The sequence below is a fragment of the Anomaloglossus baeobatrachus genome, chromosome 1 (genome assembly GCF_048569485.1).
Source record: "Anomaloglossus baeobatrachus isolate aAnoBae1 chromosome 1, aAnoBae1.hap1, whole genome shotgun sequence".
Classification (NCBI taxonomy): Eukaryota; Metazoa; Chordata; class Amphibia; order Anura; family Aromobatidae; genus Anomaloglossus; species Anomaloglossus baeobatrachus.
In genome coordinates this window covers 342966171-343110349 of record NC_134353.1, presented here as the reverse complement: position 1 = coordinate 343110349, position 144179 = coordinate 342966171, and positions in this window count along the sequence as shown.

Sequence of the window (144179 nt, the reverse complement as noted above, 5' to 3'; positions counted from 1 at the left end):
AGGATATGTGAGCAGAAGAGGGCAGTTGTTGAGTACCTGCATCACCTAAGCCGTCGGGAAATGGGTCAAACTCCACACATAACACCTGAGGAGTGGAGATGGATGTCCGACCTATATACCATCCTCCAAAACTTTGAGGACTCCACCAAGATGGTGAGTGGTGATGACGCCATTATTAGCGTCACCATACCGCTTCTCTGCCTTCTAAAACGGTCTCTGCTCAGAAACAAACATGATGCATTGCAGGCGGAGCGCGATGAGTTGGAGCAAGAAACAGTAGTGGGTGTGGGTGATAACACACAGCCCAGCCTCGTCTCATCACAACATGCAGTGGAGGACTTTGACGAGGAGGAGGATGAAGACATGGAGCAACTCTCCGGCCAAATTGAGGATATGACATGCACACCAGTCATATCCTCGGTTCAGCGTGGCTGGCCAGAGGACAGGGTAGATGAGGAGGAGGAGGAGGACAGCATGTTCAGTCATCGTGTTGGTCAGGATACTGAAGTACTGGCTGTTAAGAGTCTGGCGCACATGGCTGACTTTATGGTAAGCTGCCTGTCTCGTGACCCTCGCGTTAAGAACATCTTGGCCGACAATCATTACTGGTTGGTAACACTGTTAGACCCACGCTACAAGGAGAACTTTATGTCTCTTATTCCCGAGGCGGAGAGGTCAGCCATAATGCAGCAGTTCCGGAAGGCCATAGTCACGGAAGTAGGCAAAGCATTCCCCTCACAAAACGCTAGCGGCATAGGTCAGGAATCAGTGTACAACCAAGGCGTACAGCCGAGAGGGGCACAAGTCCAATCCGCCAGAGGTAGGGGAACAATCTTTAAGATGTGGGACAGTTTTCTCAGCCCCTCACGTACCACAGCCCCTGAGGTGCGGGGTAGTGCCACAAGAAATCCTAAGTTTGCCCAGATGCTCAAGGAGTACCTTGCAGATCGAACAACTGTACTCCGACATTCCTCTGTGCCTTACAATTAATGGGTATCCAAGCTGGACACGTGGCATGAATTGGCTCTCTACGCCTTGGAAGTCCTGGCCTGCCCTGCCGCTAGCGTTTTGTCAGAGCGTGTTTTTAGTGCCGCAGGTGGAATCATTACAGATAAACGCACCCGTCTGTCAACTGAAAATGCTGACAGGCTGACTCTGATCAAGATGAACAAGGGTTGGATTGGGCCAGACTTCACCACACCACCAGCAAATGAGAGCGGAATTTAAAGTTTGTAACGGGAATTTGCCATGTACCTCCACTCACCCATGGGTACACACTTCTGGACTTTGGATAATCGCCGGACTGCTCCTCCTTCTCCTCACGCGCCACCATGATGACCGTTACATTAGGCCTTTGTTTGAGGTATACCCCCAGTGGTAAATTTTTTCGCCCATTCTTTCAGAATGGACATTACAACGACAGGAGACCCGCTCCTTTGCAATGGGAACAATCTTTTGAGGCCCGCATGCACGTCTCTATCCAGGGACAATGTGGAACCTCCCAATTTTTGGCTGCCCTGCCTAAGGACTATACTACAATAGACCCACTTCCTGACAATGGACACTTCAGGTTTACAGGCCCTCATGCACGTCTCTATCCAGGGACAATGTGGAGCCTCCCAATTTTTGGCTGCCCTGCCTAAGGGCTATACTACAATAGACCCACTTCCTGACAATGGACACTTCAGGTTTACAGGCCCTCATGCACGTCTCTATCCAGGGACAATGTGGAGCCTCCCAATTTTTGGCTGCCCTGCCTAAGGGCTATATTACAATAGACCCACTTCCTGACAATGGACACTTCAGGTTTACAGACCCTCATGCACGTCTCTATCCAGGGACAATGTGGAGCCTCCCAATTTTTGGCTACCCTGCCTAAGGGCTATACTACAATAGACCCACTTCCTGACAATGGACACTTCAGGTGTACAGGCCCTCATGCACGTCTCTATCCAGGGACAATGTAGAGCCTCCCAATTTTTGGCTGCCCTGCCTAAGGGCTATACTACAATAGACCCACTTCCTTACAATGGGCACTTCAGGTTTACAGGCCCTCATGCACGTCTCTATCCAGGGACAACGTGGAGCCTCCCAATTTTTGGCTGCCGTGCCAAAGGGCTATACTACAATAGACCCACTTCCTTACAATGGGCACTTCAGGTTTACAGGCCCTCATGCACGTCTCTATCCAGGGGCAATGTGGAGCCTCCCAATTTTTGGCTGCCCTGCCAAAGGGCTATACTACAATAGACCAACTTCCTCAAAATGGGCACATTAGACTCAAGAGGCCTTCATGTACGTCTCTTCTCAGGGACATCGAAGTGCCACACAATGTTTTCACGTAAAATCTTTCATGTAATCTCCAAAAGTAACATACACCAGCTCTATCTCACTATTGGGTATGTGCCCTTAACATTTCCGCCATGAAAATTCATTTTGGTGTCATTTTGGAAGGTTTTCTGGTGAGTCCGTAAAAATGGCGTAAAACGCGGACAATATTGTTCACAGCTGTGACTTTTGAGTGATAAATGCTTCAAGGGATCTTCCCCATGCTGTTGCCATGTCATTTGAGCACTCTTCTGAGACTTTTGTGACATTTTTAGGGTTTCTACATGCTGCCGGGGGTCATTTCATAAAAATACTCGGGTCTCCCATAGGATAACATTGGGCTCGGTGCTCGGGCCAAGTACACGAGTATCTTGGGATGCTCGGCCAGAGCCTCGAGCACCCGAACTTTTTAGTACTCGCTCATCACTAATTGCCAGTTATCATAAATGCTGTATTGCAGTTGATGCTGCTATGGGTGGCCCAACCAGTTCCTAGGTTTAGGGGGTAATCACTTTTTTACACATATAAGGCCCTGTAGGTTTGGATTTCTTTTTCCCTTAATGATGAAGGCCTTAATTTCTAAACTGCATTTTGTGTTTACTTGTGTTATCTTTGCTTAATATTTACATTTTTTTGTGAACTGAAACAGTTAAGTGTGACAAACATGCAAAAGAATAAGAAATCAGGAAAGGGCTAACACGTTTACACCACTGTATATAAGGAGAAATCCATTGCTCAGAGGGAGCAGAAAGTGAAAAGCCAAAGGGTAAAGGCCTTTTTAATATGCACCCGTTTTAAAAGTATGCAGCGTTTCAGAGGCAAACATGCCCGGCTGAAATCATACAGCCAGTTACTAATAGCTGCTGCCCATAGTTTGGGCGGCATGTATGCAAGGTTAGAATCCCATTAAATGTACTTATTGTTTTCATTTGGAATGAGTTGTAAAATTATATACCTTATTCAGTATATATAAACTCTTTCCATAACTAATGATTTGCAATATGATGACCTGTATTAAGATGATAAGAAAACAGTAAAGTGAATTCAATAAACTAAACTATTTCTAATTCATTAAACTATAAAAAAATGGATAAAAAAGTAATAGAAATAGTAAGAATAATGTTTTAAAAATGAGAATTTCAATTAGTAGAAAATTAAGTGATACAATTTGATTCTACATTTTTTTTTTATCCTTAATGGGGTTTAATATGTGACATTGTCAATATACAATCAATGTCACATATAGGACATCCTCTTTAACTGAATGGAATTCCAGTTGTTCAATTGACTACTGGTCTTTTCAAATGATTACTGCTATTTCCTTCCAATCAGAATTGCTTGTTGATCACAGTATTCTAATGTCACAAATTATGGGAAAGCTTGATTTTTTTGTCTGGTTGACATGTCCTGTAACACTCTTTGGGGCTTATATTGTGAGGGCCACATGGTGGCCCAGAAGTTGGCATTGTTGCTTTACAAAATTGAGGTCCTGTGATCAAATCCCATCAAGGACCACTATCATGCCCAGGAATCCAGACGAGGAGGAAATGAGTCCACTGGTCCACCGAGTCTTCACTACAACCACCGAAGTTAGAAGCCGGTACACACGCGGATAAGTGACCACAAGGAGACAGCTCCAGTGGATCCTGATACCTCGGCAGCTGGCGCCACGGGATAAAGCTAGGAATCAAAGCAAATAAGGCATAGGTTGGTGCAGTCCAAAACAGGCTGGTACTGGTGGCCAAAGGCAGGCAGTAGGAGCTTGCAGGGACTGGAGAACACAGGATTGTCACAGGCAGGTACACAGGCTCAACTAGATAGAACAGAAACTGAGTCACAGACTTATATGAAATGTGGAAAAGAGCACAGGGACCTGACAACTAGAACGGGCAGACTAGCTACGGGGACAAGTTAAACAGGCACCTCCCAATGAGGGAGGATGCCTTATATGTAATATACCTGTAGAAGCAACAAGGAGGAATTTCTGGGTTAGGTCATGCTGGTCCCTTAAGAAAAGCAGAGACAGTGCGGCCATGCCCTAAGGACACTACTGTACATGCACACACTTTGGGAGCCAGAGGAAAGGATGGGCAGCAAGGAGAAGGAGGTGGCAGCAGCGTAACTTTGGCCCTTTTGCGGTGCAGGGAGCAGGGCTTCCGACAGAGGTGCGAAGGATAACCGGGGGCTGCAGGACAAAGGGATCGGGGACCGAAGAAGAGAGTGGATGAGGCAGGAAGTGCCAGTGCGACTACAACATCTGGAAGTAGATTATATTTTCTCCTCGTTTTGCCTAGGATTCCTCTGGGTACTCTGATTTTCTCCCTAAGTCATTCTGATAGGAAATTTAGATTGTGAGCCCCAATGGGGACAGTAATATTAATGCCTTTAAAGGGCTATGGAACTAAATTGCTTATAATCCCTTAAAGTTCTTGTGAATTGACACAACAATAATTGATTGTCATTGATTACCGGGGTCACATGCATTGGCCAATACATAGGCATCTCTTTTTTCAAATATTAATATAGCAGTAATGCAGTACCAGAGTTCATTTATTCATTGTTAGCATTTTAGCATGCAGCTGTATGTATGTTTATAGTTATAATGTGTTTTCAGTTGGCACCTGTTCATACCTGTTGGATGTGCGGGTCAGTTTTTTTTTTATATAAATGCAGCTGATTAAGTCCCAGAATACCTCACTCTTCTGGTTATGGAACTGTCACCACAATAGTTTTTGAGGGGTTTTTTTGCTGTATTTTGCTAATTCTGTACTCCCAGCTATACCCCACACCAATACGACCAGGAAACGCCTTTCCTTCTCAAGTGTTCTTACAACTCTTTTCCTATGCAGATCTTCACTACACACTGCCTGCCAACGGTAACTCATCTTTCATTATGGCTAGCTCTCCCCTATGGGACAGTTTTCAAGATAACTGTCTCTTACCCTTAAGCCTACTTTACACGGGACGACCGATTGTGCGATTTCACAATCAATCATAGCCGCCCTCATCGTTTGTGCGTCACGGACAAATCGCTGCCCGTGTCGCACAAAGTCGTGAAACCCCCATCACACGCACTTACCTGCTGTGCGACCTCACTGTGGGCGGCGAACGTCCACTTCCTGAATGGGGAGGGACGTTCGGCGTCACAGCGACATCACACAGCAGCCGGCCAATAGAAGTGGAGGGGCGGAGAGGAGCTGGACGTAAACATCCCGCCCACCTCTTTACTTCTGCACTGCAAGCGGGAGCCACAGGACGCAGGTAAGCTGTGTTCATCGTTCCCGTGGTGTCACACGGAGCGCCGTGTGCTGCCACAGGAAAGATAAATAACCTGCTGCAGGAAAAAAAAACGATATTATGAAACTGAGCGACGACTACACGACTCCCGATTTGTGAGCGATACTGCGTCACTCAGAGGTTTCACATGAGACGACGTCGTGTACGATGCCGGATGTGCGTCACGAAAACCGTGACCCCGACGATGCATCGCACAATCCATCGTCTCCTGTAAAACACCCTTTACTGTCTGTTACTGAGCAGAATTCAGCTTCCTCCAACCACAGTGCACAACATTATATAACACATGAAAAAGAAAAAACGTGCCCTCTTGTGGCTGATTCATAGCACTACAAGCCACATATCAGTACATCACAATACTACAATACAATAAGGAAATCAATGTCTTCAAGGAAACATGTTAGCTAGACCACCTCCTTACAGGATAGGAGATATTTTTCTTGCATCACATTGCATCACCCCGCAAAGCCTAATGCTCTCAGGACAGGAGTACCTCAGCTGCATGGAAATACATGCAGATGATTTCTCCTGTTGGGACATTGTGCACTGTGATGCAACACTCCACAGTGACAATTAGAGTTGAGCGCGGTTCGAGGTTCTCCAGTTCGCGGCTTGAGTGATTTTGGGGGCTGTTCTAGATTGAACTAGAACTCGAGCTTTTTGCTAAAGCTCGATAGTTAAAGATACGTTCGAGAACGGTTCTAGCAGCAAAAAGCAGGGATTTTTACAGCTACAGTGTGCAGGGGCCATCGCTGGCAGCCTGCCAGAAGCTGGTAGCCAAGATAAACATCGGGTATCCAAGCAAAGCGCTTTGGTTAGTAACCCGATGTTTATCCTAGTTACGTGCAGGAAGCCCACACTTCCCCGCTCAGCTCACTCCGCCCCCTCCTGCACGCAGCATGTACAAACACACACACACACACAAACACACACACACACTCACCTGTCCCCAGCCAAGCAGTCCACGACACTGACGTCCTCAGCGCCACCCACTTCGCACTCCGCCGCCAGCACACATGGCTCCACCCACGTGCACTCTGCACACATGGTCCCGCTCAGCTTACCTGCGGTGATGAAGTCCCGACCTCAGCCCTGTCACTGTCCTCCATGGCCGCCGCTTGTCACATCACCTTCTCTCACTTCCGACCCGAGACTGACTAGCGGTGACGTCACGGGCAGCTCGCGATACTTGGCTGTGAAGGCGGCAGTCATTGAACTCAGTGACAGGTGCTGTCAGCAGTGCAGGAGATCAGCGCAGGTAATGTACCTCGCTGACAGCAGCACTTGTCATCCCCTGCAGTGACCTGGGCTGACCCATTGATGTTAGCTCAGGTCACTGCACTGCTCTCCCAGCCAATGGGGAACATCCTGCTCTTCATTGACTGGGACAGTGTGGATCGTCATGGCAACCCCTTGGATTACACCAGACCTGGATTTGTTTTTCTTTCTAATAAATTGGTTAAAGAGGGAATGTATTGGGGAGTGTTTTTTCAAATAAAAATGTGTTTGTCATCTATTTTTTTTTATTACTGACTGGGTGGGTGATGTCGGGTATCTGATAGACGCCTGACCTCACCAACCCCAGCGCTTGATGCCAGGTGACATTACACATCTGGTAACCCCATATATTACCCCGTTTGCCACCGCACCAGGGCACGGGATGAGCTGGGGCGAAGCACCAGGATTGGCGCATCTAATGGATGCGCCACTTCTGGGGCAGCTGCGGCCTGCTATTTTTAGGCTGGGGAGAGTCCAATAACCATGGACCTCCCTAGTCTGAGAATATCAGACCCCAGCTGTCTGCTTTACCTTGGCTGGTGATCCAATTTTGGGGGGACCCCTACGTGTTTTTTTTTTAAATTATTTATTTAATTTAAAATAACAGCGTGGGGTGCCCTCAGTTTTGGATTACCAGCCAAGGTGAAGCTGCCAGATGTGGTCTGCAGGCTGCAGCCGTCTGCTTTACCCTAGCTGGCTACAAAAATAGGGGAAACCCCACGTCATTTTTTTTTTCATTTTTTTGGCTAAATACAAAGCTAAGCACCCCTTAGTGCCACATGAAAGGCACCAAAGGGTGCAAAATTACAAAATGCAGGAGAGTGGGACATTATGTGTCTTTCTGCCATTATAATGACAGAAAAGACTGATATGAAGTTCACAAGCACAAGAAAATCACCAGAGCGCTCTACTCTGTGAAAAGCAGTAGAAAATGGCACTGGAGTGAACATGTGACCGCCTCATGTAGGATGAAGCTATGGATCCTGGGTAAATTTATGCATTTACCCTCCTTCAGTTTTTTTGCAGTACACAAAAAAAACGGAAGGCACACGGATGACAAACAGATGACATACGGACCGTCTACGGAACGGAAACGGATGCCACACGGATGCACCCGTGAAAAAAACGGACTGTTTTTTGCAGACCGCAAAAATGGATCAGTCGTGTTAATGTAGCCTTATTCTGATCTGCCGTTTATAAACAGCAGGCAGAAATAAGTGAATAACGCCCCCCAGCGTCAGAAAATCTCTGGGGTTTCAGGGCTAGCTGAGACCCTGGAGATCATGATTCAGGACGGTTTTTCCGGTCCCCGCTCACGTGATCACAGGTATACACCGTACACCGATGATCACGTTACAGTAAATGACAGCGCCGGTAAAAAAATATTTATCTCCCATCTGGCATGAACAAACATGATAAATCTCCTCCCCAGTCCCCCGGTGTCGCCAAAGTGCCCCCCCTGATGCCCTCCCAGAAATCCAAGATGGCCGCGCGCACAGCTGCGCGCCGGCCGCATTCACCCTACTCCTCTGATTTCTGTCGCATGTGCCATGACACGTGCGACAGAAAACTCCTCCCCAGGCCCTGCCAGGTCACCCCCTATAACCCCACCGGTGTTCCCCGGTGTCCCACGGTACCTGTGCAGCGTTGATCCCCCCACGGCCCTCTACTTCACAATAGACGCTGCCGCATGCACAGAGCGGCTGTCAGCTCAGCTTCCTGTGTTCAGACACAGTGAGTGGTGGTTATGCATCTGTAAGCTAAATGGGCGGCATGGTGGCTCAGTGGTTAGCACTGCAGTCTTGCAGCGCTGAGGTCCTGGGTTCAATTCTCACCAAGGACACCATCTGCAAGGAGTTTGTATGTTCTCCCCGTGTTTGCGTGGGTTTCCTCCGGGTACTCCGGTTTCCTCCCACACTCCAAAGACATACAGCGCTATGGAATTAATAACGCTATATAAATGAATAAATTATTATTATTACTGCAATGCCCTGCTCATGAGGTAAGGAACATAATTGATCAGGAGAGCTATATACTACATTTCCAAATGGAGGGATTTGCTTTTATAGTTTCCCTGCTGAATGACTACCAAACATGAGAGTCCGTTATACGCCACAAGAAAACACATCTAAATAGCGAGCTCTGTTGTTAAGTATTCATTCAGCTGGATAACTGGACTTAAAGGGGTATTCCATCTCCAAGATCCTATCCCCAATATATAGTAGGTGGAATAGCAATAATATCAGCAAATACCAATATTTGGAAATGTAGAATAGTTCTCCTGATTAGGCATGCCCTTACCTCATGAGCAGGGCATTGCAGATTTGGTAGCAACCATTACGACATGGACTCTGCTGCTGTGGACCCGGGAGAGTGAGTGCAGATTCATTGCACCCACACTCCTCACATGAAGGGTCTGCACTCCTAGAAAATGGGGGATACATTCCCTGAGTTTCTCCCCCCATATTCTAGACAGTCTAGAGTCGTCGTGTGGACCCCTTTATTTTTTTTCTTACAATAAATTGGTGAAAGAGGAAATGTTTTGTGGACTGTTTTTTCAAATACATTTTTTTGTCGATTTTTTTTTGTTAGTAATGACAGTTTATGATGTTGGGTATCTAATAGACGCCATGACATCAGAAACTGCTGGGCTTGATGTCAGATGACCTTACAGCTAGTATCAACCCGATTTATTACCCCGTTTGCTACTGCACCAATAACTATGGACCTTCCCACCCTGAGAATACCAGACCACAGCTGTTCGCTTTACCTTGGCTGGTGATCCAATTTGGGGGTGACCCTACTTTTTTTGTGTAATTATTAATAATTATAAAATAATTATAAAAAAAGAGCCTGGGGGACCTTCCACGGTAAAGCTGCCAGCTGTGGTTTTCAGGCTACAGCCGTCTGCTTTACCCTAGCTGGCTATCAAAAATGGGGGGACCCAACGTCATTTTTTTTTTAACTATTTTTTAAATAGAAAAATTTAATGGGCTTCCCTGTATTTTGATTGCCAACCAAGGTAACGGCAGGCAGATGGGGGTGTCAACCCATAGCTGTCTGCTTTATCTGCGCTGAGAATCAAAAACACCGCGGAGCGCTACGTCATTTTTTTTAAAGATTTATTTTTACAGCACTGTGATGTCCAGCAATCAAAATACAGGGAAGCCCATTTTGTTTTTAGTTATTTATATAAATAATTAAAAAAATATATATGGGCTCCCGCTGCATTTTTTGTAATGCTAGCTAAGGGTAATCCAAGCAGCTACTGGCTGCTAACCCCCACTGTTTGGTGTTACCTTCACTGGCAATGTAAAATCCAGGGAAGCATTTTTTATTTTTTTTGCCAAAAAACTACAAAAAAAGGACGTGAGCTTCGCCATATTTTTGTATGGTAGCCAGGTATAGCAGGCAGGTGCTGGAAGAGTTGGATACAGCGCCAGAAGATGGCGCTTCTATGAAAGTGCCATCTTCTGAGGCGGCTGCAGACTGCAATTCGCAGCAGTGGGGCCCAGAAAGCTCAGGCCAACCTCTGCTGCGGATTCCAATTCCCAGCTGCCTAGTTGTACCTGGCTGGACACAAAAATGGGGCGAAGCCTACGTCATTTGTTTTCTAATTATTTCATGAAATTCATGAAATAATAAAAAAAGGGCTTCCCTTTATTTTTGGTTCCCAGACGGGTACAAATAGGCAACTGGGGGTTGGGGGCAGCCGTACCTGCCTGCTGTACCTGGCTAGCATACAAAAATATGGCGAAGCCCACATAATTTTTTCAGGGGGCAAAAAACTTCTGCATATTGTCCTGGATGGAGTATGCTGAGCCTTGTAGTTCTGCAGCTGCTGTCTGTATGGAGAAGAGCAGACAGCAGCTGCAGAACTTTAAGGCTCAGCATACTCCATCCAGGACTGGTAATGGAAAAAGGTTTTTTGCCCAGCTCACCTGTGCAACGGAAGCCAGTAATCCTGGGTAGTGATGAGCGAGTACTAAAAAGCTCGGGTGCTCGAAGCTCGGGCCGAGCCTCCCAAGATACTCGTGTACTCGGCCCGAGCAACGAGCCCAATGTTATCCTATGGGAGACCCGAGTATTTTTGTGAAATGACCCCCCGGCAGCATGGAGAAACCCTAAAAATGTCACAAGTCTCAGAAGAGTGCTCAAATGACATGGCAACAGCATGGGGAAGACCCCTTGAAGCATTTATCACTGAAAAGTCACAGCTGTGAACAATTTTGTCCGCGTTTTACGCCATTTTTACGGACTCACCAGAAAACCTTCCAAAATGACCCCAAAATGATTTTTCATGGCGGAAATGTTAAGGGCACATACCCAATAGTGAGATAGAGCTGGTGTATGTTACTTTTTGAGATTAATACATGAAAGATTTTACGTGAAAACATTGTGTGGCACTCCGATGTCCCTGAGAAGAGACGTACATGAAGGCCTCTTGAGTCTAATGTGCCCATTTTGAGGAAGTGAGTCTTTGTAGTATTTTCCTTTGCCAGGGCAGTCCAAAATTGTGAGGTTCACCAATGCCCCTGCATACAGACGTGCATGAGGGCCTGTAAACCTGAAGTGCCCATTGTAAGGAAGTGGGTCTATTGTAGTATAGCCCTTAGGCAGGGCAGCCAAAAATTGGGAGGCTCCACGTTGTCCCTGGGTAGAGACGTGCATGAGGGCCTCAAAACATTAAGTGTCCATTGTCAGGAAGTGGGTGTATTATAGTATAGCCCTTAGGCAGGGCAGCCAAAAATTGGGAGGCTCCACATTGTCCCTGGATAGAGACGTGCATGATGGCCTGTAAACCTGAAGTGCCCATTGTAAGGAAGTGGGTCTATTGTAGTATAGCCCTTAGGCAGGGCAGCCAAAAATTGGGAGGCTCCACATTGTCCCTGGATAGAGACGTGCATGATGGCCTGTAAACCTGAAGTGCCCATTGTAAGGAAGTGGGTCTATTGTAGTGAAGCCCTTAGGCAGGGCAGCCAAAAATTGGGAGGCTCCACGTTGTCCCTGGATAGAGACGTGCATGAGGGCCTGTAAACCTGAAGTGCCCATTGTAAGGAAGTGGGTCTATTGTAGTATAGCCCTTAGGCAGGGCAGCCAAAAATTGGGAGGCTCCACGTTGTCCCTGGGTAGAGACGTGCATGAGGGCCTCAAAACATTAAGTGTCCATTGTCAGGAAGTGGGTGTATTATAGTATAGCCCTTAGGCAGGGCAGCCAAAAATTTGGAGGGTCCACGTTGTCCCTGGGTAGAGACGTGCATGAGGGCCTCAAAACATTAAGTGTCCATTGTCAGGAAGTGGGTGTATTATAGTATAGCACTTAGGCAGGGCAGCCAAAAATTGGGAGGCTCCACGTTGTCCCTGGATAGAGACGTGCATGAGGGCCTGTAAACCTGAAGTGCCCATTGTCAGGAAGTGGGTGTATTATAGTATAGCCCTTAGGCAGGGCAGCCAAAAATTGGGAGGCTCCACATTGTCCCTGGATAGAGACGTGCATGAGGGCCTGTAAACCTGAAGTGCCCATTGTAAGGAAGTGGGTCTATTGTAGTATAGCCCTTAGGCAGGGCAGCCAAAAATTGGGAGGCTCCACGTTGTCCCTGGATAGAGACGTGCATGAGGGCCTGTAAACCTGAAGTGCCCATTATCAGGAAGTGGGTGTATTATAGTATAGCCCTTATGCAGGGCAGCCAAAAATTGGGAGGCTCCACGTTGTCCCTGGATAGAGATGTGCATGAGGGCCTGTAAACCTGAAGTGCCCATTGTAAGGAAGTGGGTCTATTGTAGTATAGCCCTTAGGCAGGGCAGCCAAAAATTGGGAGGCTCCACGTTGTCCCTGGATAGAGACGTGCATGAGGGCCTGTAAACCTGAAGTGTCCATTGTCAGGAAGTGGGTGTATTATAGTATAGCCCTTAGGCAGGGCAGCCAAAAATTGGGAGGCTCCACGTTGTCCCTGGATAGAGACGTGCATGAGGGCCTGTAAACCTGAAGTGCCCATTGTAAGGAAGTGGGTCTATTGTAGTATAGCCCTTAGGCAGGGCAGCCAAAAATTGGGAGGCTCCACGTTGTCCCTGGATAGAGACGTGCATGAGGGCCTGTAAACCTGAAGTGCCCATTGTCAGGAAGTGGGTGTATTATAGTATAGCCCTTAGGCAGGGCAGCCAAAAATTGGGAGGCTCCACGTTGTCCCTGGATAGAGACCTGTTAGGTTCTTAGTGCCTCCGTGCTTGCATTTAAAAACCGCACGTGTGTGCCTGTTGGTGGCAGCTTTCCGCTGCATTTGTGTGAGTTTTGCAAAAACTTGAATATAACGCACAAGTCTAGTGAATACACATCAGCACTAGAGATGAGCGAACCGGTCCCGGTTCGGCTCGAGGCCGGTTCGCCGAACGGGGGTCCCGTTCGAGTTCGGTTCGTCGAACGTTCGACGAACCGAACTCGAACGTATAGGCTATAATGGTAGGCAATCACAAACACATAAAAATGCATTATAAATGTACACAAACAGTTAATAAACATTGCCATAACACTTACCGGTCCTCGCGATCCCTTCTGCACTCTGTCTCCTGCCGCTATTCCATCCGATGATCGCTGAATCCTCCCGGTGACCTGCACTGCCAGCAGAGAAGCAGGACCTATCGTGACGTCAAAATAGCCATGTGACCAGTCACGTGGCTATTATCTCATTGGCTACAGACTGGTCACATGACTATGACACGTCATGTAGGACCTGCGAGTGCATCTCTCCGGTACACGGTGCACATATGTGTATCGCCGTGTACCGGCGACATGCTCTAGCACACGGTCGACTCCCCGTTCCGTTAGGGACCGGCTGACACAGCCGGTCATTAACGGAGATCACCGTTGCCATAGCAACGCAGTTAGCGGTGACGTCACCGCTAACCGCGGCTCCGGGAGCACCGTTGCTATGGTAACGCGTCTGTCTTACCGCTAGCAGCCAGCAGTGATCACTCACGGAGTGAAGGCTGCACGCTGCTTCCCGATTGTAGTGAGCATTGTAGTTAGGATGGAGGTTCCCCAGCCCCAAGTGATGCCCCTCACTACAATCGTCACTACTACTACACTAGAAAGAAAGAAGACAGAAGAGCAGGATCGTGGAGGGCTGACAGGGGTAATAAAGATGGAGTCTCTAATGTGTCTGTGTATTTATTTCTATTAAAGTATTTTTTCTCTGTGTGGTGTCTTTTTTTAACCCTTTATTGGAGATTCTTAATGGCCGGGTCAAACGTGCCTGACATTAAGAATCTCTGGCTTAATACTGGCTGGTAAAACAAAGCCAGTATTAACTCATGATTACCCAACAAGCCACCCGGCTCCAGGGCTGTTGGAAGAGTTGGATACAGCGCCAGATGATGGCGCTTCTATGAGAGCGCCATTTTCTGGGACGGCTGCGGACTGAAATCCGCAGCAGAGGCGCCCACAAACCTCGGGCTAACCTGTGCTGCGGATTCCAATCCCCAGCTGCCTAGTTGTACCCGGCTGGACACAAAAATAGGGCGAAGCCCACGTCATTTGTTTTTTAATTATTTCATGAAATAAGTGAAATAATTAAAAAAAACGGGCTTCCCTATATTTTTGGTTCCCAGCCGGGTACAAATAGGCAACTGGGGGTTGGAGGCAGCCCGTGGCTGCCAGCTGTACCTGGCTAGCATACAAAAATATGGCGAAGCCCACGTCATTTTTTTGGTGGGCAAAAAACTTCTGCATACAGTCCTGGATGGAGTATGCTGAGCCTTGTAGTTCTGCAGCTGCTGTCTGCTCTTCTCCATACAGACAGACAGCAGCTGCAGAACTACAAGGCTCAGCATACTCCATCCAGGACTGTATGCAGAAGTTTTTTGCCCCCTGAAAAAATTATGTGGCTTCGCCATATTTTTGTATGCTAGCCAGGTACAGCAGGCAGGTACGGCTGCCCCCAACCCCCAGTTGCCTATTTGTACCCGGCTGGGAACCAAAAATAAAGGGAAGCCCTTTTTTTATTATTTCATGAATTTCATGAAATAATTAGAAAACAAATGACGTAGGCTTTGCCCCATTTTTGTGTCCAGCCAGGTACAACTAGGCAGCTGGGATTGGAATCCGCACCACCGGTTGGCCTGAGCTTTCTGGGCCCCACTGCTGCGAATTGCAGTCTGCAGCCACCTCAGAAAATGGCATTTTCATAGAAGCGCCATCTTCTGGCGCTGTATCCAACTCTTCCAGCACCTGCCTGCTATACCTGGCTAGCATACAAAAATATGGCGAAGCTCACGTCCTTTTTTTGTAGCTTTTTGGCAAAAAAAAAAAAAAATGCTTCCCTGGATTTTCCATTGCCAGTGAAGGTAACACCAAGCAGTGGGGGTTAGCAGCCAGTAGCTGCTTGGATTACCCTTAGCTAGCAATACAAAAAATGCAGTGGGAGCTAACATATATTTTTTTTAATTATTTATTTAAATAACTAAAAATAAAATGGGCTTCCCTGTATTTTGATTGCTGGACATCACAGTGCTGTAAAAATAAATCTTTAAAAAAATGACGTAGCGCTCCGCGGTATTTTTGATTCTCAGTGCAGATAAAGCAGACAGCTATGGGTTGCCACCCCCATCTGCCTGCCGTTACCTTGGTTGGCAATCAAAATACAGGGAAGCCCATTAATTTTTTCTATTTAAAAAATAGTTAAAAAAAAAAAATTACGTTGGGTCCCCCCATTTTTGATAGCCAGCTAGGGTAAAGCAGACGGCTGTAGCCTGAAAACCACAGCTGGCAGCTTTACCGTGGTTGGGGATCCAATGTGGAGGTCCCCTCAGGCTCTTTTTTATAATTATTTTATAAATATTAATAATTACACAATAAAAGTAGGGGACCCCCCAAATTGGATCACCAGCCAAGGTAAAGCGGACAGCTGTGGTCTGGTATTCTCAGGGTGGGAAGGTCCATAGTTATTGGGCCTTCACAGCCTAAAAATAGCAGGCCGCAGGCACCCCAGACGTGGCGCATCCACTAGATGCGCCAATCCTGGCGCTTCACCCCAGCTCATCCCGTGCCCTGGTGCAGTGGCAAACGGGGTAATAAATCGGGTTGATACTAGCTGTAAAGTCACCTGAGATCAAGCCCAGCAGTTTGTGATGTCATGGCGTCTATTAGATACCCAACATCATAAACTGTCAGTACTAACAAAAACAAAAAATCGACAAAAGAAATTTATTTGAAAAAACAGTCCCCAAAACATTTCCTCTTTCACCAATTTATTGTAAGAAAAAAAATAAAGGGGTCCCACGACGACTCTGGACCGTCTAGAATATGGGGGGGAGACACTCAGGGAACGTATCCCCCATTTTCTAGGAGTGCGGACCCTTCATGTGAGGAGTGTGGGTGCAATGAATCTGCACTCACTCTCCCCGGGTCCACAGCAGCAGAGTCCATGTCGTAATGGTTGCTACCAAAGCTGCAATGCCCTGCTCATGAGGTAAGGGCATGCCTAATCAGGAGAACTACTGTAGAGGAAGCTCTGCTCACTGGTATATAGGTGCTCAGAGGTAATAATAGATAAAATTAGTGAGTAACCTCGGCACTCTATATCTCCCAGACTAAGTCAGTAAGTCACAACGGATAGTAATGCAAAATCACTCTTTATTGGTCCGTATTAAGAAATTTTTTTTTTCATAAGCATATATGTTTTTGTCCAAAACAAGTTACAAATGACGTTTCGGCCTGAGCCTTCGTCAGATTGGACTTATCTGCATGTAATCATGAAAAATGACAATAATCAGTATCACATAAGAGTGAGAGAACAATAACATAAACTCGAACAATGTAGAGGTACAATTGGGATGCAGCAAAAAAATTGCAACACAGCAAGAAATGAAACACATGATACAAATGTCATAATACAGTACAAGGACAATATAGTAATGACAAATATGGGGTCAGAGTAGACTTAGACAGCTCTGGTACGAAAGAGATGTCAATCATAAAGTAACATGTGCAGTAGGTGTAGAGCTACACTATGCATGGCAGAGCTAATGGGTAGACCGACCATAGAAAAAGTAGAGAAAAAGTGGAGAAAAAGTGGAGAATAAGTGGAACATAAGAGGAGAAAAAGTGGAGAAAAAGTGGAGAAAAAAGTGGAGAAAAAGTGGAGAAAAAGTGGAGAAAAAGTGGAGAAAAAGTGGAGAAAAAGTGGAGAAAAAGTGGAGAAAAAGTGGAGAAAAAGTGGAGAAAAAGTGGAGAAAAAGTGGAGAAAAAGTGGAGAAAAAGTGGAGAAAAAGTGGAGAAAAAGTGGAGAAAAAGTGGAGAAAAAGTGGAGATTAAGAGGAGAAAAAGTGGAGAAAAAAGTGGAGAAAAAGTGGAGAAAAAGTGGAGCATAAGTGGAGAAAAAGTGGAGAAAAAGTGGAGAAAAAGTGGAGCATAAGAGGAGAAAAAGTGGAGAAAAAAGTGGAGAAAAAGTGGAGAAAAAGTGGAGCATAAGAGGAGAAAAAGTGGAGAAAAAGTGGAGAAAAAGTGGAGCATAAGAGGAGAAAAAGTGGAGAAAAAGTGGAGAAAAAGTGGAGCATAAGAGGAGAAAAAGTGGAGATTAAGAGGAGAAAAAGTGGAGAAAAAGTGGAGCATAAGAGGAGAAAAAGTGGAGAAAAAGTGGAGAAAAAGTGGAGAAAAAGTGGAGAAAAAGTGGAGCATAAGAGGAGAAAAAGTGGAGATTAAGAGGAGAAAAAGTGGAGAAAAAGTGGAGAAAAAGTGGAGAAAAAGTGGAGCATAAGAGGAGAAAAAGTGGAGAAAAAAGTGGAGAAAAAGTGGAGAAAAAGTGGAGAAAAAGTGGAGATTAAGAGGAGAAAAAGTGGAGCATAAGAGGAGAAAAAGTGGAGAAAAAAGTGGAGAAAAAGTGGAGAAAGTGGAGAAAAAAATGGAGAAAAAGTGGAGAAAAAGTGGAGAAAAAGTGGAGAATAAGAGGAGAAAAAGTGGAGAAAAAGTGGAGAAAAAGTGGAGAAAAAGTGGAGAATAAGAGGAGAAAAAGTGGAGAATAAGTGGAGAAAAAAATGGAGAAAAAGTGGAGAAAAAGTGGAGAAAAAGTGGAGCATAAGAGGAGAAAAAGTGGAGAAAAAGTGGAGAAAAAGTGGAGAAAAAGTGGAGCATAAGAGGAGAAAAAGTGGAGAAAAAGTGGAGAAAAAAGTGGAGAAAAAGTGGAGAAAAAGTGGAGAAAAAGTGGAGAAAAAGTGGAGATTAAGAGGAGAAAAAGTGGAGAAAAAGTGGAGAAAAAGTGGAGCATAAGAGGAGAAAAAGTGGAGAAAAAAGTGGAGAAAACGTGGAGAAAACGTGGAGAAAAAGTGGAGAAAAAGTGGAGAAAAAGTGGAGCATAAGAGGAGAAAAAGTGGAGAAAAAGTGGAGAAAAAAGTGGAGAAAAAGTGGAGAAAAAGTGGAGAAAAAGTGGAGAAAAAGTGGAGATTAAGAGGAGAAAAAGTGGAGAAAAAGTGGAGAAAAAGTGGAGCATAAGAGGAGAAAAAGTGGAGAAAAAAGTGGAGAAAACGTGGAGAAAACGTGGAGAAAAAGTGGAGAAAAAGTGGAGAAAAAGTGGAGAAAAAGTGGAGCATAAGAGGAGAAAAAGTGGAGAAAAAAGTGGAGAAAACGTGGAGAAAAAGTGGAGAAAAAGTGGAGCATAAGAGGAGAAAAAGTGGAGATTAAGAGGAGAAAAAGTGGAGAAAAAGTGGAGAAAAAGTGGAGAAAAAGTGGAGAAAAAGTGGAGCATAAGAGAAGAAAAAGTGGAGAAAAAAGTGGAGAAAAAGTGGAGAAAAAGTGGAGAAAAAGTGGAGATTAAGAGGAGAAAAAGTGGAGCATAAGAGGAGAAAAAGTGGAGAAAAAAGTGGAGAAAAAGTGGAGAAAGTGGAGAAAAAAATGGAGAAAAAGTGGAGAAAAAGTGGAGAAAAAGTGGAGAATAAGAGGAGAAAAAGTGGAGAATAAGTGGAGAAAAAAATGGAGAAAAAGTGGAGAAAAAGTGGAGAAAAAGTGGAGCATAAGAGGAGAAAAAGTGGAGAAAAAGTTGAGAAAAAGTGGAGCATAAGAGGAGAAAAAGTGGAGAAAAAGTGGAGCATAAGAGGAGAAAAAGTGGAGAAAAAGTGGAGAAAAAGTGGAGCATAAGAGGAGAAAAAGTGGAGAATAAGTGGAGAAAAAAATGGAGAAAAAGTGGAGAAAAAGTGGAGAGAAAGTGGAGAAAAAAATGGAGAAAAAGTGGAACACCCTTTGGTACCTTTCATGTGGCACTAAGGGGTGCTTAGCTTTGTATTTAGCCAAAAAAAATGAAAAAAAAATGACATAGGGTTCCCCCTAGTTTTGTAGCCAGCTAGGGTAAAGCAGACGGCTGCAGCCTGCAGACCACAGCTGGCAACCTCACCTTGGCTGGTAATCCAAAACTGAGGGCACCCCACGCTGTTATTTTAAATTAAATAAATAATTAAAAAAAAAAACACGTAGGGGTCCCCCAAAATTGGATCACCAGCCAAGGTAAAGCAGACAGCTGGGGCCTGATATTCTCAGACTAGGGAGGTCCATGGTTATTGGAATCTCCCCAGCCTAAAAATAGCAGGCCGCAGCCGCCCCAGAAGTGGCGCATCCATTAGATGCGCCAATCCTGGTGCTTCGCCCCAGCTCATCCCGCGCCCTGGTGCGGTGGCAAACGGGGTAATATTTGGGGTTAATACCAGATGTGTAATGTCACCTGGCATCAAGCCCTGGGGTTGGTGAGGTCAGGCGTCTATCAGATACCCGACATCACCAACCCAGTCAGTAATAAAAAAAAAATAGACGACAAACACATTTTTATTTGAAAAAACACTCCCCAAAACATTCCCTCTTTAACCAATTTATTAGATTGAAAAACAAATCCAGGTCTGGTGTAATCCAAGGGGTTGCCATGACGATGCACACTGTCCCAGTCAATGAAGAGCAGGATGTTCCCCATTGGCTGGGAGAGCAGTGCAGTGACCTGAGCTAACATCAATGGGTCAGCCCAGGTCACTGCAGGGGGGTGACAAGTGCTGCTGTCAGTGAGGTACATTACCTGCGCTGATCTCCAGCACACTGACAGCCCCTGTCACTGAGGTCAATGACCGGCGCCTTCACATCAAGTATCGCGAGAGGTCCGTGACGTCACCGCCAGTGTCAGTCTCGGGTCGGAAGCGATAGTTGATGTGACAAGCGGCGGCCATGGAGGACAGTGACAGCGCTGAGGTCGGGATGGCGGGACTTCATCACCGCAGGTAAGCCGAGCGAGCGGGCGGGCGGGCGGGCGGGCGGGGGGGGGGGGGGTGGATGTGTGTGTGTGTGTGTGTTTGTGTATGTGTATGTATGTGTACATGCCGCGGGCAGGAGGGGGTGGAGCGAGCTGAGCGGGAAAGTGTGGGCTTCCTGCACGTAACTAAGATAAACATCGGGTTACTAACCAAAGCGCTTTGCTTGGATACCCGATGTTTATCTTGGTTACCAGCTTGTGGCAGGCTGCCAGCGATGGCTCCTGCTCACTGTAGCTGTAAAAAGCCCTGCTTTTTGCTGCTAGAACCGTTCTCGAACGTATCTAGAACTATCGAGCTTTTAGCAAAAAGCTCGAGTTCTAGTTCGATCTCGAACAGCCCAAAAATCACTCGAGCCTAGAACTGGAGAACCACGAACCACGAACCGCGCTCAACTCTAATCAGCACAGCATTGCAAAATGCGCAAGGGCGTTGTCAACGAACAAGGAAGTGGACGTGATGGTGGTGCAGGCAGAGACCGAGGTTGTGTGCAAGCTCTAATTTCGCCACAACAAAGGGCCACATCTAGTCGCTCGCACGTCCTGTCCCAAATTCTTGGGGACCGCAGCAGTACACCGCTCTTGAACCAAGACCAGTGTCAACAGGTTGTTAGTTGGATAGCGGATAATGCTTCCAGTCAGATTGGCACCACCACAAACACTCTGTCTTCCACACGGTCAAGTGTCAGTAGCCGTGATACTGCACCGCACATTTCAGAACCTGATCCTCCTTCCTACCAACAGGCCGAGTACACGTCCACGGACATTACTGATCCCACACTTGGACACTCGGAAGAGCTGTTCGTTCACGTTTCCATTCACAAATTCTGGCCTCTCGCCAGCTCCTGTTCAAGTGGGCCATGACGAGATTGTATGTACAGATGCCCAAATATTTGAGCAGCCACGTTCTCACGAAGTTGGCAACGTGTCTCAACAAGGGGTGGACGATGATGAGACACAATTGTCAGGAAGTCAGGAGGAGGAGCAGGGTGCGGAAGAGGAAGACGACGTGGTGGATGATCCAGTAACTGACCCAACCTGGCAGGAGGATATGCAGAGCGAGGACAGCAGTGCACAGGGGGAGGGAGGCGTAGCATCCCAACAGGCAGTAAGAAGCAGAGTGGTGGCCCCAGGCAGACGTCAGGCAACTGTTCCCCGGAACAACACGACACAAGGTGCCTGTACAAATGTTAGGTCTTCCCGAGTCTGGCTGTAATACTATTGTATGTATTGAGGATTTCGATTGCGTTAGGGCAATGACAACCAGAGACGAGTTCTTGGTGCAAGACGTTTATAATATGCAACCAGCAAATATGTACATAAACGGAACAAAAACACAGTAGAACATAAATACAGGAAATACCTTCCAGGGACGGAGCGAAAGGGAATTCCCGGGACCGCGCACCGGACTCCCACAGGGAGACCACCAAGAGCGAACCCCTATACAGGGACTGTCTGGCAATCACCCCAGAAGCCCTAAATGCGCAGCAGCCGGGACACAAAAGGGCAATAGGTAAGTCCAAAAATGTCCGTACGTGATGTGAGTCCAGAGTGGTATTAAACGGAAGGAACCGGGCAGAAGTGCCGACCAAAGACGGCAAACGGAGTCCGGGCACAGCTAGATGATACCAGATGAAGTCCAGAGTCGGTGTCGGTTGTTTTCCAAGAGGATCCGAATAACAATCAGGAACCAAAAGCAGCAGGGCAGGAGCACACAGGAAGCAGTATACTCAGGCACTGGACTAAGCTTTAGGGGCGGCTTTTAAACAGATGGACAGGAAGTAGGGCAACAGAACAGAAAACTCCATGTTAACAAAGGGCAAGCTCTTTCAAAAGAAAACTGGAAAACCCGGAACTCTGACACTGGCAGTTTTTTAAGTTGGCTCCAGATGATTCTAAAAAGGCCATTTGCAACACCTGCCATGCCAGCATCAGCAGGGGTACCAAAACTAGCAGCCTGACCCCCACCAGCATGATCAGGCACATGTCAGCCAAGCACCCGACTTTGTGGGAAGTACAACAGAGTCGAGCAGCAGTGCTTGCTGATGTCACTGCTACGTCTTCGCTGGTTGTGCATGCGAGCCAATCCCCTGTCCATGCTGCCTGCGAACAAGCCTCCTCCGGCCATGCACCTGCAGTTACCCACGCAGAAATAACACCATCATCAAGCACGTCCTTGTCCCAGCGCAGCGTTCAGTTATCCATTCAGCAAATCTTTGAACGCAGGTGCAAATACACTGCCAACGCCCCACATGCCACACTTCTAAATGCTAACTTTTCGCGACTGCTTGCGCTGGAAATGTTGCCTTTTAGGCTGGTTGAGACAGAAGCATTCCGCGACCTGATGGTGGCAGCTGTCCCACGTTACTCGGTCCACAGCCGCCACTATTTCTCCCGGTGTGCCGTCCCCGCATTGCATAACCACGTGTCACAAAACATCACACGTGCCTTGAACAACGCTGTTTCAGCCAAAGTCCACCTAACCACAGACACGTGGACAAGTGCATGTGGGCAAGGCCGCTACATCTCGTTGACATCACACTGGGTTAATATTGTGCAAGTTGGGACCCAGTCTGAGCGAGGGACGGAACACGTCCTTCACACACCAAGTTTTGCAGGCCCTACCTCAGTCAGGGTTTCACACACACTCTACAGCTCCGGAATGTCATGCTCCTCAGCCTCCTCCTCCTCCTGCGCATCCTGATCCACTTTACCCTCCACACCAGTCCCAAGCTGGAAGTGTCGCGGGCGGAGGAGGGGACGGTGCGCTCTCCCACTGCTCGGGTCCGGCTGACGCTGCTCTACGGCTGCTGCTGCTCGTTGGCTCGAGCGATGGCCGGATCCCGGGGACTCGAGCGGCGCTACTCGCCCGTGAGTGAAAAGGGGTGGTTTGGGTTTTGGGGATATTGTCCGTGACGCCACCCACGGTTGTGGTGATTGTGTGGACACCACCGCTGCTCTGGACGGGGATCCCGGGAGCCTGTGACAGGGAGCAGCTTTGTTGTTATTTCTCCCCTCCGTGGGTAGGGGGGTTGGTTGTCCCGGGGCCTGGTGATGGGGTAGAGATGGATGACAGGCGGGTTGCGGGGCCTGATGAGGTGCAGGGTCGCAGGGGCAGCGCTGTGCCGCACGGCACGGAGGTACTCACTCAGCCCAATGATGATGACACAGTTCACGGTAAAACAAATGGCTGGATGGACGGGTCCCTCGGACGGCTGCGGTTGTTCCTCCCTGCAGGTTAGTGATGACTGTCTCTCCCTGCACCTAAGTTAAGTGTTGGTAGTGATGGTTTCCCAACGGTAACCCGCTCCCCGACCTGGATATGGGCCGGAGGAGCCCCTTTTGCCCACAGGCGCTGGCCCTGGGAGACGGTTGCTTCTGGCGGTGGCGGTGTCTCCCCTTCACGGTTGGACGGTTGCCTTCTATCTGGACTTGGCTGTTTGGAAACCCTGAGGTCCCCTTCACTAACGGATTTGGCAAATTCACGGCGACACCAAGCCTTGCCGGGATCCGAAAGTCCTCTGCCAATGGTGCTGGCTTCTCTTTGTATACCGGTCCGGTATGGCCGGGTCACCACCCGTCCACGGTCCTTACGGCAGACTCCAATCGGCCTCCACTGCAGACGGTCACCACATCCTGCCAACCTTGCTGTCCTGTCCGGGCCACACACCCGGACCAACTTCAGGCTCTTTGCTGTTGCTTTTCTCCTCTCTACTACTTTCCTCCTTCCACTTCCTTAGCTTAACTCTCACTGCCTGTGTTTTCCCTCCTCCTCGGTGGGTGGAGACCAACCGCCTGGCTCCACACCCTGGTGTGGACAACAGCCCCTGGGGAAGGCAACAAGGATTTTGTGTTTTGACTATGATATGCCTGCAGGGAGTGTGGGGTGTTGAAGTGTTGTGCTCTGTGGCCCCTGGCTTGTCCAGGGCGACACAGAAGCACTGCAGCACGGCCTCGACGAAGCGGCAACAGGCAGTGCTGAAGCTAATCTGCATAGGTGACAAACCCCACAATGCAGAAGAGGTGTGGACAGCTCTGAAACAGCAGGCAGATCACTGGCTCACAACTCTGAACCTAAAGCCAGGAAAGGTCGTGTGTGACAATGGCCGGAACCTGGTGGCGGCTTTGAGGCGAGGCCAGCTGACACATGTTCCATGCGTGGCCCATGTGCTCAACCTCGTGGTTCAGCGGTTTCTAAAGTCATACTCAGAGCTGTCTGATCTGCTGGTAAAAGTTCGCCGCCTGTCTGCACATTTTCGAAAGTCACCTACTGCTTCAGCCGGCCTTGCCGGCTTAAGACGCCGTTTGCATCTTCCGGCACACAGACTGGTGTGTGATGTCCCAACGCGTTGGAATTCAACTCTGCACAAGTTGGTCAGGATATGTGAGCAGAAGAGGGCAGTTGTTGAGTACCTGCATCACCTAAGCTGTCGGGAAATGGGTCAAACTCCACACATAACACCTGAGGAGTGGAGATGGATGTCCGACCTATGCACCATCCGCCAAAACTTTGAGGACTCCACCAAGATGGTGAGCGGCGATGACGACATTATTAGCGTCACCATACCGCTTCTCTGCCTTCTAAAATGGTCTCTGCTCAAAAAACAACCATGATGCATTGCAGGCGGAGCGCGATGAGTTTGAGCAAGAAACAGTAGTGGGTGTGGGTGATAACACACAGCCCAGCCTCGTCTCATCACAACGTGCAGTGGAGGACTATGACGAGGAGGAGGATGAAGACATGGAGCAACTCTCTGGCCAAATTGAGGATATGACATGCAGTCATATCCTCGGTTCAGCGTGGCTGGCCAGAGGACAGGGTAGATGATGAGGAGGAGGAGGAGGAGGACAGCATGTTCAGTCATCGTGTTGGTCAGGATACTGAAGTGATGGCTGTTAAGAGTCTGGCACACATGGCTGACTTTATGGTAAGCTGCCTGTCTTGTGACCCTCGCGTTAAGAACATCTTGGCCGACAATCATTACTGGTTGGTAACACTGTTAGACCCACGCTAAAAGGAGAACTTTATGTCTCTTATTCCCGAGGCGGAGAGGTCAGGCAAAATGCAGCAGTTCCAGAAGGCCATAGTCACGGAAGTAGGCAAAGCATTCCCCTCACAAAACGCTAGCGGCATAGGTCAGGAATCAGTGGACAACCAAGGCGTACAGCCGAGAGGGGCACAAGTCCAATCCGCCAGAGGTAGGGGAACAGTCTTTAAGATGTGGGACAGTTTTCTCAGCCCCTCACATACCACAGCCCCTGAGGTGAGGGGTAGTGCCACAAGAAATCCTAAGTTTGGCCAGATGCTCAAGGAGTACCTTGCAGATCAAACAACTGTACTCCGACATTCCTCTGTGCCTTACAATTAATGTGTATCCAAGCTGGACACGTGGCATGAATTGGCTCTCTACGACTTGGAAGTCCTGGCCTGCCCTGCCGCTAGCGTTTTGTCAGAGCGTGTTTTTAGTGCCGCAGGTGGAATCATTACAGATAAACGCACCCGCCTGTCAACTGTAAATGCTGACAGGCTGACTCTGATCAAGATGAACAAGGGTTGGATTTGGCCAGACTTCACCACACACCACCAGCAAATGACAGCGTAATTTAAAGTTTGTAACGGGAATTTGCCATGTACCTCCACTCACCCATGTTAACACACTTCTGGACTTTGGCTAATCGCTGGACTGCTCCTCCTTCTCCTCATGCGCCATCATGGTGACCGTTACAATAGTTAAGCCGTTGTTTCAGGTATACCCCCAGTGGTAATTTTTTTCGCCCATTCTTTCTGAATGGGCATTACAACGACAGGAGACCCGCTCCTTTGCAATGGGAACAATGTTTTGAGGCCCTCATGCACATCTCTATCCAGGGACAATGTGGAGCCTCCAAATTTTTGGCTGCCCTGCCTAAGGGCTATACTACAATAGACCCACTTCCTTACAATGGGCACTTCATGTTTACAGGCCATCATGCACGTCTCTATCCAGGGACAATATGGAGCCTGACGCTGCCACCGACTGCCACACACGTGCTGTTTTTAAATGCAAGCACGGACGCAATAAGAACCTAACAGGTTTTTAGGAGCGACAATTACTGAGAAGTCTGACACTATCAGACACTGCTGACTGACGTGTATTATACACTAGACTTGTGCGTTATATAATAGTTTGTGCAAAACGTGCACCTGTACGCTGCCACTGACTGCCACACACGTGCTGTTTTTAAATGCAAGCACGGACGCAATAAGAACCTAAGTGGTTTTTAGGAGCGACAATTACTGAGAAGTCTGACACTATCTGGACTGTTTTAGACTGTGTACACCAGCCCCAGATATGATGAAGGCTGGTATACGGTCACCACTAGGAATGGCTATATACCCTGCCTGCCTGCCTGCCTGTATACTGCTACAATAGTCCTGACAAGGACTCTTCTGGTCACTAGCCTGTATTCCGACCTGGCTATACCCTGCCTGTATATAGCAACAATAGTCCTGAGAAGGACTCTGCTACTGTACTCCGACCTGGCTATACCCTGCCTGCCTGTATACAACTAGAATAGTCCTGAGAAGGACTTCTGGTCACACTGTTTGCAGCCCTGCTCCGGAACTAACTATAAAGGGCCGCAAAGCTTTCCCTGAATCAGCGACACTCTCCCTGCACTGACTGTCTGGATAGCTGTGAGCAGAGCACAGCGCGCCGGCCGGTATAAAGGCTCGGTCATGCTGTGCAGGCCGGCCAATCACTGCAATTCCACAACTAACAGGGCTGTGGCATTGCAGTGGTCTGCCAGCCAATCCCTGCATGAGGGCTGGCTCTCAAAAGAGCGCCAACATGCAGAAATGAAGACCACGAGTACAGCACGAGTATCGCGAGATTACTCGGTCCCCGCCGAGCAGCCCGAGTACAGCGATACTCGTGCGAGTACCGAGTAGTTACAAGCATGCTCGCTCATCACTAATCCTGGGCTGTGCACGGAGAAGAGGTTTGGAGAGCCAGTCCATGTGCATTGAAAATAGTTGAAGGGTTTCACCAGCACAAAACTCCAGGCATTTTGTTCTTTAAAATAAAAATTCCTTTATTTTCTTATCATTAAAAAGTCCATGCTATAGTGGTCAAGCCCATGTCAGAGAGGACGCGTTTCGAACATCCAGTTCTTATTCAGTCTCTAAACCATCTAGTCACAGAACTGTTTAAAAAGGGCTGAACCCAAACATGTGATCAAATGCAAGGAGAGAGCAAGACAATTACAAAAACATTAACCCCTTAAGTTGTATCACTCCATATAATGCTTATAACACTTATATACATACATAGTATTTAAGCCAGATTAATATGCAAACATTAATTCATTTCTTTTATTTAGACCTTTAGGAAATCTTGTGCCCATTAAAAACATCCATTTTATTTCTCTCTGAAAGAGGATGTCTTTCAAATTTCCACCTCTTCTAGGTAGTTTAATTTTTTCAATGGCATTGACTTTCATGCCTTTCAAATCACCTGCATGTGCGTCGCGAAAATGTTGAGACACTCCTGATAATTTTCTTGTGGTGGCATTATTCACATCATAAATGTGTTCAGATATCCTCTTTCTGAGAGAACGACAAGTGCTGCCTATATATTGTAACTGACAAATAGTACACGATATTAAATAAACCACATGGTCTGAACCGCAGTTTATGAGTGACATTATTTTATACGTTTTTTTTATCAGTAAATGAAGAAAAATCCTTCACATTTAACATATAACCGCATAGTCCACACGATCTGTGGCCACATTTAAAAGAACCTGTACTGGGTAACCAATTGCCGGTATTTTTTTCTTTTTTAGTGGAACCGCACCTATTCATGTGATCACTAGGTGATAACATGGATCCCAATGTAATGTTCCTTTTTGAAACAAATTTAACTCCATTTTTTAAGATTTGATATAATGTGTCATCTGTAGATAAAATGGGTAAATATTTTTTAATAATTTTAATTACATCATAATAGTTCTTACTGTATGTTGTTGAAAAAACAACTGACAATTCTTTCTGGGGACTATCTCTGGTTTTATTCATGTCCAAATATTGTGACCTACTCACTTTAGTTGCCTTGGTTTTGGCTTTCTGGAGATTTGTCATTTTATAACCTCTTGCCTAAAACCTTTTTTCAATAGTGCTCCATTCTACCTCAAAACCATTTTGGGTGTTGCAACATCTCCTGGCACGGACATATTCACCTGTAGGGATGTTATCTATAACATGCTTTGGATGGCAACTTCCCGCATGTAGTAGCGAGTTGCCTGATATAGGTTTTCTGTAAAGACTGCAATTAATTTCTCCATTATCACCCTTCCCATGGAGTTGTATATCCAAAAAATTAATTTTTGATACATCATGAAAAAAAGTGAAAAAAAGATTATGGGCATTATTATTGATATAAAATATAAAATCCTCAATTTTTTTATTTGGATTTTGCCATACAATAAGTGCATCATCTATAAATCTCAGATATAATGCTATATCTGAGAAAAAAGGATTACATTGATTAAAAATATATTGTTCTTCCCACCAAAACATGAATATGCCTGCTAGAGAGGGGGAAAACCGTGCGCCCATTGAACATCCCTGTAACTGAATATATCCTTTGTTTAGAAAGGTAAAATAGTTGTTCTTAAGTAAAAATTCAGTCACATCCACCAAATAATCTTGTAGTTCAAGTGAGTAGTCAGAATATTTTTTGAGCAAATCTTTCAAAGCTAAAATGGCAAGAGAATGTGGAATGGATGTATACAAAGATTGCACATCACAAGTTAACCAACTGTAATTATCCTGCCATTTCATCTGAGAGATAATATTCAACACATGTTTGCTATCTAGGACATAGCCAGGAGACATTTTGGGAAGAAATTGAAGGTGGTTATCCAACCACTCTGCTAGATGTTCAGTATAAGAATCAATACCTGAGACAATCGGTCTCATTTTTGGGGGAAATTGGTTTTTATGTGACTTGGGTAAAGCATGCAATAGTGGTGTTAAACAATAAGAGGGATTAAGATAATCTCTCAATTTTTCATCCATTAAACCCAAATGTGAGCCTTCTTCTAGAATTTTTTCCAAGGATTTTTTTATATCTGCAGAGGGGTCATAATCGACTCTCCTGTAGGTATCACAATCCTGTAATATAGTCAATACCTCCCTTTCATAAAGTCCTGTATCCAAAACTACGACTGCCCCCCCCTTGTCAGAATTTTTTATTATGATGTTCAAGTTTTTTTGCAAGGAAATAACCGCATCCTTCTCAGTCTTAGACAAATTTTGAACCATAGGTTCTTGTAAATGAGAAAGAGCAGTTAATTCTTTTTCTACTATATTCTGGAAATCAGTCATCTGATCACACCTCGAAGGTATGGGATAAAAACTAGGATTAGGAACATTAAAGTGGGAAACCGCACAATGTGAATTAGATCTGGCACCACTATCACTTGACAAATCATGCAAATCTTGTAAAGCCATTTGTTCTTTGAATGACATAGGAGAGAAATAAGTGTCGGCTGATGCATTTGAAACATTAGGAACATTAGACCCATTTTCATCTTGAAAAAAGTGTTTTTTTACTGTTAATTTTCGAATGAACTTATTAACATCTAGTATTGTTTTAAAAAGATCAAACCTCTTATTGGGAACAAAATTTAAACCCCTTTTCAAAACACTTATTTCACTACTGTTTAAAATGCATGCCGACATGTTTATAACAGAAAAATTATTATTATCAATATTCATTTCCTTTTCCCCCTCGTATAATGATTGTGTTGATACACATGACTTTCTATGTTTGCGGCCGCTCCTCCTTGAAAAAATTAAACTACCTAGAAGAGGTGGAAATTTGAAAGACATCCTCTTTCAGAGAGAAATAAAATGGATGTTTTTAGGCTATGTGCACACGCTGCGTTTTTTTGACGCTGCGTTTTTGGCCGCTAAAAACGCACAAAAACGCACCTGCGTCGAAAAAACGCAGCAAAAAACGCACGCGTTTTGCCGCGATTTGGTGCGTTTTTTTGCTGCGTTTTGCTGCGTTTTTGCTCACTGCGTCCTTATGCGTTTTTTATCAGTGAACAAAAAAAAAAGGTCTGATGTCATTTCCTTCTTCAATGTGTTCTTCATTCTCCACTAGTGTATGCAGAAGAGCAGACAGCTGCAGAACTACAAGGCTCAGCATCCTCGATCCAATAGTGTATGCAGGACAGCAGACAGCAGCTGTCGAACTACAAGGCTCAGCATCCTCCATCCAATAGTGTATGCAGGAGAGCAGACAGCAGCTGTCGAACTACAAGGCTCAGCATCCTCCTTCCAGGACTGTATGCAGGATTTCTTTGCCCCCCCAAAAAAAAAAATGACGTGGGCTTCGCCATATTTTTGTATGCTAGCCGGGTACAGCAGGCAGGTACGGGCTGCCCCCAACCCCCAGCTGCCTATTTGTACCCGGCTGGGAACCAAAAATATAGGGAAGCCCTTTTTTTTTAAATTATTTCATGAATTTCATGAAATAATTTAAAAAAAAAATGACGTGAGCTTCGCCCCATTTTTGAGTCCAGCCGGGTAGAACTAGGCAGCTGGGGATTGGAATCCACAGTGCAGGGTGCCCATGCTTTCTGGGCACCCCCGCTGTGAATTGCAGTCCCGCAGCCACCCCAGAAAATGGCGCTTTCATAGAAGCGCCATCTTCTGGCGCTGTATCCAACTCTTCCGGCTGCCCTGATGCCGGGTGGCTAGCCAGGTAATAATGGAGTTAGGGCTAGCTGTATATTATCAGCTAGCCCTAAGCCCGAAATTCATGGTGTCACGCCAATATTAGACATGGCCACCATGAATTTCTAGTAAAGATAAAAAAAAAACACAACACAGAAAAATATTTTTATTAGAAATAAAACACAACACAATTAGTGACTCCATCTTTATTGAAATAAACCCCCCTCCGCAGTAATCCTGGGTCAGGGTCCCGCGCCGTCCAATCAGGATCCAATATCATCTGATCGGTTTGCTGGAAAGCATACCGATCAGATGATCTGTCAGGTTCAAGGATGTGAATCACATCATACATCAGCTGATTGTATAAAAGCCGATTATACAATCAGCTGATGCATCAGTAGAAAAAAAAAAAAAAATAATACTCACTTATGTGCTGAATTACCGGCAGCTCCCGGAGCGATGGGGCGGGAGTCTGATCCTGTCCGATCGCTTCAGCAGCTGCCGGTAATCAGGGATGAAGTCTCCTGACGCATCCGCTGATACCGGCCGGGCGCCCGCGTCAGCCCGAGACTCGATCAGCTGATGCGTCAGGTGACTGCATCAGGTGATCCATCGCCAGGTCCTGCAAGCAAGGTCCTGCCCCGGGGAGACTGCACACAGCCGGAGCGGGAGCGGTGAGAGGAGATGGGAGCGGGCATGGCACCGCGAGGCTGCAGACAGGTGAGTATAACTTTTTTTTTTTTTATTCTACTGTTAACTTTTGTTTTCGCAGCCGCTTCCACCTCCTGCCTGTACATGGCGCCGCACGGCAGCAGACATGCACAGGACGAGAGATGGACGCAGCGGTGACGGTACCGGGAGGATTCATGCTTCTGTCTATACTGACAGAAGGAATCCTCTTCCTGTACACGTCACTTTACTACCCACCTCCTGCGCTTATAGCTGCGTTTTTGGTCTTAGAAACGCACCAAAACGCAGCTATTTGCGTTTCTCATTGCGTCTTTCAACATCCCATTGAACTCAATGGATGAAAAGCGCAGTGAAAAACGCGGGAATAATTGACATGCTGCGTTTTTGTGGTCACCACAAAAACGCAGCTGAAAAAAAACGCTGTGTGGGGACAGCAAAAATGAAAACTCATAGACTTTGCTGGGGAAGCAAAGTCATGCAGTTTTGAGGCCAAAAACGCACCCGAAAAACGCGCAAAAACGCCGAGAAAAACGCACCGTGTGCACATAGCCTTAATGGGCACAAGATTTCCTAAAGGTCTAAATAAAAGAAATGAATTAATGTTTGCATATTAATCTGGCTTAAATACTATGTATGTATATAAGTGTTATAAGCATTATATGGAGTGATACAACTTAAGGGGTTAATGTTTTTGTAATTGTCTTGCTCTCTCCTTGCATTTGATCACATGTTTGGGTTCAGCCCTTTTTAAACAGTTCTGTGACTAGATGGTTTAGAGACTGAATAAGAACTGGATGTTCGAAACGCGTCCTCTCTGACATGGGCTTGACCACTATAGCATGGACTTTTTAATGATAAGAAAATAAAGGAATTTTTATTTTAAAGAACAAAATGCCTGGAGTTTTGTGCTGGTGAAACCCTTCAACCATTTTCAATGCACATGGACTGGCTCTCCAAACCTCTTCTCCGTGCACAGCCCAGGATTACTGGCTTCCGTTGCACAGGTGAGCTGGGCAAAAAACCTTTTTCCATTACTCATCTTGAGCTGCTATACCCGTGCTCCCTGTGATCCACGATCAGGAACTTTTAGTAAGTCAATCATTATTGCCTTGGATCTTTTCAAAAAGAGACATTGTATACTATATATGATGAAATTGCATGACTTATAGTTCCTTATAAGAATTGTGTCATAAAATGGAAGACCAGATGAATGATGCTAATAGCAATCAGAATTTTGTTACTTCAGATAGATTACGTATGGAGAGAGCTGCAAAAATGTTTTCATTGAATAAGCAAGATACCCCTTTGGAAACGCACACAGAAATGAATCAAATTATGTGGGAATTAGAAAAAGTAATGTCAGCGAGAATTCGTACCTGGTGGGACAGCGAAACCTTGCAAGCATATCTTGACAAAAGTATGGTTCCCAGGGGACTTCGGCTGAATAAAAGACCCACAGTTGAATTTAATCAAGAATTTGTTGCAAAATGGGATACAATCTTATCTGAATGCTCCAAAAAACTTATTCAATTAATTATAGAACAAGAACGAAATAAAATAGGTGTGTTGGAGAATAAGATTAAAGAAATTGAAGTTTCCCTTGCACAATATTCAGGTCTGGTTGCTTATAAGACCATGAAAGACCAGATAAATGTTAGAATCATTGCCCTTGAGGACACAATCACTGCATTCAAAGAAAAAAAGTTTGTTCGTGATCTGAGGGACTATGAGGATAATAAAATCTACAATTGGCACAACTCCAGGAGATTTTTCCAAGCTGGTCCCAGATCCATATTGAAAAATAATAAAAGACGCAACAATTCCACTCGTGTAAATTTTTCTTCTACAGATTTTGAAACGACTGATGTGGACTCTACAGATTACAATACTGACACGTCCGATAATAATTTTGACACCCCATCCACTTCATTAAGTGTGTCAAAAAACTTGAAAAACCAGCCGTTTTTCCAAAAAAATCGAAAAAAACAAGGAGGAGCGGCCGCAAACATAGAAAGTCATGTGTATCAACACAATCATTATACGAGGGGGAAAAGGAAATGAATATTGATAATAATAATTTTTCTGTTATAAATATGTCAGCATGCATTTTAAACAGTAGTGAAATAAGTGTTTTGAAAAGGGGTTTAAATTTTGTTCCCAACAAGAGGTTTGATCTTTTTAAAACAATACTAGATGTTAATAAGTTCATTCGAAAATTAACAGTAAAAAAACACTTTTTTCAAGATGAAAATGGGTCTAATGTTCCTAATGTTTCAAATGCATCAGCCGACACTTATTTCTCTCCTATGTCATTCAAAGAACAAATGGCTTTACAAGATTTGCATGATTTGTCAAGTGATAGTGGTGCCAGATCTAATTCACATTGTGCGGTTTCCCACTTTAATGTTCCTAATCCTAGTTTTTATCCCATACCTTCGAGGTGTGATCAGATGACTGATTTCCAGAATATAGTAGAAAAAGAATTAACTGCTCTTTCTCATTTACAAGAACCTATGGTTCAAAATTTGTCTAAGACTGAGAAGGATGCGGTTATTTCCTTGCAAAAAAACTTGAACATCATAATAAAAAATTCTGACAAGGGGGGGGCAGTCGTAGTTTTGGATACAGGACTTTATGAAAGGGAGGTATTGACTATGTTACAGGATTGTGATACCTACAGGAGAGTCGATTATGACCCCTCTGCAGATATAAAAAAATCCTTGGAAAAAATTCTAGAAGAAGGCTTACATTTGGGTTTAATGGATGAAAAATTGAGAGATTATCTTAATCCCTCTTATTGTTTAACACCACTATTGCATGCTTTACCCAAGTCACATAAAAACCAATTTCCCCCAAAAATGAGACCGATTGTCTCAGGTATTGATTCTTATACTGAACATCTAGCAGAGTGGTTGGATAACCACCTTCAATTTCTTCCCAAAATGTCTCCTGGCTATGTCCTAGATAGCAAACATGTGTTGAATATTATCTCTCAGATGAAATGGCAGGATAATTACAGTTGGTTAACTTGTGATGTGCAATCACTTTATACATCCATTCCACATTCTCTTGCCATTTTAGCTTTGAAAGATTTGCTCAAAAAATATTCTGACTACTCACTTGAACTACAGGATTATTTGGTTGATGTAACTGAGTTTTTACGTAAGAACAGCTATTTTACCTTTCTAAACAAAGGATATATTCAGTTGCAGGGATGTTCAATGGGCGCACGTTTTTCCCCCTCTCTAGCAGGCATATTCATGTTTTGGTGGGAAGAACAATATATTTTTAATCAATGTAATCCTTTTTTCTCAGATATAGCATTATATCTGAGATTTATAGATGATGTACTTATTGTATGGCAAAATCCAAATAAAAAAATTGAGGATTTTATATTTTATATCAATAATAATGCCCATAATCTTTTTTTCACTTTTTTTCATGATGTATCAAAAATCAATTTTTTGGATATACAATTCCATGGGAAGGGTGATAATGGAGAAATTAATTGCAGTCTTTACAGAAAACCTATATCAGGCAACTCGCTACTACATGCGGGAAGTTGCCATCCAAAGCATGTTATAGATAACATCCCTACAGGTGAATATGTCCGTGCCAGGAGATGTTGCAACACCCAAAATGGTTTTGAGGTAGAATGGAGCACTATTGAAAAAAGGTTTTTGGCAAGAGGTTATAAAATGACAAATCTCCAGAAAGCCAAAACCAAGGCAACTAAAGTGAGTAGGTCACAATATTTGGACATGAATAAAACCAGAGATAGTCCCCAGAAAGAATTGTCAGTTGTTTTTTCAACAACATACAGTAAGAATTATTATGATGTAATTAAAATTATTAAAAAATATTTACCCATTTTATCTACAGATGACACATTATATCAAATCTTAAAAAATGGAGTTAAATTTGTTTCAAAAAGGAACATTACATTGGGATCCATGTTATCACCTAGTGATCACATGAATAGGTGCGGTTCCACTAAAAAAGAAAAAAATACCGGCAATTGGTTACCTAGCACAGGCTCTTTCAAATGTGGCCACAGATCGTGTGGACTATGCGGTTATATGTTAAATGTGAAGGATTTTTCTTCATTTACTGATAAAAAAACGTATAAAATAATGTCACTCATAAACTGCGGTTCAGACCATGTGGTTTATTTAATATCGTGTACTATTTGTCAGTTACAATATATAGGCAGCACTTGTCGTTCTCTCAGAAAGAGGATATCTGAACACATTTATGATGTGAATAATGCCACCACAAGAAAATTATCAGGAGTGTCTCAACACTTTCGCGACGCACATGCAGGTGATTTGAAAGGCATGAAAGTCAATGCCATTGAAAAAATTAAACTACCTAGAAGAGGTGGAAATTTGAAAGACATCCTCTTTCAGAGAGAAATAAAATGGATGTTTTTAATGGGCACAAGATTTCCTAAAGGTCTAAATAAAAGAAATGAATTAATGTTTGCATATTAATCTGGCTTAAATACTATGTATGTATATAAGTGTTATAAGCATTATATGGAGTGATACAACTTAAGGGGTTAATGTTTTTGTAATTGTCTTGCTCTCTCTTTGCATTTGATCACATGTTTGGGTTCAGCCCTTTTTAAACAGTTCTGTGACTAGATGGTTTAGAGACTGAATAAGAACTGGATGTTCGAAACGCGTCCTCTCTGACATGGGCTTGACCACTATAGCATGGACTTTTTAATAATAAGAAAATAAAGGAATTTTTATTTTAAAGAACAAAATGCCTGGAGTTTTGTGCTGGTGAAACCCTTCAACCATTTTCCATCCAGGACTGTATGCAGAAGTTTTTTGCCCACCAAAAAAATGACGTGGGCTTCGCCATATTTTTGTATGCTAGCCAGGTACAGCATGCAGTATAGGGAAGCCCATTTTTTTTTAATTATTTCACTTATTCCATGAAATAATTAAAAAACAAATGACGTGGGCTTCGCCCCATTTTTGTGTCCTGCCGGGTATAACTAGGCAGCTGAGGATTGGAATCCGCAGCACAGGTTAGCCTGAGGTTTCTGGGCGCCTCTGCTGCGAATTGCAGTCCGCAGCCACCCCAGAAAATGGCGCTTTCATAGAAGCGCCATCATCTGGCGCTGTATCCAACTCTTCCAACAGCCCTGAAGCCGGGTGGCTTGTTGGGTAATAATGAGTTAATACTAGCTTTGTTTTACTAGCTAGTATTAAGCCAGAGATTCTTAATGTCAGGCACGTTTGACCCGGCCATTAAGAATCTCCAATAAAGGGTTAAAAAAAAGACACCACACAGAGAAGAAATACTTTAATAGAAATAAATACACAGACACATTAGAGACTCCATCTGTATTACCCCGTCAGCCCTCCACGATCCATGGTCTTCTGTCTTTCTCGTTCAACAAATGCAGCTCTGCTCCATCACTGCTGCATGAGGGAAGACGCTGCTTCCCGTGCAGCCATCACTCCGTGAAGGCTGCACGGGAAGCAGCATGCAGCCTTCATTCCGTGAGTGATCAGTGCTGCTGGCTGTCAGCGGTAACAGCGGTAACGCTGACAGACGCATTACCATAGCAACGGTGCTCCCGGAGCCGCGGTTAGCAGTGACGTCACCGCTAACTGCGTTGCTATGGCAACAGTGATCTCCGTTAATGACCGACTGTGTCAGCCGGTCCCTAACGGAACAGGGAGTCGACCGTGAGCTAGAGCATGTCGCCGGTACACGGCGATACACAAATGTGCACCGTGTACCGGAGAGTGCAATGACAGGTCCTACATGATGCGTCATAGTCATGTGACGAGTCTGTAGCCAATGAGATAATAGCCACGTGACTGGTCACATGGCTATTTTGACGTCACGATAGGTCCTGCATCACTGCTGGCAGTGCTGGTCACCGGGAGGATTCAGCGTTTATCGGATGGAATAGCGGCAGGAGACAGAGTGCAGGAGGGATCGCGGGGACCAGTAAGTGTTATGGCAATGTTTATTAACTGTATGTGTACATTTATAATGCGTTTTTATGTGTTTGTGATTGCCTCCCATTATATCCTATTGGTTCGAGTTCGGTTCGTCGAACGTTCGCCGAACTGAACTCGAACGAGACCTCCGTTCGACTAACCGAACTCGAGCCGAACCACGGCCAGTTCGCTCATCTCTAGTGACAATCACGTAACAGGACCTTTGATGACATCATAGTCATGTGACCAGTCTGTAATTAATGAGGTAATACAACATTCACACCTGACTGGTCACATGGCCATGATGTCACGGAAGGTCCTATAATCCAGGGGTAAAGCAATGATCAAGCAGAAGTGGCTGGGAGACAGAGTCTGCAGGATGCATCGCGGGACCTGTAAGTATAATGACAATGTTTATTATTAACTATATTCTTTATCTTAGAACCCCACAACCCCATACCATAACTGTAAAGCCCGAGATCAGTAATCAGACGAAAGTTCGTATTATCTCGATCCCGAACCCGATCTTTACAAAACGATCGGTCGAGGCTCCCGATCCTGACCATCGGGGGCATCGCCCATCACTACAATACACGCCAAAGTGTACTGGTGTCTGCACCAGCTAAAGAAGGGAATACTGGGTATCATAAGAGAGGATAAAGATGAAAATATATATTTTTTTTTTTTAAAAATGGGTTAGAGAGTGGGGAACTTTATTACATGATGGACCCACCAGGAGGGAGGACATTATATCTAAAAGGGACCAAGGATGGGTTACATTATTACTGGAAGGGACACAGGATGGATGACATTATACTAGAAAGGGAACCAGGATGGGAGACATTATACAAGAAAGGGACCAAGGATGAGGGAAATATATTACTGGAGGGGGCAAAGATGGGAACTTTACACCAGTATGGGGGACAATATGACTGTAAAAGACCCAGGATGGGGGAAGTTATTCCAGGAAGGGGCCCAGGATGGAGACATTATTACTGGAATATCATCCAAATGGGGCACATCTATTACTGGAAGAGGCCAGGAGGGGGGCATTACACCAAGATATGAACATTATTACTGGAAGAGGCCCAGGATGGGGGACATTATAACAAGAAGGGGACCAGAATAAGGGTTATTATTACTGGAAGATGCTCAGGATGGAGGACATTATACTAGGGGACATTATCAAAGGAAGGGGGGTAGGAAGGGGCCCAGAATGTTGGACTATTTAACTGGAGGGGGCCCAGGATAAAGAATATTCTTACAGGAAGGGGCACAGGATTATGGACATTATTACTGCAAGGGGCCCAGGATGTTGGACATTTTTATTGGAAGGCGCACAGGATGGGGGACATTATTACCAGAGTGGGACCAAGATGAGTGACAATAATACAGGATGGGAGACATTATTACAGTATGGGTGGAGCAATACATATGTCTTTATTGTTTTTAGAATGCCACAAGGACCCATGAATATGACTAACATGGAGGTTGGGGGCTCAGGTCAAAATTTAAGCCACTGATAATATTTGTTTTAGTACAGTGGTTTTGGTTAATGATCAGTATGGCGGTATTATCATTACTGTATATGCTAATGGCATAATTCTGTCATCATACTGAACCATGTAAAATATAATCACATATTTTAATCGCATGATGAATGTGCTAAAACAAGAAATAAAAAAAACAAATGCGGAATTGCCATTATTTTTCACTTTGCAATCCCCCAATATAATAAAAATACTAAAAGTTTCTTATCATGCCTCAAAAGAAAACCCGTTCTGCGAAAACAACTCCAAATCAACTACAAATATTTCTATTAAAAATGTGATATCTGCAGTTTGCCAATAGAAAACCCACATGCTCATGAAGTGTATACAAGGTGAATATTAAAGATCAAACATTGAAAATTGTGAAGTATTCCTTTTATTGTTAAAAGTAGTTTCAAAATCATGAATCATTGTTCATTTGAATTGTCCATTTCAATGCTAAATTAAATTTGATTCTACCTTGGTGTTTAATTATTAGTTTTATACAGTCTTATTCCAAGGCTTTGAAAATTCACTTTGAAAGCAAAGATGTTCAAGATTTGAATGGCAGGACTCTGCATGGCGCCTGCACGGTACTTATGTCCTCAGGTGACCTCACATGTTTTACTTTACTGCAGAGCTCTTTTCTGTTCACACTCTGATGTAGAAATGTTATATTCCTAATGATAACCCCTTACCGCCAAAGATTGTTTTCACTTTCCTGACCAGGCCAAATTTTTTAATTCTGACCATGGTCAGTCGACATGTGCCTCTTATTGCCCCTTCACATATCTCTTTAAAAAATACACGTGTTTCATTTTTGTACATCCGTATGATCATCAGTGGGTCCTTGTGTGTCATCCGTGTGACATCCGTGTGCCGTCCATATGTCTGTGGGACACGTCTGTGTGACTGATGCTGGAAAAAAATGCATGATACTGAAATTAACCCTAGAATGCATACCTGGGGCCTCGCAGACCTGCTAGGTCACTTGTTTTCTATGGTAGATTTCTATTGTTGCGTGTTCCAGGGTTAATGTTTTTTATGTGTAAAAGATGTGCAAAGCCAGAAAAATGATACATAAATCCTAGATAGATAGATAGACAGATAGCTATGTAAAGCGATTGTACAGCTATTTAATTTATGGGAAAAGAACATGGGATTTCCCCTAATTTTCATATGTATCACAGGTACAGCAGCAGATGTGGACAGCAATCCTCAGCTGTCCCTTGCCTGGTTTAAAAAAATACAAAGTATCCCATGCTGTTTTTTTTATTTGAAACAATAATTTAAAAAAACAATGCGGGGTCCCCTTCATTTTTTCAAAACCAGACAAGAGACTGCTGACAAATGGGGGCTAATATTTTCAGGGTGGGAAGGTCCACATTTATTTGGCCATTCCCAACCTAAAAATAGCAGCCTGCACTTGCCCCCCCCATTAATGATACCAGGACTTGATGACAGCTGGCAGTTTAGAGCTGGCATCAACCCCAAATATTACCCTGTTTGCCACTGCACTATTACCCTGTTTGTCACTGCATCAGGGTAGGAGGAAGAGCCAAGTACAGTGCCAGATTTGGCGCATCTAATAGATGCGCCAAATCTGGGACAACTGTAGGATGCTATTTTTAGGCTGTGAATGGCCAAATAACCATGACTCTTCCCACCCTATAAATATCAGTCCCCAGTTGTCTGCTGTCCTATGGCTAGTTTTGAAAAATGGAGGGGACTCTTCAGCATTTTTTTCAATTATTTGTTCAAATAATTAAAAATTCAGTTTGGGATTCTCTCTATCTATCTATCTATCTTTCTATCTATCTATCTGTCTGTCTGTCTATCTATCTATCTATCTATGATTTTGCAAGCTTTGTACATTTTTTACACATGAAAAAACATTTATTACAGTAATATCCGGGGTTTTTTTCCAGTACATGTCACACGGATGCCATTCGTATTGATGTCCGTATTTGACCCATGCTGCAGGACAATAATCTGGCTTGTTTCCCTGTAATTCATCTGGACCCACAGATGTTTCACAGGGACACATGGTCCGGGTTAAAACACAGAGGTGTTAAGATCTTCATTGACTTTAACTAGTACGAGTGTCAATGTGCAGTCAGCAAGCATATGTTAAAATGGACATCCCACGGACAAGAGACACGAAAGTGTGAAGGAGGTCTAACAGACACTGGTAGAGTGGCACTTTGCCTGCACCCGCTAACTTCAGCTGTTAACCCGGTAAATTATTCTGTCCATATATGACAACGGCATTGAACTGGCAGGGGGTATGCTGTTCTGAGTCCTCATCGGCATCGGGATGCCAATGAGTTGTCATAACATCCATGGGGCAGCTGATGACCCCTGTGTCTGTCATCTCACTACTCCTAGCCAGCCTGTGACCGGTGTTCGTAGGAGACTGATTTTGTCAATACAGCTCAATACATCAATACTGTGACATTACTGTATATAGAACAAGTGATCAGACTATTGCAGGTACAAGTACCCTAAGGGAACTATTAAATACAGTAAAAAGCAGAAATAAATAATTTTAAAAAATTTAAAAGATCAAATCACCCCCTCTATTACTACATTAGAAATTAAGAAATAAAAAATTCACATAGTTTGCAATTCTGCATTTGTAAATGTCAAATACATAAAAATATAAAACAAAATGAATCTGATCAGTAAACCGCGTAACAAGAAAAAAAAAATCCAAAAGCCAGAATTGCAATTTTTTTTCCACCACAAACAGAAAACAATATAATAACAGGCAATCTAAAGATCATACATACCCTAAAATACCATCAATAAAAATATCAGCTTTTGGTGCAAAAACAAGTAATCTCACAGCTCCATATCTCAAAAACTGAAAACGTTACAGTTCTCGGAAAGTTGCAACTAGAGTTGAGCGCGGTTCGCGGTTCTCCAGTTCTAGGCTCGAGTGGTTTTGGGGCCTGTTCTAGATCGAACTAGAACTCGAGCTTTTTGCAAAAGCTCGATAGTTCTAGAAACGTTCGAGAACGGTTCTAGCAGCAAAAAAACAGCTAATTCTTAGCTTGGTTTCCGCTGTAATAGTGTAAGTCACTCTGTGAATCACACTATTATGACATTTCAGTGTATAGTGTGCGGGAACAGCGCCTTCAGATCACTGCTGTTTGTATAAAGGCGATCGCCATTTTTTTTTTTTTCCTTGTCTTCCTTCCCTAAGCGCGCGCGTCTTGTGGGGCGGGACAGCATGTCAGCCAATCCCAGACACACACACAGCTAAGTGGACTTTTAGCCAGAGAAGCAACGGCATGTGTGATAGGATGTCCATGTCACATGTCCCTGCATTATAAAACCGGACATTTTCCTCCAGGACGCCAATATCTCTTCTGCGTCTTTGGTGTCAGACATCACTGTCGCAGCTCCGTCCTTTGTCCTATCGCCGATACAGCTGTATGCGCTCCATACACAGCGCTGGACAGCATAGGGATAGCACTTTCTATCAGTCCTTTTAAGGGCTCAAACCGGTAGGGTCAGAGCCATAGGTGACAGGTCCTGAAAACAGCGACAGCGTCTGTGTAGCAAAGGTCAGGGATTTCCTCCCTGCATTTCCCTATTAGGAGGGAATAGAAAGGCAGGCTTCCATTCCTCTACCCAGAGCCCCACAATCCTGGCACTGTACCCTCCTGTCCTCTGCACACTCCAACTCATTATAACTAAGCCATTATACTAGCAAACACTCAGTGTACCTAGTGGCATCCTAAACGTGGCTATTGGACTTTGCTATAGTCCCACTAGTGCAAAGACATTTGCAGCACCTCTGCCTGCATTGCACACTCCAACTCATGATAACTAAGCCATTATACTAGCAAACACTCAGTGTACCTAGTGGCATCCTAAACGTGGCTATTGGACATTTGTCTAGTCACACTAGTGCAAAGACATTTGCTGCACCTCTGCCTGCATTGCACACTCCAACTCATTATAACTAAGCCATTATACTAGCAAACACTCAGTGTATCTAGTGGCATCCTAAACGTGGCTATTGGACATTTGTCTAGTCACACTAGTGCAAAGACATTTGCAGCACCTCTGCCTGCATTGCACACTCCAACTCATTATAACTAAGCCATTATACTAGCAAACACTCAGTGTACCTAGTGGCATCCTAAATGTGGCTATTGGACTTTGCTATAGTCCCACTAGTGCAAAGACATTTGCAGCACCTCTGCCTGCATTGCACACTCCAACTCATTATAACTAAGCCATTATACTAGCAAACACTCAGTGTACCTAGTGGCATCCTAAACGTGGCTATTGGACATTTGTCTAGTCACACTAGTGCAAAGACATTTGCAGCACCTCTGCCTGCATTGCACACTCCAACTCATGATAACTAAGCCATTATACTAGCAAACACTCAGTGTACCTAGTGGCATCCTAAACGTGGCTATTGGACATTTGTCTAGTCACACTAGTGCAAAGACATTTGCAGCACCTCTGCCTGCATTGCACACTCCAACTCAATATAACTAAGCCATTATACTAGCAAACACTCAGTGTACCTAGTGGCATCCTAAACGTGGCTATTGGACTTTGCTATAGTCCCACTAGTGCAAAGACATTTGCAGCACCTCTGCCTGCATTGCACAGTCCAACTCATTATAACTAAGCCATTTTACTAGCAAACACTCAGTGTACCTAGTGGCATCCTAAACGTGGCTATTGGACTTTGCTATAGTCCCACTAGTGCAAATACATTTGCAGCACCTCTGCCTGCATTGCACACTCCAACTCATTATAACTAAGCCATTATACTAGCAAACACTCAGTGTACCTAGTGGCATCCTAAACGTGGCTATTGGACATTTGTCTAGTCACACTAGTGCAAAGACATTTGCAGCACCTCTGCCTGCATTGCACACTCCAACTCATTATAACTAAGCCATTATACTAGCAAACACTCAGTGTACCTAGTGGCATCCTAAACGTGGCTATTGGACATTTGTCTAGTCACACTAGTGCAAAGACATTTGCAGCACCTCTGCCTGCATTGCACACTCCAACTCATTATAACTAAGCCATTATACTAGCAAACACTCAGTGTACCTAGTGGCATCCTAAACGTGGCTATTGGACATTTGTCTAGTCACACTAGTGCAAAGACATTTGCAGCACCTCTGCCTGCATTGCACACTCCAACTCATTATAACTAAGCCATTATACTAGCAAACACTCAGTGTACCTAGTGGCATCCTAAACGTGGCTATTGGACATTGCTATAGTCCCACTAGTGCAAAGACATTTGCAGCACCTCTGCCTGCATTGCACACTCCAACTCATTATAACTAAGCCATTATACTAGCAAACACTCAGTGTACCTAGTGGCATCCTAAACGTGGCTATTGGACTTTGCTATAGTCCCACTAGTGCAAAGACATTTGCAGCACCTCTGCCTGCATTGCACACCCCAACTCATTATAACTAAGCCATTTTACTAGCAAACACTCAGTGTACCTAGTGGTAACCTAAACGTGGCTATTGGACTTTGCTATAGTCCCACTAGTGCAAAGACATTTGCAGCACCTCTGCCTGCATTGCACACTCCAACTCATTATAACTAAGCCATTATACTAGCAAACACTCAGTGTACCTAGTGGCATCCTAAACGTGGCTATTGGACATTTGTCTAGTCACACTAGTGCAAAGACATTTGCAGCACCTCTGCCTGCATTGCACACTCCAACTCATAACTAAGCCATTATACTAGCAAACACTCAGTGTACCTAGTGGCATCCTAAACGTGGCTATTGGACATTTGTCTAGTCACACTAGTGCAAAGACATTTGCAGCACCTCTGCCTGCATTGCACACTCCAACTCATTATAACTAAGCCATTATACTAGCAAACACTCAGTGTACCTAGTGGCATCCTAAACGTGGCTATTGGACTTTGCTATAGTCCCACTAGTGCAAAGACATTTGCAGCACCTCTGCCTGCATTGCACACTCCAACTCATTATAACTAAGCCATTATACTAGCAAACACTCAGTGCACCTAGTGGCATCCTAAACGTGGCTATTGGACATTTGTCTAGTCACACTAGTGCAAAGACATTTGCAGCACCTCTGCCTGCATTGCACACTCCAACTCATTATAACTAAGCCATTATACTAGCAAACACTCAGTGTACCTAGTGGCATCCTAAACGTGGCTATTGGACATTTGTCTAGTCACACTAGTGCAAAGACATTTGCAGCACCTCTGCCTGCATTGCACACTCCAACTCATTATAACTAAGCCATTATACTAGCAAACACTCAGTGTACCTAGTGGCATCCTAAACGTGGCTATTGGACATTGCTATAGTCCCACTAGTGCAAAGACATTTGCAGCACCTCTGCCTGCATTGCACACTCCAACTCATTATAACTAAGCCATTATACTAGCAAACACTCAGTGTACCTAGTGGCATCCTAAAAGTGGCTATTGGACTTTGCTATAGTCCCACTAGTGCAAAGACATTTGCAGCACCTCTGCCTGCATTGCACACTCCAACTCATTATAACTAAGCCATTATACTAGCAAACACTCAGTGTACCTAGTGGCATCCTAAACGTGGCTATTGGACATTGCTATAGTCCCACTAGTGCAAAGACATTTGCAGCACCTCTGCCTGCATTGCACACTCCAACTCATTATAACTAAGCCATTATACTAGCAAACACTCAGTGTACCTAGTGGCATCCTAAACGTGGCTATTGGACTTTGCTATAGTCCCACTAGTGCAAAGACATTTGCAGCACCTCTGCCTGCATTGCACACTCCAACTCATTATAACTAAGCCATTATACTAGCAAACACTCAGTGTACCTAGTGGCATCCTAAACGTGGCTATTGGACATTTGTCTAGTCACACTAGTGCAAAGACATTTGCAGCACCTCTGCCTGCATTGCACACTCCAACTCATTATAACTAAGCCATTATACTAGCAAACACTCAGTGTACCTAGTGGCATCCTAAACGTGGCTATTGGACATTTGTCTAGTCACATTAGTGCAAAGACATTTGCAGCACCTCTGCCTGCATTGCACACTCCAACTCATTATAACTAAGCCATTTTACTAGCAAACACTCAGTGTACCTAGTGGCATCCTAAACGTGGCTATTGGACTTTGCTATAGTCCCACTAGTGCAAAGACATTTGCAGCACCTCTGCCTGCATTGCACACTCCAACTCATTATAACTAAGGCATTATACTAGCAAACACTCAGTGTACCTAGTGGCATCCTAAACGTGGCTATTGGACATTTGTCTAGTCACACTAGTGCAAAGACATTTGCAGCACCTCTGCCTGCATTGCACACTCCAACTCATTATAACCAAGCCATTATACTAGCAAACACTCAGTGTACCTAGTGGCATCCTAAACGTGGCTATTGGACATTTGTCTAGTCACACTAGTGCAAAGACATTTGCAGCACCTCTGCCTGCATTGCACACTCCAACTCATTATAACTAAGCCATTATACTAGCAATTTTTGCTGCAAGTTTAAGGGCCGTAGTTGCATTGTCAGGGATATTTATTCTTTATTATTCTGCTGTTAATAAAGCTAGACCACAACTGCAATCTACACCACCTCTCAATTTTTACTACCACATTTTCAGTGCACAATCTTGTCACAATCAACATGAGTGGCAAAATGACAGATGCTGGTGGAAAGGGGAAGAGGCGTGGTGGAAAAGGCAAAAAAGGTTTTGTCCGTGGGGAAGGTGGCAAAGCTCCATTATCATCTGCTGAAGATAGAGCATCTACCAGCAAAAGTAAGATGTCTACTACTTACCGTGGACAATCCGATGTGCTCTCTTTTTTACGGACACGAACAACAGGAACAAAGGTAGATGATGGCCAAAAAAGGAAAATGCTTGAATGGATCTCAAGTGGTCCAACAAGTGCCCTCTCAGCCTCTTCAAGTACCGCATCCAAAAAACACCAGTCCTCTGAGTTGTCATCCCAATCAAACTTGCTTTCTCCCAGCTCTGAAGTCTCCATCAGCCCTGCACAGTATGGTGGAACTGAGATGGCTGAGTCTGCAGAGCTGTTCAGTCACACTATAGCCTGGGAATCAGAGGTCTGCTCCCAAGTTACAGTGAGTACAGAACAGGAAATGGTCTGCAGTGATGCCCAGAACATTTGTGACTCTGATTCAGGCTGTGAGGACCAAGTTTCGGAGCATAATGTTGACCCTTTGTCACAAACTGTAACACCTGTGGTTATAGACAATGAGGAACATACTGATGAAGATGAGACGCAGATACCCGATTGGGATGACAACTTAAATATTCGGTCAGGGCAAGAAGAGGCTCGGTCTGAGGGGGAGGGGAGTGCAAACACAACAATTGATGATGAAGTTCTAGATCCCACTTACTGTCAACCCACAGTCAGGCACTCGAGGAGGTCAACAGAGGTGGTGGAGGAGGATGCAACTGATGACGAAGTTACCTTGCGCCTTCCTGGACAGAGTCGGAGTACTGGTAGCACGTCTACAACTGCATCCTCAGCCACCACTCTGCCTCTGAGCATTATTCGGGGTGGATCAACAGGTCGCATGGCCTCTAAGCCTTGCCTAGCCTGGTCCTTTTTTGACATAGAAAAAGATCGCCCAAATTATGTGATCTGTAAAATTTGTCATGGTTCTCTTAGTAGAGGTCAAAACCTCAGCAGTTTGACAACTTCTTCCATGAATCGTCACATGAATAAATATCATATGGCCCGGTGGGAAGCTCACCGTGCTGCAATGCGGCCTAGCGGAGCGAACCATCCACCGCCTGCCCCTTCCAGTGCATCCACACGCTCGTCATCTTCTAGGACTGTGGGGACAACTGTCACACCTGTTTTTCCACCCACAACTTCCACCACTGTAACCGCAACAGGCAGTTTGCTTGGTAGGTCGTCAGTTGTTTTGGAAGGGGAAACAAGTGAGTGTGTACAGCTCTCTCAGACATCAATAGCACCAACTTTGGATGAAGGCAACATCATGTCTCCGCCTGCACTTTCCTCACAAACCTGCATTTTTCCAGGGACACCCTACTCAACACCGTCTACACACAGCAGCCAGATCTCTGTCCCTCAGATGTGGACAAATAAAAGGCCATTTCCTGCGACCCATGACAAAGCTAAGAGGTTGACTCCATCCCTCTGTAAGCTGTTGGCTACAGAAATGCTGCCTTTCCGCCTAGTGGACACACAGGATTTTAGAGACCTTATGTCTGTCGCTGTGCCCCAGTACCAGATGCCTAGTCGCCACTACTTCTCTAAGAAAGGTGTGCCCGCGCTACACCAGCATGTCGCACACAACATCACCGCTTCCTTGAGAAACTCTGTGTGTGAACGGGTGCATTTCACCACCGATACTTGGACCAGTAAGCATGGACAGGGACGTTACATGTCGCTCACTGGGCACTGGGTAACTATGGTGATAGATGGTGAAGGGTCTGCTGCACAAGTCTTGCCGTCCCCACGACTTGTGTGTCAATCCTCTGTCTGTCCAAGTTCCGCCACTGGTTCTGCATCCTCCACCTCATCTGGGTCCTCCACCTCCGCCCCAAGCCTGCCTGGTCAGGCCACCAGCGTTCTCACTGCGCAGAAGGAATCACGCACCCCTCATTACTATGCTGGCAGCAGAGCGCAACGGCATCAGGCGGTCTTTAGCTTGACATGTCTTGGGAATAAGAGTCACACAGCTGAGGAGTTGTGGTCAGCTCTGCGGTCCGAGTTTAATAAATGGTTGTCTCCACTCAACCTGCAGCCTGGTAAGGCTGTGTGCGACAATGCTGCAAACCTGGGTGCGGCCCTTCGCCTGGGCAAGGTGACACACGTACCTTGTATGGCTCACGTGTTGAACCTTGTCGTGCAGCAATTTTTAACACACTATCCCGGCCTAGATGGCCTTCTGAACAGGGCACGAAAACTGTCTGCTCACTTCCGCCGTTCAAGCGCCGCAGCTGAGCGAGTTGCATCGCTCCAGAAGTCTTTCGGCCTGCCGGTTCATCTTCTGAAATGCGATGTGGCGACACGCTGGAATTCAACTCTCCACATGTTACAGCGACTGTGGCAGCACCGCCGTGCCCTGGTGCAATACGTCATGACGTATAGCCTGGGCCAACGAGATGCAGAGGTGGGGCAGATAACCCTGATGGAGTGGTCTCAGATCAAGGACCTATGCACCCTTCTGCACAGTTTCGACATGGCGACGAATATGTTTAGCGCTGACAATGCCATTTTCAGCATGACGATTCCAGTCATTTACATGCTGGAGCACACGCTAAAAACTATTCGGAGTCAGGGGGTGGGACAAAAGGAAGGGGATGAACTACAGGAGGATTCATATGCGCAAGACACAACAACATCGCCAAGGTCCAGACGTTCATCATCACTAAGGCGCCAGGCATGGGAGCATGGGGGACAGGGATCAACAAGGGCGCATGGTAGCAGGCGAGATGTTGAGGAAGGTGCAGGAGGACATGAAGAAATGGAGGGCGAACTGTCCATGGACATGGAAGACTCAGCAGATGAGGGAGACCTTGGTCAAATTTCAGTTGAAAGAGGTTGGGGGGAGATGTCAGAGGAAGAAAGAACGGTTAGCACCTCTATGCCACAAACACAGCGTGGACTTGGTCCGCATGGCTGCGCAAGACACATGAGTGCCTTCTTGTTGCACTACCTCAAACATGACCCTCGTATTGTCAAAATTAGAAGTGATGATGACTACTGGCTTGCCACACTATTAGATCCCCGGTACAAGTCCAAATTTTGTGACATAATTCCAGCCATAGAAAGGGACGCACGTATGCAGGAGTATCAGCAGAAGCTGTTACTCGATCTTAGATCCGCTTTTCCACCAAACAACCGTGCAGGTGCAGGGAGTGAATCTCCCAGTTGTAACTTGACAAACATGGGATGGTCTCGTCATCTTCAACACTCTACCCATACCAGTAGGACCGTATCTGGTGCTGGTAACAGCAATTTTATGGAATCTTTTCATAATTTTTTTAGACCCTCCTTTGCAAGGCCACCAGAGACAACAAGTCTGACACATAGTCAACGGCTGGAGAGGATGATACAGGAGTATCTACAAATGAACATCGATGCCATGACTTTGCAAATGGAGCCTTGCTCATTTTGGGCTTCAAATCTAGAAAAATGGCCAGAGCTATCCAGTTACGCCTTGGAGATTTTGTCGTGTCCAGCTGCCAGCGTTGTCTCTGAACGTGTCTTCAGTGCTGCTGGGTGTGTGCTGACAGATAAGCGCACGCGTCTGTCCAGTGACAATGTGGACAGACTGACGTTCATCAAAATGAACAAGTCATGGATCCAGAAGGAATTTACTACCCCTGTGTCATCCTGGGGAGAGTAAATGCTTGTGGATTTGGAATGTGCTTGATGCAAATCTAGCTGTGAAGCGTACAACTAGGGCACAAGTGCTGCCACTGAAGGGGTGGGTGTGTGTGGGGCACAATTTTTGGAAAAAAGGGAGGCTCCGCTTGGAGTAACCCTTGCTTGATGTGTTTTTAAAAGAAGCCAAGATGAACAGAGCTGGGGTCAGGAAAGACTTTGCTACCTACCCCGGTGTCATCCTGGGGACGGTTAAGAATAGCGTATTTTTGAATGTGCTTTATGCAAATCTAGCTGTGAAGTGTACAACTAGGGCACAAGTGCTGCCACTGAATGGGTGGGTGTGTGTGGGGCACAATTTTTGTAAAAAAGGGAGGCTCCGCTTGGAGTAACCCTTGCTTGATGTGTTTTTAAAAGAAGCCAAGATGAACAGAGCTGGGATCAGGAAAGACTTTGCTACCTACCCCGGTATCATCCTGGGGACGGTTAAGAATAGCGTATTTTTGAATGTGCTTGATGCAAATCTAGCTGTGAAGTGTACAACTAGGGCACAAGTGCTGCCACTGAATGGGTGGGTGTGTGTGGGGCACAATTTTTGGAAAAAAGGGAGGCTCCGCTTGGAGTAACCCTTGCTTGATGTGTTTTTAAAAGAAGCCAAGATGAACAGAGCTGGGATCAGGAAAGACTTTGCTACCTACCCCGGTGTCATCCTGGGGACGGTTAAGAATAGCGTATTTTTGAATGTGCTTGATGCAAATCTAGCTGTGAAGTGTACAACTAGGGCACAAGTGCTGCCACTGAAGGGGTGGGTGTGTGTGGGGCACAATTTTTGGAAAAAAGGGAGGCTCCGCTTGGAGTAACCCTTGGTTGATGTGTTTTTAAAAGAAGCCAAGATGAACAAGTCATGGTTCAGCAAAGACTTTGCTACCTACTCCGGTGTCATCCTGGGGACGGATAAGAATGGCGTATTTTTGAATGTGCTTGATGCAAATCTAGCTGTGAATTGTACAACTGGGGCACAACTGCTGCCACTGAAGGGGTGGGTGTGTGTGGGGCACAATTTTTGTAAAAAAGGGAGGCTCCACTTGGAGTAACACTTGCTTGATGTGTTTTTAAAAGAAGCCAAGATGAACAGAGCTGGGATCAGGAAAGACTTTGCTACCTACCCCGGTGTCATCCTGGGGACGGTTAAGAATAGCGTATTTTTGAATGTGCTTGATGCAAATCTAGCTGTGAAGTGTACAACTAGGGCACAAGTGCTGCCACTGAATGGGTGGGTGTGTGTGGGGCACAATTTTTGGAAAAAAGGGAGGCTCCGCTTGGAGTAACCCTTGCTTGATGTGTTTTTAAAAGAAGCCAAGATGAACAGAGCTGGGATCAGGAAAGACTTTGCTACCTACCCCGGTATCATCCTGGGGACGGTTAAGAATAGCGTATTTTTGAATGTGCTTGATGCAAATCTAGCTGTGAAGTGTACAACTAGGGCACAAGTGCTGCCACTGAATGGGTGGGTGTGTGTGGGGCACAATTTTTGGAAAAAAGGGAGGCTCCGCTTGGAGTAACCCTTCCTTGATGTGTTTTTAAAAGAAGCCAAGATGAACAGAGCTGGGATCAGGAAAGACTTTGCTACCTACCCCGGTGTCATCCTGGGGACGGTTAAGAATAGCGTATTTTTGAATGTGCTTGATGCAAATCTAGCTGTGAAGTGTACAACTAGGGCACAAGTGCTGCCACTGAAGGGGTGGGTGTGTGTGGGGCACAATTTTTGGAAAAAAGGGAGGCTCCGCTTGGAGTAACCCTTGGTTGATGTGTTTTTAAAAGAAGCCAAGATGAACAAGTCATGGTTCAGCAAAGACTTTGCTACCTACTCCGGTGTCATCCTGGGGACGGATAAGAATGGCGTATTTTTGAATGTGCTTGATGCAAATCTAGCTGTGAATTGTACAACTGGGGCACAACTGCTGCCACTGAAGGGGTGGGTGTGTGTGGGGCACAATTTTTGTAAAAAAGGGAGGCTCCACTTGGAGTAACACTTGCTTGATGTGTTTTTAAAAGAAGCCAAGATGAACAATGCTGGGATCAGGAAAGACTTTGCTACCTACCCCGGTGTCATCCTGGGGACGGTTAAGAATAGCGTATTTTTGAATGTGCTTGATGCAAATCTAGCTGTGAAGTGTACAACTAGGGCACAAGTGCTGCCACTGAATGGGTGGGTGTGTGTGGGGCACAATTTTTGGAAAAAAGGGAGGCTCCGCTTGGAGTAACCCTTGCTTGATGTGTTTTTAAAAGAAGCCAAGATGAACAGAGCTGGGATCAGGAAAGACTTTGCTACCTACCCCGGTGTCATCCTGGGGACGGTTAAGAATAGCGTATTTTTGAATGTGCTTGATGCAAATCTAGCTGTGAAGTGTACAACTAGGGCACAAGTGCTGCCACTGAATGGGTGGGTGTGTGTGGGGCACAATTTTTGGAAAAAAGGGAGGCTCCGCTTGGAGTAACCCTTGCTTGATGTGTTTTTAAAAGAAGCCAAGATGAACAGAGCTGGGATCAGGAAAGACTTTGCTACCTACCCCGGTGTCATCCTGGGGACGGTTAAGAATAGCGTATTTTTTAATGTGCTTGATGCAAATCTAGCTGTGAAGTGTACAACTAGGGCACAAGTGCTGCCACTGAAGGGGTGGGTGTGTGTGGGGCACAATTTTTGGAAAAAAGGGAGGCTCCGCTTGGAGTAACCCTTGCTTGATGTGTTTTTAAAAGAAGCCAAGATGAACAAGTCATGGTTCAGCAAAGACTTTGCTACCTACCCCGGTGTCATCCTGGGGACGGATAAGAATGGCGTATTTTTGAATGTGCTTGATGCAAATCTAGCTGTGAATTGTACAACTGGGGCACAACTGCTGCCACTGAAGGGGTGGGTGTGTGTGGGGCACAATTTTTGTAAAAAAGGGAGGCTCCACTTGGAGTAACACTTGCTTGATGTGTTTTTAAAAGAAGCCAAGATGAACAGAGCTGGGATCAGGAAAGACTTTGCTACCTACCCCGGTGTCATCCTGGGGACGGTTAAGAATAGCGTATTTTTGAATGTGCTTGATGCAAATCTAGCTGTGAAGTGTACAACTAGGGCACAAGTGCTGCCACTGAATGGGTGGGTGTGTGTGGGGCACAATTTTTGGAAAAAAGGGAGGCTCCGCTTGGAGTAACTTTTGCTTGATGTGTTTTTAAAAGAAGCCAAGATGAACAGAGCTGGGATCAGGAAAGACTTTGCTACCTACCCCGGTGTCATCCTGGGGACGGTTAAGAATAGCGTATTTTTGAATGTGCTTGATGCAAATCTAGCTGTGAAGTGTACAACTAGGGCACAAGTGCTGCCACTGAATGGGTGGGTGTGTGTGGGGCACAATTTTTGGAAAAAAGGGAGGCTCCGCTTGGAGTAACCCTTGCTTGATGTGTTTTTAAAAGAAGCCAAGATGAACAGAGCTGGGATCAGGAAAGACTTTGCTACCTACCCCGGTGTCATCCTGGGGACGGTTAAGAATAGCGTATTTTTGAATGTGCTTGATGCAAATCTAGCTGTGAAGTGTACAACTAGGGCACAAGTGCTGCCACTGAAGGGGTGGGTGTGTGTGGGGCACAATTTTTGTAAAAAAGGGAGGCTCCGCTTGGAGTAACCCTTGCTTGATGTGTTTTTAAAAGAAGCCAAGATGAACAAGTCATGGTTCAGCAAAGACTTTGCTACCTACCCCGGTGTCATCCTGGGGACGGATAAGAATGGCGTATTTTTGAATGTGCTTGATGCAAATCTAGCTGTGAATTGTACAACTGGGGCACAACTGCTGCCACTGAAGGGGTGGGTGTGTGTGGGGCACAATTTTTGTAAAAAAGGGAGACTCCGCTTGGAGTAACCCTTGCTTGATATGTTTTTAAAAGAAGCCAAGATGAACAGAGCTGGGATCAGGAAAGACTTTGCTACCTACCCCGGTGTCATCCTGGGGACGGTTAAGAATAGCGTATTTTTGAATGTGCTGGATGCAAATCTAGCTGTGAAGTTTACAACTAGGGCACAAGTGCTGCCACTGAAGGGGTGGGTGTGTGTGGGGCACAATTTTTGGAAAAAAGGGAGACTTCGCTTGGAGTATCCCTTGCTTACATTGTTTTTAAAAGAAGCCAAGATGAACAAGTCATGGTTCAGCAAAGACTTTGCTACCTACCCCGGTGTCATCCTGGGGACGGTTAAGTATGGCGTATTTTTGAATGTGCTTGATGCAAATCTAGCTGTGAAGTGTACAACTGGGGCACAACTGCTTCCACTCAAGGGGTGGGTGTGTGTGGGGCCCAATTTTTGGAAAAAAAGGGAGACTACGCTTGGAGTCACCTTGCGGTGTTTTACATGATTTTAAAAGGGCGTGCCATGCCTATATCTGTGTGTCCTCTTTTTCCTTGTCCAGCTCTTTTGTTTTCGCATGAGTATATGTCCTTGTCACTTTCCCATGTGTTTGTGTTGTGTTGTGAGTTGTTTGTCACCTTTTGGACACCTTTGAGGGTGTTTTCTAGGTGTTTTTCTGTGTTTGTGATTGCCTGCCATTGTATCCTATGCAGTTCGAGTTCGGTTCGTCGAACGTTCGGCGAGCCGAACTCGAACGGGACCTCCGTTCGGCGAACCGACCTCGAGCCGAACCGGGACCGGTTCGCTCATCTCTAGTTGCAACACAAGCAAGATTTTTTTTTTTTTCAATTTTTTTTTCACCACTTAAAAAAATGTAAGAGGGTTAAAAGTTTAGCAGCAATTTTTCAATTTTCCTTCAAAATTTACAGGACCTACTTTATTAGTGACTGCTTCCCATTTAAAGTGACGTTTTTGGGCCAAGTATGTCAGAGAACACTCAAAAGTGACCCAATACCCCTCAACGTACTCAAAACCAAATCCAAAAAGTTATTTACCATTTAAATGGTTGAATGGAATTAACCCTAGAACGCGCAACCATAGAAATTTACACTTTCATATATATGGGGCCTTTTAGGCCTGTGTGTAAATAACATGGAGTAACTCAACTAGAAATACTTTTCAAAGTTTATTTGAAATGTGAATATTTCAAAACATTATAATTATGTGCATAAAACAAAAAAAAGTAATTACCCTGGCTTAAAATGCAAAATATATGCATTCTTAATAATTCTTTATATACAGTATATATAATGATTTTTTTGTCTAAAATTTTTTTTATATAAAAGTTGTAGTAAGCATGGTGCAGGAATATTTCCTTTCAAAAACTTTCCTTTTCAACACTACTGATTACCCCAACAATTTTCACATATTATTTTTTCGGAAGACTGTTCCTTGCAGACATTTTGTTCACAAGAAGTACAGAAACGCTCGGATTTCCTTTCTCTCTTTGCTGGACAAATATAACATATCTTTTTTTCCCTCTTGGCTCTGGATGTTCCTGAAAATGTATACCACATCGGATCATAACTTCTGTAATTTGCCTTGGCAAGCATTTCATGTGGCATCACTCCATCATGGTAGGCATCAAAAGTTCAAAGACAAAGTAAGACAAGATAAACACAAAGTCTTCCCCAATACAAACAAAAAGACTGAGGATCACATGTAAACCAAGTACAGGCCTAAAAGGCCCCAAGTATGTGAATATGGGGTTGTCCCAAAAAAAGAGTTGTTTTACCGAAATGCCTATAACATTAAAATATATGAAGAACTGGAAATTACTAACAACTATATACGTCAGGAATACCTAGAGTTTCAAAATTCTAACTAAAGTAATCTTGCAGAAAATAGAAAACAAGTAACCTAGCAGGCCTGCGAGTCCCCAGGTATGCGTTCTATCGTTAAAAAATAGTGGAAGTAAAAAATAAAATATCACTTATTTTCGAAAAAATGTCAATGTTACCCTTTCGCGCCAGAGACTGTTTTTACCTTCATGACAGGCCAATTTTTTCATTTCTGATCATTGTCATATTGACAGGTTATAACTCTAAAATGCTTCAACAGATCCTGGTAATTCTGAGAATTTTACCTTGTAACATATTGTATTTCAGGAAAGTTATGTCACACAAAATCTAATATATAAAGCTGAATGTGTATGTATGTATGTATGTATGTATGTGTGTGTGTGTGTATGTGTGTGTGTGTGTGTGTGTGTGTGTGTGTCCAGGATTGGCATCGGCACTGTCGCAGCTACAGCTACAAAATTTTGCACACTCACACATCTAGACCCCGAGAGTGTCATAGGCTATGTTTTGAGGCAAAATTTTAACCCTGCGCGTTCCAATTTACCAATCAATTTTGCCCCTATCTACATAAAGGGGAAAAAGTTAAACGAAAAGTGTATCCACACAATCGCATTGACATCACGAAATTTTGCACAGACACCTCATGTGACAAAGTGAACGTCGTAGACTATGTTTTGACAGGAAAATTTACCCTGCGCTTTACAGTTACTCTCTAAAAAACATGCCTCCATTAAAGTAAATGGAGCCTGGAACTACAGGTTATTAGTAGGAGCTGTGATTGGTTGCTCTAGGAACAAAAGACATTGTTAGTATAAGAAGCTTATATGTGAGGTAATAAGATGTCGCTGGGGAGATGGATAGAGAGAGACAGACAGAGACAGACAGACAGAGAGACAGACAGAGAGACAGACAGAGACAGACAGAGAGGTAGAGACAGACAGGGAAAGAGACAGAGAGATAGACAGACAGGGAATGAGACAGAGCGATAGAGACAGATGGTGAAAGAGACAGATGGTGAAAGAGACAGACGATGAAAGAGACAGACAGAGACAGACGGTGAAAGAGACAGAGACAGGCGGTGAAAGAGACAGACAGAGACAGACGGTGAAAGAGACAGACAGAGACAGACAGGGAAAGAGACAGACAGAGACAGACCTGGAAAGAGACAGACCTGGAAAGAGACAGACCGGGAAAGAGACAGACCGGGAAAGAGACAGACCGGGAAAGAGACAGACGGGGAAAGAGACAGACCTGGAAAGAGACAGACAGACATGCAGACAGGGACAGAGACAGGCAGACAGAGAAGGAGGAGACAGCCAGAGAGACAGACAAAGATAGATGGGGAAAGTACAGCTAGTAGTTAATAAATAACATTTACCACAGGTATAATTTAAATCAGTGCAATTTTTGAAACTTTTTTTGTTGCGAAGTTAAAAAGGTTCAATGTTCATCAGCAATTTCTCATTTTTCCAACTAAATTTACAAAGCCATTTTTTTAGGGACCACATCACATTTGACTTTGAGAGGCCTAGGTGACAGTTATAATTAGAGTTGAGCACGGTTCGTGGTTCGTGGTTCTCCAGTTCACGGATTGAGTGATTTTGGGGGTGTTATAGATCGAACTAGAACTTGAAGCTTTTTGCTAAAGCTCTATAGTTCTAGTTACGTTCGAGAACGGTTCTAGCAGCAAAAAGCCAAGCTAATTACTAGCTGGCTTACCGCTGTAATAGTGTAAGTCACTCTGTGACTCACACTATTATGAAATTTCAGTGTATAGTGTGCGGGAACAGTGCATTCAGATCACTGCTGCTGGGATAATGGTGATCGCCATTTTTTTTTTTTTCTGTTCTTCCTTCCCTCCCTAAGCGCGCGTGTAGTGGGGCGGGCTAGCATGTCAGCCAATCCCAGACACACACACAGCTAAGTGGACTTTTAGCCAAAGAAGCAACGGCATGTGTGATAGGATGTCCATGTCACATGTCCCTGCATTATAAAAACGGACATCTTGTTCCAGCATGGCATTATCTGCCTTCTGCGTCTGGGTGTCAGTCACCTCTCATGCAGCTCCTGTCGCCGATACTGCTGTGTACGCTCTACACACAGTGCTATACAGAATAGGGATAGAAGTTTCTTTCAGCCCTTGTAAGGGCTAATTACAGCAGGCTCAGAGCCATAGGTGACAGTCAGGTCCGTGGAAAGAGGTTTTAACAGCTACAGATAAGAGCATCTGTGTAGCTAAGGTCAGGGAGTTCCTTGCTGCATTTCACCATTAGGAGGGATAGAAAGTGAGGCTTCCTTTCCTCTACAGTGACTCACAACCCGGCCACTGTACCCTCCTGCCCTTTGCACACTCAACCTCATTGTTACTAAGCCATTATACTAGCAAACACTGAGGAAACTTAGTGGCATCCTAAGGCGGGCTTTGCACGTTGCAACATCGCAAGCCGATGCTGCGATGTCGCACGCGATAGTCCCTGCTCGCAGGTACGATATCTTGTGATAGCTGGCGTAGCGAAAATTATCGCTACGCCAGCTTCCCATGCACTCACCTGCCCTGCAACCGTCGCCCTGGCCGGCGACCTACCTCCTTCCTAAGGGGACGGGTCCCTGTGGCGTCATAGCGACGTCACACGGCAGGTGGCCAATAGCGGTGGAGGGGCAGAGATGAGCAAGATGTAAACATCCCGCCCACCTCCTTCCTTCCGTAGAGCCGCCGGCGGCAGGTAAGGTGAAGTTCCTCGCTCCTGCGGCGTAACACACAGCGATGTGTGCTGCCGCAGGAACGAGGAACAGCATCGTACCTGTCGCGGCAGCATAATTATGGAAAAGTCGGAGCCTGCAATGATGATATGATAATGACGCTTTTGCGCTCGTTAATCGTATCATCTAGAATTTACACACAACAATGTCGAAAGTGACGCCGGATGTGCGTCACTTTCGATTTGACCCCACCGACATCGCACGTGCGATGTTGCAACGTGCAAAGCCACCCTAAAAGTGGCTGTTGGACTTTCATTAGTGTCCCACTAGTGCAAATCTCTTTGCAGCACCTCTGCATTGCACACTCAAGCTCATTGTTACTAAGCCATTATACTAGCAAACACTGAGGAAATTTAGTGGCATCCTAAAAGTGGCTGTTGGACTTCCATTAGTGTCCCACTAGTGCAAATCTATTTGCAGCACCTCTGCATTGCACACTCAAGCTCATTGTTACTAAGCCATTATACTAGCAAACACTGAGGAAATTTAGTGGCATCCTAAAAGTGGCTGTTGGACTTCCATTAGTGTCCCACTAGTGGAAATCTATTTGCAGCACCTCTGCATTGCACACTCAAGCTCATTGTTACTAAGCCATTATACTAGCAAACACTGAGGAAATTTAGTGGCATCCTAAAAGTGGCTGTTGGACTTCCATTAGTGTCCCACTAGTGCAAATCTATTTGCAGCACCTCTGCATTGCACACTCAAGCTCATTTTTAATAAGCTATTATGATAGAAAACTGTGCTGCCATTTTAAGGGCCATAGTTTTATTGTCCGGGATAGTTATTGTTGTTTATTCTGCTGTCAATAAAGGTAAACCACCGCTGCAATCTACACCACCTCTCAATTTTTACTACCACATTTTAAGTGGACTTTCTTTTCGCTAGCAAAATGAGTGGCAAAAGGACAGATGCTGGTGGAAAAGGGACCAGGCATGTTGGAAAAGGAAAAAAAGTTTGTGTCCGTGGGGAAGGTGGCAAAGCTCCAATAACATCTGCTGAAGATAGGCCATCTTCCAGCAAAAGTAAGATGTCTACTACTTTCCGTGGACAATCGAATGTGCTCCCTTTTTTATGAACACGAACAACTGGAACAAAGGTAGATGTTGCCCAAAAGAAGAAAATGCTTGAATGGATCTCAAGTGGTCCAACAAGTGCCCTCTCCTCCACCTCAACTACGGCATCCAAAAAACACCAGTCATCCCAATCACACTTGCTTTCTCCCAGCTCTCACATATATATACAGTACAGACCAAAAGTTTGGACACACCTTCTCATTCAAAGAGGTTTTTTTATGTTCATGACTCTGAAAATTGTAGATTCACATTGAAGGCATCAATGCTATGAATTAACACATGTGGAATGAAATACTTAACAAAAAAAGTGTGAAACAACTGAAAATATGTCTTATATTCTAGGTTCTTAAAGTAGCCACCTTTTACTTTGATTACTGTTTTGCACACTCTTGGCATTCTCTTGATGAGCTTCAAGAGGTAGTCACCAGAAATGGTTCTCACTTCACAGGTGTGCCCTGTCAGGTTTAATAAGTGGGATTTCTTGCCTTATAAATGGGGTTGGGACCATCAGTTGTGTTGTGCAGAAGTCTGGTGGATACACAGTTGATAGTCCTACTGAATAGACTGTTAGAATTTATATTATGGCAAGCAAAAGGCACTTAAGTATAGAAAAACGAGTGGCAATCATTACTTTAAAGGGAATGTATCGCGTTTTTTTAGTTTTGTATTAAAAACAGTGATTATGAAATCAAGTATTTTTAATACAAAATGAAAATCGCAGCTTATTTAGTTTTGATGTAATTCTAATTTTACTGGAGGCACTGGGGGCTGCCATGGATTTGCTGTGTGTGTAGCGACACTTACTCAATCCTTTATGGCAGCCCCTGTGCATAGAGTACAGTAGTCAGGATCCGACCCCTTCAGTAACGTTACAGTGGGTGTCTGCTGTGACCTGGATGCACCCCCTTTGCTGTCCAGATCACAGCAGAGGGAGGAGATCAGCGCCATCATTGTGGAGCTTAAAGCCATGCTATTTGCTCCACTTTACACCTGTCACCCGCCAGGATGTGTGAGTACAGGCCACCTCCCCTCCCCTCCCCCCGTTACCATCTCCTATGACACCCCCTCCCTCTGCTCTACCCAGCCCCGGTGTCACGTCCCCATCGGAGTCCGCTCCTGCGACTTCTGCTCCGATCGCCAGACGACGCCATGTTCCCACGGATAGTGGTGGTGATGGGATAGGAGTCGGTGCCCGTGGCTCTGCGGAGCACGGGCTCCGCTCATCCACTAGGCTGGGTTTCCCTGGAACCTGCAGTACCACTGGCTGACTGTAGGTGGTGTGTGTCTCCCGGCTGAAGTGGCCAACATTCACCTGCAGACTATGGGAAGACACCACACCCTTCTTACTCCCTCTCCTGTCACATGATCACTGCCAGTGATAGTTCTGTTCTCCTGGCTCATGTTCTGTTTGTATTGTGATTCCTGTGCGCTGACCTTGCTTGTGTTTGACTACCCTCCTGCCTGTCAATTTTGTACCTTGCTGCCAGTTCCGGATTTGACCCCTGCTTTGTCTCCTTACTACGCCCTTGCCTGCCGATTCTGTTCCTGTTTTGCATCTCCTGGATTTTGACCCTGCCTGACGACCACGGACTACAGTCTACCACAGGTAGCGATCTCTGAGGTTCTGTGTAATTCCAAATCCCTGTACAGGGGTTAAAGGGTTGCAGAGTTCTTGGGGTCCTGCTTTGTGAGCGGCTTTTCACTAGATTCCCTTTATAGCCAGTTTTTGTCTGTGGCTCCTATCAGGCATTACACCCGGCTACTGCTACCGCCGCCCCTCCCCCTCGCCATTACCGTCACCGATGACACCCCCTCCCTCCCTCTGCTCTCCCCAGCCCCCGCTCTGCCCCTCCTACTGCCGCTGAAATTTATCTTCTCTAATGACACCCCCTCCCTCCATCGCCGCTGCTGTGTGTTTGTGTGTGTGTGTGTGTAATTGTGTGCTACTGCATGTGAGTACCGTCACTGCTAATGTCTCCAAAAACACCCCCCATTCAACCCTCCCCCCCTCTTCCGCCTGCCCCCTGTCGGCCTGTGTGTGTACCGGTGATACTGTTTGCAGGGTTGTATATCAAATCCTCCTGTGTGAAACTGCTGAGCCATGTATCTAATCCTATCGTGTGATACTGTCTGCACGGCTGTGCATCTAATCCTATCCTGTGTGATACTGTCTGCACGGCTGTGTATCTCATCCTATCCTTTGTGATACTGTCTGCACGGCTGTGTATCTAATCCTATCTGTGTGATACTGTCTGCACGGCTGTGTATCTAATCCTATCTTGTGTCATACTGTCTGCACGGCTGTGTATCTAATCCTCTCCTGTGTAATGCTGTCTGCATGGCTGTGTATCTAATCCTCTCCTGTGTGATACTGTCTGCACAGCTGTGTATCTAATCCTATCGTGTGATACTATCTGCTTGGCTGTGTATCTAATCCTCTCCTGTGTGATTCTTTCTGCACGGCTGTGTATCTAATCCTATCCTGTGTGATACTGTCTGCACAGCTGTGTATCTAATCCTATCCTGTGTGATACTGTCTGCACGGCTATGTTCTAATCCTATCCTGTGTGATATTGTCTGCACAGCTGTGTATCTAATTCTCTCCTGTGTGATACTGTCTGCACGGCTGTGTATCTAATCCTATCCTGTGTGATACTGTCTGCAGGGCTGTGTATCTATTCCTCTCCTGTGTGATACTGTCTGCACGACTGTGTATCTAATTCTCTCCTGTTTGATACTGCCTGCACGGCTGTGTATCTAATCCTATCATGTGATAGTGTCTGCACGGCTGTGTATCTAATCCTTTTTTGTGTGATCCTTTCTGCTTGGCTGGGTATCTAATCCTAGAATGTGTGGTACTGTCTGCACGGCTATGTATCTAATCCTATCCTGTGTGATATTGTCTGCACGGCTGTGTATCTAATCTTCTCCTGTGTGATACTGTCTGCTCGGCTATGTAGGTAATCCTATCCTGTGTGATACTGTCTGCTCGGCTATGTAGGTAATCCTATCCTGTGTGATACTGTCTGCACGGCTATGTATCTAATCCTCTCCTGTGTGATACTGTCGGCACGGCTGTGTATCTAATCCTGTCCTGTGTGATACTGTCTGCACGGCTGTGTATCTAATCCTCTCCTGTGTGATACTGGCTGCATGGCTGTCTATCTAATCCTCTCCTGTGTGATACTGTCTGCTGAGCTGTGTATCTAATCCTATCCTGTGTAATAATGTCTGCTGAGCTGTGTATCTAATCCTGTATTGGGTGATACTCCTGCTGTCCTTGGTGACACTTTAGACATTTCTGGTCACCAACAAAATGGCTCTGCACTATGTCCCTACATGTCATTCTCTGTTATCTGTTGTAAACACTCAGATTAAGAGGAGGGAGGCGTGCCATCACACACAGGAGAACAGACTCCGCCCACTTTACTGCAGCTGTAATGTGTTCTTTTGCTACAGTGGGATTTCTGTAGGATTTCAGAAGCTGCTTCCCCTAGTGCTTAACAGTGTAAACCGTGGAAAATATCAAACTTTTTAATTTTTTTTAATATTTTGCTCAATTAAAAAAAAAATAATATTTAAACAAAACATTAAAACAATATTACTTTACATTTTTTCAGTTATTTAATTTTTTTTTTTCTGACGATACATTCCCTTTAAGAAATTAAGGTCAGTCAGTCCGAAAAATTGAGAAAACTTTGAAAGGTGTCCCCAAGTGCAGTGGCAAAAACCATCAAACGCTACAAGGAAACTGGCTCACAAGAGGATCGCCCCAGGAAAGGAAGACCAAGAGTCACCGCTGCTGCGGAGGATAAGTTAATCCGAGTCACCAGCCTCACAAATCTCAGGTTAACAGTAGAGATGAGCGAACTGGTCCCGGTTCGGCTCGAGGCCGGTTCGCCGAACGGGGGTCCCGTTCGAGTTCGGCTCGTCGAACATTCGACGAACCGAACTCGAACGTATAGGCTATAATGGGAGGCAATCACAAACACATAAAAATGCATTATAAATGTACACAAACAGTTAATAAACATTGCCATAACACTTACCGGTCCTCGCGATCCCTTCTGCACTCTGTCTCCTGCCGCTATTCCATCCGATGATCGCTGAATCCTCCCGGTGACCTGCACTGCCAGCAGAGATGCAGGACCTATCGTGACGTCAAAATAGCCATGTGACCAGTCACGTGGCTATTATCTCATTGGCTACAGACTGGTCACATGACTATGACACGTCATGTAGGACCTGCGAGTGCATCTCTCCGGTACACGGTGCACATATGTGTATCGCCGTGTACCGGCGACATGCTCTAGCACACGGTCGACTCCCCGTTCCGTTAGGGACCGGCTGACACAGCCGGTCATTAACGGAGATAACCGTTGCCATAGCAACGCAGTTAGCGGTGACGTCACCGCTAACCGCGGCTCCGAGAGCACCGTTGCTATGGTAACGCGTCTGTCAGCGTTACCGCTAGCAGCCAGCACTGATCACTCACGGAGTGAAGGCTGCACGCTGCTTCCCGATTGTAGTGATGATTGTAGTGAGGATGGAGGTTCCCCAGCCCCAAGTGATGAGCTGGTGAATCTCATCCTTCCTCACTACAATCGTCACTACTACTACACTAGTGATGATTGTAGTGAGGATGGAGGTTCCCCAGCCCCAAGTGATGAGCTGGTGAATCTCATCCTCACTACAATCGTCACTACTAGTACACTAGAAAGAAAGAAGACAGAAGAGCAGGATCGTGGAGGGCTGACAGGGGGTAATAAAGATGGAGTCTCTAATGTGTCTGTGTATTTATTTCTATTAAAGTATTTTTTCTCTGTGTGGTGTCTTTTTTTTAACCCTTTATTGGAGATTCTTAATGGCCGGGTCAAACGTGCCTGACATTAAGAATCTCTGGCTTAATACTGGCTGGTAAAACAAAGCCAGTATTAACTCATGATTACCCAACAAGCCACCCGGCTCCAGGGCTGTTGGAAGAGTTGGATACAGCGCCAGATGATGGCGCTTCTATGAGAGCGCCATTTTCTGGGACGGCTGCGGACTGAAATCCGCAGCAGAGGCGCCCACAAACCTCGGGCTAACCTGTGCTGCGGATTCCAATCCCCAGCTGCCTAGTTGTACCCGGCTGGACACAAAAATAGGGCGAAGCCCACGTCATTTGTTTTTTAATTATTTCATGAAATAAGTGAAATAATTAAAAAAAACGGGCTTCCCTATATTTTTGGTTCCCAGCCGGGTACAAATAGGCAACTGGGGGTTGGAGGCAGCCCGTGGCTGCCAGCTGTACCTGGCTAGCATACAAAAATATGGCGAAGCCCACGTCATTTTTTTGGTGGGCAAAAAACTTCTGCATACAGTCCTGGATGGAGTATGCTGAGCCTTGTAGTTCTGCAGCTGCTGTCTGCTCTTCTCCATACAGACAGACAGCAGCTGCAGAACTACAAGGCTCAGCATACTCCATCCAGGACTGTATGCAGAAGTTTTTTGCCCCCTGAAAAAATTATGTGGGCTTCGCCATATTTTTGTATGCTAGCCAGGTACAGCAGGCAGGTACGGCTGCCCCCAACCCCCAGTTGCCTATTTGTACCCAGCTGGGAACCAAAAATAAAGGGAAGCAGTTTTTTTAATATTTCATGAATTTCATGAAATAATTAGAAAACAAATGACGTAGGCTTTGCCCCATTTTTGTGTCCAGCCAGGTACAACTAGGCAGCTGGGGATTGGAATCCGCAGCTAAGGTTGGCCTGAGCTTTCTGGGCCCAAATGCTGCGAATTGCAGTCTGCAGCCACCTCAGAAAATGGCATTTTCATAGAAGCGCCATCTTCTGGCGCTGTATCCAACTCTTCCAGCACCTGCCTGCTATACCTGGCTAGCATACAAAAATAAGGCGAAGCTCACGTCCTTTCTTTGTAGTTTTTTGGCAAAAAAAATAAAAAAATGCTTCCCTGGATTTTCCATTGCCAGTGAAGGTAACACCAAGCAGTGGGGGTTAGCAGCCAGTAGCTGCTTGGATTACCCTTAGCTAGCAATACAAAAAATGCAGCGGGAGCCCATATATATTTTTTTTAATTATTTATTTAAATAACTAAAAATAAAATGGGCTTCCCTGTATTTTGATTGCTGGACATCACAGTGCTGTAAAAATAAATCTTTAAAAAAATGACGTAGCGCTCCGCGGTATTTTTTATTCTCAGCGCAGATAAAGCAGACAGCTATGGGTTGCCACCCCATCTGCCTGCCGTTACCTTGGTTGGCAATCAAAATACAGGGAAGCCCATTAATTTTTTCTATTTAAAAAATAGTTAAAAAAAAAATTACGTTGGGTCCCCCCATTTTTGATAGCCAGCTAGGGTAAAGCAGACGGCTGTAGCCTGAAAACCACAGCTGGCAGCTTTACCGTGGTTGGGGATCCAATGTGGAGGTCCCCTCAGGCTCTTTTTTATAATTATTTTATAAATATTAATAATTACACAATAAAAGTAGGGTCCCCCCCAAATTGGATCACCAGCCAAGGTAAAGCGGACAGCTGTGGTCTGGTATTCTCAGGGTGGGAAGGTCCATAGTTATTGGGCCTTCACAGCCTAAAAATAGCAGGCCGCAGGCACCCCAGACGTGGCGCATCCACTAGATGCGCCAATACTGGCGCTTCACCCCAGCTCATCCCGTGCCCTGGTGCAGTGGCAAACGGGGTAATAAATCGGGTTGATACTAGCTGTAAAGTCACCTGAGATCAAGCCCAGCAGTTTGTGATGTCATGGCGTCTATTAGATACCCAACATCATAAACTGTCAGTACTAACAAAAACAAAAAATCTACAAAAGAAATTTATTTGAAAAAACAGTCCCCAAAACATTTCCTCTTTCACCAATTTATTGTAAGAAAAAAAATAAAGGGGTCCCACGACGACTCTGGACCGTCTAGAATATGGGGGGGAAACACTCAGGGAACGTATCCCCCATTTTCTAGGCGTGCGGACCCTTCATGTGAGGAGTGTGGGTGCAATGAATCTGCACTCACTCTCCCCGGGTCCACAGCAGCAGAGTCCATGTTGTAATGGTTGCTACCAAAGTTGCAATGCCCTGCTCATGAGGTAAGGGCATGCCTAATCAGGAGAACTACTGTAGAGGTAGCTCTGCTCACTGGTATATAGGTGCTCAGAGGTAATAATAGATAAAATTAGTGAGTAACCTCGGCACTCTATATCTCCCAGACTAAGTCAGTAAGTCACAATGGATAGTAATGCAAAATCACTCTTTATTGGTCCGTATTAAGAAATTTTTTTTTCATAAGCATATATGTTTTTGTCCAAAACAAGTTACAAATGACGTTTCGGCCTGAGCCTTCGTCAGATTGGACTTATCTGCATGTAATCATGAAAAATGACAATAATCAGTATCACATAAGAGTGAGAGAACAATAACATAAACTCGAACAATGTAGAGGTACAATTGGGATGCAGCAAAAAAATTGCAACACAGCAAGAAATGAAACACATGATACAAATGTCATAATACAGTACAAGGACAATATAGTAATGACAAATATGGGGTCAGAGTAGGCTTAGACAGCTCTGGTACGAAAGAGATGTCAATCATAAAGTTACATGTGCAGTAGGTGTAGAGCTACAGTATGCATGGCAAAGCTAATGGGTAGACCGACCATAGAAAAAGAACGGAGAAAAAGTGGAGAAAAAAGTGGAGAAAAAGTGGAGAAAAAGTGGAGCATAAGAGGAGAAAAAGTGGAGAAAAAAGTGGAGAAAAAGTGGAGAAAAAGTGGAGAAAAAAATGGAGAAAAAGTGGAGAAAAAGTGGAGAAAAAGTGGAGAATAAGAGGAGAAAAAGTGGAGAAAAAGTGGAGAAAAAGTGGAGAAAAAGTGGAGCATAAGAGGAGAAAAAGTGGAGAAAAAAGTGGAGAAAAAGTGGAGAAAAAGTGGAGAAAAAGTGGAGCATAAGAGGAGAAAAAGTGGAGAAAAAGTGGAGAAAAAGTGGAGATTAAGAGGAGAAAAAGTGGAGAAAATGTGGAGAAAAAGTGGAGCATAAGAGGAGAAAAAGTGGAGAAAAAAGTGGAGAAAAAAGTGGAGCAAAAAGTGGAGAAAAAGTGGAGAAAAAGTGGAGAATAAGAGGAGAAAAAGTGGAGAAAAAGTGGAGAATAAGAGGAGAAAAAGTGGAGAATAAGTGGAGAAAAAAATGGAGAAAAAGTGGAGAAAAAGTGGAGTATAAGAGGAGAAAAAGTGGAGAATAAGCGGAGAAAAAAATGGAGAAAAAGTGGGGAAAAAGTGGAGCATAAGAGTAGAAAAAGTGGAGAAAAAGTGGAGAAAAAGTGGAGAAAAAAGTGGAGAAAAAAGTGGAGAAAAAGTGGAGAAAAAGTGGAGCAAAAGAGGAGAAAAAGTGGAGAAAAAGTGGAGAAAAAGTGGAGAAAAAGTGGAGAAAAAGTGGAGCATAAGAGGAGAAAAAGTGGAGAAAAAAGTGGAGAAAAAGTGGAGAAAAAGTGGAGCAAAAGAGGAGAAAAAAAGGAGAAAAAGTGGAGAAAAAGTGGAGAAAAAGTGGAGCATAAGAGGAGAAAAAGTGGAGAAAAAAGTGGAGAAAAAGTGGAGAAAAAAGTGGATAAAAAGTGGAGAAAAAGTGGAGAAAAAGTGGAGATTAAGAGGAGAAAAAGTGGAGAAAAAGTGGAGCATAAGAGGAGAAAAAGTGGAGAAAAAAGTGGAGAAAAAGTGGAGAAAAAGTGGAGAAAAAGTGGAGCATAAGAGGAGAAAAAGTTGAGAAAAAAGTGGAGAAAAAGTGGAGAAAAAGTGGAGCATAAGAGGAGAAAAAGTGGAGAAAAAGTAGAGAAAAAGTGGAGAAAAAGTGGAGCATAAGAGGAGAAAAAGTGGAGAAAAAGTGGAGAAAAAGTGGAGATTAAGAGGAGAAAAAGTGGAGAAAAAGTGGAGAAAAAGTGGAGCATAAGAGGAGAAAAAGTGGAGAAAAAATTGGAGAAAAAAGTGGAGAAAAAAGTGGAGAAAAAAGTGGAGAAAAAGTGGAGAAAAAGTGGAGAAAAAGTGGAGAATAAGAGGAGAAAAAGTGGAGAATAAGAGGAGAAAAAGTGGAGAAAAAGTGGAGAAAAAGTGGAGAAAAAGTGGAGAAAAAGTGGAGCATAAGAGGAGAAAAAGTGGAGAAAAAAGTGGAGAAAAAGTGGAGAAAAAGTGGAGAAAAAGTGGAGCATAAGAGGAGAAAAAGTGGAGAAAAAGTGGAGAAAAAGTGGAGAAAAAGTGGAGATTAAGAGGAGAAAAAGTGGAGAAAATGTGGAGAAAAAGTGGAGCATAAGAGGAGAAAAAGTGGAGAAAAAAGTGGAGAAAAAAGTGGAGAAAAAAGTGGAGCAAAAAGTGGAGAAAAAGTGGAGAAAAAGTGGAGAATAAGAGGAGAAAAAGTGGAGAAAAAGTGGAGAATAAGAGGAGAAAAAGTGGAGAATAAGTGGAGAAAAAAATGGAGAAAAAGTGGAGAAAAAGTGGAGCATAAGAGTAGAAAAAGTGGAGAAAAAGTGGAGAAAAAGTGGAGAAAAAGTGGAGAAAAAAGTGGAGAAAAAAGTGGAGAAAAAGTGGAGAAAAAGTGGAGCAAAAGAGGAGAAAAAGTGGAGAAAAAGTGGAGAAAAAGTGGAGAAAAAGTGGAGCATAAGAGGAGAAAAAGTGGAGAAAAAAGTGGAGAAAAAGTGGAGAAAAAGTGGAGCAAAAGAGGAGAAAAAAAGGAGATAAAGTGGAGAAAAAGTGGAGAAAAAGTGGAGCATAAGAGGAGAAAAAGTGGAGAAAAAAGTGGAGAAAAAGTGGAGAAAAAAGTGGAGAAAACGTGGAGAAAAAGTGGAGAAAAAGTGGAGCATAAGAGGAGAAAAAGTGGAGAAAAAGTGGAGAAAAAGTGGAGAAAAAGTGGAGCAAAAGAGGAGAAAAAAAGGAGAAAAAGTGGAAAAAAAGTGGAGCATAAGAGGAGAAAAAGTGGAGAAAAAAGTGGAGAAAAAGTGGAGAAAAAAGTGGAGAAAAAGTGGAGAAAAAGTGGAGAAAAAGTGGAGATTAAGAGGAGAAAAAGTGGAGAAAAAGTGGAGCATAAGAGGAGAAAAAGTGGAGAAAAAAGTGGAGAAAAAGTGGAGAAAAAGTGGAGAAAAAGTGGAGCATAAGAGGAGAAAAAGTTGAGAAAAAAGTGGAGAAAAAGTGGAGAAAAAGTGGAGCATAAGAGGAGAAAAAGTGGAGAAAAAGTAGAGAAAAAGTGGAGAAAAAGTGGAGAAAAAGTGGAGAAAAAGTGGAGCATAAGAGGAGAAAAAGTGGAGAAAAAGTGGAGAAAAAGTGGAGAAAAAGTGGAGATTAAGAGGAGAAAAAGTGGAGAAAAAGTGGAGAAAAAGTGGAGCATAAGAGGAGAAAAAGTGGAGAAAAAATTGGAGAAAAAAGTGGAGAAAAAAGTGGAGAAAAAAGTGGAGAAAAAGTGGAGAAAAAGTGGAGAAAAAGTGGAGAATAAGAGGAGAAAAAGTGGAGAAAAAGTGGAGAAAAAGTGGAGAAAAAGTGGAGAAAAAGTGGAGCATAAGAGGAGAAAAAGTGGAGAAAAAAGTGGAGAAAAAGTGGAGAAAAAGTGGAGAAAAAGTGGAGCATAAGAGGAGAAAAAGTGGAGAAAAAGTGGAGAAAAAGTGGAGATTAAGAGGAGAAAAAGTGGAGAAAATGTGGAGAAAAAGTGGAGCATAAGAGGAGAAAAAGTGGAGAAAAAAGTGGAGAAAAAAGTGGAGAAAAAAGTGGAGCAAAAAGTGGAGAAAAAGTGGAGAAAAAGTGGAGAATAAGAGGAGAAAAAGTGGAGAAAAAGTGGAGAATAAGAGGAGAAAAAGTGGAGAATAAGTGGAGAAAAAAATGGAGAAAAAGTGGAGAAAAAGTGGAGTATAAGAGGAGAAAAAGTGGAGAATAAGTGGAGAAAAAAATGGAGAAAAAGTGGAGAAAAAGTGGAGCATAAGAGTAGAAAAAGTGGAGAAAAAGTGGAGAAAAAGTGGAGAAAAAAGTGGAGAAAAAAGTGGAGAAAAAGTGGAGAAAAAGTGGAGCAAAAGAGGAGAAAAAGTGGAGAAAAAGTGGAGAAAAAGTGGAGAAAAAGTGGAGAAAAAGTGGAGCATAAGAGGAGAAAAAGTGGAGAAAAAAGTGGAGAAAAAGTGGAGAAAAAGTGGAGATTAAGAGGAGAAAAAGTGGAGAAAAAGTGGAGAAAAAGTGGAGCATAAGAGGAGAAAAAGTGGAGAAAAAATTGGAGAAAAAAGTGGAGAAAAAAGTGGAGAAAAAAGTGGAGAAAAAGTGGAGAAATAGTGGAGAAAAAGTGGAGAATAAGAGGAGAAAAAGTGGAGAATAAGAGGAGAAAAAGTGGAGAGTAAGTGGAGAAAAAAATGGAGAAAAAGTGGAGAAAAAGTGGAGCATAAGAGTAGAAAAAGTGGAGAAAAAGTGGAGAAAAAGTGGAGAAAAAAGTGGAGAAAAAAGTGGAGAAAAAGTGGAGAAAATGTGGAGCATAAGAGGAGAAAAAGTGGAGATTAAGAGGAGAAAAAGTGGAGAAAAAGTGGAGCATAAGAGGAGAAAAAGTGGAGAAAAAGTGGAGGTCCCCTCAGGCTCTTTTTTATAATTATTTTATAAATATTAATAATTACACAATAAAAGTAGGGTCCCTCCCAAATTGGATCACCAGCCAAGGTAAAGCGGACAGCTGTGGTCTGGTATTCTCAGGGTGGGAAGGTCCATAGTTATTGGGCCTTCACAGCCTAAAAATAGCAGGCCGCAGGCACCCCAGACGTGGCGCATCCACTAGATGCGCCAATCCTGGCGCTTCACCCCAGCTCATCCCGTGCCCTGGTGCAGTGGCAAACGGGGTAATAAATCGGGTTGATACTAGCTGTAAAGTCACCTGAGATCAAGCCCAGCAGTTTGTGATGTCATGGCGTCTATTAGATACCCAACATCATAAACTGTCAGTACTAACAAAAACAAAAAATCTACAAAAGAAATTTATTTGAAAAAACAGTCCCCAAAACATTTCCTCTTTCACCAATTTATTGTAAGAAAAAAAATAAAGGGGTCCCACGACGACTCTGGACCGTCTAGAATATGGGGGGGAAACACTCAGGGAACGTATCCCCCATTTTCTAGGCGTGCGGACCCTTCATGTGAGGAGTGTGGGTGCAATGAATCTGCACTCACTCTCCCCGGGTCCACAGCAGCAGAGTCCATGTTGTAATGGTTGCTACCAAAGTTGCAATGCCCTGCTCATGAGGTAAGGGCATGCCTAATCAGGAGAACTACTGTAGAGGTAGCTCTGCTCACTGGTATATAGGTGCTCAGAGGTAATAATAGATAAAATTAGTGAGTAACCTCGGCACTCTATATCTCCCAGACTAAGTCAGTAAGTCACAATGGATAGTAATGCAAAATCACTCTTTATTGGTCCGTATTAAGAAATTTTTTTTTCATAAGCATATATGTTTTTGTCCAAAACAAGTTACAAATGACGTTTCGGCCTGAGCCTTCGTCAGATTGGACTTATCTGCATGTAATCATGAAAAATGACAATAATCAGTATCACATAAGAGTGAGAGAACAATAACATAAACTCGAACAATGTAGAGGTACAATTGGGATGCAGCAAAAAAATTGCAACACAGCAAGAAATGAAACACATGATACAAATGTCATAATACAGTACAAGGACAATATAGTAATGACAAATATGGGGTCAGAGTAGGCTTAGACAGCTCTGGTACGAAAGAGATGTCAATCATAAAGTTACATGTGCAGTAGGTGTAGAGCTACAGTATGCATGGCAGAGCTAATGGGTAGACCGACCATAGAAAAAGAACGGAGAAAAAGTGGAGAAAAAAGTGGAGAAAAAGTGGAGAAAAAGTGGAGCATAAGAGGAGAAAAAGTGGAGAAAAAGTGGAGAAAAAGTGGAGAAAAAGTGGAGAAAAAAATGGAGAAAAAGTGGAGAAAAAGTGGAGAAAAAGTGGAGAATAAGAAGAGAAAAAGTGGAGAAAAAGTGGAGAAAAAGTGGAGAAAAAGTGGAGCATAAGAGGAGAAAAAGTGGAGAAAAAAGTGGAGAAAAAGTGGAGAAAAAGTGGAGAAAAAGTGGAGCATAAGAGGAGAAAAAGTGGAGAAAAAGTGGAGAAAAAGTGGAGATTAAGAGGAGAAAAAGTGGAGAAAATGTGGAGAAAAAGTGGAGCATAAGAGGAGAAAAAGTGGAGAAAAAAGTGGAGAAAAAAGTGGAGCAAAAAGTGGAGAAAAAGTGGAGAAAAAGTGGAGAATAAGAGGAGAAAAAGTGGAGAAAAAGTGGAGAATAAGAGGAGAAAAAGTGGAGAATAAGTGGAGAAAAAAATGGAGAAAAAGTGGAGAAAAAGTGGAGTATAAGAGGAGAAAAAGTGGAGAATAAGCGGAGAAAAAAATGGAGAAAAAGTGGGGAAAAAGTGGAGCATAAGAGTAGAAAAAGTGGAGAAAAAGTGGAGAAAAAGTGGAGAAAAAAGTGGAGAAAAAAGTGGAGAAAAAGTGGAGAAAAAGTGGAGCAAAAGAGGAGAAAAAGTGGAGAAAAAGTGGAGAAAAAGTGGAGAAAAAGTGGAGAAAAAGTGGAGAAAAAGTGGAGCATAAGAGGAGAAAAAGTGGAGAAAAAAGTGGAGAAAAAGTGGAGAAAAAGTGGAGCAAAAGAGGAGAAAAAAAGGAGAAAAAGTGGAGAAAAAGTGGAGAAAAAGTGGAGCATAAGAGGAGAAAAAGTGGAGAAAAAAGTGGAGAAAAAGTGGAGAAAAAAGTGGATAAAAAGTGGAGAAAAAGTGGAGAAAAAGTGGAGATTAAGAGGAGAAAAAGTGGAGAAAAAGTGGAGCATAAGAGGAGAAAAAGTGGAGAAAAAAGTGGAGAAAAAGTGGAGAAAAAGTGGAGAAAAAGTGGAGCATAAGAGGAGAAAAAGTTGAGAAAAAAGTGGAGAAAAAGTGGAGAAAAAGTGGAGCATAAGAGGAGAAAAAGTGGAGAAAAAGTAGAGAAAAAGTGGAGAAAAAGTGGATAAAAAGTGGAGAAAAAGTGGAGCATAAGAGGAGAAAAAGTGGAGAAAAAGTGGAGAAAAAGTGGAGAAAAAGTGGAGATTAAGAGGAGAAAAAGTGGAGAAAAAGTGGAGAAAAAGTGGAGCATAAGAGGAGAAAAAGTGGAGAAAAAATTGGAGAAAAAAGTGGAGAAAAAAGTGGAGAAAAAAGTGGAGAAAAAGTGGAGAAAAAGTGGAGAAAAAGTGGAGAATAAGAGGAGAAAAAGTGGAGAATAAGAGGAGAAAAAGTGGAGAAAAAGTGGAGAAAAAGTGGAGAAAAAGTGGAGAAAAAGTGGAGCATAAGAGGAGAAAAAGTGGAGAAAAAAGTGGAGAAAAAGTGGAGAAAAAGTGGAGAAAAAGTGGAGCATAAGAGGAGAAAAAGTGGAGAAAAAGTGGAGAAAAAGTGGAGAAAAAGTGGAGATTAAGAGGAGAAAAAGTGGAGAAAATGTGGAGAAAAAGTGGAGCATAAGAGGAGAAAAAGTGGAGAAAAAAGTGGAGAAAAAAGTGGAGAAAAAAGTGGAGCAAAAAGTGGAGAAAAAGTGGAGAAAAAGTGGAGAATAAGAGGAGAAAAAGTGGAGAAAAAGTGGAGAATAAGAGGAGAAAAAGTGGAGAATAAGTGGAGAAAAAAATGGAGAAAAAGTGGAGAAAAAGTGGAGTATAAGAGGAGAAAAAGTGGAGAATAAGTGGAGAAAAAAATGGAGAAAAAGTGGAGAAAAAGTGGAGCATAAGAGTAGAAAAAGTGGAGAAAAAGGTGGAGAAAAAGTGGAGAAAAAGTGGAGCAAAAGAGGAGAAAAAGTGGAGAAAAAGTGGAGAAAAAGTGGAGAAAAAGTGGAGCATAAGAGGAGAAAAAGTGGAGAAAAAAGTGGAGAAAAAGTGGAGAAAAAGTGGAGCAAAAGAGGAGAAAAAAAGGAGATAAAGTGGAGAAAAAGTGGAGAAAAAGTGGAGCATAAGAGGAGAAAAAGTGGAGAAAAAAGTGGAGAAAAAGTGGAGAAAAAAGTGGAGAAAAAGTGGAGAAAAAGTGGAGAAAAAGTGGAGCATAAGAGGAGAAAAAGTGGAGAAAAAGTGGAGAAAAAGTGGAGAAAAAGTGGAGCAAAAGAGGAGAAAAAAAGGAGAAAAAGTGGAAAAAAAGTGGAGAAAAAGTGGAGCATAAGAGGAGAAAAAGTGGAGAAAAAAGTGGAGAAAAAGTGGAGAAAAAGTGGAGAAAAAGTGGAGCATAAGAGGAGAAAAAGTGGAGAAAAAGTGGAGAAAAAGTGGAGAAAAAGTGGAGCAAAAGAGGAGAAAAAAAGGAGAAAAAGTGGAAAAAAAGTGGAGAAAAAGTGGAGCATAAGAGGAGAAAAAGTGGAGAAAAAAGTGGAGAAAAAGTGGAGAAAAAAGTGGAGAAAAAGTGGAGAAAAAGTGGAGAAAAAGTGGAGATTAAGAGGAGAAAAAGTGGAGAAAAAGTGGAGCATAAGAGGAGAAAAAGTGGAGAAAAAAGTGGAGAAAAAGTGGAGAAAAAGTGGAGAAAAAGTGGAGCATAAGAGGAGAAAAAGTTGAGAAAAAAGTGGAGAAAAAGTGGAGAAAAAGTGGAGCATAAGAGGAGAAAAAGTGGAGAAAAAGTAGAGAAAAAGTGGAGAAAAAGTGGAGAAAAAGTGGAGAAAAAGTGGAGCATAAGAGGAGAAAAAGTGGAGAAAAAGTGGAGAAAAAGTGGAGAAAAAGTGGAGATTAAGAGGAGAAAAAGTGGAGAAAAAGTGGAGAAAAAGTGGAGCATAAGAGGAGAAAAAGTGGAGAAAAAATTGGAGAAAAAAGTGGAGAAAAAAGTGGAGAAAAAAGTGGAGAAAAAGTGGAGAAAAAGTGGAGAAAAAGTGGAGAATAAGAGGAGAAAAAGTGGAGAAAAAGTGGAGAAAAAGTGGAGAAAAAGTGGAGAAAAAGTGGAGCATAAGAGGAGAAAAAGTGGAGAAAAAAGTGGAGAAAAAGTGGAGAAAAAGTGGAGAAAAAGTGGAGCATAAGAGGAGAAAAAGTGGAGAAAAAGTGGAGAAAAAGTGGAGATTAAGAGGAGAAAAAGTGGAGAAAATGTGGAGAAAAAGTGGAGCATAAGAGGAGAAAAAGTGGAGAAAAAAGTGGAGAAAAAAGTGGAGAAAAAAGTGGAGCAAAAAGTGGAGAAAAAGTGGAGAAAAAGTGGAGAATAAGAGGAGAAAAAGTGGAGAAAAAGTGGAGAATAAGAGGAGAAAAAGTGGAGAATAAGTGGAGAAAAAAATGGAGAAAAAGTGGAGAAAAAGTGGAGTATAAGAGGAGAAAAAGTGGAGAATAAGTGGAGAAAAAAATGGAGAAAAAGTGGAGAAAAAGTGGAGCATAAGAGTAGAAAAAGTGGAGAAAAAGTGGAGAAAAAGTGGAGAAAAAAGTGGAGAAAAAAGTGGAGAAAAAGTGGAGAAAAAGTGGAGCAAAAGAGGAGAAAAAGTGGAGAAAAAGTGGAGAAAAAGTGGAGAAAAAGTGGAGAAAAAGTGGAGCATAAGAGGAGAAAAAGTGGAGAAAAAAGTGGAGAAAAAGTGGAGAAAAAGTGGAGATTAAGAGGAGAAAAAGTGGAGAAAAAGTGGAGAAAAAGTGGAGCATAAGAGGAGAAAAAGTGGAGAAAAAATTGGAGAAAAAAGTGGAGAAAAAAGTGGAGAAAAAAGTGGAGAAAAAGTGGAGAAATAGTGGAGAAAAAGTGGAGAATAAGAGGAGAAAAAGTGGAGAATAAGAGGAGAAAAAGTGGAGAGTAAGTGGAGAAAAAAATGGAGAAAAAGTGGAGAAAAAGTGGAGCATAAGAGTAGAAAAAGTGGAGAAAAAGTGGAGAAAAAGTGGAGAAAAAAGTGGAGAAAAAAGTGGAGAAAAAGTGGAGAAAATGTGGAGCATAAGAGGAGAAAAAGTGGAGATTAAGAGGAGAAAAAGTGGAGAAAAAGTGGAGCATAAGAGGAGAAAAAGTGGAGAAAAAGTGGAGAAAAAAGTGGAGAAAAAGTGGAGAAAATGTGGAGCATAAGAGGAGAAAAAGTGGAGATTAAGAGGAGAAAAAGTGGAGAAAAAGTGGAGCATAAGAGGAGAAAAAGTGGAGAAAAAGTGGAGAAAAAGTGGAGAAAAAGTGGAGATTAAGAGGAGAAAAAGTGGAGAAAAAGTGGAGAAAAAGTGGAGCAAAAGAGGAGAAAAAGTGGAGAAAAAGTGGAGAAAAAGTGGAGCATAAGAGGAGAAAAAGTGGAGAAAAAAGTGGAGAAAAAGTGGAGAAAAAAGTGGAGAAAAAGTGGAGAAAAAGTGGAGAAAAAGTGGAGATTAAGAGGAGAAAAAGTGGAGAAAAAGTGGAGCATAAGAGGAGAAAAAGTGGAGAAAAAAGTGGAGAAAAAGTGGAGAAAAAGTGGAGAAAAAGTGGAGAATAAGAGGAGGAAAAAGTGGAGAAAAAGTGGAGAATAAGAGGAGACCACAGCTGGCAACCTCACCTTGGCTGGTAATCCAAAACTGAGGGCACCCCACGCTGTTATTTTAAATTAAATAAATAATTAAAAAAAAAAAACACGTAGGGGTCCCCCAAAATTGGATCACTAGCCAAGGTAAAGCAGACAGCTGGGGCCTGATATTCTCAGACTAGGGAGGTCCATGGTTATTGGAATCTCCCCAGGCTAAAAATAGCAGGCCGCAGCCGCCCCAGAAGTGGCGCATCCATTAGATGCGCCAATCCTGGTGCTTCGCCCCAGCTCATCCCGCGCCCTGGTGCGGTGGCAAACGGGGTAATATATGGGGTTAATACCAGATGTGTAATGTCACCTGGCATCAAGCCCTGGGGTTGGTGAGGTCAGGCGTCTATCAGATACCCGACATCACCAACCCAGTCAGTAATAAAAAAAAATAGACGACAAACACATTTTTATTTGAAAAAACACTCCCCAAAACATTCCCTCTTTAACCAATTTATTAGATTGAAAAACAAATCCAGGTCTGCTGTAATCCAAGGGGTTGCCATGACAATCCACACTGTCCCAGTCAATGAAGAGCAGGATGTTCCCCATTGGCTGGGAGAGCAATGCAGTGACCTGAGCTAACATCAATGGGTCAGCCCAGGTCACTGCAGGGGGGTGACAAGTGCTGCTGTCAGCGAGGTACATTACCTGCACTGATCTCCAGCACTGCCGACAGCCCCTGTCACTGAGTTCAATGACCGGCGCCTTCCCCTCAAGTATCGCGAGAGGTCCGTGACGTCACCGCTAGTCAGTCTCGGGTCGGAAGCGAGAGGTGATGTGACAAGCGGCGGCCATGGAGGAAAGTGACAGCGCTGAGGTCGGGATGGCGGGACTTCATCACCGCAGGTAAGCCGAGCGGGCGGGGGGGGGGGGTTTGTGTGTGTGTGTGTATGTATGTGTACATGCTGCGGGCAGGAGGGGGCGGAGCGAGCTGAGCGGGAAGTGTGAGCTTCCTGCACGTAACTAAGATAAACATCGGGTTACTAACCAAAGCGCTTTGCTTGGATACCCAATGTTTATCTTGGTTACCAGCTTCTGGCAGGCTGCCAGCAATGGCTCCTGCACACTCTAGCTGTAAAAAGCCCTGCTTTTTGCTGCTAGAACCGTTCTCGAACGTATCTAGAACTATCGAGCTTTTAGCAAAAAGCTCGAGTTCTAGTTCGATCTCGAACAGCCCCAAAAATCACTCGAGCTTAGAACTGGAGAACCTCGAACCACGAACCGCGCTCAACTCTAGTTAACAGTAGCTCAGATTAGAGACCAGGCCAATGCCACACAGAGTTCTAGCAGCAGAAACATCTCTAGAACAATTGTTAAGAGGAGACTTTGTGCAGCAGACCTTCATGGTAAAATAGCTGCTAGGAAACCACTGCTAAGGACAGGCAACAAGCAGAAGAGACTTGTTTGGGCTAAAGAACACAAGGAATGGACATTAGACCAGTGGAAATCTGTGCTTTGGTCTGATGAGTCCAAATTTGAGATCTTTGGATCCAACCACCGTGTCTTTGTGCTACGCAGAAAAGGTGAACGGATGGACTCTACATGGCTGGTTCCCACCGTGAAGCATAGGGTAGGAGATGTGATAGTGTGGGGGTGCTTTGCTGGTGACTACAGTTGAGCGCGGTTCGTGGTTCGCGGTTCTCCAGTTCGCGGTTTGAGTGATTTTGGGGGGTGTTCTAGTTAGAACTCGAACTCGAGCTTTTTGCTAAAAGCTCGACAGTTCGAGTTACGTTCGAGAACGGTTCTATCAGCAAAAGCAGGGCTTTTTACAGCTGCAGTGTGCAGGGAGCCATCGCTGGCAGCCTGCGGTAAGCTGGTAACCAAGATAAACATCGGGTATCCAAGCAAAGCGCTTTGGTTAGTAACCCGATATTTACCCTGGTTACGTGTGCAGGGAGAAATTACTTCCCCGCTGGGCTCCGCCCCCTCCTGCACTCGGCATGTACACACACACACACTCACACTCACCTGTCCCCAGCCATGCAGTCCACGACACTGACGTCCTCAGTGCCACATGGCCCCGCTAGGCTCCACCCACTTTGCACTCCGCCGCCCGCACACATGGCCCCCCTAGGCTCCGCCCAGTTTGCACTCTGCCACCCGCACACATGGCCCCGCTAAGCTCTGCCCACCTGGAACTCTGCACACATGACCCCGCTAGGTTCCACCCACCTGGCACTCTGCACACATTACCCTACTAGGCTCCGCCCACCTGGCACTCTGCACACATGGGCCTGCTAGGCTCCGCCCATGTGGCACTCTGCACACATGACCCCGCTAGGCTCCGCCCACCTGGCACTCTGCACAGATGACCCCGCTAGGCTCTGCCCACCTGGCACTCTGCACACATTACACCACTAGGCTCCGCCCACCTGACACTCTGCTCACTTGGGCCCGCTAGGCTCCGCCCACGTGGCACTCTGCACACATGGCCCCGCTAGGCTCTGCCCACCTGGCACGCTGCACACATTACCCTGCTAGGCTCCGCCCACCTGGCACTCCGCACACATGGCCCCGCTAGGCTCTGCCCACCTGAAACTCTGCACACATGGCCCCGCTAGGCTCCGCCCACCTGGCACTCTGCACACATTACCCTGCTAGGCTCCGCCCACCTGGCACTCTGCACACATGGCCACGTTAGGCTCCGCCCACCTGGCACTCTGCACACATTACCCCGCTAGGCTCCGCCCACCTGGCACTCTGCACACATGGCCCCGCTAGGCTCCGCCCACCTGTCACTCTGCACACATTACCCCGCTAGGCTCTGCCCACCTGGCACTATGCACACATGGCCCCGCTAAGCTCCGCCCACCTGGCACTCTGTACACATTACCCCGCTAGGCTCCGCCCACCTGTCACTCTGCACACATTACCCCACTAGGCTCCTCCCACCTCACACTCCGCACGCAATACCCCGCTCGACTTACCTGCGGTGATGAAGTCCCACCCTCCCGACCTCAGCGCTGACACTGTCTTCCATGGCCGCCGCTTCACATCTCTCACTGCGGCCCGAGACTGTCACTAGCGGTGACGTCACAGGCTCTCGCGACACTTGGCTGTGAAGGTCTTTGAACTCAGTGACAGGTCTGCTGTCAGCAGTGCAGGAGATCGTCACTGCAGGTAATGTACCTCGCTCCTGAGTCCTGACAGCAGCACTTGTCATGCCCTGCAGTGACCTTGGCTGACCTATTGATGTTAGCTCAGGTCACTGCATTGCTCTCCCAGCCAATGGGGAACATTCGGTTCTTCATAGGCTGGGACAGTGACTATGGTATGGATCGTCATGGTAACCACTTGGATTACAGCAGACCTGGATTTGTTTTTCTTTCTAATAAATTGTTGAAAGAGGGAATGTATTGGGCAGTGTTTTTTCAAATAAATTTTTTTTTTGTTTTTTTTTTTTATTACTAGAGTGTTTTTTCAAATAAAAAAATTTTTTATTACTGACTGGGTTGGTGATGTCGGGTATCTGATAGACGCCTGACCTCACCAACCCCAGGGCTTGATGCCAGGTGACATTACACATCTGGTATTAACCCCATATATTACCCCGTTTGCCACCACACCAGGGCACAGGATGAGCTGGGGCGATGGGCACATCTAATGGATGCGCCACTTCTGGGACGGCTGCGGCCTGCTATTTTAGGCTGGGGAGAGTCCAATAACCATGGACCTCCCTAGTCTGAGAATTTCAGACCCCAGCTGTCTGCTTTACCTTGGCTGGTGGTCCAATTTTGGGGGGACCCCTATGTGTTTTTTTTTTTTTTAATTATTTATTTAATTTAAAACAACAGCGTGGGGTGCCCTCAGTTTTGGATTACCAGCCAAGGTGAAGCTGCCAGCTGTGATCTGCAAACTAAAGAATGAATGGAACACCAATGGTGTGAACAGGGTGCAAGACTCAAAAATATACAACTAAACAATAGGATAAAGAGTTGCACACCAGTCACAATGTATAGGGGAATAATGAAAAGCATAACTGCTATAGGAATACTAGACTGAAAAATACAATGGACTATGTGAAATAAGTGAAAAATATGAAAATGGTATCTGCATAACTGCTATGAAAAATAGGAATGAGAGATATTTAGCCATTGTATTGATCAATGCAAAGGAGCCCCAAAACCAAACGCCAAGGTAATCTCTATTTTTGGGGTCCCTAACCTATGTGTAACCTCACCTGCAGTTAAAAACTTGCTCTGTATGGGAAGCAAGGGACCAAGCTATATATGTGTGTGAAATAAGACACATGGCTATGGGTGGGGCAGGGTTCTCAGACAAAAAGTGCATACTAACTAAAAAAAATAAAAAAAAAAAAAAAAAAAAAAAAAATAAAAAAATAAAAAAAAAAATAAAAAAAAATAGAGATTACCTTGGCGTTTGGTTTTGGGGTTCCTTTGCATTGATCAATACAGTGGCTAAATATCTCTCATTCCTATTTTTCATAGCAGTTATGCAGATACCATTTTCATATTTTTCACTTATTTCACATAGTCCATTGTATTTTTCAGTCTAGTATTCCTATAGCAGTTATGCTTTTCATTATTCCCCTATACATTGTGACTGGTGTGCAACTCTTTATCCTATTGTTTAGTTGTATATTTTTGAGTCTTGCACCCTGTTCACACCATTGGTGTTCCAGACATTGATTCTTTAGTTAGTATGCACTTTTTGTCTGAGAACCCTGCCCCACCCATAGCCATGTGTCTTATTTCACACACATATATAGCTTGGTCCCTTGCTTCCCATACAGAGCAAGTTTTTAACTGCAGGTGAGGTTACACATAGGTTAGGGACCCCAAAAATAGAGATTACCTTGGCGTTTGGTTTTGGGGCTCCTTTGCATTGATCAATACAATGGCTAAATATCTCTCATTCCTATTTTTCATAGCAGTTATGCAGATACCATTTTCATATTTTTCACTTATTTCACATAGTCCATTGTATTTTTCAGTCTAGTATTCCTATAGCAGTTATGCTTTTCATTATTCCCCTATACATTGTGACTGGTGTGCAACTCTTTATCCTATTGTTTAGTTGTATATTTTTGAGTCTTGCACCCTGTTCACACCATTGGTGTTCCAGACATTCATTCTTTAGTTAGTATGCACTTTTTGTCTGAGAACCCTGCCCCACCCATAGCCATGTGTCTTATTTCACACACATATATAGCTTGGTCCCTTGCTTCCCATACAGAGCAAGTTTTTAACTGCAGGTGAGGTTACACATAGGTTAGGGACCCCAAAAATAGAGATTACCTTGGCGTTTGGTTTTGGGGCTCCTTTGCATTGATCAATACAATGGCTAAATATCTCTCATTCCTATTTTTCATAGCAGTTATGCAGATACCATTTTCATATTTTTCACTTATTTCACATAGTCCATTGTATTTTTCAGTCTAGTATTCCTATAGCAGTTATGCTTTTCATTATTCCCCTATACATTGTGACTGGTGTGCAACTCTTTATCCTATTGTTTAGCTGTGATCTGCAGGCTGCAGCCATCTGCTTTACCCTAGCTGGCTACAAAAATAGGGGGAACCCCAAGTCCTTTTTTTTTTTAAATTTATTTATTTTGGTAAATACAAGGCTAAGCACATCTTAGTGTCATATGAAAGACACCAAAGGGTGCAAAATTACAAAATGCAGGATAGTGGGACAATATGTGTCTTTCTGCCATTATAATGACTGAAAAGACTGATATGAAGTGTACAAGCACAAGAAAATCACCAGAGAGCTCTACGTTGTGAAAAGCAATAGAAAATGGCACTGGAGTGAACATGTGACCGCCTCATGTATGATGAAGCTATGGATCCTGGGTAAATTTATGTATTTTCCCTCCTTCAGTTTTTTGGCAATACGCAAAAAAAACGGAAGGCACACGGATGACAAACAGATGACATACGGACCGTATACGTGTCACACTCCCGATGCCTCAGCACCGCTCCTTACCCACTGATCTGGTCGCCCCTGCACGGCACCGCTCCTTACCCACTGATCCGTTCCACGTGTCCTCTGGTCACGGCTGCTGCTCCCGCTCATGCTCTCCTGTGTCATGTCCCCAGTCTCATGTGTCTGACTCATGCTTCTGTATAGGGTCGGGCCGCGCCCACTCACCTGGTCTTATGGGCCCAGCACTGTTGCAGCAGGATACGACATGAGGCTGTGCTGGGTATATAAGACTGGCCTTGCCATGTGGGCGGGCCTGATCAACTTGTCTTGTAAGCCTTGTCTTGAAAACTAGGTGCTCAGGTCCCCTTTGTGCGGTCTCCTGTGATCAATACTATTGCCTGACATTCCTACCCGGCACCTGTGCCGGATTCCTGCACTGTCTCCAGGAACTCTGAAGCCCCAGTGACTGTTCTACCCATCCCCTGTGGGACGCAGTCCCTGCCACGCTAGTGCTCCGGCTAACGTGTACCCAGGCCTCCGGTGGGGTGCACGGCACAGTGGATCCACCACCTGGACCTAACAATACGGAACGGAAACGGATGCCACATGGATGTACCCATGAAAAAAACAGACCGTTTTTTGCGGACCGCAAAAACGGATTGGTCGTGTGAATGTAGCCTTATTCTAATCTGCCATTTATAAACAGCAGGCAGAAATAAGTGAATAGCGCCCCCCAGCGTCAGAAAATCTCCTGGGTTTTAGGGGTAGCTGAGACCCTGGAGATCATGATTCAGGTCGGTTTTTCCGGTCCCCGCTCACGTGATCACCAGTATACACCGTATACTAGTGATCATATTACAGTAAATGACAGCACCGGTAAAAATTTATTTATCTCCCATCTGGCATGAACAAACATGTCAGATGGGAGATCTCTTCCCCGATCCCCTCCGGTCCCCCGTTGTCGACAAAGTGCCTCCCCCCGACCCCCTCCCGAAAACGCAAGATGGCCACGCGCACAGCAGCGCGCCGGCCGCATTCACCCTACTCCTCTGATTTCTGTCGCATGTTCCATGACACATGCGACAGAAAACTCCTCCTTAGTCCCTTCCAGGTCACCCCCTATAACCCCACCGGTGTTCCCCGTTGTCCCACGGTACCTGTGCAGCGTTGATCCCCCGCGGCCTCCTCCTTCACAATAGACGCTGCCTCATGCACAGAGCGGCTGTCAGCTCAGCTTCCTGTGTTCAGACACAGTGAGTGGCGGTAACCATGCATCTGTAAGCTACTGCAATTCCCTGCTCATGAGGTAAGTAACATAGTTGATCAGGAGAGCTATACTACATTTCCAAATGGAGGGATTTGCTATTTCTGTTGCCCTGCTGAACGACTACCAAACTTGAGAGTCTGTTATACGCCACAAGAAAACATGTCTAAATAGCGAGCTCTGTTTAGTATTCATTCAGCTGGATAACTGGACTTAAAGGGGTATTCCATCTCCATGATCCTATCCCCAAAATATAGTAGGTGGAATAGCAATAATATCAGCAAATACCAATATTTAGAAATGTAGAATAGTTTTTCTGATTAGGCATGCCCTTACCCCATGAGTAGGACATTGCAGCTTTGGAAGCAACAGTTACGACATGGACTCTGCTGCTGTGGACCCGGGGAGAGTGGGTGCAGATTCATTGCACCCACACTCCTCACATGGAAGGTCTGCACTCCTAGAAAATGGGGGATACGTTCCCTAAGCGTGTCCCCCCATATTCTAGACGGTCCAGAGTCATCGTGGGACCCCCTTATTTTTTTTCCCTTACAATAAATTGGTGAAAGAGGGAATGTTTTGGGGAGTGTTTTTTCAAATACATTTTTTTCGTCTATTTGTTTTGTTAGTGCTGACAGTTTGTGATGTCGGGTATCTGATAGATGCCATGACATCACAAACTGCTGGGCTTGATGTCAGGTGACCTTACAACTAGTATCAACCCCATTTTTTACCCCGTTTGCCACCACACCAGGGCACGGGATGAGCTGGGGTGAAGCACCAGGATTGGCGCATCTAGTTGATGCGCCAATTCTGGGGCGCCTGCAGCCTGCTATTTTAAGGCTGTGAAGGACCAATAAATATGGACCTTCCCACCCTGAGAATACCAGACCACGGCTGTCCGCTTTACCTTGGCTGGTGATCCAATTTGGGGGGGACCCTACTTTTTTTTTGTAATTATTAATATTTATAAAATAATTATAAAAAAAGAGCCTGGGGGGACCTCCACATTGGATCCCCAACCACGGTAAAGCTGCCAGCTGTGGTTTTCAGGCTACAGTTGTCTGCTTTACCCTAGCTGGCTATCAAAAATGGGGGGACCCAACGTCATTTTTTTTTTTAAACTATTTTTTTAAATAAAAAAAATTAATGGGCTTCCCTGTATTTTGATTGCCAGCCAAGGTAGCGCCAGGCAGATGGGGGTTGCAACCCATAGCTGTCTACTTTATCTGCGCTGGGAATCAAAAATACCGCGGAGCGCTACGTCATTTTTTTTAAAGATTTATTTTTACAGCACTGTGATGTTCAGCAATCAAAATACAGGGAAGCCTTTTTTGTTTTTAGTTATTTAAATAAATAATTTAAAAAAAATATATATGGGTTCCCACTGCATTTTTTGTATTGCTAGCTAAGGGTAATCCAAGCAGCTACTGGCTGCCAACCCCCACTGCTTGGTGTTACCTTCACTGGCAATGAAGAATCCTGGGAAGCATTTTTATTTTAAAACTACAAAAAAAATGACGTGCGCTTCGCCATATTTTTGTATGCTAGCTAGGTACAGCAGGCAGGTATGGCTGCCCCCAACCCCCAGCTGCCTATTTATACCCGGCTGGGAACTACAAATATAGGGAAGCCCTTTTTTTACTTAATTCATGAATTTTATGAAATAATTAAAAAAAAACAAAACGACGTGAGCTTCGCTCCATTTTTGTGTCCAGCCGGGTACAGCTAGGCAGCTGGGGATTGGATCCGCAGCACAGGTTAGCCCGAGGTTTCTGGGCCCCTCTGCTGCATATTGCAGTCCGCAGCCGCCCCAGAAAATGGCGCTCTCATAGAAGCGCCATCATCTGCGGCTGTACCCAACTCTTCCAGCAGCCCTGAAGCCGGGTGGCATGCTGGGTAATAATGAGTTAATACTAGCTTTGTTTTTCTAGCTAGTATTAATTCAGAGATTCTTAATGTCAGGCAAGTTTGACCTGGCCATTAAGAATCTCCAATAAAGGGTTAAAAAAAACACCACACAGAGAAAAAATACTTTAATAGAAATAAATACACAGACACATTAGAGACTCCATCTTTATTACCCCCTGTCACCCCTCCACGATCCTGCTCTTCTGTCTTCTTTCTCCTTTAACACATGCAGCTCTGCTACATCAGACAGCACAGCTGCATGGGAGAAAGGACGCTGTGCTCCATGCAGAAATCACTCTGTGAGAGTGACCACAGGCTCCCGGCTGTAAGCGGTGGCACGGGTTGCCATAGCAACGCTGCTCCGATGACGTGATTCCGGTGCCGCTGCGTGCTGGTAGCGGGACGTCACCGCTACCAAGCGCGTTGCTATGGCAACGGTGATCACCGTTATTGACTGGCTGTGTCAGCCGGTCAGGAGCCGGCTTCTGCAGACTCTGGTAACTACAGTAAACATCGGGTAACCAAGAAGCCCTTTCCTTGGTTACCCGATATTTACCTTTGTTACCAGCTTCCGCTGCTCTCACGCTGCCAGTGCCGGCTCCCTGCACACATAGCCAGACTACACGTCAGGTAACTAACCCGATGTGTACTCTGGCTAGGAGTGCAGGGAGCCAGTGCTAAGAGGTGTGCGCTGGTAACGAAGGTAAATATCGGGTTGGTTACCCGATATTTACCTTAGTTACCAGGCGCAGCATTGCTTCCACGCGTCGCTGCTGGCTGGGGGCTGGTCAATGGTTGCTGGTGAGATCTGCCTGTTTGACAGCTCACCAGCAACCCGTGTAGCGACGCTCCAGAGATCCCTGCCAGGTCAGGTTGCTGGTGGGATCGCTGGGGCGTCGCTTAGTGTGATGGTACCTTAAGGGAACAGGGAAGCAGAGCGGGGAGTCGACCGTGTGCTACAGCATGTCGCCGGTACACGGCGATACACAAACCTGCACCGTGTAACAGAGAGATGCAATGACAGGTCCTAGCATGACGCGTCATAGTCATGTGACTAGTCTGTAGCCAATGAGATAATAGACACGTGACTGGTCACATGGCTATTTTGACATCACGATAGGTCCTGCATCACCGCTGGTATTCCCGGAGAACGCAGCGATTACCGATAGAAAAGCTGCGGTAGACAGAGTGCAGGACGCATCCCGGGGGCAGGTGTTATGACAATGTTTATTAACTGTATATGTACATTTATAATGCGTTTTTATGTGTTTGTGATTGCCTCCCATTGTTTCCTATGGGGTTCGAGTGGTTCGCCGAACAGAACTCGAACCAGACCTCCGTTCGGCGAATCGCGGCCGGTTTGCTCATCTCTACAGTGGTGACACTGTTGGGGATTTATTCGACATTGATGACATACTGAACCAGCATGGCTACCACAGCGTCTTGCAATGGCATGCTATTCCATCCGATTTCCGTTTAATTGGACCATCATTTATTTTTCAACAGGACAATGACCCCAAACACACCTCCAGGCTGTGTAAGGGCTATTTGACTAAGGAGAGTGATGGGGTGCTACGCCAGATTACCTGGCCTTCACAGTCACCAGACCTGAACCCAATCAAGATGGCTTGGGGTGAGCTGGACCGCAGAATGAAGGCAAAAGGGCCAATAAGTGCTAAGCATCTCTGGGAACTCCTTCAAGACTGTTGGAAGACCATTTCCGGTGACTACCTCTTGAAGCTCATCAAGAAAATGCCAAGAGTGTACAAAGCAGTAATCAAAGCAAAAGGTTGCTACTTTGGAGAACCTAGAATATAAGACATATTTTCAGTTGTTTCACACTTTTTTGTTAAGTATTTCATTCCACATGTGTTAATTTATAGTTTTGATGCCTTCAATGTGAATCTACAATTTTCAGAGTCATGAAAATAAAGAAAACTCTTTGAATGAGAAGGTATGTCCAAACTTTTGGTCTGTACTGTATACATATATATATATATATATATATACACACACACCCACACACACACACACACACACACACAGGAGAAGTTCTTACCTTCCCTCGGCTTGTCTTCGGTCCGACCTGCAGGCTCCATTGATCCTCTACGGCAGGAAGTAGGAGTCCAGGGCGCACAGCGTGATGTCACAGTCAGCAGAGACGGCAGCGTCTGTTAACTGTGACACTCCCGGTGCTGCACAAGAACATCTGAAGGTGCAGTGGAGACATAGAAAAAACAGGAGGCCCGGAACAGCCGCTTGTAGAGCCGCATGGGCACCCTTTGCCCTAGCCCAGCCAGCCGATAGCAGAGGGCATTTAACCAGCCCTATATGAAGCATGGGGGGGCGCAACTGAGGACCCGGGGCCCTCCAGTGGATACCCTGCTGTTCCTGCATACTCACCTCACCTCGGTCCCCCGCCGCTGCTCCTAGTTCACCAGATGTCTGTGCTCTGCCTAGTACTTTAACACAGTGGTGGCTGGCTATAGTGACGTCATCGCTGTGTTGAAGAACTGTCAGAGCACAGCGGGGACAATGATGAGAGGGTGCACTGTGCTCTGTGTCATCGTCGCTTTCAACTGTATCGGCATCTGAGATGCCGATACATTTGAAAGTGCGATCCTGGGGGGGCCAGGTGCTGGAGCTGATACTGCGGGCAGCCACCCCGGGCCCCTCCAGCTCACGGGTCCCGTAGCAGTCGTGTGGCCTGTTCTCTATAGACGGTACGCCACTGCCTAGGACATAAACCCAGCTTTCTGATATTTCGACCCAAAATCCTTTGATAATCTTCAAATATTATGATGCCTTGCACATAGTCAAGACACACAGTGCCAGGGGCAGCAAAGCAAATCAAAACATCTTTAAAACTGCACCATATTTGACTGTAGGTGCTGTGTTCTTTTCATAGTAGGCCTCATTCAATTTTTGTTAAACAGTAGAGTGATAAGCTTTACCAAAAAGCTCTATCTTGGTCTCATATATCCACAAGATGCTTTACCAAAAGGATTTTGACTTATTCAAGAACATTTTTGGCAAACTGCAGTCTAGCTTTTTTATGTCTCTGTGTCAGCAGTGGGGTCCTACTTGGTGTCCTACCAAAATGTTTCATTTTATTCAAATGTTGATGGTTAGTTTGCACTGACACTGATGTACCCTGAGCCTGCAGGACAGTTTGAATTGCTTTGGAACTTGATTGGGGCTGCTTATCCAGCACGCGAACTATCCTGTGTTGCAACCTTTCATCAATTTTTCCCTGCCGCCCACGAGCCAGTGAGATTAGCTATAGTGTCATGGGTTGTAAATTTCTTAATTATGGTGCACACCGTGGACAAAGGAATATCAAGATCTCTGGAGATGGGTTTATAACATTGAGATTGTTAACATTTTTCAACAATTTTTGTTCTCAAGTCATCAGACAGTTCTCTTCTAATCCTTCTGTTATCCATGATTTTTGCATTCCTTACACCTGTTTCTTGCCACAGGTGAGTTTAAACGAGCATTACTTGCTTAAAACAAAGTTGTTTACCTACAATTTTTGAAAGTGCCAAGAATTTTGTCTGGCCCATTTAGGGGGATTTGTGTGAAATTATGTCTAACTGTATTTATCTATGTTGTTCCAATACACACAAAGGACATAAATGTGTGTTGCAAAACATGTGTAATTGCAATAATTTTCTGAGAGAAATACTTCATTTTCTGGAAAAATTTCAAAGTTGCCAACACTTTTGGACATGAATTGATCTCTATCTATCTACCTATCTACATGTTTATCTATCTACAAATATATGTTTTGACTGATTTGCACTACAACTGTCTTTTTTATAAACTTATTATCAATAGGTAACTTTAGTTCATTAGACAGTCTTTTTAATATATGTATTTCAGGCATGAGTTAAGTGAACCAAAGCTACTAATGTAATACCTTTTTGTACCTAGAGTACCTAGATACAATTTAAGTGATAGCTAATTTGCAATGTCCAAAAATTAAAAGATTTCAAGTTGTTTTGCCTGATGACCTCTCAATATTTCTCATTCACAACATTATAAAGTCGTCCAAGTATCCAAAAAACTTGACTAGAGGATACAACATTGCCATCTGTTGGTAGTCCACTGTACTACCCATGAAACTTGGCCCTAGTACAAGGCAAGTGTGCTTCCCTAGTTAATCTCTATAGAACAGATTAAATATAGTTCACTCCCTACTGATAGAACATAAAACTATTCTGTGGTTAAGCATTTTAGTCACTGAACCATGAAATTAATTGACAAGAGCTGAAAATGTACAACAGCACTGTACCTTTAACTGAATAATTACAAGAAAAGATCACAACTAGTCAAGCAATTAGAAAGTACAAAGTCAGATGCAGGACAATAAGAATGTGAATATTTATTGCTATAACTATTTTACAAGTATGTTATAGCGCATATTCTTTAAGTAGGAGAGTATCCTTTTTAGGCTTCTGCATTAAGAAAAAAGATCATAAAGTATCTGACAATACTAATAATTTTGTAACACTGAAAACTTAATTTAAATATAACAGACATTTGAATTTATTATTACAGTACATATAATATTTGAGAAACTGATAATCTCTTTTTGCATGAGGGTCTACTGACACCCTCATAAATGCCTAATGTAGGCAATGCTATAGTTAGCTGGTTCTTTTCCGGTGAAATCTACTTTTTTTGCCAGATGCCAATGTGCTGTCTCAGTGGGTGGCATTTTTAGATATTGAATGTGTTGCTAAGTGTCATAGTACTGACCAGCCAAGTTGCTTGTGTTTCTGCTGACCAGTTTATTATTGGACAAGCCATCAGTTGGGATCAGTATTTCTTTCTGTGGCTAATAGGGCTGTACTGTACCCTATTTAAACTGTCACCAGTCTGCTGTAAGTTACAACAGTATATATTGCAGTTTGATTTGGTTTGAAGCCATTTCACCTCAAGTAGATACACAGATAGCCTGACCAATTGAAAACCTAAGGCGAACCATCACTGTAAAGACTTTATAATCTTTAGGGAAAGCTGCAGCCTGTATATCAGACTACATCTAGAGATGAGTGAATACCGTAATTTTCTTATTCGCTATACTCATAACGAATACTTTGTAATATTTGTGTATTCGTTACGAATAGCGAATACAATGCAAGCAATGGGAAATGCAAGTCATTTTCTGCTGCACCCAACAAAAAGGTCTGGAGGCCTAAGGAAAAGGCTGACATGGATGGGAATGTGATGAAACTGAATTGGGAAAGCCTGGAGAATATGCCTGCATGCATTTCTGACTCACATGGCTGATGTTTTATCTCTTATTCCTGCTTTACACGAGACAACTGATTTTGCGATTTCACGATCGATCGTACCCGCCCCCGTTGTTTGTACGTCACGAGCAAATCGCTGCCCGTGTCACACAAAGTCGTTAAATCCCCGTCACACGTACTTACCTGGTGAGCGACCTCGCTGTGGGCGGCGAACATCCTGTTCCTAAAGGGGGAGGGACGTTCGGCGTCACAGCAACGTCAAACAGCCGCCGGCCAATAGAAGCGGTGGGGCGGAGATGAGCGGGACGTAAACATCCCGCCCACCTCCTTCCTTCCGCATAGCCACCGGGAGCCACGGGACGCAGGTAAGCTGTGTTTATCATTCCCGGGGTGTCACACGGAGCAATGTGTGCTACCCCAGGTATGATGAACAACCGGCGCCATTTTAATTAAACAATTTTTTAAAACTGAGCGACGAGTACATGACTCACGATTTGTGAGCAATACTGCGTCTCTCGGAGGAGTCACATGAGACGACGTCGTGAACGATGCCGGATGTGCGTCATGAAAACCGTGACCCCGACGATACATAGCACGATAGTTTGTCTCGTGTAAAGCACCCTTTAGTGTTGTCCAAAAATTGAGACACAAAGAATCAGTCAGCATTCTTGGTGAAGGGGTGGTGGTGATGGATGCTCTGAGGGCAGATCGAGGAGAGATAGGACACTGTGCCAGAAAATTTACCTCTAAACAAACTTTATGTACAGCTTTCTTTTTGAGTAGATTTTCTCAAAGAAACGCATGGTTCCATTTCAGAGGGGCATCCACATTTTTCTGCCATGTGGAGGTCTCGTTCTCGATCTTTTTGGTGACAGAATGCTCATAAGGATAACAAAAAGTAGGTCATAATTGTAAATTCTGTGCCAGGGCTAAGAGCTCTCTTCAGATCCCAGAGGGCTTTCTTTTGCCTAGGAAGGTCACTGATCTGCCCAACTCTGAGGATGAGAGACTTCTCAATTAATTAAAACAAAGAAGGAAGTAGGAGTCTTTGGTAAACTGAGACCAAAAAAAGTGTCAACTGCAAATGTCGAAAGGCCCCTGTCTTTAGGGTAATGAAGGTAGTGTGGTTGTCCTCAAATAAACTTTGTATTAAAGTTGCATCTAGTAGGTTTTCCCCCAAATTTGTTGGTCCTTTTTAGATGATTAAGCTTTTGAATCCTGTGACGATTAAACTTCAACTCCATGTGGCTTGGAAAATAAAAATCTCCATTCATTCTTCCCTAATAAAAAGAATTGATGGGATACCTGATCCTAATCATAGTTAAGGTGGATTTTAAGGAGAGCCAGAAGTATGCGGTAGAGTGAGTTCTGAGTTCCGAGCGGGTCAGCAGCCATTTACAGTTTTTCGTCCAGTGAAAGGCTTATTGTCCTGAAGATAACTCCTGCATTGATTCAGGTAATTTTCATGCGATTCACCTGGTGAGAGAGTTCCATTGGAGAAGTTAGATGCTCATGATTGTCCAGTGCCCTTTTATAGATGGGGGTTACTGTCCTCGGTTCTGGGATTGAATCCGGTGATGTTTTGCTCCATGGTTGATTCCCCTGTGTTGTGAACTATGATTCTTTTCCACATAGTTCTAATGCTGATAGCTGCGATTACCTTTCCCCTTATATCCCCTTCCCATACTTTCTCCTAACACATTCCAAACCTCCTTGCCAATACTGACACATGGTCAGACCAATTCTCATACTGTCTCCTTACATATTCCCAGTCCTCTGAACATACTGTGTCGAAACAGATTCCTTTACACCTGCCAAATTATACTGTCTCCTAACACATTCCCAGCTATTATGCCTATACTGTCTTCTCACACATTACTCCCCCACCCATCAGTATGGAGACAATTCTGACACATCTCTTATCTCAATAAATATCAAAAATACCTTCAGATAAAAAATTCGTTAGAATTAAATAAATAAAGGGAATGATGGTGCAAATAGCATTAAAATTATTATTTTTATTCAACAATTAAAATAAATATTTTACAAATCCATATAAATATTAGGCAGGAAAAAATGTCCCATAAATTATAGCAGCGGTTTTACTAGGAAAATAAAGTGCATAATGCCAAAATCACTTAAAAAATCAATCCCTAATATATGACAAAGTGCACAGTGCAAAATTGCATCTAAATCCTATGTCATATATAAATAAGGTTGTGGTATAATGATCCTATGTAAAAAGATTTTAACAATTATTTAATTTGCAAGGAAAATGATACCTTAAGTGATCTGTAAAAGCTCCAAAGTGTACAGCAAAGCCCCGACACGTGTTTCAGCGATCCTTTCCTCAGGGGGTGCTCCCTCTGAGGAAAGGATCGCTGAAACACGTGTCGGGGCTTTGCGGTACACTTTGGAGCTTTTACAGATCACTTAAGGATCACTGAAAAACGTGTCGGGGCTTTGCGGTACACTTTGGAGCTTTTACAGATCACTTAAGAAATCATTTTCCTTGCAAATTAAATAATTGTTAAAATCTTTTTACATAGGATCATTATACCACAACCTTATTTATATATGACATAGGATTTAGATACAATTTTGCACTGTGCACTTTGTCATATATTAGGGATTGACTTTTTAAGTGATCTTGGCATTATGCACTTTATTTTCCTAGTAAAACCGCTGCTATAATTTATGGGACATTTTTTCCAGCCTAATATTTATATGGATTTGTAAAATATTTATTTTAATTGTTGAATAAAAATAATAATTTTAATGCTATTTGCACCATCATTCCCTTTATTTATTTAATTCTAACGAATTTTTTATCCGAAGGTATTTTTGATATTTATTGAAATTTAATGGTGATATTTATACGGAAATTTTGATTATTACATCTCTTATCTCGTCTGCCCACATTCCCCCTGTTCATCAATATGGAGACAGATCTACTCACACTTAATCCCCTGACCATATTGACTCTTCATACATTCTCAGCCCCCTTCCCATACAGTATCCTTAAACATTCCTAGCTCCCTTGCCCATACTGTCTCCGATGACATTCCCAGCCCCTCTGCCTATAATTTCATCTCCCATATTGTACCTTTCTTTCCATACTGTTCTCTCACATATTCAAAATTTCCCTTTCCTGCCCATACTCTCCTCTCACATATTCCACCCTCTCCTACTGCCCATACTGTCCTCTGACATTTTCCAAACAAATTTTCCAAATTATTTCCGATCTTTACTGTCTCTTGTCATACTCACCTTGTCGCTAAACATGTCCTCTACATTGTCATGCAAGAGTGATGTCAGGAGCATAATCAACTGATCTTATGATGTGGCCATGACCCAGAGGTACCAGAAGTCAGGGCTTTAATTATACTCACGCCCAAAAAACGCTACAACAATTAATTGCTAGGATTCAGTGTTTTACGCTTTTCCAAATCCCACTCTGGTGGAGGGGGAGGGGGAAATGACAGGAAGCAAAATATAGCCACCTAGAAGATACCTCAAATAGCCACATCACACTTCCTGATGTTGTCCCTTTGCAGCTGAAGTCAGAGAATATGTCCCACCTGCTCCCCTAGATACGCCCCTGGATGAAGTGTATCACTATGGAGGCATCTCTTCTTCTTGGTAATTTACGTGCTGGATCTTTTTCATTTTCTGTTCTTTGAATCTCTGCCTGTAGTTATGGTCTTAGATATGCCTCGGTTACGTAAACATAACCTGGAAATTGACTTTCACCTGGAGATATTATACATTTGAAACTTGAGTGTTAGAAGAAATATATGTCCTTAACTGAATTTGTAGAAAATTGTATACTATAGATTGCTGTAATATTATCTCATTTTGATGATATTTTTTCTGTATAAACATCAGAGAAATTAACACCATATTGGTTATATGACTGTCCTATTGAGTTTGTTTCAAACACCTGTCTTTCCTAGGATGATTACATACTATTTGAGTATGATCCTTTTTAGACAAAAGTAAAAATAGCACATCATAAAAAAAACCTATCCATGCCATTAAAGTCTAGTGATTGCTAGCGATGTCGGGCGGCGATAGCACCCGCCCCCGTCGTTCGTGTGACATTTGGTGCTTGCTGTCGTAGCAAACATTATTGCTACGGCAGCGTCACACGCACATACCTTGTCTGCGACGTTGCTGTGACCGCCAAACAGTCCCTTCCTCAAGAGGGAGGTGCGTTCAGCGTCATAGCGACGTCACTGCAGCGTCATTAAGCGGCCGGCCAATAGAAGCGGGGGGGCGGAGATGAGCGGGACGTAATATCCCGCCCGCCTCCTTCCTTCCGCATTGCCGGCCGACGCAGGTAAGGAGATGTTCGTCGTTAATGCGGAGTCACACATAGCGATGTGTGATGCCGCAGGAACGACAAACAAGATCGTACCTGTGGCAGCAGCGATATTAAGGAAAGGAACGACGTGTCAATGATCACCGTTTTTGAACGATTTTGCACTCGTTTATCGTCACTCCTTGGTGTCACACGCTGCGATGTCGCTACCGACGCCGGATGTGCGTCACTAACAACGTGACCCCGACGATATATCGGTAGCGATGTCGCAGCATGTAAAGCACCCTTAAGGCAGTTAAAAGAGATTGTCCAGGACTACAATATCTGGCTGGAACTGTACAGTGAATAGAACTACACTGTGTAGTATACCATTCTCTTCAATAGTAGCCATGCTACAGTATCAGGGAATTACTATTACAAACTTTATGGAGTTGTGAACTTATGGGTATATACACAGTTTAATTTTTATAGTCTCAGGACACGGTAACAGCTCATTAGTGGGGGTGCTGAGTGTCGGACCCCACGATTAGATATTTATTACCTAATATGGATAGGTTATTATTATAATGATGCTGTGATGTGGCCCAATGCTGGTATGTGCCCCCATTGTGGTGCAGCCACCATCCTGACATGTGCCCCCATCGTGCATGGTAAGATGTGTGGGGGGCGGAGAGCGGGGGGTGGAGGCAGGAGGGGCCATGGCGCTGAGGATGTCAGTGCCGGGGACTGCATGGCTGAGGACAGGTGACTATCCAGGTGTATGTGTGTATGTGTGTGTGTGTTCGTTCAGTGTATACATGCGGAGGGCAGAGTGCGGGGGGGCAGAGCCAAGCAAGGTAATGTGTGCGAGGGGTGGAGCCGAGCGGGGCCATGGCACTGAGGACGTCAGTGCCGGGCACTGCATGGCTGGGGACAGGTGACTATCCAGGTGTGTGTGTGTTCATTCAGTGTATGTATGCGGAGGGCGGAGTGCGAGGGGAGTAGACCCGAGCGGGGTAATGTATGCGGAAGCCGGAGTATGGGGTGGGGTGGAGCAGAGCGGGGCCATGGCACTGAGGACGTCAGTGCCGAGGACTGCATGGCTGGGGACAGGTGACTATCTACATGTGTGTGCGTGTGTGTGTGTATGTTTGCTCAGTGTATACATGCGGAGGGCGGAGTGCGGGGAGGGTGGAGCCGAGTGGGGTAATGTGTGCGGGGGGCAGAGGCGAGAGGTGGGTATGTATCGGCTGGGTTAACGGTGTGGGCTCCAGGGGGTGCAGCACTCACCGGGGAGTCGGGGCTCCATGTGGGTGCAGGGAAAAGTGTCGGGCGTCATCCTGTCGGCCCGTAGTTTGGGCTGTTAGCTGAGCCGTTGGTCGCAGGCTCTTTAGCGCACACGGTGTGGCAACGGTTGTCACTGTCATGATGTAATTATGGAGCAAGACAGACAGACAGACAGACAGCATAAGGCAATTATATATATAGATTACTGAACAACTTCCTTTAATATTTTCAGAGCGATATTCCCTTTATATCCCTTTTATCTGACTGTACATACTGTCTATAACCCTGTGGTTAACGTATTGGTTATGTTTCCTTTTAAACTAAGAACTAATCACTAAAGATGAGCGATGTTCGAGGTTCGAGGTTTGCAAATTTCATGTTCGAGTGATTTTGGGGGGTGTTCGAGTCGTTCGACGAACTCGAACGTTTTGGTAAACGTTCGGCAGTTCGAGTTGCGTTCGAGAACGGTTCGAGCACCAAAAGCGTGGCTTTTCACAGTAAGTATGTGTGCACCTTTCGTATCTGCATGCATCCTGCGTCCCCAGCACAATCCCTCTCTCTTTCCTACTCACCAATCACGGGCGTCTCGCTACACGGCTGTCACAAATCTCCAGCGGCATTTCCTCTTTTGAAAATGGCTGCCGCTTCATTATTCAATTAGTTATTCTGTGCTTTCCCCACCCACCGGCGCCCATGATTAATTGCAGTCAGACACGCCCCATGATGAGTGACAGCTGTCTCACTGCAACCAATCACAGCCGCCGGCGGGTGGCTCTATATCGTGCAGTAAAATAAATTTTTTTTAAAAAAATGCGGTTTCCCCCATATTCCATACCAGCCATGATAAAGCCACATGGCTGGAGGCTGGTATTGTCAGGATGGAGAGCGCCACATTATGGGGAGCCCACCACCCTAACAATATCAGCAGGCAGACGCCCAGAATTGCCGCATCCATTAGATGCGGCAGTCCCGGGACTCTACCCAGCTCATCCCGAATTGCCCTGGTGCAGTGGCAATCAGGGTAATAAGGAGTTAATCATGCCAGGCGTCTCCCCGAGACACCTTCCATGATTAAACTGTAAGTGAAAGTAAAGAAACACACAATGAAAAATCCTATATTTGAAATAAAAGACAAAAAAACTCCTCATTTACCTTTTTATTAATCCACAAACAACAATAGAGGTCCGAAGTAATCCACATGACACTGTCATCTCTGCTACATGAAGATGACAGGGAGCGATCTGTGTCCTCTCCACGTAGCACCTGAAGTAAGCCGCGCTGTCACCAGACTTCACTCTGCAATGTAGATGTCAAGATTATCAAATCTGCTTATGTTTCTCATTAGAGCCAGTGGCTCAATGCATAGAGCTCCTGTCTAAGAAGCAGTAGTTCACGAGTTCATGTCCCGGCCGTCATGGTAATTTAATTTATTTTTAAATTATAATTAATATTTATTTATAATAATAATTTAATTTAATTATGCACTGAGGGGAGGAGCCGGGAATCAGCTGTGAGCGGCGGGACACACTTCTAAAATCAGAGCAGTTCACGGAATGAGGCTGCATTGCTCTCTCTTTTTCTCTCTCTCTCTCTCTCTTTCTCTCCTCTCTCTCTTTTTCTCTCTTTCTCTCTCTCTTTTTCTGTCTCTCTCTTTTTCTCTCTTTTTCTATATCTCTCTTTTTCTCAGTCTCTCTCTTTCTCTTTTTCCCTCTCTCTCTCTCTTCTCTCTCACTCTCTCTCTCAATCTCTCTCTCTCAATCTCTCTCTCTTTCTCTCTCTCTTTCTCTCTCTCTTTCTCTCTCTCTTTCGCTCTCTCTTTCGCTCTCTCTCTTTCTCTCTCTTTTTCTCTCTCTCTTTTTCTCTCTCTCTTGCCTCTCTCTCTTTTTCTCTCTTTCTCTCTCCCTCTCTCTCTCTCTCCCTCTCCTCTCTCTCTATCTTTTTCTCTCTTTCTGTCTATCTCTCTCTTTTCTCTCTCTCTTTTTCTCTCTCTCTTTTTCTCAGTCTCTCTTTTTCTCTTTTCCCTCTCTCTTCTCTCTCTCTTCTCTCTCTTTTCTCTCTTCTCTCTCTCTTTTTCTCAGTCTCTCTCTTTTTCTCTCTTTTTCTCTATCTCTCTTTTTCTCAGTCTCTCTCTTTCTCTTTTTCCCTCTCTCTCTCTCTTCTCTCTCACTCTCTCTCTCAATCTCCCTCTCAATCTCTCTCTCTTTCTCTCTCTCTTTCGCTCTCTCTCTTTCTCTCTCTTTTTCTCTCTCTCTTTCTCTCTCTTTTTCTCTCTCTCTTTTTCTCTCTCTCTTGCCTCTCTCTCTTTTTCTCTCTTTCTCTCTCTCTCCCTCTCTCTCTCTCCCTCTCCTCTCTCTCTATCTTTTTCTCTCTTTCTGTCTATCTCTCTCTTTTCTCTCTCTCTTTTTCTCTCTCTCTTTTTCTCAGTCTCTCTTTTTCTCTTTTCCCTCTCTCTTCTCTCTCTCTTCTCTCTCTTTTCTCTCTTCTCTCTCTCTTTTTCTCTCTTCCTCTCTCTCTCCCTCTCTCTCTTTCTTTCTCTCTCTCTCTTTCTCTCTCTCTTTCTCTCTTTTTTTCTCTCTCTCTTTTTCTTAGTCTCTCTTTTTCTCTTTTTCCCTCTCTCTCTCCTCTCTCTCACTCTCTCTGTCTCTCCTCTCTCTTCTCTCTCTCCTCTCTCTCTCTCCTCTCTCTCTTCTCTCTCTCTTCTCTCTCTCTTCTCTCTCCTCTTTCTTCTCTCTCTCCCCCTCTCTTTTCTCTCTCTTTTCTCTCAATCTTTTCTCTCTCTCTTTTCTCTCTTTTTTTCTATCTTCTCTCTCTTCTTTCTCTCTCTCTCTCAGACCTGGCGATGATCAGCTGATGCGGTCACCTGATGGAATCAGCTGACTCTATAAGTCAAGCGGTGAGGCCGACACTTTTTACCGCCCGGCTGGCTAAACTATCAGCTGATGCTGTCGGACAGGAGTCTACACAGAAGTGCGTAGTTTTTTGGGTTTTTTTGCACTGATGCATCAGCTGATTGTATAAAAGCCATTTATACAATCAGCTGCTGTGTCATGTGATTCAGGCCCTTGAACCTGACACATCATCTGATTGCTTTGCCTTCCAGCAAACCGATCAGATGATATTGGATCCGGATTGGACGGCGCGGGACCCTTGACCCAGGATTACTGCGGAGGGGGTGCTTTATTTCAATAAAGATGGAGTCACTAATTGTGTTGTGTTTTATTTCTAATAAAAATATTTTTCTGTGTGTTGTGTTTTTTTTTATCTGTACTAGAAATTCATGGTGGCCATGACTAATATTGGCATGACACCATGAATTTCAAGCTTAGGGCCAGTTGATAATATACAGCTATCCCTAACAACAACATTATTACCCAGCAAGCCACCCGTCACCAGGGCAGCTGGAAAAGTTGGATACAACGCCAGAAGATGGCGCTTCTATGAAAGCGCCTTTTTCTGGGGCGGAGGCGGACTGAAAATCGCAACAGGGGTGCCCAGAAAGCTTGGGAACCCTGAGCTGCAGATTCCTATCCCCAGCTGTCTAGTTGTACCTGGCTGGACACAAAAATTGGGCGAAGCCCACGTCATTTTTTTTTATTATTTCATGAAATTCATGAAATAATTAAAAAAAAAAGGGCTTTCCTATAGTTTTGGTTCCCAGCCGGGTACAAATAGGCAGATGGGGTTGGGAGCAGCCCGTAGCTGCCTGCTGTACCTGGCTAGCATACAAAAACATGGCGAAGCCCATGTAATTTTTTTGGGGGGGGCAAAAAACTCCTGCATACAGTCCTGGATGGAGTATACTGAGCCTTGTAGTTCTGCAGCTGCTGTCTGCTGTTTGTCTGTATGGAGGAGAGCAGACAGCAGCTGCAGAACTACAAGGCTCAGCATGCTCCATTCACTAGTTTATGCAGGAGAGCAGACAGCAGCTGCAGAACTACAAGGCTCAGCATACTCTATCCAGGACTGTATGCAGGAGTTTTTTGCCCCCCCCCCCAAAATGATGTGGGCTTTGCCATTGTTTTGTATACTAGCCAGGTACAGCAGGCAGGTATGGCTGCCCCCAGCCCCCAGGCTGCCTATTTGTACCCGGCTGGGAACTAAAAAAATAGGAAAGCCTTTTTTTAATTATTTCATGAATTTCATGAAATAATTAAAAAAAAATGGACATAGGCTTTGCCCCATTTTTGTGTCCAGCCAGGTACAACTAGGCAGCTGTGGATTGGAATCCGTAGCGCAGGTTGGACCGAGCTTTCTGGGCGCCTCTGCTGCAAATTGCAGTCCGCAGCCACCCCAGAAAATGGCGCTTTCATAGAAGCATCATCATCTGGCGCTGTATACAACTCTTCCAGCAGCCCTGAAGCCGGGTGGCTTGCTGGGTAATAATGAGTAAATACTAGCTTTGCTTTACTAGCTAGTATTAAGCCAGAGATTCTTAATCTCAGGCAAGTTTGACCTGGCCAATAAGAATCTACAATAAAGGGTTAAAAAAAAGACACCACACAGAGAAAAAATACTTTAATAGAAATGAATACACAGACACACTTAGAGACTCCATATTTATTACTCCCTGTCAGCCCTCGACGATCCTGCTCTTCTGTCTTCTTTCTCCTTCAACCCATGCAGCTCTGCTACATCAGGCAGCACTGCATGGGAGGAAGACGCTGCTGCTCCCCGTGCAGTCATTAATCACTCTGTGAGAGTGAGCAGAGGCTGCGGGCTGAAGGCGGTGATGTCACCGCTGACAGGCGGGTTACCATAGCAACTGTGATCCAATCACGTGATTCCCGGTGCCACAATTTACCGGCCATGGCATCTAGTCCTTGCATGTGGGCTGACTCTGTAAAGAGCGCCCACATGCATGGACGAGGAAGCCGACCATGTGCCAGAGCATTTCGCCGGTACACGGCGATGCTGGAACCATCACTGCATACCGGAGAGATGCACTGACAGGACCTAGCATGACGTCTAGCCATGTGACCAGTCTATAGCCAATGAGATAATAGACATGTGACTGGTCACATGCTATTTTGACGTCACAATAGGTCCTATCATTAGTGCTGGTTACCGGGAGGATGCAGTGATTATCGGAAGGAAAAGCATCGGGAGACAGAGTGCAGGATGCGTCGCGGGGACCTGTAAGTGTTATGGCAATGTTTATTAACTGTATATGTACATGTATAATGTGTTTTTATGTTTTTGTGTTTGCCTCCCATTGTTTCCAATGGGGTTCGAGTGGTTCGTCGAACGGTTCGCCGAACGTTCGTTGAACGGAGCATCTGTTCGACGAACCGAACTCGAACGCCAGGGAAGTGGCTCATCTCTACTAATCACTAAATCACCCCTTCCTCTCTAACACATCAGTAGACTTCACCCCTTAAGGACGAAGCCAGATTTGTACTGAATGACCAGGCCATTTTTTGCAGTTCTAACCAGTGTCACTTTCATAGGTTATAACTCTGGAACGCTTCTACAGATCCCGGTGATTCTCATATTGTTTTTTCATGACATATTGTATTTCAGGATAGTTATAAAGTTAGAATGATATTTTTTGCTTTCATTTGAGAAAAATTTAGAAATTTGATGAACATTTTGAACATTTTTATGCCCTTAAACCAGAGAGTTATATCACACAAAATAGTTAATAAATAACATTTCCCACATGTCTACTTTACATCAGCGCAATTTTTGAAACAAAAGTTTTTTGGGTTAGGAAGTTAGAAGGGTTTAAAGGGTCCGGAACAGAAAGAGCAATATATGAATTTTGTAAGACAAATTTGGCTGAAATAGATTGTGAGCACCGTGATCCATTTGCCGGGCCCTTAAGGTACCTAAACAGCAGAAACCTCCCACAAGTGACCCCCTTTTGGAAACTAGACCCCTTAAGGATTTTATCTAGGGGTATAGTGTGAATTTTTAACCCACAGGTACTTCACAGAATTTGAGAACATTAGGCCGTCATATTGAAAATGTTAATTTTTTTACAAAAATATTGCTTTAGCACCAAATTTCTCACTTTTTCAAGAGTAAACACCAAAACGTGGACCCTACAGTTTGTTATGCAATTTCTTTTGAGCACAGCGATGCCCCACATGTGGCCAAAAACCTCTGTATTGATAAATGGAAGGGTTCAGAATGGAAGGAGCACAATTTGAATTTTGGAAAAGTTGAAATAAAATGCTGGCACCATGTTGCATTTGCAGAGCCCTTAGGGCCCCTATACAGCAGAAACCCCCACAAATGACCCCATTGTAGAAACTATACCCCTAAAGGATTTTATTCAGGGGTAAAGTGAGCATTTTTAATCCACAGGTGCTTCACAAAAATATTGCTGTAGCACCAAATTTTTCACTTTTAGGCTATGTGCCCACGATCCGGTGGCACGGTATCTAGTACACAGTGCCAGTGTTATGGACACAGCAAAAACACTCTGCATCTAAAATGCTGCAAATGCTGATTGTGGGCACATAGCCTAAAGAGCTAGAATTAATGGATGGATGGATAGATGTCAACACACGTATATAATGCCCCATCCCCCTGCATATCTATATTTTCTAAGCTGGCACCCTTTAGTGACTTTCATGTGGCACTAAGGACATGTGCGCAGTTGCATTTTGTTTATGCGTTTCCGCAGCATTTTGAACTGCAGCATTTTAATGCCAAAATGCATGCGTTTTAATTTCTAAGCAAAGTCTAAGGGAATTTAGCAAAATTCGTCCGCACAATGCTTTTTTAAATGCACCGTTTTGAGTGACAACATTTTGTCAAAATCTCTGCGTTTAGAAAAGCATCATGTCAATTATTTTTTGCGTTTTGGCAGCGTTTAGCTAACATTGAAGTCAATGACAGTTTTGAAAACACATCCAAAATCAAAATCCTAGCGTTTTACATGCATTTTTGATGCTAAACGCACGCTTTATTGTCAAAATTAATGCATGCATTTTTGGCATTATAGTGAGGTCAAGAGTAGAGTTGAGCGCGGTTCGCGGTTCGAGGTTCTCCAGTTCGCGGCTCGAGTGATTTTGGGGGCTGTTCTAGATCGAACTAGAACTCGAGCTTTTTGCTAAAGCTCGATAGTTCTAGATACGTTCGAGGACGGTTCTAGCAGCAAAAAGACCAGCTAATTCCTAGCTGGCTTTCCGCTGTAATAGTGTAAGTCACTCTGTGACTCACACTATTTTGAAATTTCAGTGTATAGTGTGCGGGAACAGCGCATTCAGATCACTGCTGTATGTATAATGGCAATCGCCATTTTTTTTTTTTTCCTTGTCTTCCTTCCCTAAGCGCGCGCGTGTAGTGGGGCGGGCCAGCATGTAAGCCAATCCCAGACACACACACAGCTAAGTGTACTTTTAGCCAGAGAAGCAACGGCATGTGTGATAGGATGTCCATGTCACATGTCCCTGCATTATAAAACCGGACATTTTCCTCCAGCACGCCATTATCTGCCTTCTGCGTCCTTGGTGTCAGACATCACTGGCGCAGCTCCTATTGCCGATACTGCTATGTACGTTCCATACACAGCGCTGTACAGCATAGGGATAGCACTTTCTATCAGTCCTTTTAAGGGCTCATACCGGCAGGGTCAGAGCCATAGGTGACAGGTCCGTGAAAACAGAGTTTAACAGCTACACAAGATGACAGCTTCTGTGTAGCTAAGGTCAGGGATTTCCTCGCTGCATTTCCCCATTAGGAGGGATAGAAAGGCTGGCTTCCTTTCCTCTACCCAGACACCCACAACCCTGCCACTGTACCCTCCTGCCCTTTGCACACTCAAACTCATTGTTACTAAGCCATTATACTAGCAAACACTGAGTGAACTTAGTGGCATCCTAAACGTGGCTATTGGACTTCTGTATTGTCCCACTAGTACAAAGATTTTTGCAGCACGTCTGCCTGCACTGCACACTCAAACTCATTGTTACTAAGCCATTATACTAGCAAACACTGAGTGAACTTAGTGGCATCCTAAACGTGGCTATTGGACTTCTGTATTGTCCCACTAGTGCAAAGATATTTGCAGCACGTCTGCCTGTATTGCACACTCAAACTCATTGTTACTAAGCCATTATACTAGCAAACACTGAGTGATCTTAGTGGCATCCTAAACGTGGCTATTGGACTTCTGTATAGTCCCAGTAGTGCAAAGATATTTGCAGCACGTCTGCCTGCATTGCACACTCAAACTCATTGTTACTAAGCCATTATACTAGCAAAAACTGCTGCAACTTAGTGGCATACAAAAAGTGGCTGTTGTACTCCATTTGTGCCCCACAGGTGCCAAGCTATTTACAGCACCTCTGCATGACACCCTCCTGCTCTGTTTTTAATAAGCTATAATGATAGCAAAAAATACTGCCATTTAGTGGCATCATAAAACTGGCTGTTGGACTTCCATTAGTGTCCCACTGGTGCAAATCTATTTGCAGCACCTCTGCATGACACCCTCATGCACATTTTGCTACGCTAATTTTATAGCAAACTCAGGGAATTCATTGCTGCATTTGATAATTCAGAGGGATAGAAAGTGAGGCTTCCTTTAGCTTTTCCTTCTGTTCATAGACAGCATCTCCAAGTCCACACCCGAAGAGCAATTTCTCCTCCACGTCTAAGTGTGGAGAGGCAGCTAGTGCGCATGCGTGTGCCGATTTACCCTAGCTGCAGCCTAACTACAGTGTTTCGCCTAGTGAGTATGCTCAGCCTGACTGTGCCATTCCTGAGGCTAAGGCGGGCTTTGCACACTACGACATCGCAGGCCGATGCTGCGATGCCGAGTGCGATAGTGCCCGCCCCCGTCGCAGCAGCGATATGTGGTGATAGCTGGCGTAGCGAAAGTTATCGCTACGCCAGCTTCACACACACACTCACCTGCCGTGCGACGTCCCTGTGGCCGGCGACCCGCCTCCTTGTTAAGGGGGCGGGTCGTGCGGCGTCACTGCGACGTCACACGGCAGGCGGCCAATCAGAGCGGAGGGGCGGAGATGAGCAGGATGTAAACATCCTGCCCACCTCCTTCCTTCCGCATATCCTACGGAAGCCGCAGTGAGGCCGGTAGGAGACGTTCCTCGCTCCTGCGACTTCACACACAGCGATGTGTGCTGCCGCAGGAGCGAGAAACAACATCGGACCATTGCGTCAGCGTAATTATGAATTACGCCGACGCTATACCGATGATACGATTACGACGCTTTTGCGCTCGTTAATCGTATCATCCAGCCTTTACACACTGCGATGTCGCATGCGATGCCGGAAGTGCGTCATTTTCAATTTGACCCCACCGACATCGCACCTGCGATGTCGCAGTGTGCAAAGTGCCCCTAAGTCTTCATTTCGGGATACAGCGCATGCTCCCACATTTAGTGCGAAAAGCCTCTTTGCACAGGTACTTGCATTCCGTGCCGGGTCTAAGGGCGGCTTTGCGCGTTGCGACATTGCACGTGCGATGTCGATGGGGTCAAATCGAAAGTGACGCACATCCGGCGTCACAGTCGATATCGCAACGTGCAAATCCTTTTTGATACGATGAACAAGCGCAAAAGCGTCGTTATCGTATCATCGCTGCAGCCTCCGACATTTCCATAATGCCGGTGCAGCGACAGGTACGATGTTGTTCCTCGCTCCTGCGGCAGCACACATCGCTGTGTATGAAGCCGCAGGAGCGAGGAACTTCACCTTACCTGCCGCCGGCTGCAATGAGAAGGACGGAGGTGGGCGGGATGTTTACATCCTGCTCATCTCCGCCCCTCCACTTCAATTGGCCGCCTGCCGTGTGACGTCACTGTGACGCCGCACGACCCGCCCCCTTAGGAAGGAGGCGGGTCGCCGGCCAGAGGGACGTCGCACGTCAGGTATGTGCGTGTGAAACTGCCGTAGCGATAATAATCGCTACGGCAGCTTTCACTAGATATTGCACGTGCGACGGGGGCGGGACTATCGCTGCAGCATCGGTAACACATTGTTACCGATGTCGCAGCGTGCAAAGCCCGCCTAAGTCCTGTTTTGTACCTAGACACCATGCTAAAGCTGATAGTCTTTTTTCAGAGACTGTATTTCATGCAACTGAGCATGCTCAGGCACTTACTGCATCAGAGACTAGGTCCGGTAATGAACTCTTTGGCCCTGCCCCTGATGTGGGGGGCCCATATAGACCACAGGGCATCAGGTGTCCTGACGATGTGGCTATGCCACTCCCAAATGCCTTGCAGAGGCCTGCCCCTATGACTTGTCACCTAATTATTGATGGTCAGACGATAACTGGTGAGCTGTTTGTGTCGTGGCAGCCATGAGGTCATTATTGAAGTTTCGGTTCCAAATAGGACGCTAGTTATGCCACTCATGACGTGTCACTCTGCTTTTGTCTCCAGGAGGTGCATTGTGGTCCACCCTGGTTTGGGGCGGACCAAGGTTATAAAACGGGCTGGAGCCAACAAGGAGGTGCGCAGTCTTCTTTTATGCTCCGAAAGAGCACACCTCCATGTGTTGAACCCATTGCGGCTTTAGGCCAGAGGTAGGCAGGGATAGGGCGTCGATGCAGGCCGCCACCACAGTTGGTAACGCAGAACGGTTAAGACCAGCTCCTGTCCTACAAGTCCTGCTTGTGCAGCCCAGTGGCATTAACAGGCCTGCTGCTGCTGATGCGCCTGCTGTCCACAGGTGTGGCCCCAATGCACACGGTCAGCGTACTGAATGGCCCCTGTGATGTTAACAGGGAGTTCCTGGGCTGGGTGGGCATGTGGACCCTGTGATGCTAACAGGGCTCCCAGTCTCCAGATCCGAGTGGCGTCTAACTCGGTTCAGGCAACTATTAGTTTCATAGCCACACGGATCTGTATTCTCCATCTAACCTTCCAGTTGCCAACCTCTCCTTTTACATCTGGGAGCACGGTGGACATTGACTGCTGATGGGGATATATATCTTTCTTATTAATTTTCGTTATATAGCGGTAACATAGTATATACCACCTTATCCAAATCTGCCAGTCCCACAGTAACAGATGGTGTTTCTTCAGCAAATGTTACTTTTGCTTAACCAACAAACCCACGGACAAAAACTTTTTTCCCCTTTCCAACACACCTATTTCCCTTTCCACCAGCATCTGTCCTTTTTGAACTTATTTGGTATATGACCAAAAGTGCAACTCTGCAGGGACACCGTACTCAATGCCATCTCAGCACAGCAGCCAGCCCTCGGTCCCTCAGATGTGGACAAGTAAAAGACCATTTCCTCCTATCCATGACAAAGCGTTGAGATTCACTCTGTGCAGCACTGGTGTTTACTGGAAATGCAGATCTAAGAATCCGTACCGCCTTCTGCAAATACTCCTGTATATGTCGCAGGCGGAGGAGGGGACGCTGCGCTCTCCCACTGCTCTGGTCCGGCTGCCGCTGCTGCGGCCTGCTGCTGCTCGGTGGCTCGAGCGATGGGCCAGATCCCGGGGACTCGAACGGCGCTCCTCGCCCGTGAGTGAAAGGGGATTGGTTTTTGAGATGGTTTATTGTCCGTGACGCCACCCACGGTTGTGGTGATTGTGTGGACACCACCGCTGCTCTGTATGGGGATCCCAGGAGCGGTGACAGGGAGCAGCAAAGTTGTTGATTCTCCCCTCCGTGGGTAGGGGGTAGTTGTCCCGGGGCCCAGTGATGAGGTGGGTTATGAGGGATGGCAGGGCCGGTGCAGGGCTTGGTGGGGTGCAGGGACGCGGGGGCAGCGCTGTGCCTCACGGCACTGTGGTACTCACTCAGCCTGAGACGGTGACACAGTTCTCGGTAAACACATGGCTGGAAAGACGGTTCCATCCGACGGCTGCAGTTGCTTTTCCCCAGTAGTTGACGGTGACGGTCCCTTTTCCTGCACCTGAGATGATGATGGTAGCGATGGGTTCCCACCGGTAACCCGCTCCCCGACTTGGTTATGGGCCGGAGGAGCCCTACTTTGCCCGCAGGTGCTGGCCCTGAGAAACTGGTGCCCTGGCGGTGGCGGTGTCTCTCTCTAACGGTCGGACTGTTGCCTTCAATCGGGACTTGGTTGTTGGGAGACCCAGAGTTCCCCTTCACTGACGGATTTGGCAAATTCACGGCAACTCCTATCCTTGCCGGGATCCGAAAGGCCCCTGCCAATGGTGATGACTGCTCTTAGTATACCGCTCCGGTACCGCTGGGCCACCACCCGTCCACGGTCCTTCCGGCAACCTCCAAGCAGCCTCTCCTGCAGACGGTCACCGCCGTCTGCTGACCTTGCTGTCTCAGTCCGGGGCACACACCCGGACCAACTTCAGGCTTTCTCAACTGTCACTCTTTCTGTCACTACTCTCACTGTCCTACTTCTCCTTTACTCCTCTCTCTTGCTCCTCTACCACTTCACTTCAACTCCTAAACTCATCTGCCTGGTTTTCCCGCCTCCAGGGCTGTGAACTCCTCGGTGGGCGGAGCCAACTGCCTGGCCCACCCCCTGGTATGGACATCAGCCCCTGGAGGAAGGCAACAAGGATTTCTGTGTAGCTTTGGTGTACCTATCTGGGGTGTAGGGTGTGGTGGTGTCATGACCTGTGACCCCTGGCTTGCCCAGGGGGTCACATATACATGCGTCCCTTTCTATGGCAGGAATTTTTTCACCAAATTTTGTCTTGTACTGGGGATCTAACAGTGTGGCAACCCAGTAGTTAGCATTACTTCGAATTTGTACAATCCGAGGGTCATGTTGTAGGTAGTGAAGCAAGAAGGCGCTCATGTGTCTTGTGCATCCAGGAGGACCAAGTCCTTGGTGTGTTGGTGGCAGAGAGGTGAGAATCGTGCCTCCTTCCTCTGCCCTCTCCCCCCAACCTCGCACAACCTAAATGTGAGCAAGCTCTCACTCATCTGCTGAGTCTTCCATGCCCATCGCCAGTTCGTCCTCCATTTCTTCATGTGCTCCTGCACCTTCCTCAACAATTTTTGCAGATACTATGTGCCCTTGTTAATCCCTTTCCCCCACCGTCCCTTGACTTCCGCCTAGGTGCCGCTCACCGTTTGGACCTTGTAGATCTTATTATCCCTTCTGCATATGACTCCTCCTGTACTTCTTCCCCTTCCTCTTGGACCAACACCTGACTCCGAATAATGCATACAGTGTGCTCCATCTTGTAGATGACCAGAATTGTCACGCTGAGAATGGCATCGCCAGTGCTAAAGATCTTCGTCGATATTTGTAAACTGTGTAGAAGGGTGCATAGGTCCTTGATCTGACACCACTCCAGCAGCTTGATCTGCACCACCTCTGGATCAAGTTAGCCCAGGGTATACGTCATACCGTATTTCAGCAGGGCTCTGCGGTGCTGCCACAGACGCTGCAACATGTGCAGATTCAAATTCCTGCGTGTCGGAACATCGCATTTCAGGCGTTTAACCGCCAGACCCTAAGACTTCAGGAGCGTTGAAAGTTGTTGAGCTGCTGGGTGCGAAGGATGAAAGTGAGCACATAGCAGCGTGCCCGCTGCACAAGGCCATGTAGGCCGGGATGGTATTTTAAAAATTGCTGGAGAATCAGATTCAACACGTGAGCCATACAAGGCACGTGTGTCACATTGCCCTGACGAAGGGCTGCAGACAGGTTTGCATCATTGCCGCACACGGCTGTTAAGTCACCAACGTAGTCCACTCAATCAATTTGTACTCCGGTCGCCAGGTGACAACGTGTTCCTTTCGTGCATAGTGCTGATGATGGGAAAGGAGTCGATGCCAGTGGCGCAGGTGGACGCAGGTTATGCTCACCCACTGGGCTGCGTTACCTTGACAGATGCAGAACCACAGGCTGAATGTAGGTGGTGGGTATCTCACAGATGAAGTACCATCATTCAGCTACAACCAATGGGAATACACCGCACCCTTTTTTAGGCCCCTCCTGTCTGCAGACTACTGCCAGACAAAGCTATGAACCTCTTGTTACTGTTACCCCCAGTTCCGTTTTATGATTTTGTGTGCTTGTTACCTGTGACTACTTTTCCTGCTTGCTGTTTATGTACCTCGTTGGCCGATCCGCATTTCACCTCTGCTTGTTTTCTGATTAAGTCCTGGCCATCCCATTCTGTTCCTCTTCCTCAATTAATGTTTTGACCCTGCATGACTACTATTCTCTGGAACTGCAGCCTTCCACAGGTATTGATCAACTTGGGCCCTGTGTAATTCCAAATCACTGTATAGGGGTTAAAGGGTTTCAGGGTTCTGGGTGTCCAGCTTGGTGAGTGGCTTTCCTCTAGCCTATCCTTTACAGCCCATCTGAGTGTGTCGATCCAGGAAGGCGTTACACCGTGCCCTGGTCAGAAGGCCATGTAGGCCGGGATAGTGTTTTAAAAATTGCTGGACAACCAGGTTCAACACGTGAGCCATACAAGGCATGTGTGTCACATTGCCCTGAAGAAGGGTCGCAGACTGGTTTGCATCATTGTCGCACCCGACCTTCCCTGGCTGCTGGTTGAGTGGAGACAACCATTGATGAAACTCGGTCTCACTCTCCAGAGCTAACCGTCCACAATTCCTCAGTGATGTCTCACATTTCCCCTACATTTCAAAGTAAACATTTGACCGCCTGATGGCCTTGAGCTCTGCTGCCAGCATAGTAAGGAGGTGTGTGGGATTCCTTGGGCACAGTTACAAGGAAGGGTGGACTGACCACACAGGGTTTGGGCTGAGGTGGAGGACCCACACGAGGTTGAGGAGGCAGAAGCAGTGGAGGAACTTGTACATACAGAGGAAGGATTGACACACAAGTCGTGGGGATGGCAAGACTTGTACAGCAAACCCTTCTCCATCTCTCACCATAGTTATCCAGTGCCCAGTCAGCAACATGTAACTCCCCTGTCCATGCTTACTGGTCCAAGTATCTGTGGTGAAATGCACCCTGTTACACACAGAGTTTCTCAAGGAATCGTTGAGGTTGTGTGCAACCTGCTGTGGTAGCGCGGGCATGCCTTTCTTGGAGAAGGAGTGACGACTGGCCATCGGCTCTTGGGGCACTGCAATGGGCAAAAGACCAAAAAACTTCAATATAGGGGAGGAATCAAGTGTAAAGACCAAAGGACCAAAAACCCCTTAAAAATACTTTAAATTTTATTAATTACTTATTAAAACAAACCCCAAACAAAAACAATACACACATAGACGGGACATAAAAATTCCAATAACCGCCAGAGAAGTAGAGGACCCCTTTAAATCAGGAGGTCACCCTGGCTAGCACCAGGAAAGAGAAATTGCACGTCCCTAATACATAGCAATTAATGCTGCCTATTGAAAAAGTCAGATTGTATATACATATCCAGTCTAGATAAGTTTGAAACAGTCATATAATGTATAAATATCAAACAAGATTTTGAAAGTGCAACCAGGAAATGGCCAAACGAACCCTATAGAGGCCCTGCCTTACCGCGGAGGTTGGCACCCTAAACCTAAGCGCTGTGGCGCCCCCACTCAACGAAGACTCACCCTGCTGACCCTTCGCTGGTCTTATTGTGCAGCTAGTCTGGGAAGGGGGAAGTGAGGGACGGTTGCACTTTACAGACAATACTCAAGGGAAATCTCATACAATCGTATCAATAGAACAGTCTTATTCAATAGTATAAGGTGTTTACAAGTGGACCATAGTAACAATATTTGTCAAGCTTCAGAAAATGGCACACCAATAATCACTGTAGTGCCTATATACACCACTCATGTACCTCTAAATATGCCTATCACAAAGGTTAATAAGTCACATGTGCCTACAATATAAAGAACCCTTGGAAAAATCTCCCAGGCTCAATAAGCTATTCAAAGGAGCGCCCTTAATTCCAGAAAAAGGAGATAGTCACAATTTCACATGACCAGACAAAGGCAAATGCCAAAATTGTCATAATTAGGATCTCCTAATGCCCTATTAATAACGTACCAAAAGCTCCCTCAAAGAAATTTTTGGGAGACAGCAGTACGTATAGTTAAATCAATATAGGGTACACACTTCACAGAAGGCAAAATAGGCTGTTGTAGACACTCTCATAGAGGGCAAAATGAACTTCACAAAAGGTGATACATGCAATGGATTATGAGCCAGTTACTGAGGTCCACATAACCATAACAGAGATTGTAAGATATAAGCATAGTACTTAGCTTAATCATAGAAGTCCTATGACGGATGTAAATACATCAGGGTCCAATTGACACCACCGAAACACTGCCCAACGCGTTTCCCCCCGATCGCAAGTCACATCAGGGTTCATCAGGGGCTCCCTATTAGGGTAGGAAATCTGGCTGCAGTTTGCCACGTGTAGGACTTGTAATCCGGCATCTCATACTGTGCTGGCGGCGCCTGTGTTTAAAAATGGCGCCAGACGCCACCCACAGCTCCGGAAAACCGGAAGTGAGGCATTCCTATGCTCGTCATAGAAGATGACGTAGACTAGGAGGGTCCAGGTACGGAACACTCGTAAGGAATCCCCGGAAGTGACGCTGGTGAGCACCCACGTCACAGGAAGTGACGTAAACGGGCTTCACTCACGGACGCTGCTGGAGTTCAGCCGTGGAACGCACCATGCGCTCCACTAGTTTGAGCAATCATCCTAAGGGAGGAAGTACTAAAAGATCCTTCCACCGGCTTTCCCATAGAAAAATAGTGCCAGCAGCACACTCTGTCATTATCCACCACGGATTCAGACAATCACTCCACAGCAATAAAGCTCAATCATATAAGGGGACTTCTATGGTCTCTCTGAGGAACATGATTTTTAATATCTCCCAAGAGGACCACAAATCACGGACCTAACCCATACTGTGTGTAATAATACCTCACCATTAAAGTCAATATACCAGACCACAAAGAATTATGGTTAAATTGGTTTGAGGAAAATTTGATAATTTTAAATACCATAAATACTTTAGAATCGACCTATACATAAATCCATGAATATTGAATCATAGATGAACAGAGGCTCGTGAACACATCATTAGCGAGCCATGGCTATCTCATCTCAGGATTAATTCACCTAACTATAAACGTGGCTCTCGTCCAAAGGGGACAACCTTGGACACAGGTTAAAAGGGAAAAAAAGGAGAAAAGGGGGGGGGGGGGGGGAAGGGGGGAAATGGCTGGCTAAATGAAGCTAGAAAAGACCAGTTGTTCATTGAGACCATTGGGGTTGACGGAGTCCAGCCAGAAAATCCAGCGTGACTCCCTCTGCAAAAGTTTCTTGTCCCAATCGCCAAGACGGACTGGTAATGGGATCACTTCAATCACCCTAAATGAAATAGAGTCAAGATTCCCATTATGGCAGCTATTTACGTGACGAGCTAGGGGGGGTATCCCGTTTGTTTCTTATGTCCCCCAAATGCTCGCCAATCCTAACTTTCAGCTGTCTCTTAGTTTTTCCTACGTAATCTTTTGGGCAACTACATGTGCACAAATAGATTACTCCTTCCGTCTTACAATTTGCGAAACTACGGTTCTTGTAAATTCTGCCTGTGTGGGAACTTCCAAACTCCTTCGAGGGTGTAATATACTTACAGTATATACACGATCCGCATTTAAAAGTACCCACCTCTCGCAGATCCAACCATGTACCGCTTTTCTTAGGTGGAACATAAAAACTATGCACCAATTCATCCTTCAGGGTTCTTCCTCTCCTGTATGTTATGGAGGGGTGATCACAAATAGTCCCACTAATATCTGGGTCACTTTTCAGGATGTTCCAGTGTTTCCTCAGAATTGACATGATCCTACCATTCTGATCGTCATACATCCCTATCAGCCTTGTTAGATTGTTCGTTTCATCCTTAGGAGTTGACACAAGGAGGTCACTTCTGGTTTTAGAGAGAGCATTTTGGTATGCCTGCTCAATCACTCTCCCGGGATAACCCCGCTCTCTAAACCTCCCCCTAAGATCCTCCGCCTGTTTGTTAAATTCCAGCAATGTTGTACAATTTCTACGTATTCTTAGAAATTGACCTTTAGGGATGCCTGCCTTTAAACTTTTAGGATGATAACTCCCCCAGTTCAGGAGACTATTTGTGGCATTGGGCTTCCTGTATATCGTAGTATTGAGATTCCCATTTGGCTCTTTGGTTATTAACACATCCAGAAATGGAATTTTGTTCCCACCGATCTCAAAGGTGAATCTGAGTCCCAGATCATTGTCATTAAGATGTTGTATGAATCCATTAAATAGGTCAAGAGACCCAGACCACACCACAAGAATGTCATCAATGTAGCGCCCCCAGAACTTGATCTGGGGGCACCACAACAGATCATCTTCGGAGAAAACAACTGTTTCCTCCCACCAACCCAGGAGCAAGTTTGCGTAAGTAGGAGCACAAGGGCTCCCCATCGCAGTGCCCCTGAGCTGGTGGTAAAATTTGGTATTAAAGATGAAATAATTGTGCGTCAATATAAACCGAATCAATCGTAACATAAATTGATTATGCGCGGCCATAGAAACGCCCCGCATTCCCAAAAAGTACTCCACTGCTTTTATACCAACATCATGAGGAATGCAGCTATAAAGGGATTCCACGTCAATAGATATTAGGATGTCATCTGGGGCGACCGTCAATCCCTCAATCTTACCCAATAGATCTAAAGTATCCCTCAAATGAGAGGGCAAGGCAGAAACAAAGGGGCGAAGAATTTTGTCAATATAGATACTCGATTGTTGACACAATGCGTCAACACCTGAAACAATGGGGCGACCTTTTAGGGGATTAACCCCCTTGTGCACTTTAGGGAGTGCATAAAAGGTCGCCACCATTGGACACCTAGGCAGTAAAAAATCAAGTTCTTCCGCTGAGATAAGACGTAACACCCTGGCCTCATCCAATAGGGCCTTCAGTTCTCTCGTATATAACCCAGTAGGATCTTGCTTTAGGGTCTCATAAGTATTACGATCCGAAAGGATCACCTGACACATGATAAGGTAGTCTTTGCGATTCATGACCACAACGTTTCCTCCTTTATCGGAGGATTTAATGACAAGCTCAGAGTTCGTTCCAAGATTTTGTATGGCCAATCTCTGAGCTTGGGTAATGTTGGGAAGAGCTGATGTAGACCTAGGGTTAATCTTCTTAATGTCATCACAGACCAACTTGAGAAAGATATCAGTGCTATTGAATTCACTGATAGGAGGCATTCTTTTACTCCTAAGTTTTAAATCAGAGAAGGGTCCTTCTCCTTCAATTCTCCTGCCCTCCTCCTCTAGGTCCATTAGTGTATTGTAATCAGACAACAGGTCCGATGATATACCCAGCTGTTTACATTTCTGGCGGTCATGATTGGCAAAAAACTTTTTCCATTTAAGTTTACGAATAAACAAATTAATATCTTTGACCCAAGCGAAAGCGTCAAACCTGACAGTGGGTACAAAGGAAAGTCCAGATTTTAATACTGAACATTCAGTGGTAGTCAGTATATGGGATGAAAGATTAATTATTTGTAAATCATCTGAACCTATTTGGTTCTTTTGTTGTTGTATTGTTGAGGTTTCCGTCTTAAATCGTACGGGCCCAAGTCTCGCGTTTCTAAAAAAGAAGATGTTGCTACTGGTGGTGCAGAGGGCATAGAAGAAGAGGAGTCCCCAGATGTAGGAAACAGATCTCGAGTAGGAACCTGTAAGTTTCTCCTGTCCAGATTCCCCCTCCATCTTCGCTTAGGGGGTCCCCTACTTCTTGATTTCCTGTTTTCAGTATCGGATGACTCAGCATCCGTTGAAGAAAAATCACCAGGTCGTTGTTCTTTAGTCAGAAAACTATAGGCCTGTTTATCTTTAAAGTCCAATAGATCTCTAATAAATTTTTTATGTTTTCTATCCTTAAGACTAATCCTATATCTTTCAATAGTTGTTTTTAATGTTGTTTCTCTATTGGCGAAGTCTGGGTCCGTTTTATGTTTCAAAACCTCTTCAGTTAATTTCTGCAAATGGTTAGAGGATTTCTCAAGTGTGACTTTTTCCTCCTCCAATAATATGTTCATGAATCTTAATGATGACGCTATAGACTCATCTTCCCATTTGGCTAGAAGCCCATCCGACCTTGATCTGTTAGCTGGGGCAATAGTAATTCTTAATCCCCTAGGTACAATCCTTTGTTTAATATAATTATCAAGGGACTGGACCTCCCACCAGGACTTGATGTTCTCTTTGTATGCCAGTGTCAGATCCGAAAATTCATTTCTCAGTGAATAACCCTGTACTGTATTAGTACTAATAGAAACTTCCGAAAAAGCCTCTCTAGCATCATCCAACCAACCGTCCACATTTAAAGAGCCAGAGAGGAAACCAGCCATAACATATAATCAATCAGGAAAAAGACCAAAAAACTTCAATATAGGGGAGGAATCAAGTGTAAAGACCAAAGGACCAAAAACCCCTTAAAAATACTTTAAATTTTATTAATTACTTATTAAAACAAACCCCAAACAAAAACAATACACACATAGACGGGACATAAAAATTCCAATAACCGCCAGAGAAGTAGAGGACCCCTTTAAATCAGGAGGTCACCCTGGCTAGCACCAGGAAAGAGAAATTGCACGTCCCTAATACATAGCAATTAATGCTGCCTATTGAAAAAGTCAGATTGTATATACATATCCAGTCTAGATAAGTTTGAAACAGTCATATAATGTATAAATATCAAACAAGATTTTGAAAGTGCAACCAGGAAATGGCCAAACGAACCCTATAGAGGCCCTGCCTTACCGCGGAGGTTGGCACCCTAAACCTAAGCGCTGTGGCGCCCCCACTCAACGAAGACTCACCCTGCTGACCCTTCGCTGGTCTTATTGTGCAGCTAGTCTGGGAAGGGGGAAGTGAGGGACGGTTGCACTTTACAGACAATACTCAAGGGAAATCTCATACAATCGTATCAATAGAACAGTCTTATTCAATAGTATAAGGTGTTTACAAGTGGACCATAGTAACAATATTTGTCAAGCTTCAGAAAATGGCACACCAATAATCACTGTAGTGCCTATATACACCACTCATGTACCTCTAAATATGCCTATCACAAAGGTTAATAAGTCACATGTGCCTACAATATAAAGAACCCTTGGAAAAATCTCCCAGGCTCAATAAGCTATTCAAAGGAGCGCCCTTAATTCCAGAAAAAGGAGATAGTCACAATTTCACATGACCAGACAAAGGCAAATGCCAAAATTGTCATAATTAGGATCTCCTAATGCCCTATTAATAACGTACCAAAAGCTCCCTCAAAGAAATTTTTGGGAGACAGCAGTACGTATAGTTAAATCAATATAGGGTACACACTTCACAGAAGGCAAAATAGGCTGTTGTAGACACTCTCATAGAGGGCAAAATGAACTTCACAAAAGGTGATACATGCAATGGATTATGAGCCAGTTACTGAGGTCCACATAACCATAACAGAGATTGTAAGATATAAGCATAGTACTTAGCTTAATCATAGAAGTCCTATGACGGATGTAAATACATCAGGGTCCAATTGACACCACCGAAACACTGCCCAACGCGTTTCCCCCCGATCGCAAGTCACATCAGGGTTCATCAGGGGCTCCCTATTAGGGTAGGAAATCTGGCTGCAGTTTGCCACGTGTAAGACTTGTAATCCGGCATCTCATACTGTGCTGGCGGCGCCTGTGTTTAAAAATGGCGCCAGACGCCACCCACAGCTCCGGAAAACCGGAAGTGAGGCATTCCTATGCTCGTCATAGAAGATGACGTAGACTAGGAGGGTCCAGGTACGGAACACTCGTAAGGAATCCCCGGAAGTGACGCTGGTGAGCACCCACGTCACAGGAAGTGACGTAAACGGGCTTCACTCACGGACGCTGCTGGAGTTCAGCCGTGGAACGCACCATGCGCTCCACTAGTTTGAGCAATCATCCTAAGGGAGGAAGTACTAAAAGATCCTTCCACCGGCTTTCCCATAGAAAAATAGTGCCAGCAGCACACTCTGTCATTATCCACCACGGATTCAGACAATCACTCCACAGCAATAAAGCTCAATCATATAAGGGGACTTCTATGGTCTCTCTGAGGAACATGATTTTTAATATCTCCCAAGAGGACCACAAATCACGGACCTAACCCATACTGTGTGTAATAATACCTCACCATTAAAGTCAATATACCAGACCACAAAGAATTATGGTTAAATTGGTTTGAGGAAAATTTGATAATTTTAAATACCATAAATACTTTAGAATCGACCTATACATAAATCCATGAAAATTGAATCATAGATGAACAGAGGCTCGTGAACACATCATTAGCGAGCCATGGCTATCTCATCTCAGGATTAATTCACCTAACTATAAACTGCAATGGGCATAAGGTCTCGAAAATCCTCGGTCTCAAAAGGGTGTAAAGGCAGCCTTTCTGTTGCCAACAAGTTACAGATGATGAAACTCAACCTCTTAGTCATGTCATGCCCTTCGAAAATCATGTAAAACACAGCGAGGGGACTCCAACCACAGTCTCCCTCATTTCCACTAATTGGGCCACACACACCCCACTTGACTGGCATCACTTGATCCCCCTTTTCAAAATGAAACAGATGCTTTGCATGAAGCACTCTCAAAAATACGCGTGCCTTTCATGTCCCCTGGATGACCCAGGGGAAGAAAAGTCCTCTGAGAGCCATGTCCACATTATCAGTGGACAGACACGTGTGCTTATCTGCCAGCAAACCCCCAGCAGCACTGAAGACAGGTTCCGAGAGAACGCTGGCTGCAGGACACGACAAGATCCCCAAGGCGTACGTGGCAAGCTCAGTCAATTTATCCAGATTGGAAGCCTAAAATGAGCAGGGCTCAAGTTGCACAGTAATGGCATCTACGTTTCCTTGCATATACTCATATATCTGTGTGTCCTCCTCTTTTTCCTTGTCCAGCTCTTTTGTTTTCGCATGAGTATATGTCCTTGTCACTTTCACATGTGTTTGTGTTGTGAGTTGTTTGTCACGTTTTGGACACCTTTGAGGGTGTTTTCTAGGTGTTTTTATGTGTTTGTGAATGCTTGCCATTGTTTCCTATGCAGTTCGAGTTTGGTTCGTCGAATGTTCGACGAACCAAACTCGAACGGGACCTCCGTTCGGCGAACCGAACTCGAGCCGAACCACGACCGGTTCGCTCATCTCTAGTTAAGAGGTTTCCTATTGCCCTCAAATGCAGCCCGATTTAAAAAAAAGAGTCAAACAATAAGTTACATTTATTTTTAACATAATTATTAAATCTCAATAATCATTTTTGGAAAATTATCATTATAATGCGTGATTTAAAGCATTAATTATTTTTTTTCCACTTTTTTCCTAATGTTTGAATGTTCAAACTTTATTTAGTAGTGTCTTTATATTGAAAACACATCCCATTTTAAGCACTGAAAATGCATGTAAAATGCGTATTCCCTGCGTTTAGGGGGTCAAAACCAAATTTGACAATGACAAATTCTGCCAGAGGATGCATTCATTTCTGCAAGGTACAGAACACAACGTGCGCACATAGCCTAAAGGGTGCTTAGCCTTGTATTTAGCCAAAAAATAAATAATTAAAAAAAAAAATGAGGTAGGGTCCCCCCATTTTTGACAGCTAGCTTGCAGACCACAGCTGGAAGCTTCACCTTGGCTGTTAGTTCAAAACAGAGGGCATCCCAGGCTGTTTTTTTTAATTATTTACAAATAAGTAATTAAAAAACATGGGGTACCCCCCAATTGGATTACCAGATAAGGTGAAGCTGACAGCAGTGATCTGGTATTCTCAGAGTGGGAAGAGCCATGGTTATTTGTCCCTTCCCAGCCTAAAAATAGCAGGCCTCAGCCTGCCCTGGTGCGGTGACAAATGGGGTAATATAGGGGGTTGATATCAGCTGTAATGTCACCTGGCATCAAGCCCAGCAGTTAGTGATGTTGCGGCATCTATCAGATATCCAACATAACAAACTGTCTGTAATAAAAAAATAAAAATAGACAACAAAAAAAATGCATTTGAAAAACACAGTCCCCAACACATTCCAGCTTTCACCAATTTATTGAAAACAAAAAAATTCCGGTCTACTGTAATCCATTTTGAAGGTCCCACGATGACTCTGGACCTTCTAGGATATGGGGGACACGCTCAGGGAATGTATCCCCCATTTTCTGGAAGTACAGACCCTCCATGTGTGAAGTGTGGATGCAGTGATCTGAGTGAGAATAGTGCAGCCACACTGTCCGGGTCCAACTGAGAGCAGAGTGACCTGCAGTAACCTCATTCCAGAATATGGGGGTCATGCTCAGTGAACATATCCCCCATTTTCTGAAAGTGCAGAACCTCCATGTGCGGAGTGTAGGTGCAGTGATACTGCAAACACTCTCCCCGGGTTCACAGCACGGCAGTATAAGCTGTCGCAAGCTCAGTGTCACTGAACGCAGGATGCCAGCTGACAGCTGCTCTGCGCATGCAGCCGACATCTTTTGAGAAGGAGGAGGGATCACAGTGATCAACATTGCAACAGGTACCGGGGACACCAGGGAATACCAAGGGAGCTATAGGGGGTGACCTGGCTGGGCGTGGAGAGGACTTTTCTGTTGCATCTGACATGTCATATGCGACAGAAATGAAAAGAGGAGGCCACTAGTGCGGCCACCACCTTGGAAGATTGAGAGGGGGTTGAGGTTCGGGGGCACTTTGGCGACACCTGGAGATTGGAGGGGACCGGGGAAGGAGATTTATTTCCCATTTGACACGTTTGATCATGTCAGGTGCAAGAGAAATAATTTTTTACCAGCGCCGCCATTTTACTGTAACGTGACCATCCTTATACGTTGTATAACGGAGATCACATGACCGGGAACCAGAAAAAACTATGTAAATCATGATCTCCAGGGTCTAAGCTACCCCTGGTAGCTGAAACCCCAGAGATTTTCCGACGATAATCTTGCTATGGTAATAATAGCAAGCTTTCGAGACTACTGAGGTCTCTTCATCAGGCTCAGTATAACGCAAAATCTGAAGAGTCACATATTTATACACATGTGTATAAATATGTGACTCTTCAGATTTTGTGTTATACCATGCCTGATGAAGAGACCTGAGTAGTCTTGAAAGCTTGCTAATATTACCATCTTTTCAGTTAGCCATTAAAAGGTATCAACCACTGAGGACTCATAAGGGCCCGTTACACGTGTCAATTTATCGTGCGTTCGCATTTGCGATCGCACCCGCCCCCATCGTTTGTGCATTACGGGTAATTTGTAACCCGTGTCGCACAAAGTCGTTTACCCCCGTCACACGTACTTACCTCCCAAACGTCCTCGCTGTGGGCGGCGAACATCCTCTTCCTGAAGGGGGAGGGACATTCGACGTCACACAGCGGCCGGCCAATAGAAGCGGAGGGGTGGAGATGAGCGGGACGTAACATCCCACCCACCTCCTTCCTTCCGTATTTCTGGCAGCCGCAGGTAAGCTGCAGTTCATCGTTCCTGGGTGTCACACGGAGCGATGTGTGCTGCCTCAGGAACGATGAACACCCGGCGCACAGAAGGACGATCGATTTTTTGAAAATGAGCGACGTGTCAACAAGCAACAATAAGGTGAGTATTTTTGCTTGTTCACAGTCGCTCGTAGCTGTCACACGCTACGATATGTCAAACGATGCCGGATGTGCGTCACTAACGACGTGACCCCGACGACATATCATTAGATATATCGTAGCGTGTAATGGGGCCTTTAGTTCTTTTAAACAATTTTTTTTTGTCTTTTCAGAGTTAAATGAATCTCTTTTTTGGCTCAATCTTCCTGAGGAATACAATCTGCCTAATAATTCTGCACACTTGATAAAGTATTTTGATATTCTTAGGTCACACCCTCCCTCATTGCACAAATACAATATCCTTACATCACATCCTCCCTCATTACACAAATACACACCACCTGATCTGCTTCATCCAATAAACATTCCAGATTATTTCAAGATTATAGACCTTGGAGTTGGAAAATCTGCATAAAATGATGGTATGGTCTGAATATTCACTTGTCCAATAATTGTGCATACAGTGTATATTATGGGGCAACCTTTTATATCATTAGTCACAAGTAAATAAATTGTGATGAGCAGTTTTATGTAAAAAAGGGGAAACATATGGACATATAATAACACCGCTATGGAATCATTCTTTCCTTTCTCTTAAGCCTTTTAGTTTGAAGAAATAAAAGCAATTTTCTCAAGGATCTGTAGATCTGCGCCTTCATGGTAAAGCAGCAGGAGCAGCGGTATAGTTTTTCCGGTTTAATAAAGCTGTCAAATTTGACATGGGACTATCCAGAGCCTCTCCCTATCTCCAGCAGGATGAAGGGATTATGCAGATGACTTGCAACATTGTGTCTTACCAGGAAACATTGTCCTGAATGCTTGGCATAGTCTGAATCTATTTCCATTGCCCTGAATGCCGAGAGCTATGAACTCTCTCGAAAAGGATAAACACCTCAACAAAGCTGTTAAGCAGCCCCACTAAATGGTTCTGGCAGGCATAAACTTTCAGTGGACGAGCAAATACAATTTGCTTTTTTTCCTTCCTTTCTTCATAAACCTTTGAAGTTTCATTCATGCTGAGTGCAAAATGAAAGTGTTGATTGAAGCTCGTGGTATTTTTGGAAATGTGTAATACCTCTTATAGGTCTGTATGTGCAATATTTGCTACATATTTACCTTACTTAGCAACAGAAAATTGTTTTTCAGAATTGGCCGCCTTATAGGAAATGGGCGCAATTAGTTTAACTTTAATTACTCATAATCTTGCTACAATTGTGGTTGTTACATGCTATTTGTTTAGATTGAGCTAAACCTATAAAGTGATCACTATTATTACTATTCTAAGCAGCAAGACATCTACCTAAAATACATTTGCTATAAAGCACATGATTGTATTATTTTCAGAAACTACTTTACCTTAGCAGCCTGAAATGTAGTCTCTCACATTATGAGACTGCCATATTGTGCTGTTCCAAAAAAATAATAAAAAATATATATATATATATATATATATATATATATATATATTGTATAACTCTGACAAAAATTAGGAGACCAGTGCAAAATTTTCAGTTTTTCTGATTTTTCTCTTTATAGGTATATTTTCGAGTAAAATGCACATTGTTCTTTTATTCTATAAACTACTGACAACATGTCTCCGAATTTCCAAGCAAAGCATTTTGTATTTATTTTCTGAAAATGAGAAATGGACAAAATAACAAAATAATGCATTGCTTTCAGACACCTCAAATAATGCAAAGAAAACAAGTTCATCATCATTTAGAAACAACAATACTAATATTTTAACTCATGAAGAGTTCAGAAATCAATATTTTGTGGAATAACCATGATTTTTAATCACAGCGTTCATGCATCTTGGCATGCTTTTCACCAGTCTATCACACTGCTTTTGGGTGACCTTATGCCACTCCTGATGCAAAAGTTTAAGCAGTTCTTCTTTGTTTGATGGCTTGCGACTAGCCATCTTCCTCTTGATTATATTCCAGATGTTTTCAATGGGGTTCAGGTCTGGAGATTGGGCTGGCCATGACAGGGTTGTGATGTGGTGATCCTTCATCCACACATTGATTGACCTAGTTGTGTGGCATGGCGCATTGTCCTGCTGGAAAAAACAGTCCTCAGGGTGCATCCTGGACTAAAATGCAGCATAAGTTTTTATAATTCATATTGATTGACAGTCGACTGAGTTACAACCCATCCCATAGACTATCCATGACGTTTATTGACAGTGATTAAATGTCTTATGATATCACACACTATCCCTGTTGGTCTTTTCTTGGGTGTTTCACCTTACCCACTTACTATCTAGACACATGGGAATTTCTTTAGTGTGAGTGGAGGGTCAGGACAGGACTTAAGTCGACGAGGAACGGGGGCGTCAATGAACTGTAGGACGCCGACCCCTGTATGATAGGAAGGGTGAGAATTAGGGGAAATTGATTCCCACCTTTCTTCTCATCACTGTTCGTTTAAATGTGTGTACCTTTGTGGCATTTATGTAAATAAAGTAATAAGTTTTTAAGGTAATATGATTCGGTTTGGTGTGTGTTATATTATTATAGTAATAAAGTTATAGATGAGGATTTATAATCCCAGGAATTATTTCAGGACAGTACTGCGGCCCTTTGTAAGCCTTAGGTTAGGGCTACATGGCAGCTATGGCTGCAACACCTATTGTGTGACTAAAATTCATTAGGTCTTGCAACATCGCAGCAGAAAACAAGCGAATGGGGTTACATTAAGACCCCAAGAGTACTGCGACATGACATGCAAGAAGTTCAACCACTGAAAACTTCTTGTGACTTGCTTATTACAGTAACAGTACCCTGGGGGTTACAATGTGAAACCATTCCCTTTTACTGTGTTACAATGTACCAAAGACACCTTAAGAACTTTGGTTGCTTGACAGGTGTCATGGCAAAAGTCACGGTGTTGCTCCAACCTTACGGTTACAAGCGTGTAAGCATCAGATTCAGTGGTTGGCTGGTGGATCATGGTGGGGTGACATCTAAGGAGTAAAATTGACTTTTTAATAACTGAGCTTAAGGTAAAATTGAATTGCACTCCACAGGTTCCCCAATAATTAAGTTAATGTTATGGAATGTTTGCATTTTGTTAACATAGTTATTGATTTATATGGGTGAGTCTCATTTGAAAAATGCAAGTCAATTCTGTATATCCCAAAATAATCTGGACACATGTTCAATGTAGAAAACAGCTTATTGATGTACAGGGTGGGCAATAAGTATGGATACACCCTGAGAAAAAAAGAGTAAAGTTGAATTTGAAATGGCAGCTTTGCAGATGGCCGCCATGGGCGTCACCGGCCTCAAATGTTTTGCCCTTCCCATGTTCTAATATGCCACAAACGGTAAGGTGATATCAGCAACCACTTCCATTTTATCAGCGTGTATCCCTACTTATGGCCCACCCTGTAGTTCATTCACTTAAATCAGTCCATGTTTTATTCACTTTGCACATAACAGCACACTCATTAAAATTACGTCCGTCTGACCCCGGCCTTAATTGAAAATGCATTGTAGAATTCATCTCCTCATGTTGGAGTATACATAATGTCTTAATGTGTAGTAATTTTTTAATTCCCTAACTGATACTATCCAATATGACTTAAGGCCCTGTCACACACACACACATAAATCTTTGGCAGATCTGTGGTTGCAGTGAAATTGTGGACAATCAGTGCCAGGTTTGTGGCTGTGTACAAATGGAACAATATGTCCATGATTTCACTGCAACCACAGATCTGCCAAAGATTTATGTGTGTGTGTGACAGGGCCTTTAGAATTACCCCTTATGTTGTGATAATTTATATAGCCTAAGGAAAGATAATAATACTCTCCAAGCATCTGTAGACTCAGGGAGTGTTTTTTTTCTTAACAGTTAAACTTCCAACCTTAATGGACCGTAGCATGAGAAAATAAATTGTCCGATAAAGAATGATGAGGTTCGTTTAGCACTTACATCACTTAAGAATAATGAGTCTCCTGGCCCACATTCCCTCATTAATGAGTATAGCAAGAGATATCCAAACATCTAAGGTAAACCATAATTGGAACATGTTCTTAACATGGCTATTGAAACAACAATCTATCTAAAGTGTTGAAAAAACAATATCATTGTTAAATGGTAGTATGTGCCAATAACGTGTTCCATATACAGGTTTAAAAGTGCCAAGGAAGATTTATAAATCCCTAGTGAATGTCATATTATATCGAAGGGTTAATAAATATGACTAATGTGTGTTAAAACATAGGAACTGAGCAATAAATGTTAATGATTTCCATATTTTATTTCTCGAATTATAGAGTAAAATATTGATCTTTAGCTGTGGTGTGATGTTGTCATCCCACATATCTGCTCAAATATTTACACTTTTTTTTTCCAAAACTATTTTTTATTGTTTTGTACTACTTATTAAAGGACTAAAAAATACATATTAGATAAAATGAAATTTAACTGACAGACATTTCTCTAGGTTAATTTTTTATTCTAGAACATTACATTATATAAATGTACTGTAAATGTACTGTACAATAGGCTTTTTCTTCAAAACTTGTTGTTTGAAGCAAATATTCACAAAATTATAGGCAAAATTGGTTAATGAACAGCAGTTATCATATGGCACAAACCTCTCATAAGATTCAGAATAGGAGGCCACCAGTTAGAAGTGAGTGGACTATTTGAAATTTGAATTCACTAGGTAAGCCGAATATTTCCCCTCAAAAATGTATTCCGTCTCCCAGTAGTGTATTAAACCACCTTTAAAGCTAGAATTGCAGATTATAAAAGTCTGAGTTACCTTAATCTATCTGTCTAGGGGAAAAGAGGTAGAAAGTGGTGGTAACTAGAGCTGCTCGAACTCGCAAAAAAACGGGACCGACAGGTTGCTGCTCAATTAAAAAAAAAACCTGATCCACTCCGGAATCCAGTACCCATATAAGTCTATGGAGATTAAAAATGTTAGTGCAAGGAAAAGGGGGGTAGGGGCACACACGTAGACAAAATTGTCTGGGTAACCTCAAACTTTTGAACTGTAGTATAAATAGAAACACATGCGGCCCGCTCCTGTCAGAAGAGTGTGCGGTTGTGTCGGGTGATGCGATGTCAGACTCACGTGAGTCTGGCATGACATTCCCTGGCATAGCCTGTCACTCTCTGAGCATGAGCGTGCATGTACATAAAAACACACAGGAGACTCGCCCGAACATTTTGTAAAGTTCGAGTTCTGGTTCTGAGATAACGTGAACTTGCGTCTGACCCCTGAACTTGGACTATACAGTTATGGAATGGGGTGAAGGGAGTCTGTAAAATAAAGAATATAGTTAATAATAAACATTGTCATTATACTTACCACTCCCGTGATGCATCCTACAGACCCGCTCAGCCCCTGTCTCCTGGCCGCTTCTGCTTCCGGGTCTGATCATTAACTTCCGGGAGTTTTCACTACACTGCTCGACACTCGCCAGTCTTCGGCTGTTTTCAACCGTGTTCATGGTGACATCAGGGTTCACCTGAGTCCATGAGCCATGGACGCAATTGAACTTTAACTGTCAGTGTACGAGTCTTGCATTTTTATCACCTGCCACAGCGCACACTCTCCTTACAGAAGTCGGTCGGTTGCATGTATTTCCATACAGCTGAAGTGCTTCTGTCAGGAGAGTGTGTGCTGTGCTAGGTGATACCGATGCGAGACTAACAGGAGTCATACGCAAGTGGAATCATACCCTCAGTGTCAGCCTGCTTCTCCCTCTGTATAGAAGTTTGTCTGTACTTAGCAATGAAGCAGAGCTGACATTGCTCTTCCTGCTTCTCACTCTGTATAGACACTTGTCTGTACAGAGCGATGAAGCAGAGCTGACTTTGTTCTCCCTCTGGACTACGTCGGACAAAAGGATTTTTTTTATAATAAAGATGGAGTCTCTAAATTTTTTTTGTTTTATTCCTAATATAAAAAAAATTCTTTGTGTTGTGTTTTTCTTTTTACTGTTTACTAGAAATCCATGGTGGCCATGTCTAATCTGGTTTAGTAACCAGCTGAGAATACAAAGCTGGTATTAACCCCTTTATTACACAACCTGCCACCGCCATCAGGGCCGCTGGACGAGCCTGGTAAAGCCCCTGGAAATGGTGCTAAGAAACAATGCGCCATTTCCAGGGTGGCTACGGGATGCATATCCCTGGTTTTACCTGACTAGCAATCAAAATACGGCGGGAGCCCATGCATTTTTTTTTAAATTATTCTTTAACTAATTAAAAAAAAAAATGAATGGGCTTCTTTTATTTTGATTGCCAGCCAAGGTAAAGCCAGGCAGATGGGGGTGGCAGCCCGTAGTCGTCCACTTTATCTGCGCTGAGAATCAAAAATACCACGATATTTACCATGTAATTTTTTTAAATTATTAATTTATTTTTACACTACTATACGTGTGAGGGACCCAACAGCCAATCTCAGATGCTGTCACGCAGAATGGGTGAAAATTAACAATTTTTATTGGGTCCATAGAATCGACACACAATCATAAAACCATTTAAAAGATAAAAAGACAACGAACTCAATAATTGTAGTAAATTGCTCCAAAATATAAAATATTGTACATTTTGGAGCAATTTACTACAATTATAGAGGTCGTTGTCTTTTTGTCTTTTAAATGGTTTTAGGATTGTGTGTCGATTCTATGGACCCAATACAAATTGTTAATTTTGTAATATTATATTTTTTGATGTGCGCCTTAATTATGTGATCTTTTTTCCTCTGCCTTGAATCGTGTAATTTTCCACACATAAGGCTGCACTTATAACCCTTATCAGTGAGGTTGTGCACCCCTAATCTTTATACTGTTATGTGATGGCAGGTCAGGAAGAGGAGGAGTGGGATAACATAGAGCCTGACGATGAAGTTGTAGATCCCACTTGGTTTGAAACCAGAGGCACGCAGCTGTGTAGATCAGCAGATGAGAAGGTGGAGGGGGAGGAGGAAGCCGAGGAGGTTACGTTGGCAATTTCCATACAAACACCTAGTGATGCAACCATGAGAGACACTGCATCATCAGCCACAACTCTGGCTGTGGCCAGCAGCGGTTGCGAGTCTGGAGTTCGCAGGAAGGATTGCCTAGTCAAAGGATGACCCAATTTTTGTTATCTGCCAATGTTGTAAACAATGACTTAGTGCAGACAAAAATTCAAATAATTTGACTACAACATGCATGAATCGGCACATGTGCAAGCAACAAGCATTACTGTGGGAATCGTACTACACTAAAATGTGGCCTAGCAGCCTAGCCAACCACTGCAAAATTAACCACGTCTGCTGCTTCTTTCTCCTCCTGCGACATAGTAGAAACTAGTCTCACACAGGTCTCTGACCGCATAACCTTCACTTGTTTACCCACTATATTCACTATGGGTGAATGAGAACCCATCAGCTGTTATGGAAGTGACCATGCCTGGTATTTTTGACCCATGTGAGACACAGATGCCACATCCTGTGTGTTGCATGGACCATACCTCACTGCTGTGCAAACACACTATAGGGAAATTGGGAGGGGACAACTGATGCCACTGTCCTGCTGAGTTATTAATCTCAAAACTCCAAGAAGGGTCTCCAAATTGTCTTTTGTCTGTGTTGCCAGAGTTCTGGGTGCAAGAGGCCTACACCTGTCACTCATTTATCTTTTGATTTTTAAAATAAAAATACCAGCCCACATCCTTTATGTTGCATGAAGCATACTTCCCTGGTGTGCAAGCACACTATGGATGAATAAGGGGAGAATTGATGCCACTGTCCTTTTGTCCTGCTGTCTGACTGAAAGGTATTTAAATATCAAGACTCCAATATTTGTCTCCAAGTGAGTCTTGTCCGTATTGCCAGGGTTCTGGGAGCAAGAGGCCTATGCCTGTCACTCATGCATCTCTTGATTTTTTTAAATTAAAATGCCAGCCCACATCCTGTGTGTTGCATGGACCATAATTCCCTGCTGTGCAAACACACTATGGGGAAATGAAGGGGGCAATTCATACCATTGTGCAGTTGCCTGAAGAATGTTTTTTAAATGTCGAGACTCCAAGATGGGTCTCCCAGTTGTGTTTTGTCTATATTGCCAGGGTTCTGGGAGCAAAAGGCCTACACCTTTGACTCATACATCTCTTGATTTTTAAAATTTAAAAGCCAGCTCACATCCTGTTTGTTGCATGAACCATAATACCTTGCTATGCAAACATACTATGGGGAAATGGAGAGGGGCAAATTGATGCCACTTTCCTGCTGAATGCCTGAATGGTTTTTAAATGTGAAGACTACAAGATGAGTCTCCAAGTTGTGTCTTGTTTGTATTTCCAAGGTTCTGGGAGCAAGACCTATGCCTGTCACTCAGGCATCTCTTGATTTTTAAAATTAAAATGCCAGCCCACATCCTGTATGTTGCATGGATCATAATTCCCTGCTGTGCAATCACAATACAAGAAAATGGGGAGGGGGCAATTCATGCCACTGTCATTCTGTGTGCCTGAAAGGTTTTTAATCTCTTGACTCCAACATGGGTCTCCAAAGTGTTTTTTGTAGTCACACAGCTGCAAGCTGCAGAGTTGTGGACCACTATACAGGCCCAGTTTGATCAATGGCTGTGTACATTGAATCTGGAGCCAGGGAATGAAAAGTGCGATAATGGTGCAAACCTGGTGGCGGCAGTACGCCTGGGTGACATCACATATGCACTGTATGGAACAATGTGGTTGTACCAAGAGTTCTAGGGCTCTATTATGGCCTGGATGCACTACTGAAGAAGGCACAGTCACTGTGTGCTCACTTTTTAAAATGGAAATTCCAACCCACATCCTGTGTGTTGCATGGACCATACTTCCCTGCTGTTCAAATGGGGAAATATTGGGAAATGTGGGTGGGGGGCAATAGATGCCTCTGTCCTGCTGTCTGCCTGAAATGTTTTTAAATATTAAGACTCCAAGATGTGTCTCGTCTGTACTGGTAGGGGTATGGGAGAACTAGCCCTACACCTGTCTCTCATCCACCTCTATATTTCTTATGTCAATAGTCTAGGAAGCTAATTGCTATGCCAAAACAGTGGTGCTGCACTGGAAAACATATTTTTAGCTGTTTTGGAAGCTTTTCGATTCCCCCTAAAGGTGTTTTCTCTTCTTTACGTTTGGCCTCCCATTGAATTCAATGGAGTTTGAAAAGGTTCATAGTTAGGTTCGTCTAACGGTTCGTTGAACGTAGCAACGGTAAGACTCAGCAAACTGAACTTTGAAAGGTGCGCTCATCTCTAATTAACAGGTAGGTGGGTGAGTAACCAATGTAGGCCTGATGGGCTTGGAGTCCTCATACCTCATGTAGCTATTCAAACTGCTATTCTGCTCAGCTATTTAGGTGGAACCAATATTAGCTTCATGGACTGTTATTGCTGGACACATTTAAGGATAGCAAGAGAGCTAGATGAATGCAAATCAGCTGTATGCCTGCTAGTCTGCGAGCCCTACTGCTACATGCAACACGCAACAAGGAATCCAAACTATGAGTTCTAAACCCCATTTCATAAAATTAGAGGCAGACACCAGGAAAGTGTCATCAATTGTCCTAAACTACAAATAGTATAATGGCACAGCAGTCAGGCCTGGCCCATGCAATGGACAGGGTCTGAGCCACATTAAGCCAAAATTAAGAGATGGATGACTGATAGGTGTAGGTATGATGCTCTGAGACCCCACTACAAGCAACACACAAGAAGGAGACTCAAATAAGAGTGTGTCCATCACTGTTCAAACTGCAACAAGCACTGATTGAAGCCTTGACATAGTTTAGGGTCACTGTCAAATTTTGTTGGAGCAGGCAAACATAAACCAACAACAGGTGCAAATGTTGCAGGGTGGGTATTTGCTATGAAAGTTACTGCAGCATGGACCTGTAAGGAAGCGGTGAGATTCCTGTCCCTGAAGACACACAGGTACCACTATATAGAATGTATATATGTGTTACGAGGGGGACCCGGGGAAGCGTGCCAAGATGGGGAATGGACAGCTTCCGCCGGTCAAGGTCCACTGTGCGGTGTAAGGGACCGCTGCTATGGTGGGTGAAGAGTGAGCGGGTTGCTGCTAGCGATCGTCTGGAATGTCACAGACGATCTATGTACACCGATCTGCCCTAACCCGTGAGGGTTGTATGGCAGGGATCACACGGCTCGGTGTACCTGTTGCACGGGGAAGCACAGAGGTGCCCACGCACGTGTGCCAGTGGAAGTCACGAGAATATGGCATGAGGGTAGCACAGAGGTGCCCACGCACGTGTGCTTTCAATAACCAGGTGAGTCCAGTGGAGACTCGAGGAGCTCACCTGGGACAGGAACACGGCCTGTAGAAGGAGCTACTGCCGGAGCAGCAAGGCAGGGACACGGCCTGCAAACCAGGTGCTGCCTAAGCAGCAAGGGCCAAGCCCACAGAAGATAATGCCTGAGCAGTGGCGTGGCAGCACGCTGCCAGACATCCAAACATAGAAGGACGGTCGCGCGCCGCCATGATGGCAGGAGGAGCTTTTAAGGAGGTGTAGCTCCAGCCAAGGGCGGGCGCGAGGCGGAGATGACGGACTTGACCCAATCAGGATCCACGACATCCCAGCCTGGCCAGTCAGGATTCACCACGTCACCAGCCTTGTCATCAAGCCGTGTGACGTCAGTGGGCGAATCAGGATCCACCAAGCATAGCACATGCTCACCCTCCTGCCTCTGGGAAATAGAGGCGGGATCCTCGGTCTCACAATGTGTAGAGATAACGGGAGTCTCACTGCTTCCCTGAGCAGCAAATTTCTGCACATTGCGCAACCTCACAGACCTTCGAGGCTGCTGAGCAGGAGGAGCTGTGGCAGGCAAGGAATGGGAGACCGCCTCATTTCTTGCAACAGGAGTACCACTAGGTGTCACCCTTGTGCTGCCTCTCTGAGGAGGTTTCTCCTGCACTCTGCGCAGTCTGGCAGACCTTCGGCGCTGCGGAGCAGGAGCGCTCGTGGCAGGCAAGGAGACTGTCTCATTCCTTGCCACAGGAGAGCCACGAGGTGTAACACATATGTATATATTAGGTTTGCTATGTTGAAATGTAAATTTAAAGTGCAGAATTGCTATGTAGGCAGTCACAGGAAATATCGTCGTCTAGTGCCTGGTTTACATAGATTCTGTAGCAACAGTAGGAATAAACAGCAGTTAATTGTGGGATCTAACACTGAGGGTGAAGCTAGTCTTTAGGAGTAGAGGGCAGACTCCATCTTAGTTTAGTAGAAAGTAGTGTTGTAACAAGTGCAAGTAATGTGGAATACTAGGGCCACAGCAGGTGGGTGATTGTGGCAACTACAGATGTAATATCAAGTGGACAGAGAGAAAAGAGCCCTTGGGAAGGATTCAAGAAGTGGAGACATTAAGAGAACGAGCTTTATTGCACTATAAAGTACTTAAGGCCCAGGACACTACAGAGACTCTGCTGTCGTTGTGAAGCCCCACAGGTGCGGTGTAGCAGTGCATTACCTTTAGGGACTCCACGTGATGGGACGGTTCTGGTCACAGGTAGGGAACCTTCTTGGGATTGTCGTGACGCCACTCTCAGAATTGCGGTCAATGGGGACCGCCACTGCAGATTAAGGGATGCCTGGGGCTGATGGTGGGTGCAGTCAGTTGTAATAGCCTCCTGAGAGTGAGGCAAGCCCCAGGGCCCTGTGTAGGGGTGTGGAACCATAAGGCGCAGAATGACTCACACGCACAAGCAGAATGTCTTTCAGGGGTTTTACTCACTGTTGATGGCTGGGTGAGTAACCCGGGCGTAGCTGGGATGAACCAGGATGGAAACAGGTGTCCTTCCAGCTGACTGGTGAGGGTGGCTACTGACTCGCCTTCCTTAGCCCTTTTGTGGTTTGTGGTAACCCCGACTTGCAGTCCCTACGGGGGTCACCCAGGGAAGTTACTGCTCCCCTCGTTTCGGCCCGTTTGCTTGTAGCCTGGACCAGGGCACTCCGGCTGCTTCTACCCTCCTGCCCATTTTGCTACGCTATATTTATAGCAAACAGTGCTGAAACTTAGTGGCATCCACAAAGTGTCTGCTATAGTAACTTAGTCTCCCACTGGTTACAAGCAAGTTCCACCACCTCTGCCTTCTACCTTCCTGCCCATTTTGCTACGCTATTTTTATAGCAAACAGTGCTGCTAGTTTTAGGGCCATAGTTGCATTGTCAGGGATAGTCAGTGTTGGTTCTTCAGCTGTCAATAAAGCTAGACCACCACTGCAATCTACACCACCTCTCAATTTTTACTACCACATTTTAAGTACACAATCTTGTCGCAATCAAAATGAGTGGCAAAATGACAGATTCTGGTGGAAAGGGGAACAGGCGTGTTGGGAAAGGAAAAAACGTTTGTGTCCGTGGGGAATGTGGGAAAGGTACATTAACATCTGCTGAAGATAGGCCATCTTCCAGCAAAAGTAAGATGTCTACTACTTTCCGTGGACAATCCGATGTGCTCCCTTTTTTACGGAACAAAACAACTGGAACAAAGGTAGACGATGCACAAAAAAAAACACATGCTTGAATGGATCTCAAGTGCTGCAACAAGTGGCCTCTCCTCCACCTCAACTTCAAAATCCAAACAACAACATTCCTCTGAGTTGTCATCCCAATCACACTTGCTTTCTCCCTGCTCTCATGTCTCCACCCGCCCTGCAGAGTATGGTGTAACAGAGATGGCTGAGTCTGCAGAGCTGTTCAGTCACACTATAGGCTGGGAATCAGAGGTCTGCTCCCAAGCTACAGTGAGTACAGACCAGGAAATGGTCTCCAGTGATGCTCAGAAGCTTTGTGAGTCAGATTCAGGCCCTGATGACCAAGTGTCTGAGCATAATGTAGACCCTCATTCCCAAACTTTAACACCTGTTGGTGGAGACAATGAGGAACATACTGATGATGATGAGATGCAGATACCAGATTGGGATGACAACTTAACTATTCAGTCAGGGCAGGAAGAGCTTAGGTCTGAGAGCGAGGGGAGTGCAAACACAATGCTTGATGATGAAGTTCTAGATTTCACATACTGTTAATCCTCAGTTGGGCACTCGAGGAGGTCACCAGAAGCGGTGGAGGAGGATGCAACTGACGACGAAGTTACCTTGCGCCTTCCTGGACAGAGTCGGAGTACTGGAAGCACGTCTACAAGTGCATCCTCAGCCACCACTGTGCCTCTGAGCACAAGTCAGGGTGGCTCTGCAGGTCACATGTCCTCTAAGCCTTGCCTAGCCTGACTCTATTTTGACCTTGAAAAGGATCTCCCAAATCATGTAATCTGTAAAATTTGTCGGCAATCTATAAGTAGAGGCCAAAACCTCACCAGTTTGACAACTTCTTCCATGAATCGTCCCATAAATAACAAGCATAAGTCCCAGTGGGAAGCTCACCGTGCTGCAATGCGGCCTAGCGGAGCGGGCCAACCACCGCCTGCCCTTTCCAGTGCATGCACGCGCTTTTCATCTTCTATGACTGTGGGGACAGCTGTCAGACCTGTTCTTCCATGCAGACCTTCCACCACTTTAACCACAACAGGCAGTTTGCTTGGTAGGTCGTCAGTTGGTTTGGAAGGGGAAACAAGTGCTGGTGTACAGCTCTCTCAGACATCGAGAGCACCAACTTTGGATGAAGGCAACATCATGTCTCCGCCTGCACTTTCCTCACAAATCAGCAGTTTTGCAGGGACACCCTACTCACCACCGGCTTCACACAGCAGCCAGATCTCGGTCCCTCAGATGTGGACAAATAAAAGACTATTTCCTGCGACCCATGACAAAGCTAAGAGGTTGACTTTATTCCTCTGTAAGCTCTTGGCTACTGAAATGATGCCTTTCTGCCTGGTGGACACAGAGGATTTTCGAGACCTTATGTCCGTCGCAGTGCCCCAGTACCAGATGCCCGGTCGCCACTACTTTTCCAAGAAAGGTATGTCTGTGCTACACCAGCATGTCGCACACAACATCACCGCTTCCTTGAGAAATTCTGTGTGAACGGGTGCATTTCACCACCGTTACTTGGATCAGTAGGCATGGACAGGGAAGTTACATGTCGCTGACTGGGCACTGGTTAACTATGGTGATACATGGTGAAGGGTCTGCTGCACAAGTCTTGCCGTCCCCACGACTTGTGCGTCAATCCTCTGTATGTCGAAGTTTCTCCACTGCTTCTGCCTCCTCAACCTCATCTGGGTCCTCCACATTCGCCCCAAGCCTGCCTGGTCAGGCCACCCGCGTTGCAACTGCGCACAAGGAATCCTGCACACCTCCTTACTATGCTGGCAGCAGAGCGCAACGGCATCAGGCGGTCTTTATCTTGAAATGTCTTGGAAATAAGAGTCACACAGCGGCTGAGTTGTGAGCAGCTCTGGAGACTGAGTTTGGTAAATGGTTGTCTCTACTCAACCTGCAGCCTGGTAAAGCCATGTGCAACAATGCTGCAAACCTGGGTGTGGCCCTTCGCCGGGGCAACGTGACACACGTGCCTTGTATAGCTCACGTGTTGAACCTTGCTGTCCAGCAATTTTTAACAACTATCCCAGCCTAGATGGGCTTCTGCACAGGGCACGGTCACTCTCTGATTACTTCCGCCATTCAACCGCCACAGCTGACCGACTTGCATGGCTCCAGAAGTCTTTCGGCCTGCCGGTTCATCGCCTGAAATGCGATGTGGCGACACGCTGGAATTCCACTCTCCACATGTTACAGCGACGGTGGCAGCACCGCCGAGCCCTGGTGCAATACGATATGACATATAGCCTGGGCCAACGAGATGCAGAGGTGGGGCAGATCACACTGATGGAGTGGTCCCAGATCAAGGCCCTATGCACCCTTCTGCACAGTTTCGACATGGCGACGAATATGTTTAGCGCTGACAATGCCATTATCAGAATGACAATTCAAGTCATTTACATGCTGGAGCACACGCTTAACACAATTTGAGTCAGCGGGTGAGACAAGAGGAAGGGGAGGAAGTACAGGAGGATTCATATGCGCAAGAGACAACAACATCACCAAGGTCCAGATGTTCATCATCACCAAGGCGGCAGGCATGGGACCATGGATGACAGGGATTAACAAGGGCGCATGGTAGCAGCCAAAATGTTGAGGAAGGTGCAGGAGACCAGGAAGAAAGGGAGGACGAACTCTCGATGGACATGGAAGACTCAGCAGATGAGGGAGACCTTAGTCAAATTTCAGTTGCACGAGGTTGGGGGGAGATGTCAGAGGAAGAAAGCACCTCTATGCCACAAACACAGCGAGGACTTGGTCCGCATGGATGCGCAAGACACATGAGCGCCTTCTTGCTGCACTACCCACAACATGACCCTCAGATTGTCAAAATTAGAAGTGATGATGACTACTGGGTTGCCACACTATTAGATCCCCAGTACAAGTCCAAATTTTGTGAAATAATTCCAGCCATAGAAAGGGACGCACGTATGCAGGAGTATTAGCAAAAGCTGTTACTCAATCTTAGCTCGGCTTTTCCAGCAAACACCAGTGGTGCATGGAGTGAATCTCCCAGTTGTAACTTGACAAACATGGGATTGTCTCGTCATCAACATTCTAACCGTACCAGCAGCACCGTTTGTGGTGCTGGTAACAGCAATTTTATTGAATCGTTTCATGATTTTTTTTAGACCATCCTTTGCAAGGCCACCAAAGACATCAAGTCTGAAACATAGTTAACGGCTGGAGAGGATGATACAGGAGTATCTCCAAATGAACATCGATGCCATGACTTTGCAAATGGAGCCTTGCTCATTTTGGGCTTCAAATCTTGAAAAATGGCCAGAGCTCTCCACTTATGCCTTGGAGATCTTGTCGTGTCCAGCTGCCAGCGTTGTCTCTGAACGTGTCTTCAGTGCTGCTGGGTGTGTGCTGAAAGATAAGCGCACGCGTCTGTCCAGTGACAATGTGGACAGACTAACGTTCATCAAAATGAACAAGTCATGGATCCACAAGGAATTTACTACCCCTGTGTCACCCTGGGGAGAGTAAATGCTTGTGGATTTGGAATGTGCTTGATGCAAATCTACCTGTGAAGTGTAAAACTGGGGCACAAGTGCTGCCACTGAAGGGATGGGTGTCTGTGTGGCCCAATTTTTTGAAAAAAGGGAGACTCCGCTTGGAGTAACCCTTGCTTGCAGTGTTTCTAACAATGATCCAAGATGAACAGATCTGGGATCAGCAAAGGCTTTGCTACCGACCCCGGTGCCATCCTGGGGACGGTTAAGGATGGCGTATTTTTGAATGTGCTTGATGCAAATCTACCTGTGAAGTGTACAACTGGGGCACAAAGGCTGCCACTGAAGTGGTGTCTGTGTGGCCCAATTTTTGGAAAAAAGGGAGACTCCGTTTTGAGTCACCTTGCGGTGTTTTACATCATTTTAGAAGGGCATGCCATGCCTATATCTGTGTCTCCTCCTCTTTTCCTTGTCCAGCTCTTCTGTTTTTGCATGAGTATTTGTCCTTGTCACTTTCCCATATGTTTGTGTTGTGTTGTGAGTTGTTTGTCACCTTTTGGACACCTTTGAGGGTGTTTTCTAGGTGTTTTTATGTGTTTGTGATTGCCTCCCATTGTTTCCTATGGGTTCGAGCGGTTCGCCGAACTGGTTCACTGAACCGATCTCAAACCAGACCTCGGTTCGGCGAACCGACCTCGAGCCAAACAACGACCGGTTCGCTCATCTCTATTTACTACCCCTGTCATCCAGTTGAGAGTAAAGGCTTGTGGATTTGGAATGTGCTTGATGCTAATGTACCTGTCAAGTTTGCAACTGGGACACAAGTGTTGCCACTTAAGTTGTGTCTGTGTGGCCCAATTTTTGGAAAAAAGGGAAACTCTGCTTGGAGTCCACTTGCGTTGTCTTTAAAAATGAACCAAGATGAACAAGTCATGGTTCAGCAAAGACTTTGCTACCTACCCCGGTGTCATCCTGCGGACAGTTAAGGCTGGCGTATTTTTGAATGTGCTTGATGAAAATCAACCTGTCCAGTTTGCAACTGGGGCACAAGTGATGCTACTGAAGTGGTGTCTGTGGTTCCCAATTTTTGGGAAAAAAGGGAGACTCTACTTGGAGTCTCCTTGCTGTGTTTTACATGATTCTAGAAGGGCATGCCATGCCTATATCTGTGTCGCCTCTACTTTTTCCTCGTCCAACTGTTTAGTTTTCGCATGGGTATTTGTCCTTGTCACTTTCCCATGTGTTTGTGTTGTCTTGGGAGTTGTTTGTCACCTTTTGGACACCTTTGAGGGTATTTTCCAGGTGTTTTTAGGGGTTTGTGATTGCCTCCAATTGTTTTCAATGGGGCTCGAGAGGTTCGTCGAACGGTTCGCCAAACCAAACTCGAACGCGACCTCCGTTCGACGAACCGAACCAAACTCGAGCCTTTAGAGGTACCACTCATCTCTATTTATGGGTTAATAGGTTTGATATGGTGAGTTTTGCTATATTCATGTGAAGTTAGCAATGGATTTCTATTTCCTTTTTTGGCTTAAGAAACTATTTTAGTGCTTGTCCTAATGTGGCACCCCTGAGTCTTCAGTCGCCAAAGGGTATGGTATCTGACTTAAGATACAATGCTCATCCTGGGTAAGAAGAGGTTAACCACTGGTTTTCCCTTACACATTACACTTAACTGGTTTCCAGCCAGCCGTTACACAACACAGGTGGGCACCATAGCAGAGGGTTTTTCCCCAGCACTGGTGAGTCATCAGAAAGGTGGGGGCTGTCTGGGGAAGTGAAGAAACACACTTAGTTTAACTTCAGAGCAGGTTTTATCTTAGAACAGTTTGGACGCAGGAGAGAGAACAGCTTGAGGCAGAGAAGAGCAAGGCCTCGGGGGGGATGCCGAACGACTTCGCTCAGAGGGGCCGACTGGGTACCGGACAGACTGAGAGAGAAGCAGGGGATGACCAGATGGACCTGTGAGAAAGATGAGCAACTCGATAGCTGCAACACTCCCTTCGGGACCAGCGCCACACAAGGTGCTGAGCCCTGGGGTAGAACATACTTCACGTTGGACTACCAGAATTTGCAGGGAAGGGGTATTTCCCATCCCATTGCCCACCACCTAAAGTCCCGGGGCACCAGCAGCATATAGAGATAGGGTCCTTAACAAGTCTTGCGCTGCCTGCGTACGGGATGGCAACTAAAGCCAAGGACACTGTGGTCCCTAAGTAGATTCACGCCATAAGGATCCACACTACAAGGCACAAGGAGGAAGATCTCACATGCTTCACAACACTGGTGGTGACCTCTGATTCATCCAGGACCAGCTAGGGCCCATCACGGTGATGACCGGGACTCTGTGGGCACAGCACATGAACTATGAGCAAAACACCTAGAACCGCAGCCCCTGTGAGAGACTCTGATTTGCCGTTACCATCGTCCTCCCTGGGGTTCACTGCACCTGTGGAGAGCTGGACTATCTGAGCTGCGGTAACATCAGGCCCGGAGGAGAGCGACATCTCGCAGCGGCTGCTAATCCCTAGCCGCGCACCATGGGTGGCGAGGCAAAGCAAACCCCATCCCCCCTTGGACTCTCTTTGCCTGTAGCCGACGGGGCCACGGAGCCGGGTCAGGCCATTTACAGCAACCCCACAAAACCACTGGCCCGGTGACAAGTAAGCCCTGCAGGTCCCGTGGGGTCAGCATCTGACTGGCTACCAAAGGAATCTCCAGTAATGCCAGGCCTGGATTCAGGTACCTGCATTGCACTCTGGAGCTCTCACCTGAGTCCAGAGTGCAGCCTAAACTGTACCGCGAGCGCCGAGTGATTGATTCCCCAGCACTTGTGGTTCAGTTCATGACAGCTGCAGACAGGCCGGTTTGATCTCCGGAGTTCAGGTGAGAGCACTGGAGATCAGCCCGGTCTGTCTGCATCTGACATGAACTGAACCGCAAGCGCCAGGGAATCAATCACTCGGTGCTCGCGGTACAGTCTAGGCTGCACTCTGGAGCTCAGGTGAGAGATCCGGAGTGCAATGCAGGTACCTAAATCCAGGCCTGGCATTACTGGAGATTCTTCCGGCAGCCAGTCTGCTTGGGGTGCTACACTAACACCAAAGAGGATTGGTACACATTTCTCTGTCTGTGTTTCCTCCTGCTACTGCTCCACTTCATCCACCTCCTCGTCATTGGGTAATAATAACTTCATGACCCACCTCAGCTCAGCACAGCTAAGGGGAAACAACAGCAGGCTGTTCTGAGACTCAGCTGTTTGGGGTTGAAATTCTCCACTGAGCCGGAGCTGTGGACAGGGTCCATATGGGCCATTCTAAAATTGTTGGGACAACTTTGCCTATCTAGACTATGTGGGCGAACCAGCAATACAGACTACATAGAGGAAATTTGTTAAACTTTTTGCTCTGTGGGGGAAGCCTGTCAATCTTGATTGTGTGGGTGAACTGGGAATACAGGCTCTGTAAGGGCCTATTTTCCCATTGTTTATCTGTGGAGAAACTCTGAAATCCATCTCTGTGGTGCACTGTTAAAATTGTTTGTTTCTTGATTTACTTCCTACCCTAATTGCTATAGTGACAAAAGCCCTTTAAGTCATTTACCTGTCCACATTTGTTTGCAGGGAAAGGGGCATGCTCTTACTCGTCTTAGGTTCCTTTTTCAAACCCCTAGCCCTCACTACAAGTATTTTACAGCCTTGAACTTGGGTTCCTCATTGACTTGTATGGGGTTCATTGTTCAGAGTCAACTTTGGGGTCAAGTTCGATCATCAAACCCGATAGTTTTTTTGTCCATGCTGGTTTGGTGAACCCAAATATCCACAGGTTCGCTCATCAGTAATTATATTATCCATCGGCACTCATCATAGTAGAAAATCTGCCTGCGTAAATATAGCTTTTGTCCTTGGACAAAACCTTCCTGTCACAGTCAGACCAACACTTAGGTGACTTTTATATGTTGCCGTTTATTAAATTAGTATGTTTGTAGAGTGCAGGATAAACCTGAGCAAAGAAATTAAAGAATATCTATAATAACACAGGGAGATTTTACAGACTACATATATATAGTATATATATACATATATATATATATATATATATATATATATATATATATATATATATTTATTCCCGGACTATCATGCTGCACTAAACAATTTAATTTTAAGATGTTTCGTATGGTAGTTGAGATATTCAGATATTAACTAGATGCTAACTTTTTTAAACATTATACAATTTTTTTTCCTACTGTTTGTGCAGGTATGAAAATATTTATAGCATAAAAGAAAAAGAGCATTTTTAGGAACAGAAAAATAAACCAGCGAGGAAATGGTTTATTTCCGGTTTGGTTCTATTTTTCCGTCTTTTTGTATGTTTCTACAGTGGAATGGTATAAAACATAAAATATCAACATCTGATTCATTGAACTCTAAATTAAATAAAATCTCAGTTGGCTTTAAATGGTGCAACAAAGGATCTAACCTCCTTTATGGATCTCATTATCCGAGGCAAGCTGCCTGTAAGGGTAATCATACACCCTACACCTGCAGTGCAGACTTCTAAACCCTTTCACAAATTTAATAAAGACTTCTTTTCTCTTCACTTTTTTATGTGTAGGCATCAGAACTAATAGGCTTCTCACTGTGCCCCAGATACAATAGCGTCTCAGGAAAAAGATCAAGGATAGTTTCCTTCAAGTTAAAACATTTTTCTGCAAGAAGAGATTTTTCAAGTAATGAATTGACACTAAATCTTAAACAGCATCATAAAGACAGGACATTGAAAAAAATATATATATTTAAGTTGCTTTTATTTTTTCCCAATTAGATAGGGTTATCAGTATAATAAAGAATGATGCCCCAAGTAATATTTTGAATGTCTTTTTACAGACTATCGCAGTAGTGTAAATGGCCTGATGAGATTATATAATTTATACAGAGAGATCCTGGAAGTGATGTCAAAATACAGGGACTCCCTACTGCCTCAGACTGTCTCATTCTTTACAGAATCTTCACCGCACAGTATGCTCCTCTGGCATCGCTTTCACAATTCAAGGGGCGAAGTGAGTATTACACATCTTAGTCTTGTCAATAAGACTTAACCGAAAAGTAAAGCAACATGATTTCTCAGTAGTGATGAGCGAGCATGCTTGTTACTACTCGGTACTCGCACGAGTATCACTGTACTCGGGCTACT